Below are 144,179 nucleotides of genomic sequence, written 5' to 3' on the forward strand. Positions count from 1 at the left end.
TAAAACAGACAGACCTAATTATCGCAACTTCATCAGAATCGGACTCAGATTAAGGAAGCTAATATGGCACTTAAAAATTGTCCATGTTTAAAAAAAATCTCCCAAATCTGTGATATTAGTCATAACCATATACTAAAATTGGCAGATCACAAGTTTTTAATTTCTCCTTTAAACATGAATCAAGATGTATCCTTTGCGTCAACGTTTTACGGTTAAAGCCCTTTTAGGAGCAAAGAGTTGGCTAATTGATCGACTCAAAATTGTATTTTTATCAATAATTGATACACGATAGTGATAAATGGCAATGATCGTGTTTTTCTAACAGTTTACATGAAGTTTTCGGTGAAGATATACCAAGATTTAAGATTCCACTAGTTTGTAATCTTATGAAAATTCTCTCGTTCTATGTTTGTTTGATTGCACCCTGTTTAGATATCAAAGTAGACTTTAACTTAATGTGAACTCGCATCTTGATCTTGTATCTATCTTAGACAAATCTAAAACGTTCAATACTGTGTCGATTTATATCATCCCACATCCTACATACAGCCTTCATGAAAAAAAGACACACAAACGTTTTAATTTATGTTTTCACTAACGTAGCTGCTCGAGCTTTAAGTTTGACCTCCATACTAATGGTGACTCAGCCAACTTGAGTCTTCACATTCTGTCACAAAATGATTTCAATTTCTGTGGGGGACATCATCCTTTTTGCATTATTTCATATAAATGACTTCCATCGATGATTCATTTTTAAACGAGATCTCCAAAGTGCAACGTATATAGAAATGAGCCTTATGAAATCTAAATTTGAATTGAACGCTGATTTTGAGTAAACTATGAACATTGCACAATTATACCTAAATTCCTATTTTAGGTATGACGGGGTGAGGTGATGCATGTATGTACAAAGTATTGTTTGCATGTAATATATACGCATACGCATATCGTGGTCAACGTGTGGTAAATTGCAACATAAATCTTACGTAGGAAGTCCACTCCGGTGTTCTGTTTTGTTTTTCAACGCCTTTATCAATTGACCCAGAACCGTGCAACGTCAACGACGTAATCCAGTTTTAGCGACTGCCTGTTCTCCTATGGAAAGCCAGAGAGGACACAATAATATTTCGACATTGCATTCCCTGCTGCATTACCGTTATTATGTCAGTGAGGAGAGATAAGTTTCGATTTAAAGGGATGGTACAGTTTTGGTGGAGATGAGAATTGGGCTTTTAACTTTTTGCGAGATACCAAGAAAACACTTATGGTATAGTAGCCCTACAGAGCATACCATTTTAAGAGGAATTCAAAGTTTATTTGATGAAAATCGGGTTTGGAATGACTGAAACATCCAAAAACAAAGTAAAACAAAGCGATCGTAATAAAGTGTGGGTCCCACACTTTATTAGAATCACACTTTTGTTTCTTTTTTGGATATCTCAGCCATTTCAAATCAATTTTCATCAAAAAAATGTTCAATTCCTTATAGAATTACATGCTCTTTCATATTTCATAAGAGGTGTCACATTATTTCACCAAGAAAAATGTTAGAAACCTGAAATTAGGTCTCGATCAGAACTGTACAATCCCTTTAACCAATCAACTCTAGTACATAATATAATCTGGCTACGTATCTTTGATACCTTTGTGGACAAAAAAAAAATGCAAAGTCATTCTCATAGTGATTCAATTGATTTGAAACAGTGGTATTATATCTGTGTATACTTAGTTATCATAAGTCCACTCTCGATGTTCCTGTTTTAAATGTTATTTATAACTGTTTTGTATTTCGTGTTTTCATGTAGAATTATGTTTGTCAGGACTACAGTACTGCGCCTTTGGAAAGTAGTTTTACCAAACTGGACAGGCCAACCCTGCATTATGAAATAAATGAAACAAAACAAATGAATGGTAATAAATACCTGTTTGATCATATAGTGTGATGTATGAGCATTTATGTATTGAAACTTTCAGTTTTCCTACAAGTAAATAAGAAAAGAAAAAGATCATGTGCACATGTACTTGATACGACACGAAAACGGAGAACATGTGTCGGTTCTGCGGCCAACTGGCCGACTGGTCGAGATGTGTCCACGCAGGTAATTGGAAAAAAAAAATAAAATGTGATTGATCACTTTCCTGCGTCGATCTTGGGAAAGTGCTGTGATATTGAAAAGATTTAAAACTCTGACAAATGTGTTGGTTTTGGGGCCAACTTTTCGACTTAGTATTCATCATTTGTCAAACAAAATTCATCGAGTTTGAGAGACAATCCATCTAGACAAGGGACATGAAAAAAAGAAAATGTGTCTACGTTGGTTCTATCTCTCTGGTGACACCGTGATTTGCAAAGCACCAATGTGCAAATATGACCACTATGGCTTTTCATACTTTGCACAGTTGCCTTTCACGCAACTTTCTTCGCCCCCATTAATTGTTCTACCAAAGGTCGGTAGGAAATCCACTTCCGGTATGAGATAGATCTGTACTTTCAGTTGTCAAATCCGAGGTGCTCACCCAAAGTGTGTCAAAGGCATGATAGATAGACAATTGTCTTTGTCTCCATATTAGCTGACTCTGTACGAAGTATATTGTCGTTAGCATGACTTGAACTCTAGCAGAGATAGATGATTTCCACTCAAACAGCACACACGCTGTGATTATTTCCAGGGTAGCCATGGTAGCGTAACGTATATTTGCAACTCCCTGCAGGAGTACTCGCCATATAGAACGATCTGCCAGCTTAAAGCGAGTTTTACTGTGCAGAGAGATTGTCGATGTTGTTATTGTTTGTTTGTTTGTATTCTTTTGGGGGGATTCAAGGTACGACAGAAGAGCGAAATGTCACTAAAGTAATGTAAATCATAAAATCACATCTTATTCAGTTGACTTCCTGTTATGATTTTCATAACACAACTTTTTATTCTGGTTTCACGTGTGATGTCACCAGGGTTTGTTTGTTTTTTCTTTCTCTTTACTTCATAATTTTGAAATGTTGTAATCAGTCTCCTCCAGAACAGAGGAACTGAATTACGTCAAACAAAATCAATAACAAACCATTTTTCTTTTCTTTTTTTTTTTTTTGGGGGGGGGGGGCCTCTAGTGAACAATGCAAACATGGAACATGACGCAAGTGCAACCAAGGTCAAAGCACACAAGAATTGTGGGTGTTCTTTATGGTAGCCCAATAATATTGCTTTTTTACGTTAATTGGTTACAAAGACATGTCAAAGCACTATTTCTTTGTCCTCCCCCCCCCCAAAAAAAAATCTACTTAATAATCGAAAAAAGGGGAGAACAGATCAGTAGTAGAAATCACAATTCCAGGATATATCATGGAGCCGGGAAAAGACACTACTACTACTACTAATAATAATAATAATGATAATAGTAATAATAATAATAATAATAATGATAATAATAATAATAATAAGAATAAGAATAAGAAGAAGAATGATAACAACAACAATAGTAGTAGTAGTAATAATAATAATAATGATAATGATAATAATAATAATATGTTATAAAATATTTTGTGGGTTTTTTAGTCCGATCATAATTATCTTGCTTCAAGTGATAACCTGAATATTCAATTGTAGATACATGATAATACTAACAGACTTTGTCGATTTTTAATACTATAACGAAGAAGTCATAACATTGTAAATTTGAGGGTAAAGTGTGAGCACTACAATCAAAATTAAAAGTGGATCCTCCATCTTCAATGATGTTGTACGATTACAAAGATCAAAATCGATTGATCTTTTCTATGAAGCGTTAAAAGTTGAGGTAAATCCAGTATAAAAAGAAAAATCAGAGTAGATTTTCGTGGACCAAACTACACAAGGACCTCAAGTACTTCCATCACTTACGTAACCATAAGAGGGGTCAACGGAAAAGAAAAGAAAGACACAAAGAAAGAAAGAAAGAAAGAAAGAAAGAAAGAAAGAAAGAAAGAAAGAAAGAAAGAAAAAACTAGCAGAAACTATATGTGGACTCATTTTGCACGTTATATTACGCAAAAATTTAGTCTGAGAGGCAGCCCATCTTGCCCAAACGAGATTACTGTACGCTGCTAATTGGTTGAGTAGTGAGTGTCAGTGAGTGACGTCTATGAGAAACGACACAGGCAAGCCCACGATGTACAAATGTTTGTCCAGTTTTTTATAATGGTTTTTTTTTTGTCTTCTTTTTTCATTTAGGATTGGCTTTTTACGGCAAAAATTACCTTCGGTGAAAAAGTCTCCATTAGCTTGAGAGCTCCACGAAAGCCTTTTCCCTCTATCGTAGTTCCAGCCATAGCCACCACCTCTGAAGCCTCTTGGAAACATTGTGTGCCGACATTCCTCAGAGATGTAATATTGATTCAGATCAACGTTCCTTTTTTTCTTGGTGTTGTCACTCCCCAGAATTACCAGGAAGATGTTCAAAGATACCAGGAGCTAGGTGCAAAATGTGCAGGGGGGGGGGGGGTGTTGCTGCACTCTAATGGCGTTTTGAGTGATGTGAGATGTACAGGAAATTATACTGCAACATTTAAAGCCTCTCTTGCGCAAGCGGAAGTTTGCCTACCAAAAACAAGCACGCCAACGCCCTTCTGTTCCTCAGCTCAGGTAGCCTCCTACGTCAATAGTGAACTAATTCGACCAAATGGAGATATTTCCCAACGGCAAAACAAGACATTACGCCTGGTGGGTTGCGAGGCGCCGGCTGCTATTTTCGTCTCGGTTACTTACGCTCTGTTCCACGTAGGGCAAGCCATAGCTGCAGTCAGATGACAAGCGCTTTAATACATTATATTTTGTAAATTAGTCTATCATATCATCAACCTGTCGCCATGAGGGGACATCAAAGAGAGATAAAGGGTGAAAAGACCGCAGATGATGTTTATTGGATTTAGCAACGAAATTAAAAGAGTTGTAAAAACATGGTAGCATGCCCTTGTGCAAAGCTTGTGCACTAAGTTTGCAACAAATGTTCAGGTCACAATATCCCCATATGCCTATTGGTGACGAAAATCCCATCCACGCGAACCCCCCCCCCCCCCCCTCCCCCCGGAACAATATGACACATGAAGTTTTAGTTTCTGGAAATGAAAATAATCCTCATGATAACCCGGGTTTTTTTTAACGTTTTTTAGCGGCACCACCGTTCTTCATTTGTGTTGGATTTCCGGTTGCAGATACGGATTGAAGCGATAAATTTGTCATTACAATTTATCACTTTGATTCAATATGAAATGATAGTCTTCTACAAAATTGGGTCACGTGTATAGGCCCCTACCTCATTCCTTGTACGAAAGTGAAAAATACTTCAACGCTACTTTGAGACGAAAGTTCGCAGATATCCATCGAGCTCTGAATACAGTCCTCATAATATTTCTGCAGAGCGCCTAAGCACTTCGGTGATAAAAAGGTTCTTGTTTACCTCGTTTCGCAACTTGTTGGAATGTTTCATTATTGAAGGATCTCTCGTCACATCAAAATTTCCATTTCGTTGGCGACCCATCGGGGCCGTGCACTTTCTTTAAGGGTCATTGAGTGATTGATCTCCTGTCGTAAACATGGCTGGCTGAAAGAATACTTGATAGGAAAATAAGACACATACCTACCTACATACATACACATCACACACAAATGTAAACACACACACACACACACACACACACACACACACACACAAGTAGGGCCTACAAACATACCCACACAAACACGAACACTCTTGAAGCAAATTACGCGGACATGGAAACAGTTCGGTGAAGTACGTTTGTTCATCGCAAAGAACATCAAAACATGAACTTCTTGCCACATGTAGACAGCAACAAAGCATAATACAGTTTCTGTCCAACAAGGCAGGAAAAATGTGACATGATTAGAAATCAAGTTATTACTGACATCTACCGGTTTTGACACATTATTTGGAACGAACTTAAATACAGGGCTGCAAATACAAAATGCAAAAATGAAATACGGACGAAACCTCACGATCGTCCACCTACCCCACATCCCCAATTACCATCTCGTGCAAAGGAACACTTTACACTCTATACTCTTTGAATTTTACACCTTTACAGCTGTTAATGTCCTATACACTTGACCGACACCGTACTTTCACTCTGCACCTTACACCAAAGTTAATGCAAGTTGTTAACGTGACAAGCAATATCTTGTCCATTAATCGGGCATTATATGTTATATGTACTGTATTCCTTTTCTGAACTCGTGGCGCAGGTCAGGAATATGATATAGATTGCAACCATTATTCTTATTTTACTCTAAGTTCCCTGATGAACCTGATAGTGGCCCCTTCCACACTATACCGATAACTGACGTCAGCACAAGGACTGAAAATACATCGAAGAGAGAAATAGGGAAGAGAATCTTAAAATGTCATCATCCAAAAAGTAAGAACTTCCCAATCAAATAATTGCTAGGACAAACAGAAAGATGGATCCCATCATAGTCAAGGCAAAGTTATTTTTCCTCTTTAACAGCAATGGCTGAAAGCGACATCGTGTAGGCAATGAGGTATAATAGGCCACCCCCACACTGCACTCCCGCGCAATGTCATGTAACGTACACTACGTGAGCAGCAAAACGTTCTTGTATTTTCTCATCTGAATGAGTTAGTTATAGCATGGAGCTATACAGATGTGTTGTAGCTCCATGGTTATAGCAGCTATAATAAAACGCAACAGATTCATGCATGTTACATAATGATAACGCTCACAAACCTCACGTAGAATGATGTGAACCTAAAGGGAGAAGTTTCTTAGCTCTGTCCTGCGTTATTCATTTCGAGAACTACAAGGAGTGACCAAGTATCTGGGACTAAGGAGATGAGTCATCTTTCACTTCAGATGTTTTCTCACGCGAAAAACTCAATGCCATTTCCTTTCTGTAGTTAAGGTCAACTGGAAGCGGAAATTCGTTCTATACACGGTCTTGTGGATAGGTTACAAGCCTGAAGACACAATATGTAATCAATCCAAGTTTACTCAGATCTCACTAATGTAATCCCGACAGCAGTAACGGTCACCGGTAATGCGTAAACGGTGTCGAGATGCAACATCCACGCCTGAGAATGTATTTTCTTGAGTGGGCTCCAGGTTCAGGAGAATGCTGTATAGTCTCTATGCTTAAAATTTACCTGTGTCAGATGCTCACGCATTGTCATTGTGATTAAAAATCGACGATTCCTTGTCTGGATTGATTTAGTCCTTCTTTTTCCTTATCTCTGACTTCACCGCGACCCTCTCCTTTTACGTTCTTCCTTCCCACTCTAGATTCAGTTCAATTTGGGCACTTGGTGGTTTTTTTCTCCCTCCCTTTTACTCACAATTATTTTCTTTCCCCTTTCTCATTCACTGTAACAGTGTCTTCTGTGATATAGAAACGACCATAAATGGGAACACGACTGACGGAAAAACACTTCGAAATCGCATATCGCGTAACATCTGTTTTAACCGCCCAAGAACACTGGTGACATTATGGACACTGATGCATAGAGCTATACCTGAAGTTTACAAATCAAAATGAATCTAGTCCTTAATGCTGGTTTTGATTGTGATTCATTTCTCTTTTCAAACGTACCGGTAACTGTCTGTGAAATCAATAATGCAAGACCCACAAACATATAGGTCCTACAAGTCAAAAAATACCACGACTACGAAGACTCGATCCGAGCCCCGAACACGGACCTTGTCTGCCCAACAGCCCCAGAAATGTGCAGGTAATTCAAAACTTTTCAATGACGATCAAGTACCTGTTTCGTTTGATATACACAAAATTTTGGCGTACCGGTAAAACTTAATTGCTGGTTAACAGAGGAAACTACTGTTGAAAGAGAAATTTGACTTCATGAAAGAGGCACAGTATCTGACCAGTGAACATAATTGTCATACATAACAACAACAGCAACAACAAACTTCATATACATCTGAAATGTACAGCGGTGCGATGAATTTACGGCGTGTTTTGTACTCTATTGGCAGGATACGGACCTAGGTAATCTTTTCGCAAATGTTTAAAGAGCTATGACTTATACTGTCTCATCTCTGATTGCCTACAAGTCGATATTGTGCTGGATTCATTCCATTTCTCACGTGATACGTCACTTCAATGCACATTCGACTCCATTCGGCCGAATCACAATGATCTGGCCCTTCAATGGCGGACTTTTTCCATTCAGGAGGAAGAGTTCCAAAAGAGTATCAAAGTGCCTACCAGTCATAATCCTCTCAGCCAATAACTATCTAATGCGTCTAAATTACGCAGTGTTTGAGGAGAAAACGCTTGCGTGAAGTAGTGAAGTCTTGACAAAAGCATGCTTCTACCCTAACATCGCGAGGACGGCTTCAAGAATTACAACTCTCTTGGCACGAGGGCATGATATCACTCCGCGAAAGGGTTTCCAGCCCCAAACGTCTTTGCGCAATGCTGTTCGTGTTTTATAGGCGTTTAGCTAGGGTTGGCGCCAATATGATTTCAGAAAGGCGAAAGATCTCTGAGCTCCGTGGACCTCGCAAGCCACGACACACCATCATGTCACTACTTATATTCTTATCAACCACTCTACTTTAAGCAACAATGATGTTCACTCCTGTCAGCGAGAGTTACGCTGCTGCGAGCTTATGTATCGCACTGATCGCAGAAACTCCGATTGCTCCGGTATCTTGCTGCATTGGCACGTAAGCATACATCTAAAGACGAGTTTGAAGTTCGGGTGCTTGGTGGCGTAGATGATTGGGTTGATGCAGCTGTTGCAGAGCAAGATGGCGGCGGTCCACGGAATGGCAGGGTCGCTGGGCGGAATCATGAGCGCCACGCCGTATGGCGTGATGCATATGAAGAAGGCGAGCACAACATAAAAGAGGTTCTTGGTGATTTCCAGCTGTCGTCTGCTCAGACGCATCTGCTGATGACTGGACTGTCGCTTGAGGCTAGCGTGCATGGATGACGATGATCCCTCAGCCTGCTCGGTCATGGCTTTGGTGTGTCGGCGAACGTGGAGGTACACTTTAACGTAGCACACAATAATAATAATTAGTGGGACTGGGTAGAAGATAAGGGCCTGGAGCACGCTGTAGTAGTCGGACAATTCATGCGTGGTCTTGTGCGAGCATGTGCTGTATTTTTCCGCGTAGCCGAGTTCTCCGAGACCTATCAGGGGCGGTATGAGCGCGACGAGGAACGGAATAGTCCAGATGGCTACGATCATCAGGGCTAGGTTAAGCGGGGTGTAGACCCTGCGGTAAGCGTGCAGGGCGTGCGTGATGACCAGCCAGCGATTGATCGCAATCGTCGCTAGCGTGAACAGGCTACATCCCACACACGTGAAGCTCACTAGGGCCACCACCACGCACACCCACTCGGGTAGCGGCCAGCCACCCTTGCTCAGCAGGGCCACGGCGTTCCACGGTATCGTCATGCAGGTTAAAAGGTCTGCCACGGCGAGGTTGACCACGAACACGTTGGTCACTGTCCGAAGTTTCCTGCACAGGAAGACGCCGAGCACCACCAGACTGTTACCGAAGACGCCAAGAGCACAGATGATGATGAAAAGGATGGACAGGATCACGTGTTGGGTGTAGTCATCGAACTTGAAAGACCTGCCATCCACTGAAGGGGTCGATCCATCAGAGGTAGTGCCACCAACTGGTGAAGGGGTGAAAGGCGGATGTGACGTCATATTTTCTGTCATGGTACCCGTTATTCCGGATGAAAGTGCCAGAGGGTTCTCTGGACACTCACCTGCACATAATAAGAACATGACAATTCTTAATTAGAGTATTGGCAAGTGTGGGTCATTTCGAAATTAAAGATATTGTCATCATGCGAGATATCAATAATCATCAATCATCTAAAACGAGATGTTGGAACTCGTGTAGTGATAACCAGATAGGTGGACCAATACCCTGTGGTAACTTACGTTTAAGAGTCATCGACATCCCCACTCTGCTTCACTTGATCGGAAAGTTCAAAACGTACAAAGTTAACGAACAAAGCTGATAGTAAAGGGGCATCAAAAGCATTTTTTTTTTGCTTTTTTTGTGGTTGTTGCGTTCTGTTCTGTTCTGTTTTGTTTTGTTGTTGTTGTTGTTGTTTTTTTTTTTTTTTTGGGGGGGGGGGGGTTGTGATGAATGACGTAATCTCTATGCCTGAACAAACAGCATCATCAGAGTCAAATACGACCATTTAAACTGAAAAATGAAATGAACATGTGTAAACGTAAATATTGTTTAATGGGATCGTATAGTTTTGGTTCGGACCCAACTTCCAGTTTCTACATTTTTGAATGAGATAATGAGAAGCCTCTTACGAAATATGAAAAAGCATGTAATTTCAAAAGGAATTCAACGTTTATTTGATGAAATTTGTTTTCGAAATGGCTGAGACACCCAAAAAAAAGCAATCCCAATAAAAGGCGGGAGCCACTTTTTATTACGATGGCTTCATTTTACTTTGTTTTTTGGATGTCTTAGCCATTCCATAACCGATTTTCATGAAACAAACTTTTAATTCCTCTTAAAATGGTATGCTTAAACCATTTCACAAGTGCTTTCTTGATATCTCGCAAAAAGTTAAAAGCCCAATCCTCATCTCCACCAATACTATACCATCCTTTTAAAAAAAATACTCAAAAAGCAATTTGGTATCAAAAATTTGGTATCAACTCGATATCTCTTTTCCAATGTCTGCTGCTCCATCCCATTTCATTTGTGGCTATACGCGTAATTGGTATACAGTCACAAGACAAGGAAATCAGTCGGATCGCAGTTCCGCTTACTGCTGACTCCTCTGCATTTGTGGAATGCTCTATTTTCAGCTCGTTGTAATTACCTTTGTAACTGTTGTACCCGAATGCCTTCAAAGTGATTCTCTTATTTCTAAGACATATGAAATGCAACACAATGAAAATGGACATACTAAATGTCATTGGACCGAAGACAAATCGCTTAACACCGATGTCTGAAATGCTACCTCTGAACTTTTTTTTCCTTCCAAAGAGAACATTTCGAGCTCCATATACTGTGCACATCTTACCACCTTCCATACGCAGCGCTCCTCTCTACACAACACAAACTAGAATGAATTTTGAAGGACGATTTGTGCTTGTCAATTTTTCCACCGACAATAGAAGGAAACACGTCTCTCTGTTTTATTTTCTCTCTTTTCGGGCGGAAGTGCCACCTTGAAACTTTTCCTGCTCTGGTGTTGATCTTCATGCAGTCGTTCACCTGATAATTGATCATGAAAACCTCTGTAGGCGTGTAGTTAAGAAGATTGCGTAAATAATTGCTGAAAATATTTGTGCGGCGAGCACCCCTCCAATGAGTTTTTGACATGTTTAATAGGAATCTGAAATGATGATATGGCGTTTTTGAGACACCTGCATATGAAGAGCTCCTTTCCAAAAGGAGTAAGGTCCTTCTTGTTGACTTTTGAGAAAAACGTAGCTTTGTTTTTGTTTTGTTTTGTTTTGTTTTTTTGCTAGGGTTGTACAGCAGCCCAATATGGAACATCAATTACAATTTTTGTTCACGTTTGTATTATTTCAATCCATTCTTCATTCAGTATAGGAGGCTGCATAGCTGACCAATGGATTTGCTGCTGTTGAAAACTCAATTTCGATGAAAAATGGACATAACCCATTTTGGAAAGGAGCTCTTCATAATTCACAGTGTGAGTAAAGGTGTTGAGCGAAAAACAATAGAAAGGAACCTGGGCCCAGTTTTATCAAAAGATATAATCGATAATGAATTTCCTTACCACACAGGCTGCCATAGACTTTCCATAGAAATCAACTATATAATCAATTATAACTCTTCATAAAACAGGGCCCTGGTCATGAGATTCGGGGAACTTATGGCTAACACTTCGCTTTCGTGCGAAGGTTTTGAACATTCTACAGAGAGGAGGATACAATCAATGTGATGAACACAGCTCCTTGGCACAACTCAAATAAACAACAGGACATAGAAGGATGTCTGAGAAGAAACCATGAACTTCCCATTAACTCTCAGATTTCCGACATTGAGGTGTCAGAGTATGAGGACGACATGTTGAACATTTCCGGATGCTTTCATATACTGTACTCTGCAGTGGAAAAGCACTATAGAAATTATTATGACAAAGTGCAGTTCTACAATATCCACTCTTTTTATTTAAAGATGGCTTCGGTATATAGGTAGAGAGAAAAAAGCAAACTGAGCAGTAAACTATTAATAGGCAATATCCCCCATTTCTCCGAGTAGATTTATATTAGTATTTGGATCAAATAGAATGTGGTAAAGATTGGAAGTTATTAAATATTCACAATCATAAAAGTACAGTTTAATGTCAAGAGAGACAGAGAGAGAGGGGGCGGGGGGAGTTCTTTGCCTCATGTTGATGGTGTCCTTATTAACGATGGACAATATGAGTGTCCATTGTTTAAACTGTGTAGCTTTTTTTTTTTCTCGGACTACAGGCATCGATCATGCCAAAAGCAATGAAAGCCTATCACAGAAGTAATTGCTTTATCGACAATGGGACTGTAAATTTATATGAGTAAACACACACCCGTGCACAAAATCATCTTTGAGTGTAAAGACCTCTGTGAGTCGGAAACATCTCTACAAGTATATAGAGGACAAGGATGATTAGGGTACCTTTTCCCTTTGGATTTGTAATTTAGTTGCCTGATCAGAATTAGATTAATTTCGTCACTCGTAATGCGAACAGGCGATCTTCGATCGTGAGCGACATGGCGAGAATTTACGCTTTGTTTTGGTTTGTTATATTGCTTGGTTTAGTTTGGTTGTTTTGGTTTTATTGACAATGAGTATCCATCATGAGTATTATGAGCTTGAGCTTTCGCCGTTCTGACCTAAAGGTCATAGCAAAGACTTGGTCAAGGTCCATCGATTCTCCGGATACTGTCGATTCGCTTCTCCATCCAGCAGTGTCATTAACGTCTTGTAGATAGAGGCATGTAACGTCCATTTGCCAGATTACTTCTTACTTTAATTCAAACAAACCAATCATCTCCGCAGACCCTCCAGGTACAGTTGTACTTTAATAATAGTAGTCGACCTGCTCCACACACACACACTTCGGCGGAGCTGGGTTAAAGGGATGGCTTAGTTTTAGTTGAGATGTGGATTCAGGTTTCAAACTTCTTTGTGAGATAGTGAGAAACCTCTTGTGAAAAATTAAAGAGCATACAATTCTATAAGATAAATTCAAAGTTTATTTGATGAAAATCATAGACTTGAAATGGCTGGGATATCCCAAAACAAAGTGGTCGTGATAAAAGGTGGGGCCCACCTTTTATTAGGACCACTTTAGGTTTTCTTTGCCTTTTCATATCTCAGCCATTTCAAAACCGATTCCTATCAAATCAGTTCAATTCAGTTTAATTCAATTCAATTCAATTCAATTCAATTCAATACAATTCAATTCAATTCAATTCAATAATTTATTTATGTCCATCAAAGAAGAAAAAGAAAACATTTATAACAATAAATATTGAATTCCTCTATTATAGGAAACGTATGCCCTTTCATATTTCATAAGTGGCTTCTATAATAATCTCGCAAAAGTTAAGATCTGAATCCCCCTCTCAAATAAAACTATAGAGCCCTATCATTCCTTTAAAACAGGCAACGCCTAGGATTTGTTATTCTATGCTGTTTTGCAAGCTCATCACGAAGGACTTGTTGTTTGCCGCTTCCATCATTGCGGTAGAGCAATTTCCCGCGGGCGTATAATTCCATATTCTGCACATTAGTAAAACAAAGCAGAACAAAAAAGCATATCGTGCCAGCTTCCGTCATGTGACCATAAACAAGAAGAAAAAGAATCATCTAAAAAGGAGATGATGTTTCGTAACATAAAATTAAAATACAAACGGAAAGACATTCATAAAAACAAAACAGAATCCATGTCTAGTTAGGACGAAAAGGTGTTTTTTTTTCCAACATAATGTTGTGTGCCAAGAAACGGCAGATCAATGCACAGCAAACCTATAGAATATGAAGCGATAGGAACGTTACAATTTGACCTTGAACTTTGAACCCTCGTGTGGTGGTGGTTTGCCATTATCATGCTACACTATAAACACATTTTACACAAAATATGCTTGTAGTACTGCAATAGAGAATAAGTCGCACATCAATAAAACAACAGATAATATGAAATGTCCGCTGACATAAGCTCATCAGCTAATTAGGGCAGAGATGAACAAGGTCTGTATGTTACACGCAATGGTATAATTATATCATTTTAATCATCTGACATTTCCGCTGCTTATTAAGACGTGGGTGAACGGAGAATGATAAAAACAGGAAATATATTTCTCCCGGCAAGCGCGATAACTTCCGTAACTTGATTTGACGAAACTGGAAAGAATAGAACAAAAACAAAGGCAAATTCAGAAAAGTTCATGAGGTATATAAGATGGATGCACGTGATCAACTCGGGTGACGATAATTCACATTATTATGCAGATTTCTGTCCGCGGAAGCGACTTGGGAATACAACGTATTGAGCAATTTACATAACGGAAGCATCGTGACAAAAATGCCATATCCTAATCACTTTGGAAATCACTCATTTGGAAATGCAGGAAAGTATATCTTTGTGGTTTTAATGTCAAAATGCTAAAAACAAACAAACAAACAAGCAAGCGAAGTGTATTCGGCCGAATACAAATCTGTTTAAGTAGCAAAGCCTGGTGAATGTATGTCGCGTCGTTGGGTTTTGATCTAGCGTATGAATCTTCGTGATGAATTGTTTCATTAGAGAATAGAGGGGCATACTAATTTTGTTCAAGAATCTTAAGTATGATAACCGGAACATTCTTTTTTACAATCCATCAAATCGATGCAAAATCTGACATATAATTTTCGTTCATTTAATGAGCTGCATCGATGGCAAAAAAAAGAACAAATCTAATTTATCAACGTATTACTTATTCTAATTACATTGAAGTCTTGTCTTTAAGAATCGAATACATTATTGAACCCAAATAGGGGATAAAGGATTGCGGAATTCAGATGTTACCCGTAAAATGTTGTCTATGGGTTTTTCGTAACTTTCTACTCTAAAAAGTATAATTCTACTGAAATCGTTGCTGTTCTGTACGTCACAATTAAGTTTGTTTACAAAAGCCAACACGGTGTGGATTTGGATAAACCAAGCGGAAACTGGCTTTTTGTTGCTATCCTTTGTCCAAAGTAGCACCTCTTTAGGGGAAAGCTCCGTACGAAGTGTGCTTTCACCCTGGTAAAGATAAAGATAATGACATGTAAATTGTAACATTGTAATCGCGTTAGACAGTTTGAGTTCCCCCCCCCCCCTGGATTCCAGGCTTCACGCAGTATCATTTTCAAGCTCACAGCTAATCTAACAAAGGCGTCATTCCGGATACATCTACCTCAACAGCATGCAATCAAAATCGTTTAAACGGTTTGCTTGTGACTGACTACCTGTGCCATTGGGGAAAAATTATATATACAGCAAGCATGCAAATCAAAGACAGTGACTTTGATGGTAGTTGAAGTTTTGAACGGTAAGACTGGGTCCAGAGATGTATATGTATATGTATATGTATATGTATATGTATATGTATATGTATATGTATATGTATATGTATATGCATATGTACAATGTATTATGTATGTGCATGTGTGTGTGTGTGTGAGTGTATGTGTGTGTGTGTGTGTGTATGTGTATGTGTATGTGTATGTGTATGTATATGTATAATGTATTTGTATATGTATATGTATTTGTATATGTATAGTAATATGTGTATGTATATGTATATGTATATGTACATGTATATTGTATGTATAATTTGTATACATAATGTACATGTTCATGTACATGTATTATGTTTAAGTGTAATAGTATCATGTATACGTATATGTATCTAAATGATATATTTAACCTGTATATCAAAATAAGGGGCGTTGCAAGAAAGTTGAAATCAACTGCAAATCCCCAAACTCGATCGCAAGTCTTGCAATTGATTGATTGCAAGCTAGCTTCTAGCAACGAAAACTTGCGATTGATTGCAACTTGCAATTGCGCAAACACACACTCACTTTTTTTCAATAATCTTTATTCTTTCACATTCAAACTTGAAAAATATAACGTTCCATCGACCTGTTTCTGACATATTCTTATGTTTCGGGTATGAAATGCTACATACAAATACGATAACAAAAATTACAACTGGATATTTGACACTTGGTATTCCAATCAACAAAAAATAATGATTGAAATTAAAACACACACAAATATGTTTGTTTATGTTTGTGTGTGTGTATGTGTGTGTGTGTGTGTGTGTGTGTGTGTGTGTGTGTCCCTTAAGGGTGAGAAATCACATACTTCATGGGTTGTGGTATTGCCACTAATAGGCTCTACTTTCAGCCTTGGTAGCCAAAACTAATTCTCTGTATCGTTCACTCCTACACCGGTACACGTACTCCAATGACAAAATATGAAATACTTGAAATATGAAATAGTAATTAACCTCTCCCTGGTTATAACGCAAAATATGACTTTCTCGAATCTGTTTAAGTGATCGTGAATAGAATATGGTAGAATATTAGTTAAAATTTTGTCTTTGAGTCACACTATACTTCAAGCCAACATTGATTAATTTCCAGTGATATGATCATTTATTTGTTAATGTTAATTCCAAGATAAAAGCGTGAGATTACGTGACGTTTATAGTACTTTGTTTAAAACGGCATATCGTAAAATGAATTAATCGTATCTTTTGTCAATGACTCAATACAGACGTGGTCCTGGACAATATCGGCGTCACCAACATTTCTGGACGAAGTCAAAATTTCAAATTGAGACGGTTGTGGGCGAGGCTTATGATTCGAACTGATGTGAGACGGGAGGCGCGATTTGACTTGACAGCGACGTGCTGCTCGAATCTTTTAATTACCAGCCCAAAGTTATCAATACTGGCCAAACCCTGCCGGCAATCACGATCCGCCATCGCCGATGCCGCGGCGCAGACGACGCCGATGATGTCCTAATTAGAGTTCGTGCTGGGAGGCTGACTCGGCATTAGGCGGAAGACCAGGGCGAGGGCGGACGTGAAAATTGCCCAAAATCCCATAAGTGAGTTTAAAGGGGAGTTCCATCAGATTGCCTCTCATATTATAAATAGGCCCTAATGTGTGTTAGAAGTGCGGTCAAGTATAGTCTTCGTGAATTCATAGATATCTTTCATAGCCTGTTGGGGCACTTAAAATTCAAAATGGATTGTTGTGTTTCCTGTTATTTCGGGCCACCAACATTTCAGATTTTCAGATTTTAGTATTTCGAACGGGCCACAGAGGAAAAACAGTTAGTGTTGATCCCTGAGATTGTAATCATACTTCGACTCAAAGTAATCTAGAGTGCAATAGATCTCTCTTTGCGTTATATTACTTAATGATGATGTTAACAACAGGTTAGCGAGAACCGCAGGCGGTCATAATATTTTCCACTTATTTTACAGTATTTATAATTTGTACAACTTTACAAAACATTCGACAAGCTGCAAGATAATGATATCATTACCTCAAAATTGTAGGTGCTGTGATATTAACATTCTTTTTCAATGTTCAATAAGTATTGAATGGATTTAAGTGTCAAGATATCGTCTAGTTGGATATGAGGAGGAATTTAAGAGGTACATGCATTTATGTGTACACAATCACGCACACACGTACCAAAAGTCGACATTCATTTGATACGCAATAATAAACAAACACGCAAACGAAAGGCCAGAACTCAAAAAATACACAGGAATATTTATGAAATTGACAAATAACAAATGACAAAAAAGCAAGTAAAATACAGAGAGAAATGATGATTAAATAAAAAGAAAATACATGACCAAAGCAGTGTAAAAAAACACACACAAAAAAACACACAAAACGGTATAGTGACTTCACTTTCAGGTATTTCATGAATACTGTATAATACATAGGCCTACGTATATTGCATAAAGGTATGATTTTTTATTGTGTGGATGAATGCATGTTTATTTAGTAAGCAAACACTTACGTGTGTTTTTTTTTTTAAATTTTCTTTATTACGAAACATTCACATTACGTCATGCTAACGGAGTGCGTTGAACCAGGGAGGTACAAGTACCTCCTTTGGTTGAACGTGAGAGTCGATGTGCAGTATACTGAAGAGGAAGTACGGAGAGGGGAATTACACTTGAATAAGAATGACTCGAGCCGTAAAGAGGAGACGTTGGAGGTAGGGAAGGGGTGACATGGGGGTTTGGGTAGGAAGGAGGGTAGAATTAGAGGTATAGGGGAACGGGCCGGACTTCCGCCTGTTGAGGAGACTTGCTCGAGAGCTCCCGCGTAGAGAAAACCGCCAGCCGTGGGTGGTGGTCGAGATGATCATTAACTTCGTCTTTCGTCTAAATTAGTCGAAGTCCTTGATGGAGTGATGTGCATATTATAGCAAGAACTGTCACGGCCCATCCGCTTCTCGTTTGTCACGCCAAACTCAGTTTGCTCCTGCATCTAATCATAGAGCTATACTTGTACAAATAATAGCTCCACGATCTTATACTGCACGTGTGCATTGTCCACCCGCGTCGACGCAAACTCCCCCCTCCGCTCTCAATAATTATGGTGACAGTTTGTTATTCCGAAGGTTCCTTATTCAGAAAATGAAATAAGGCTTGTAATCCGGGAGGTTTGTTTATATACACACCTCCTTTCCATATTCTGATTAACTATCCTCCGGAATAACAAACCATGTTTCATTTCGGATCAGCGAAACTTCGGAAAAACAAACATTATTTCATTTTCGGATTGACATACATTCGGAATAACGTTACAATAATATTTGGATTAACGAACCCTGTTTCATTTTCGCGTTAACGAACACGGGTATAGGGAATTAGTGTGTTTTGGAATAACGAACATCACCCCTCAATAGTGAGAGCCATATACAAGGATGTTATCCAACTACTCAACCGCATCCCTGCGCCAGGAGAGATAAAGTGAGTGGCACGTCACGTCCGCAGGGTTGTACGCACCAACTAGGATTCGAACCCACAACCTCCTGCTTGAGTTCAGAGAGCCTTGTCCACTGGACCTTCGCGGTCAAACTTTAGGCTCTTTTATCCACAAGGCTCAAATCAACGTCATGACTTACAAATTCTTGACGCTAGCTGTATAGTTTTTAGTTTATATCATATCATAAAAGCTAGTTTCTTCATCCAACAATGGCTTCTTCCGCGAGCTCTTACTACAAAATAATCAGACCATGATAACCCAAAGTGCAATCATGGAAAAGTAATATGAAATGGGTATTTTTTTCTACTTATTTAGTTATCTATTCATAGACATAACTATCAACTATTGCCATGAACAACACATGACGATGTAAAATTGATTCTTAACAGTGTGTGTCTGTTTGCCATTACGTGTGAGCATTCCTTTGAAATGTGCAATGTGGGCCTTTGACTTTTCACCTCATGACCCAATTGAAATCGATTTAGCTTCCGATTGTCATGTTCTCAAATTATATAGTTTAGAAAGCATGTCTGCGACAGGATGGACCCACAATGAGATAGACCAAAACACAGTCCAGTTAAGGCATTCGTGATATATCTCAGCTATGACACTGCTTGCCCAAAGTAGATAGTATGTAAATAAAAGCCCCTTCTCCTATCCGGAAATTGATAAATCAAAGAGGGAAATAGAATTGAGTACAAGTGACCTTGATATCCGAAGTGAACTTGAGGTTTGGACAAAATTACAAGAAAGACTTATTGGTGTGCGATGAGGAGTGGCACAACCAGACCAAAATAATTTGTAAAAGGTCAAAAGTAGAATCCTACCATTAGGATTGAAGTCATCTTCAGGTATAGGCAGACATGAGAACGGACATCTTATAAAAATGCCTCAAATGTAGCACTGAATGCACTCCGACAGCTCAGGGCAGGACGAGTCTGAAACATAATGGTCGCAACGGATGCATTTTGTGCAGTTCTTTTCTCGTGCGCGTAATTCTTTGGGGCGAAATTTCAGCATACCGCCTTTCTCTCAATGTAAGCCTCCTTGGAAGAGGTTCAACTTATTAGGTTTTAAGCAGTTCGTTCCCGGGGAGAATAGCAACAGATTTGAAATCATTATTACCCATTCCAATTGATGAAAATTAAGGCCTAAATTCATCCCCCCTGCTTACGTCAGCCGTGTAACGACCAATCAAAATACCGATGCTATTTTGCCCTCTTCACTCGACTGTTTCTTTCCTATCTTCTTTCTACTTTCTCAACTATGCAATTATGTACTTGTGTGTGTGTGTGTGTGTGTGTGTGTGTGTGTGTGTCTGTCTGTGTGTGTGTGTGTTAATGAATAATATAGAAGTTAAAATAGAGCATAAACCTAGCCGGAAGAAGAAAAATGACGAGGTAAATTGCTACTTTTGCCAGTTTAAAGTGTTTGTAATCTGAGATTAGTCTTGGTGGGGTTCCAATCACAGCCATCAATTATTTTACATCAAGTCGGTATCAAACTGTGTCACCACTGATTTATCCAAGGGTAACTTCTTCAGTATAAACACTGTTCTCCAACAGCGCCACAAGATACCTTTTCATGCATTCGGGTCAAGACGTATACATAGTGTGTCAAACAAACAAAAAAATCTGTTTCTCCGACGATGTATGCCCTCCGCACCCAGCAGGCTTTGAGCTCACAATCTCGAGCTTGAAGATCCCCGATTCTCGCCCACAGAGCTCCTATCCTCGAACGCCTTTCTTATGTCAGGACAATGCACAAGACAGGGTACAGGGAGACAGGATGTGCCATAGCAGGAACACGCTATAATTTTGTTTCCATTTTCTTTACTTTGAATGGTCAATTAGGCAGCACAATTTTGACTATAATTACGGAATATTCGGCATACCATGTCCCTGCATCCTACGCATTGCTTCCCATTAAGCATGCCAGTGCTGTAGGCAAAGTATCCCGTGGACGACGCTGCCGTCAGCATGAGAGCAATGGAAATAATAAGTCATTAAGGCTCAGCTGATGAGACCTTGCAATCTCAATCCTGAGGTCTGCGGTTCGAGTCTCTTGGCAGCAGCGGCAGTGCCCTTGGGTGGGGCCCTTGGGCGGGGCCCTTTGGACGGGGCCCTTGGGCAAGGCACGTATGATCAATTGCATTTTAAATGGGATTTAAAGCCGTCGACACTGTCATTGTACGGGGTCTTGTGCAGACCACTGAGGAGGGTACAGAGGACACGGAAAGTGAGAACAATCTTGTTACCAAGGCAACTGCATCCCAATGGTCTATACGAGCTTAGGGGTGGATGACGTAAGAAGATAACACAAGTCCAGTCCAAAGATATGAGTTCTCCGCTAGCATCGAATTATATAGAACAAGTCGGATCCATTCCACTCACACAACCACATACAATAAGCTACAACAGATGCGAAAGATTTTTTTTTTCAATTTAACGTCACAGAAGAGATTGCCTTACTTTCCGTAGAAAGTAAATTGCCCTTGCTACTTTCAAAATTTGATTCGAAGGCTATATTGCCTCATGTACTAGTAACATCACGGCCATGCGGGGTGCAATAAGTAAACTTAATGTTGATTCATTGACATAATGATGAAGGCATTGGCCAGAGCAGTGATTCATAAACTTTCTGCACGTTTACACCGAAAGTGTAACGTCTGATTAACATCTAGTGACTGTAAAACTTGACTTTATCTACAAATTGTGGGTATCCATTCGAAATGACCTATGATGAGGGCATGCAAATGACTCATCGTATCGGATTGCGATAGAAAGCAAAAGTGCAATACCCGTCTTGCAGTTGAGTTGAACGGTTAAAGTTGTAATACTATGTTGCGTTCAAGGATTGACAGGCAGACATACGATGAGTATTTCATCAGCGTAACCATGAATTTTGTACCTAATTTGAAACTTTTTTGTTAAATTAATCAATACTGATAGGAAACACAAACGAACGTGGTTGTAGTTTATAATCAAAGATGTACACTGCAGGACAAATTTAAGGGGGAGAAATATTTACGTATGGTATTTTGTTTTCTGGATCCCGTTACGCCTTCAAAGGTCTTACTTTTTTGCAGTTGCTTTACTTTGATTTGTATTTTGTCCTATAAGAAACGAGCAAAACGCGTCAGTTCATGATCATAGCATCGCTTTAGATTTTAAGTGTGAACAAAGGACGCCGATATGAAAACGTCAATAAATTCTCGCGACTGTAAAATCCTGTATGTGTTTTTGAGTGTCGATTTTGACGCAGAAAACCCCATAGCGTTGTACCTCTCGTCCAAAGTCCCTGGCACAGAAAGGGTTAGTAAGTCATCTATCATTAATATGACGTGATTTGTGGCGGAAAATGCATTATGTCTGGCATCATAGCACCGTTCCCAGCGTTTACTTATCAGAGCATAGCGAATTTGTTTTGATATGCAGTACTGATCATCCGCCCTGGCCACTATTTTACGGAGGAGTCAATAAAATTATTGTACAGTCAAAGCATCAGTGAAGAACAGAGTATCACAACACCGAAGTTACAGTCAACAATTTTTATAAGGGTGACGAAATAGGCGCCTCAGTCCAAATGGGAACAGAATGTGGCTTAATAATCTTAATGAAATTGTGTGTGTGTGTGTGTGTGTGTGTGTGTGTGTGTGTGTGTGTGTGTGTGTTTGTGTGTTGTTGTTGTTACTGTTGTTGTTTTTGTTTTGTTTTGTTTTGTTTTGTTTTGTTTTGTTTTGTTTTGTTTTGCTGCCTATGTCTCATAAACTACAGACTGAATAATGGAAATTCAATCGGCGCGTACGACACCACGATAGTGGTATGATATACACGCAAACACATTAATCACTGCAGAACAATGAACCTTCGACCTACAAAACCGAATGAGATGCGATACAGTAAGAGGACCGCTACATTCATTAGATTGAAGAGAAAGTCTACAGCAATGTACACGCTTGACAGAAGTTCATTATACACGGTGGTGCTTTTCTTATACACAATAACGATGATGATAATGAAAAATTATCATGAAAGTAGCAATGATAATAATCATGATCACAGTCATCATCATCATCATCATCATCATCATCATCATTATCATCATCATCACAAAAATGATACCAATAAGTAGGTCTCGTTTATTCAGGGTATAGCCTCTTCAGTGTCACCACTGCTTATTCATAGCCCTTCCTTTATCATCAACTCAACACTGCTAGGTAACCATGTTTACATTATTTACACCTGTGTGGAAAGAAACATTGAGGGCAAAGATACCTCGCCCAAGGACGCAAGCACTTGGCAGTACTCGAACTCGGGTTCTCCATTTTAAGGTCTAGAGTCTTATCCACTAATACCAATTTAGTCCCATATGATAATAGACGTCAAATGTGTATTAAAATATAAGGACAATGTATTATGATACATCTCCAGAGACGGTTCACCATTTTGCCCTTTTGTAAGTAAACAGCCATTAGTCATACATAGAAAGTCGGTTAACCGGCTTAATGAAAGTATCGAGACACTCCTACTTTGCAAAGGTAACGAAAGTTTGATAGAGCGTCACTGTGTAAAGTAGAAATAAAACATACACTATTTTGTTAGATGATACACAAGTCATGTATTATTATTATCCCTTTTTTATCAGGCTTCTCGTACTCTTACCTTCTTAAAAATCTGATTATTCCAAAATGCAACAGGTCCTTCCAAGATTCGAGTCAAGTCACAGGAGGCTGAGCAAAACAATAATGGGTGAAAGAAAAACGATCTTGTGTTTAGTAAATCTCGATGAACACCTCATCGGTTTGTCTGCAGGGTGACCACGTCTTCGTGACAGTTAGGCGATGACAGTTTTGAAAGATAGGGCCTATTTATTCACCTGCCACTGTGTCAAAGGCTGATACTCTTGGAGGAAAAAAAACAGGAAAATTACCAGAAACAGAGGCCCAAAATGAACTTCAGTGTGGAGGAAGTGAGTGACAAGTGCTGGAAATCGCACTAGTCTTCCTTTTTCCGTGCGTTCACTGCCCAGGCGCTGGCGAAGTGTTTCTGGCGACCCTCCTCCTGGAACAGCTGTCGTATTCCTCTGCCGTGTCAGTCGTCTGCAGAGAAGTAACGGATAATCAACTGTCATTGACGATGCTGACAGCATTTCATGGCTGTGGGGAGCCCTCTATAGACGCATGATGACACACATATTTGTACTACAGAACTGATAGAATTCACTTATTCTTCCTTCTCTGTTCGGAGAAGGGGTGGAAGCTTTGAATGACGAGTTTCCACGTAACAGTACCTCCCATTATTGCAAGAACTCTCATACGTAGCTCCAATTTCGAAATATCTACTGGGCATTATGGCAGTTCGCTCTACATTCAAATTCGATGAAAATGAAAGAAGTTGGATCAAGATTGGGCCAAATTTAAGTTTTAAAAAAAATATGACAATAATCATAAAAAACATTAAGAATTCTAGAATTTATCATGTTTTCAGTCGGTAGGTCTAATAGCGCTAACAAATCAAAACAAGATGAGAAAATAGTGTCATTGCTAAACAAGTCTCGCCGTGACCAGGATTCTAAAGCAATTTCCATGTGTGAATTTCCTTTTCTGAAACATGCTGAAACAGCTGTAATAAAACAACAACAACAACAAAACTTTGCATCCGCCCTTTTCATTATCGCTGGGTCATAATAACCTAGCGATGACGATTTCTCGGTATGTTTTATAATTGCAAAATCATATAACAAAGCTTAATTTGTCTTCACAACTCAATGCAATGGTTGTGAAGTGATGAGATCATCAGCTGAGCTCATGTACATAATGTACTGTGAAACCAGAATGATTAGCGGGATGAAATTTTCGCAAATTGGAGCCAGCGACCTTTTTCGCGGCATGAAATTCTCACGAATTGCCACTGGCATTAAAAAAAGGTATGTAGACAAGAGCTTTCGCGAGCATTTGGCCCTCGCCAAATTCGCGAAATTGTAATGCACGCGAAGATATGTAACGACATGTGATTTGAGTATTCTGATTGTGAAACAGCTGAAACTTAAGAATTTAATAACTTTCTTTATTAGTACATATACAATGTGTACAATTTTTATTGCAACTGATTGCAAATTGCCCTTTATCGATCAGACTTATTATTCATTGTTTTTCATAGTAGTACACATGATTTTAACAAACTCGAGTTGAACTCGAACCAACGACCTCATGATTGCTAAACAGGATCATGTCCTTAAGATTACCGAGCTTTATTCTGTTAGCCAGTGGTGGTTCAAATTCCCTTATAGCAGCGAGTACTGCATATTTCATGCAAATTAATGATTCTTCAGTTGTTCTTGGGTAGATATTTTGTTTTTACGCAACTGATTTACTCCAGAAGTTCTGAAAGTAAACCCTCTTTTTAGTTTTGATTTAATTCCAATGGTATATATTGATCACATCAAGTTCAATGTCATTGTTTTTGTTTTGTTTTGTTTTGTTTTGTTTTGTTTTTAGTCCAGTAAATGTATTGCCGACATCCTATTTTTTTTTTAATATGTGAGCGCTTTGAATCCATTTCACTAAGGGCTCGTGATACTTGTTATCATTATCATTACAGACAAATTGTCCTTCACAAGGTAAATACATCGATTATTCTGTGTCTGCGTAATAATCAAGATATAAGTCGGTACACATACGTTGTGAAGGGCTCATTGTCTATTAGATGCCATAAAAAGTTTCGACGCAGGAATCATGGATTTTATCAACAAAAAAGGGAGGAGGTGTTAAATATTTAATGATTATATACCATAGATCTAATAAAAACTTAAAGCCTTATATTAATTTTTGATAGGTTCAACTCTATCGGATCAAGGCAACTTGAACATTGAGAGTAAATTTTCCTTTCGTACTTGTGCGGAGAAGGGATGGAAGCTTTGAATTTAAACCTAATTTATCAAAACAACAAAATTCCAAAAATAAAGAAAAGTGAAGTTCCTTTATGTCTCTGACGAAGGCAACTATTTGATACCAGGGCAGGGATAGCCTATAAAAGTCTACCATTATTTCGAAACAACCGCGATCTCTGTAAACTATTAATCTTACAAATAATACTGAAATGTCACAGAATACGCTGGAAATTTGAGACGATGCGAATACGAGATGACATTAGGAACACAAAGTTAGATCATATAACATGTATCGTTTTAGTCCGGGAGCCAGCGGGGGTCAGCCTAGCTGAAAAGGTTACCAATTTTTATGTGTATAGCAATTTAGTACATATGCCCCTGAGTATGGAAATGCACGTCTGGCTGGTCATCGGTGGTGGGTGTGGCCAGGAGAGCCACAAAAAGGACCCCCCAAAATTAGGCTAGCCTAGCTGGAAAAGTAACCCCATAAAAACAACTGGAACTTGTTCGTTACACTTACAGGATAAATGAATGACCATTGCCAGACGTTTTAAGTGGTGGGGGGTAGCCGCCAGACGCTCTTAAAGGCCCAACTCCAGCTAGGCTAGCCTAGCTGAAAAAGTAACCTCATGAAAACCACTGGAACTTGTTCGTTACACTTACAGGATAAATGAATGACCATTGCCAGACGTTTTAAGTGGTGGGGGGTAGCCGCCAGACGCCCTTAAAGACCCAAATTTTTCCAGCTAGGCTAGCCTAGCTGAAAAAGTAACCTCATGAAACCCACTGGAACTTGTTCGTTACACTTACAGGATAAATGAATGACCATTGCCAGACGTTTTAAGTGGTGGGGGGTAGCCGCCAGACGCCCTTAAAGACCCAAATTTTTCCAGCTAGGCTAGCCTAGCTGAAAAAGTAACCTAATGTAACCCACTGGAACTTGTTCGTTACACTTACAGGATAAATGAATGACCATTGCCAGACGTTTTAAGTGGTGGGGGCAGCCGCCAGACGCCCTTAAAGACCCAAATTTTTCCAGCTAGGCTAGCCTAGCTGAAAAAGTAACCTAATGTAACCCACTGGAACTTGTTCGTTACACTTACAGGATAAATGAATGACCATTGCCAGACGTTTTAAGTGGTGGGGGGTAGCCGCCAGACGCCCTTAAAGACCAAACTTTTTCCAGCTAGGCTTGCCTAGCTGAACAAGTAACCTAATGAAACCCACTGGAACTTGTTCTTTACACTTACAGGATATATGCATGACCGTTGCCAGACGTTTTAAATGGTGGTGGTGGGGGGGGGGGGGGGGAGGGGTAGCCGCCAGGCGCCCTCAAAGACCCAATTTTACCAGCTAGACTAGCCTATATATAGCTGGAAAAATAACCTCCTGAAACCCACTGGAACTTGTTCTTGTGATACACTCAAAGGATAATTGAATGATTGTTGCCAGACAATAGCCGCCAGAGGCCCCAAAGACCAAACTCTTACCAGCTAGGCTAGCCTAGCTGAAAATTAGGAAAGTAACCCCATGAAACCCACTGGAACTTGTTCTTACACTTACAGAATAAATGCATGACCGTTGCCAGACGCTTTAAGTGGTGGGGCGTAGCCCCCAGACGCTCTCAAAGACCCAATTTTACCAGCTATAAGCTTCACATATTTCAGAAATGATAGCAGTGTAATTCCATAACAATACCGCTTGCTTGCGAGTTCACCTGTCTATAATCTATGCATTGCCTTATTCTTTTGTTCTGCTTCCTTGAGCCCCAACTCATGCATTGTTATGGTGACTAGCTCTCCCATGTCATCATCCTTGTTCATTGCAATTTGTTCTATTTTTTTAAAATATTCTTATTCTTCATCCCAATTATCACAAATTCTGAAACTCTGTCCTCAGTATAACTAATTCATAGTTGTACAAATGTAAAAATCTGAGAATCACCCGGAGGTCTCCTTTAATGAGGGAGTTTCTTTAGCGCACAGGGAAACATGATTTGAAATATCAATAGGGCAAGTGTTGAGACGAAATACTGTAGAAATATGAGAATATACAGTGCTGTGGTTTTGGTAGAAGAAATAGGGTATCTGTATTTGTCCTCAGTGATAACCAAAAAACTTATTTGGGAAGAATAATAGACATCAAAAAAGAATTGCCCAATCAAACATGTCAGGATTTTTCTCAAACATCAGTGTTCTCATTTTCTTTGCAGTGTAAAACAAAAATAAAAAACAAAATAAAACAAAAAAACAGGGCAGGGTACAGTATCCTGATGGAAATTGGTGGGATGGGCGTAAACCCGCGGGTATTATAACATACTGACGTGAAAAAAAAAACAAGACCCAAAACTACTTTCTTTCTGTGCCCTGGGGAGAAATATTCATCAATTGCATTTTGCAAATGTTGAAAATCACAACTTTTGATAAAATTGTGTCCTACAGTATCTCTTCTTATATGAAGGCTTTTTTTATAATTAAGTTTCTTTCCTCTATGACCATGATAAAACAAACCCCTGATGATTAAAACAAAAGACAATCAAAACTTGGCAAATGAACTCTTTGGACATTAGCAAAAGGTAATACATTAACAGTTTTTGCAAACACTTTATACAATTGTCTAATACTCCATCAAGCTCATAAAAAATACAATTCTACTGCAACAAGAAATCCATTCAGTAAGACTCGTCCTCGGTGTACAAAGCTTAAAATGCCAACTTTTTAAAAATAAAGCCCCAGCTCTTAAATTTACTTTAAAAAGGGGAAGTAAAGCTCAACACCTTTGGCCTATGACTTTTTAGGTACCATATCACCTTACGGTTGAGGAGATGGGTAAAGAAAAAGTATTAACGAAATAAAACTTATAGGAACATGCTTCACATGACCTCACCGTTTTTTTCTCTTAAGAAAGAAACGAAATCTGAAAATTGTTCAAGAGTGTTTTTGAACATAGTACATTGCAAAAGCTGAAAAAATCAGTGTTTTTAAGAAACATAACACACAACAACAAGGAATTCCTGTCGTGTCTAGTATTGCACGTTTTTGGTTTGGAGGGTTTTGGATGCTAATATTTCAAGACAAGTTTATGCTCCGGCACTTCAATGAACTTAAATGTAAAGTAATGATCAACCTCTCTTGCCAATAAACTCAACATTTGCTGTTCTTCAGTAAAGCATATGACAGAAACATATGAGAAACATGTCTACAATTCATATGAATATAACTATAGCTCACAGCAACAACAAAAATATTATGTTATCTATAAACTAATACTGCATGTACTTAGTTTCGAGGGATTAAGATGCAAAATGTTTAAGCCCCTACGTGGCTACCAGCAATTAAACATCCTTCAAATTCTTTAGCAAATGAGCTCATGTGTATCATCTTCTTGTTGAGAAGACGAAGATGAGTAATGATAAAATAACCAAACTATCAACTTTCCTTAACATGTTTTACATGAAATCATTATTGCCTTCTCGTAACGAAATTGAAAAAACCAGAACATCTGAAATTGTTCAAAATCGCTTCTTGACAACGATGAAAGCAAAGGAAACTTAGTGTTTGTAACCACTATGACACGTGTCTACAGATCTGTCATGCTCATAAGAAACGTAACTCACAGGAATATAATTTTATACAGTGATAAGTACTTGGTTTGGAGGACATTTAGATGCCAACTTTTCAAGAATAATACACCAGCACTGACACTAACTGATGAAAAAAAAAGGAATGCTCAGCTTCTTTATCCAATTAGCTCATAGGTAAATCCTTGTAGTTGAAAAAAAAAACCGAGTACACATAAAAATATAGACTTCCCGTAACATGTATCACAGGTCATGATCTCCACATTTGCTCCTCTTAACTTAAAAGAAATAAATATATATTTAAATTTGTTTTAAATGACCTTTAAACAACATGAAGAAAAAAATTCTGTGTCTGCAAAGGCTTGACACGTGTCTAATACTGGGTCACGCTCATATTAAACGTAGCTCACAGGAACAAGGAATTCACGTGTGTATAAAATAATACTGCAGAGAGGGTGCAAAGTTGAACCCTTTATTGAGGGTGTGAAAATGTTCCCTTGGGTACATCTTTCCACCCACACTAAGTTGTGCTAGATTGCACCTCTTCTTGAGGGTGCATCTTTCCACCCACACTAAGTTGTGCTAGGTTGCACCTTTCTTGAGGGTGCGATCTTGCACCCTTTACCTTTCGGCGCACCTTTGCACCCCGTGTAGCCTTTACATCTTGGTGCAACTTTACATCCTTTCGTGAGGGTGCAAAGAAACACCCAAAGTTCCAAGATTGTGCCTTGTTTTGAGGGTGCAATCTTGGAACTTTGGGTGCTACTTTGTGCCCGCAAAAAAGGGTGAAAGTTACACCCTCGGGAGCAACTTTGCCCCCTTGAAAAAGGCGCAACCTCGTACCTTTAGGTGCAACTTTATGCCCGAAGGATGCAAGAATGTACCCTCTCTTGAGGGTGCAATCTTGTGCCTTATTGGTATGACTATGATGTTGCACCTATGTGGTGCTTATTTGCTCCATGACTGCTGCAAAATTGCTCCTTTAAAGGAGCAAGTCAGTGTCACTGCCCGCTCCTTTATAAGGGCAATATTGCCCATCATCTCAAGGTGCAACTTAGCATCACATAATCGGGTACGATTTAGTTCCTTAACTACTCTAAACCTTGAATAGTGCGAACTGATGTAAGCCTATTTGCTCAGTATATAACTTATGTTGTTGTTGCACTCTGCAAAGTAAATAGGATTAGTGTAACTTGGATCTTGTGAATCATGAAATGTGTGTGCGTGTGGAATTTGTGAGTTGTGAAAATGTTAATGTAAAAGTTAACTTAGTTGTGTTTGAATAATATACTGAAACCAAACATTTACCCAATTACCTTTTCAATAAGGTGAGCACTATATCTATCAAACAGTTAACCTTCTCGGCAAGAGTATACATCTGCATGAAGGAAGAGGTGAAAATATGATATGCAGTTGTCTGGATACGTTTTATTCAAAACGTTCTTGAATGCGTACTCATTCACATAATCTCTAAAAATAACATACTTCTTACCAGTACTCAAAGCCTCTAAAACAAGAGCATGCTTCTTACACCATATCTTAAAAACAAAATGTAAGAGGATTTAAGAAGCTGTTTGTATGCATTCAAACGAATCCATATTTCTATCTAAAATCTAAAACGTGTCTTGTAAAAGGGGAATTCGTTTTATAATGACGATGCCAATTGTCTTAAAGTCCTTATCACGACATGTCTTGGAGTTCACGCTTATTAAAAACATGAGATTCTTGGCACGTATCACTATGGTTTAAAGAGTTAACTGAGATACGCATACCGTATACGGGCATTTCGATGAAAACATTTAAATACAAGGTGCTGTAAATAATATGAAAATCAAACTTGATACCAGCCCTTATCGGCAACCAATAGAGACTATGGAGGACTGCAATTATAATTGTGTTCAGATATTGTTTTGGGTGATACACGCATGCCGACTGATTTGGGATCAATTCGAGTCCATCGAGCTGAGATTCCGGAACTGCAATGAGCAAACCATCATTATGCATAACAAAGTGACTGAAAATAATGCATGCACCAGTTTCTGTTTCGTTGTTCTATACACAGAAAGTTGTTTCGTTTTCCAATCCTGTGCAGGCACACAGAGATTTACAGAATTCAATCATCTTTGGCTATAACGCCATGGTCGCGTGCAAAATGAATGCAGCTTATCTAACTTAACCTGTAGTTACTGAATAGGGGACTATTGTATATTCAATTTATACATTATTAATCGGATGATAGAACCTGTCAAAGAGTAAATTGCGGATATCATATACCATTGTCAAATTCACTTTCTGTTCTATACATAGTATCAATGGAATGTTATGAACCACTTCAACATTACCAATCATTATCATAATTATTTCCCTGAAACGGCTGCATTTGTATGAGCGGGAAGAGTTTGGCATCATACATAGCAAGAGTCGTGACTTCAAAACTAAATACATGTATTATACAAGGTTTTAGGACACTTTGAATCATGCCCCCCCCCCCAAAAAAAAAAACAAAAACAAAAACAAAAACAACAACAACAACAACCAACAACTTAGTGAAATGTTGTACAATGTATGCCCTACTTCCATTAACCTACGATCTTTGACCTTTGAATACATGGCCCGCATTTTTTCAGCGAATAGGCATTTGGATGCAACTTAGGTATTATATAAAAGAAAAAATGTTTTAGGAAAATACATTTAACCACTTCAGAAATAATTATGGAACAAATAGCAAAATATTGACACGTTCACTTCTTCCGTAATGACATGACAGAAAACTTTCCTCACCGAATCGTTCTGCCGTAATTCATGAGCAAGTCATGGATATATACTTAGTTCGATTAAAAGTATACATTGAGTCATTGCAAAAGCATCTAATGAAAAGTATGCTCCAGAACTACATCATTGTCATTTATTCTATAGCACTAATAATATAGAGCTATTGGTCCGCCATATTGCGTAACAGGTCGTTGTCCTCCTATCACTATACCACGTTTGTTTAGCAAATAAGGCACAGAATTTAATTTTGCACTTGTTGCCAAAGACTCTAATCTTCTTTACCGCTATTCTCAGACATGTATGCTGGTGCTGTATGAATTAGAAACGGAAGCTTACAAATATTCACCATCTAACAAGGCAAAAGCGAAGTGATGTCTCGTCCACGTATCGACTTTGTGATTACAGAGATTTTCAAATGGCATATGCCTAGTTCATTGACTTTTTGACTGTTGACGTAGTCGGACTTCACCAATATTAACACTTGACAGCAATCATTAGGTAATCTGAGGAGTGAATTTGGTGGTCATATAGCTCAAAAGTGTGGAAAGTTATCGAAAGAACACCAGAATACTATGTCGACAGTGTTTATCAGGTGAGATACAAACATAGAACAAGTTCCAGTGGGTTTCAGGAGGTTACTTTTCCAGCCAGGGCTATAGTCTAGCTGGTAAAATTGGGCCTTTGAGGGCATCTGGCGGCTATACCCCCCACCCCCCACTTCTTAAAACGTCTGGCAACGCGACCATGCATATATCCTGTAAGTGTAACGAACAAGTTCAAGTGGGTTTCATTAGGTTATATTTTCAACTAGGCTAGCCTAGCTGGAAAAAGTTGGGTCTTTAAGGGCGTCTGGCGGCTACCCCCCACCACTTAAAACGTCTGGCAATGGTCATTCATTTATCCTGTCAGTGTAACGAACAAGTTCCAGTGGGTTTCATTAGGTTACTTTTTCAGCTAAGCTAGCCTAGCTGGAAAAATTTGGGTCTTTAAGGGCGTCTGGCGGCTACCCCCCACCACTTAAAACGTCTGGCAATGGTCATTCATTTATCCTGTAAGTGTAACGAACAAGTTCCAGTGGGATTCATGAGGTTACTTTTTCAGCTAGGCTAGCCTAGCTGGAAAAATTTGGGTCTTTAAGGGCGTCTGGCGGCTACCCCCCACCACTTAAAACGTCTGGCAATGGTCATTCATTTATCCTGTAAGTGTAACGAACAAGTTCCAGTGGTTTTCATGAGGTTACTTTTTCAGCTAGGCTAGCCTAGCTGGAGTTGGGCCTTTAAGAGCGTCTGGCGGCTACCCCCCACCACTTAAAACGTCTGGCAATGGTCATTCATTTATCCTGTAAGTGTAACGAACAAGTTCCAGTTGTTTTTATGGGGTTACTTTTCCAGCTAGGCTAGCCTAATTTTGAGGGGTCCTTTTTTTGGCCCTCCTGGCCACACCCACCACCGATGACCAGCCAGACGTGCATTTCCATACTTAGGGGCATATGTACTAAATTGCTATATAGGCCTACATAAAAATTGGTAACCTTTTCAGCTAGGCTGACCCCCGCTGGCTCCCGGACTATTTCACCAGTTTTTTCAAGCATGGCCAAAGGCGTGAAAGAAGAAGCGCTAAAAATATATGAATTCAGGTCGAATATAAATGAAAGGTGATGCATTACCCACTGCATGAACTACGTGAAAGACCTTGGGGTGAATACTCCATCTAGGAGGCTCTTAAATCAGGCAAAATGTTTGTTTATTACCTGTGGCGACAATTCTGAGACTCATCTGTGAAGATTCCGTTTCGTTTTAATTGAGCTGAGGAAGTTAATCGGGTTCTTCAAATCAGATGGATGCAACCCGGAGACATTTTGAGGAAAGATTACCCCATCATAAGTGTCAAAGGTGAGACGGAAGTGTATGAAAGCAATTGAAAACCAGAAAGACGGTGATGGTGAGGGAGTTAAGGTAGGAAATGAGAGAAAACAAAGTCGCGTTTGTCCCATCTGTCAAGTCATTCGCTGCGCAAATAGTTGCTCCAAATGGTGTACCACGTACAAACATAATTGCGCATCTTCTATGGAAAACGGTGACAAGAACCCTTTACAGTATTTCTCGCATAATGCTGACAATTCAAAGGGACCTTTCCTAAATAGTTTTACTTGTGTGTGTACGTGTGTGTGTTCTCGTGTGTGAGTAGGCCTATTCAAAAGTGCATGGATTTTTAAAATATATCTAGATATTGCTTATGCATAAGGAGCGATCTGTACAGCAGACTTGTCTATGTATTGTTTTATTGCATTTTTGTGCATGCTTATTCGCTTTTAGAGGACACAAAATTCATCTGAAAAATATCCTAATTATAATCTGGCGTGTCTAATGTAGGTCAATCAGACCCCGTTTACAGTGCGAGGCTCGGCCGCGGCTCGGTCGCGGCTCGGCCCAGCCCCGCTTCAGTGTAAACGCGCAAAAGGCCAAATGCAAGGCCAAAATTGGCCTCGCATTTGGCCTCACTCTGGAGGTGGTCTCGGCCGCGGCCGAGCCGCGGCCGAGCCCCTCTTCTCAGTGTAAACGTAAACGGGGCAAAATGCGCGGTCAATTTTAGTCTGGCTTCCAAACCCTCTGCCTGTACTATTTCGCTGTTCAGGATATTAACCCCCTCAACGTCGAAAACTAGTATAGTTTAAGGTGGATTTGTCCAGCAAAGGATTTTTCCTTCGGCAAAGGCCTTTGCCCGAACGGCGACTTCGTCGCCACGGAATTCATTTGGCAAAGGGTCTGAAAACCAGACAATACCAAATTGCATTTCTTTACAAGCAGAGCGCCACTACGACAACATATTGAAAGGTTTGAATCAAAAGCGCGGCCGAGCCCGGCAGTGTAAACGGACAAAATTGCGGAGCCCGGCTTCGCAATCGAGACTGGGCTCGGCCGCGGCTCGGCAGCGGCTCGGCCCAGCCCCGCACTGTAAACGGGGTCTTAGAAATGCATGCCTTGTTTCTTTGTATAGAATAGCTTCGTATGTATAATTGGTGATCCATTACTATACTTGGTCTACTCCCACTTTGTCTATAATAGCCATTTAGTTTCAACCCACATGGTCTAATCCCGTTTTGTCTACAACCAGTTCATCACTGTTTATTACACAAAATTGAAAAAAAAAATCACAGAAGACAAAGCTGCATTTTTTAGACCATCTGGTCATTGGACTAAACGATAATTAGCCAAACTGCGCATTAGACCACATGAGGATTAGACCAAACGGGCATTAGACGCAATTGATAGTAGACCAAGTGAGTTTAGCCGTAGTGGTGTTAGACAAACTGGGAAGTACACCATCTGATATTAGACCAAATGACAATAAACCATATAATGTATTCAATCGTGCATGCATCCGTTTTATTAACCACTAAAGCCCCTCCCATTGTTCGATCAAACCAACCTGTCATCGAATAATACAGGGGTCAAACAACTTCAGTCAAAACTTTTGCAATTTGAGGGAGGGCTGAAATGAGGGCGAGAATTATTGTACCCTCACGAAGAAATATGCACACACATATATACACACACACAAACACACATACATGCATACATCATGTATGTGTGTATAAAGTCATGAATGAATTATTATATACCGGTACATAAATTAAATCTAATTAGGTATATAAATGAGTTAAATGATACAACTGCACGAATGTTGGTTCATATTTGCTTTCATTTTGGGTCGTTTCCCTCAAATATCTGTCGACTTCATTTTTTCCTTACGGTACTTACCACTGGACATTACAATTGATTTTATGAAAAACAACATTTTGCCTGTTCAGTGACCCTTGATCATAAAGTTCATCTTTTCATCATCTCATCTCCACAAACAATGTCTTTTCCTATATCCATCCTTGCAATTACTAGTATATTACTATTGGACTTTCCTGCCTTAAGATATGGCTGGAAAATTATATTCATGCTAAAAAATCCTGTCACCTTTAATCTTTTTGCCTCGAGGGATTTTGATAAAAGTTAGCACAACTGGGCCAGGTATCAACATATGCCATCTTAGGGGCAACTTGACAGATGTTCAATCCCACAAATGTGTGCCAGTGGAAATAAATCAAAACTACAAAATTCACACAAATGTAGGGCTTGTATACCAAAGTAAAATATTATCATTATTACTATTATTATCATTATCATCATCATCACCATCATCATTATTACTATTATTATTATCAATATTATCATTATTATTACCATTACCAAAATCATCATCATTGGGTTTTTTTTTTCAATGTCTCCTACTGTTTTATATAGTGATCATCTATTAAAAAAAATTCACATAAAATACAAGTGGACTCAGTATCGTTGTATCCAAATATTTTATTTGTAATTAATAGCATGGTGATATTTGACAGACAAGAACAAGAATATATGATCTGTGCTTAGAGTAGTACAAACATTGGAACGTCATATAATTATGTATTGTTTCACCAAGATTAATTTACAACTTACAATGTTCATCCTCTTACTTTACATTTCAGTTGCATGGTACATAATCATCAAATGATTTTTTTTTTAAAGCAAAATTTCAAATGGCAAATACTATCATCATCAATACTCACAGTATTTTCCAACTTCTCTACATGACACAGCCATCAATATGTAAAGCAGGGTCATGGATTTTTGGCTTTGTCCCCTTTAATATAGGCCTGCATTGCATTACACTTCGAAGAACTGATAGTGAGTTGTGTTATTATCACACTGAATTACACTCCATACCCTCGATCTATGCCCCCCCCCCCCACCACCACCACCAAAAAAAACAAACAAAACAAAACAAAACAAAAACCACACAAACAGAAACGAAACAATGGAACAAACGTATGTACAATGTACTGTCTGATTGTGAAAGAGTAGTATTATGCTGAATAAATGTCAGTTCCTGTGATAAAATGAATGATAACAGTTTCGAATATCAACAGTTGGTTTTACTTGAAACTGAACAGGTGCATTTACAGAAATATGTGTTTTTCACATGTGCTCATGTTTTCATAAAACCTGTGAACATACTAGCAATAAAAGATGATAATGAAGACTGTATTCAGTGAGAGAAAGAAAAAAAAGAGAAAAGTAATAAAAAATATATGGAATCTAACCTAAATGCTATTCTTGATTTTCAAGGCTAAAAGAATGTTCTTAATTCATGTTTGTTTGTTTTTTCAAGTTAGGAACTATCCACCTTGTTGTAGACTACTATTGACTCTGGGTCTCTTCATAATTACAAAGTAAGTCAAGGCGGTGTTCACACTTTCATTAATTTAAAAAAACCTGTAACCGTCAGACCAAAAGGACGACAGTACAATGATGCATGAACATAATATAAGCAGAACATGATTTTGACACAAATCATCTTTGGTACAGTAATATACAAAAAATTGAATTGTGGTGGGGGGACGAAAGAAAAAATAAGAAACACAAAATATGATGTAAGAGCAGTGAGAGAGAGAGAGAGCACATGAACACTGAGACTACAAAGTACTAATTTCAAAATAAAATCTAAATGGTAACATTTCAAACTCATGAAAACTTTTGTGAAGCTTCGTCATCAACTTTCGCTAACTTTTGAAGTACTGTACATGAATTTATCGCAATCTAACGACATAAACAGAATCTTCCTCCACAGACCACATACAAACTTGCTCTGAAAGGAGCCTGGGTTCCGTTGTGGCGAAAGGAAAATGCTTGATATGAAACCTCCAATCAACATTTCTCAGCTTACAAATAACTACTTGTCCGAGTCTAAGTCTTTTTAATAAAAGTCACACCTGACTTTTTGAAGTCAAACGTAACATTGCTTGCCACAGGTGCAATTGTGCACTATATACATCTTGATCCAAAATCTCAGCAAATTCTCCATGATAAGATGGTGTTTGAAAAAAAAATCACAAGCCTGCTTGCCCATGGCAACAAAAAAAGAAATGTTGGGTGAGTAATATGAATGGGCACTTGTCAGTGAAAAGCATAACAGCTTTACCCAAATGACTACTTCTCTTCAGACAAAAGTGAGAAAAATAAAATATCTTATCTTTCCCACTCATAATAACAACAAAATATGCAAGCAATCTATGAACTCCTTACTAAAGGCTATGGCTGGGTGTGAAAGGAAAGATTCTCATCAGTCTGTCTGCTAGTATGATAATAATAATAATATAGGTAATGAGAAAGATATGGTCTTATTCACCAAGGGTAGGATCTTCAGTGTTGACACTGTTCTACCAGAGGGCTGCACCATTATCATAACCCATTTACACACCTGGGGTCTGTTTCATGGAAGTCATCAGAGAGACTTTTTGCTCATAAGACACACATATGAGACACTTCATGAAATGGGATTTGAAAGTTTCTCATAGCTATGTATGAGCGACTTTGGCCATTCTGAGATTTATGCAGACTTTCATGTGATGACTTCATGAAATGGACCCCTGGGCCAGGAGAAATATCAATGGAAAAAACATCTTGTCCAAGAACGTACGCACTTGGCAGGATTGGAACTCGGGACCTTCCGTTTGAAAGTCAATAAGTCTTAATCGCTGCACCACAGTGCTCCCAGGTCTCTGCCTAACAGTGAAACAAAGCAACACATGGGGGCAGCAGATGATATTTTCATGGTAAATTTCATAAATGCACAAGATACCACAGAGTTGGCACATTCAGTGCATTTTAAAAAAAAGTAAAAGGAGATGAATAAGTATGTGATGCTGGCGGAATGTGGAATGACTTTTGAAGAACAAAATTAAAACACGACACAGAGGCACAGTTCACGCATGAGCAGCTGCCAAGAACTACTACGCATGCATTTTCTGTGTCCAGAAGCTGTATCATACAAAGCAATTCCATAATATACATTATATTATGCTAAGTATATTCTTTTCAGTTGTATTTTCAGTCCATGTTCTAGATATGCAATATCCAAATAACATTGACGTGCCAAAATTTGAATCTATTTGGACTGGATAAATAGCTTTGACTAGGAGAAAATTTGACTTACAGTCTCTACGAGGGATTAAACTCAACAGAATACAAAGATAGGACTTGAAAAGACCTTTGACTTAGACGATTACATTATACATGACTTATGCGAGGTCGCCTTAAGCAAGGTTGAGAGTACATTTGTATATCTTTTTATGTATGATGTACAATGATGTAACAATGAGCAAAACATATTTTGCATGTGCTACAGCATACAACACATACAAAAATGTATGCAGCTGCAGCTACACAGCAGCATTTTACCACTCCAAGCCCTATCCATAAGGTGCACAGGCTCGATTAACTGCGACTAGCCCGAACTGTACAATGGAGTAGCCCAAGGTAAGGGCTCGATAGACTTTGCATTACAGATAAAAAGTTTTCTCAGCTTACATGACTTATCGTTACTGCTATCACAAACTTCTTTTACATTAAAAACTATGCAGAACTGTGTACCTACACCTGGGTATCATAGGTTTTAAGTGCTTAAAATACATACAGGAAAGTGATTTTCATAAACAGTACTCCTGAAGACTGGATTTCAATGAACAAGTACAAAGTGATGATGTGCTGTATAGTGTTTGAGACACTCGTATATCAGCAGCAAGAAGATTGACGGCTTAAGAATTTTTTTGTCTCAGTTACACACGTATGTTCATGTATAATGCCCTCTTATAATTACTTTTAATACACCTCCTTTTCCTAGCTCTTTTTTTCAGGAGAGAATGCCCAACATACATGTACATCTAAGATAGAATGTCTTGTTAAGAATTAATAATAAGGTGGCATCTCAAAAAAAAAACAACAACAACAACAACAAAAGAAGAATAAAGCTGAGTACTATACACATATAACATCAAATACCCTCATCATCTGAGGTTATACACTGTACTTTTGAGATGCCAAAAGGACATCATTTAAGTTGATAAGTTCGTGGTAATGACAATTCCAATGTTTGCCTAGCTTTACTCTCATGCTTTACCAAGTTGGTAATCCAGTTTTACTCCTTTCATAACTCCTTTTTGTTTTTTATATTTTTAAGGGATGTGCTATCACTGGACACAAGGGTCAAAAGCAGTGAACAGGGACATTTCTGTAGACATAAGACATAACTCTTTGACAATTTCAAATTGGCTACAGAACTACCTCAACCATCAAACTGTCTTATTTCAGTTGCTTATCTTCAATGGGTGGCTACTATCAAAGTCACATGCTCATTTTACTATTCTAAAAAAAAAAAAAAAAAACAGGCAAATTGGCAATGTACCAGCTCATTTCAAAGACACACTCTGCAAATTGGCAACATGCTAGCTCATTTGTACACACTAGCATAACACTACAAGTAGTACATTGTAGCTCCGTGACACAAGGACAAGGACAGAAGGTCATATTTTACTGCATGGAAGTCTCCCCATCTGCTGCAGAATCTGTAAATTTACTTATTATCTCACAAGTATTACTCCATGAACAAACAGTACCCGGTCCATTGTGTCAACAGACCTTCAAAGAACTGTTCAGATAGATGAATCACATAGGGAATGGTGCTTAATGAGTACATGCAATATTAGGTGGTATATTCAGCTACAGAGTAATGACGATGATGAGAGCTTTTTTAAAATCAAGTGCACTCACTGACTTTACAAGTACTGATTAATAATAATACTACCCCTTCTTATTTTGGTACATAATATTACAGTAGCAATACCTTCCCACCAAAACTTATCGATGAATTTTACGTTTAACAATTGCAATAGTGCAATGTTTCTCAAGCAAAAGAACCACAATTAATCCTAGATGGAAGAACAAAAAATGTAGATTTCTTTGATTCAAAAAGAAATCAACATATGTTGATCTTGACAATAGTGCAATATCAACATATTTTGATATTGACATCAGAAATGACTATTCAACATAATTACAGATAACTCCCATCAATTTTCAACACATCCGCAGGTAATCAGCAGAAAGTCAGTACAATTTTTTTCTGGATCATGCAAGATGAAGCGAGAAGCGAGAGACAGAAACGTTTATTTGAAGCAAGATCAGAGATATCAAAGTGATGAGTTGTGCCTTGTAGATGTGGCAAAGTTTATGATAGTTGGGAGAAAGTTTCCAGCTGATAGAGACCAATGAACTATATATGCCATATTTTTAGCAAAGTCTAATTTTTTGAGTATCGGGACTCCCAGACAACATTGTGGGTCATCAAATTTGCAGTTATGGAGTACAATAATGAACAGAGAAAATTATGAATGCATATCACATTCTTATCAGGTTCTGAGTAAATATTTTCATGTGTTCATTAGTTTGCGAATAGCACCCGACTTTATATGAAATTTGTATATAATATATATGAGCACCCCGCAAAATATATGGCACATACATCTAACATTGGTGAGCTTAAATAATTTAGTTTTAATGCATATTACAGATTTAAAGCATAAAGTAAAAATCAGTAGACTACTGAAGCTCCAGCTCAAATAAAACATCCCACATCATTGCAATCACTGAAAATGTATAAAGAATTAAACAATCCTATCTATACAAAGAAGGAATACTTACTAAAAAAAAAAATGATGGTCATTAATAGATATCTCTATGCTACACTTACAAAAAGTGATTTCTTGATTATAAATCATTTCCTGAGAAAGAGAGATAGGACAAAATCGCAACAGGTACAAACATCACAATAAACAGTACTCCTAAAGATTTGATAGATTGTCCAATGGATTTGTAGTCCTGTGATAAACTGTAATTATTAGGCCGAATAAAATTGCCTACAATTCAAACAATGTGATTGCCATAAAAAATGTTCGCAAATACAGGAGGATCCCCACTGTAGCTCTCAGAATGTATCAAACTTTTAAATAATACTTTGGCAAAATATTGTACTTAATGGCCACTTTCATTCATCCGAATAGTAATATTTGTAAGAGGTTACATTTGATGCATTTAATACTGCATCACAAGTCTTCGCAAGCTGTGCTCATATTGTCAACAGAGTATTAAGAAAGCTTCCTCTTTCCTTTCCCAAATCACTCGCAAGCTTCGGCAGCCGCGATGCAGATGTTTGCTTGTACGTGTTGTGTACAAATTCAAGCAGTTGGCATCGTTACAAACTTGAGCTTGTGCATCCCCTCGAATCTACAATGGTTGTTGGCCAAAATAGCGTCGTACCAAAGATGCAGATGTTTGCTTGTATGTGTTGTATGCAAATTTAAGCAGTTGGCATGTTTACAAACTTGAACTTGCGCATCCCCCTCAAATCTACAATGGTTTTCAGCCGAAATAGAGTCGTACCAAAAGCCCCAAAAGCAGCCGAAGGAATATGACGTCGTACAGATATTTGCAACTGGGAAATTAGCAACTTGGATGAACTGCTGTGTCGCGCAATTGTGAAAGTGCTTACAAGGCAAGAATGCAGTACAGTAAGGGTCAATTGCATCCCGCGTCGCCTTGCGAACACTCCCTACTTCTACTGGGACATCGCAGTTCTGCCCTCCTCTTATATTTTCTGGCAGTGACGTTATGTCACTGTCTCAAACTCTACAATCACAAAACAATGTGTATGGACATTGCTGTTGGGTCTAGCTGCCAGTGTAGTCAAATAAATTCTGCAACACTGAGGATTTGAAGTGAATCACTAAGATCATCTGCCAGTCTTATTTGCGCATCTAAAACGAGCATGAGCGGAGACCCTGCGATACCTTTCAATTTCAGAATATTCCCAAAGTCTGTATCTTTCTCCATTTTAATAGCTATATGTAGTCCCATCCAGTGAGCTTCACATTTGTTTGGTTCGGAAATTGATCAATATTGATGATCAAAGCAAAGCAGCGAATAATGCTTATCACACAATCACGACAAGCAAAACAAGTGGCAGAATTCTGTTTCCCATAACAAAAGAAAAATAACATGATTGCATAAAATACATCAATAATAATAATAATAATAATAATGATAAAGACAGAGAGAGTGTTAAGAGGGCTGAAGCTGCAAGAAACGTACAACAGACTGACAAGAGAGCCAGGAGGAAGGCTAGGGCAGCCTCAGTCTCAACCCAACGGACTTCATCTGATGCATGTGCTTCATAGATTGTCATTCAAGAGAGGGACTATACAGCCACTCAAGGCGGCGCACACTTCTTGCCTAGTGCCATGCCATTGTCTCTTGAGACGAATGGATGCCAACCAATAAAAACACGAAGAAATAGAGGAGACGATAAAAATTGCTGAAGAAGAAAGATACATTGTAACAACACTGAAGCGGTCTCAATGCAACATTAGCTAACAGGCAAAGTGTGTCTGCAAAGCATACAGACTATGGAATGAATGGCCTGCTTATTTCTGAAAAGCATTCCTTACCAATGAGGGGCATTTCTAATTCCATCCAGTAGTCATGAGATGGTATTGTATCATTTGAAATCATACGAAAAGAGGCTTTCTTCTTTTACTCTGGTCTCCTGTTTCAATTTTTTGTTGGTATCTGATAATTGTTTGAACCAGCAGAAACATGGAGCAGAATGAGATCATTTTGCCATTGTTTAGCAAATCAATTCAAAATATCGTGAGATGAAGAAGCTTGTGATCTCAACACACGTTCTACATTCAACACCCATTTTGAATGTGCACTCTCTCAAAGCAAATTTCCTTACATGAAAGTATTTGTAATGGTAGCAATGCCAGGAATACATAAATTCACCCGCAGGGCTGCCAACATTCACACAAAATAAATCAGGGATGTTTCAGAAAGCAACCCACACAGATACTCATGTGTTACATTGAACTTAATGCGTACAAATAATTTCAAAATCATAGAGACTTTGATATCATTTTAACCCCATATGAAGTGATATCCAAGTATTCAGAAAACCTTCTGTGCAATCACGGAGACTTGGCTACTCTGGACTTCTTATCATGGGGAGACTCAATCTCTCCAAACAATACAGTTATCCTAATCTAGAGGGATGGTATAGTATTAGTTGAGATGAGGATTCAGCTTTTAATTTTCTGCAAGATATTGAGAAACCACTTCATGAAATGTTAAAGAGCAGACAATTCTATGAGGAAATCAAATTTTATTTGATGAAAATCGCTTTTGCAATGGCTGAGATATCCGAAAACAAAGTAAAACAAAGTGATTCTAATTACAGGTGGGTCCCACCTTTTATTAGGACCACTCTGTTTTGGATATCTCAGCCATTTCAAAACCAATTTTCATCAAATAAACTTAGAATTCCTGTAAAAATTATATGTTCTTTCATATTTCAGAAGAGGTTTTCATTATCTACAAAAATTTCTACAATCAAAAAAGATGTTAGAAACCTGAAGTCCCATCCCATCTGAAACTATACCATCCCTTTAATTTAAAGAAAATGATTCCTATATACCCCCATACACACTACGGTATGTGTGGGTGGGGGTAGAAAACAAGGATAAATCATACAAATTCTAAGAAATGACCTCCTCAACCCTCAACTTTTGAAGGGAGGTTGAGGAGGCAGAAACACACCAGAGATCAGAGAGGAAGATACTCAGACACCCCTCCTCAAGAATCCCTCAAAGACAAAGATATCATTTAATATCATCTTCACATTTTGAATGTGTGCGTGTATCATACATATAATCTCTGCAAACATTTACAAAAACTGTAAAAAAAAAAAAGAAAAGCACCTGTCATTTCATCTTCCTATCATCATTTAAATTGCTTTATATATTTGTAATAAAAGCTACTTGAACTACATTTCCTTCAGGGGAAGGTTGATTATCTTTCTGCAGCTCAGACTATTATCACTACTACTTTTGGAGGGATAAAACATGATAAATTAAATGTTTCATTTGATTGTAATGGTTATCGTAAGAGGCTTGGCCAGACTATGTACTTCACACATCAGTACTCCATGTTCCTTCCTCCATCACATGGACAATGATTACCAAAAAATGGAGGGGGCAAAAAGGAAGGCGGGGCAATGGGAATGGGTAATGCTGCGCCCCTAGCCCTGTCATAAGTCCCTCTTGAAGAAGCGGATCACCCCTTCCTCGTGGAGCTTGTTCCACAGCCCCCTCTCGTTGTCGACGTCGTGCAGGGCGGTGGACTTGTCTGTGTGGCTGACGAAGGCCTTGTCGTAGTAGTGCAGCGTGAAGCGCTGGTCGTAGCCGAAGCCGTAGATGGTGACCTCGTCGCATATATGCACGGCAAGCATCACCACCAGAGCACCTAATGTCAAACGGTCAAGTGTTAAAGGTTAAAAATCCTCTCCCTCACTTAGCAACATTCTTGGGGGGAACATGGTTAAAAAGTTGTGATCTCATCCTTCTTCCTTTTTTTTTCCAGAGAATCATAAAGATCTTAGATGGTTTCCTGAGGTTATGGACACTGACCCATCAAGCATCCGTATTTGTACAACCTTGGGGACTCACTATGAAGTTTACTGTATATGCCGAATATTTTGCAACACTTCTATTTTCACGAATTTCGCGAGTCAGGTGCTATTTACGAATTTGAAGACGTGCACAAATATTGACTCTGCTCACGGTATGAATGTGACGTGCACGTATATTTCTCCGTTCAGTACTAAACTCCATGATCACAAATTTAACCACTAACAAAATCGTCCGGAAGTCCCAATTCGTGAAAATTTACACTCGCTAAATACATTGTATATGGCATATACAGTACCTTATGGAGCACCACCATCATTTATAAAGACTATGATTTCCTCCATACTTCATCCCCCCCCCCCCTTTTTGATGATACCTGCCCCGCCTTCCTTTTTGCCCCCTCCATTTTTGGGGTAATCATTGTCACTGGCCAATCAAAATCATTGTTGCATGCATGTCTTCTTAATAGGGCAGACCCTGAGCCAATCAGAATGGTTGTTTAAAAATTAGCAATTATTTGCAATTGATTGCAACTTTCTTGCAACACCCCAAAGATGACTCAAATGTATTCAACAGTACACAGGACATGCCACACATTGCACAAGGAATGCCTTGTGCAGACAGCGATTGCAATACCTCACTTTAGCCTCTGTTGACCTAACAAACGGATGTCAACAGTTGTGGCAATGAGCCAAAGATCAAAATGCCATTAATTAGCTCTATCCTTATGCTCCTTTAAAAGTTTTGGGGCATTACTGAGCATTCAACATTTGCAAGCAAATTGTTTGTGTACTATTAAAGGACAAGTTCACCATCATGTAAATATCAATTATGTGAATGCAGCAATATCGTGACAACACATTATTGAAAGTTTGGGGAAAATCGGACAATCCGTTCAAAACTTATGAATTTTTAAATCATCTGTGCAGTAACTGCTGGATGAGAAGACTACTGCAGTGTATGATGTCACATGCGTACAATGATATAAGGAAAGAGAATTTCACAAAATTAAACTTTTTGAAAAAAAGTGCACATTTCCTCAACCTGTCACTGATGTTTGTTAAAAGTAATATTATTTCCCCGTCTTCTAAAAGAGGCAAGTCAAGCGTTCTTTTCATATGCGAGATATATGCGAGAAACGTGAAAATATCTTGAATTTCTCTTTATGCTTTCTTTATATCATTGTACACATGTGACATCACAAGCTGTAGTAGTCTTCTCATCCAGCAGTGACTGAGCAGAAACTTCAAAAATTCATAACTTTTGAACGGGTTGTCCAATTTTCCTCAAACTCTCAATGATGTGTTCTACTAATATTGCTGCATTCACTCAATCCACATGTCTATGAAGGTGAACTTGTCCTTTAAAGATAAAAGCAATGTCAAGTGCCATCCCATTCCATCTGACAAACCTGTCGTCGGCCTGTGCGCCTTGCCGTCGAGGAACCGTGTGAAGACATAGCGGGAGAAGTCGGGATGGAGGAGCTTCAGCCTGCTGGCAGGAATTGGCGGTCTCTTCAATTTACTGCAGGGAGTGTAGAACAAATGTCACAAATTATGATTAACCCTTCCACAACCACTATCTTACATTCCTGTTTCTATCATATACAAAAGTGTGACCTTTAGCTATGTCAAAATTAAAACACTACACATAAACTATTAGAAATCTTCTATCATCTACAGTAGAAACTTGGCAACATCTACTGAATACAGAATAGCAAATCTCTAGAAATACAGGTCCAATTCCTTCTTGTTGTTTTTTTTTTAGGCATGTTAAGACTTTTCAGGATAACATTAATCAGTGTCCTACCCTATTTCAACAAGTTTAGGACAGTCAGCATACAGACACATAATAATATTCTCATTTACTGGCATCACAAAGACTAGTCAATTAGAGTTTGTGATTGATTGGAGTGACTAGCCAAAATTTAATACATATTTCACCACCATTTACTGATACCGTAATTTCACCTGCTTTTAACATAATGAATTCATCTGTCATCATTACTCTGATCTTCCATCAATGAAATATGGTATTTTTCATTATCATTTCAATATTTTTCTTTGCCATTTGAATTCTCTCCCCAGCATCATAAGCAGCATCTACAGAAAGGGCAATTCTTTTCATGTCTAGGATGACTACTAGATTCATTTACAAGTTGTATGTGTACATAGCATTCTACCCACTTTTGACTGGTGTTGAATAGCACCTGCTAGCTTGTACTAAAAAAACATTTATACTAGTGAATCATAGCAAATATGGTAACACCCATCCCACAGATGCTCCTCCGACTCTACCTAATCCTATCCTCTGTATACACAGAAAATGTAAATTATGGCAAACTAAAAATATTTATGTCTCATTTTAATGAAATTATGACTCTTTGGAATTCACACCAGTGGTTAATGATGTGGGACTGATCCAACACGAGGAAAAGACTACAAAACTAAAGAAAGAAAAGAAAAGAAAGAAAAAGGAGGAGGAAATATCTTTTTTCTGATTAGAGATGTTCCACCTTAAGAATATTCCCAGGTACTTTATAATGATAACACACCTCACTGGCGCCGTGGGAGAAAGAGGTGCATGCGATAAATAATACACCTTAAAACAGCGGTGGCTGTCTCGGTATACCCCACTCCCTTTCACGGCTCGGGGGTGGAAGGGAGGTAGGGGAGGGGTGGAGGGGGGGGGGCTGATCGGGGCTCCTTGCAAATGATTGATCACCTCCATCAAGAATAAATGGAGCAGAGGAGTGAGTGTTTACATCAGCGAAGCCAAACCAGGCCTATCTCTTACGACTGTCACCTGGTTATTTATTTCGCTGCGAGATTGGATTAAAATATTCCTCATAATGGCTCGTACGAGGCTGCTTGCACGAGGTTACTCTTCTGTACTAGATTGTTGATGTCATTTTTCTTTTTCTTTCGGGAAGACTTTCCCCTGTAATGTTCTGTGCAAGTGATATCCATGAAAGACATAAAAATGCCATGACAAAGAAAGAAAAAAATATGAATGGACCAGAGCTTCTACATCTGAGAGCTTTCCGGAATATATATATATATATATTTTTTTTTTTTTTTTTCATTTGAATCTAATTCTTTAAATTTTGTATGCAACACTTGTCTTTAAATGCACATGCAAAGTAAGAAAAGAATTTCACAGAAATCAAGACCATAATCTGCTAGACAGAGAAGAAAAAAATACTTATTGATGTCTTCATTTCAGACAGAAAAGGACCAAGCTTGGCTTGCTGTCCTTCATTCAACACTGTAGTATCTGAAGACTAACACAAGCTTTCCAATTTCACAGACTTTTCTCCCTAAACTGGAAGTTCCCTTTAAGATTGTACAGGTCTTGTGCAAATACTTTCAATGCTTCTAAAAATATGGAATTTACGACCAGCCAGTGCTACTTTTCTCAGTCAGTAAAACTCACTAGTGGCAACACTACTTTTTCCCCTATGTCTACGTGTTGATAGAGTGTGTGTATGTGCATATTAAATGAATCAAAATGTCACATGAGGTACTAGTAGGCCTACTTCAAATACCAGTCAGCACCTGGATATATATGGTCACAAGATAGCGCAATATTTTGATATATTTTCCCATGGGCAAAACATATGGATAGATTCTCTCCTGAAGATAACAGAATGATGACATCTACTACATATAATCTATATGATAGATCTTTGTATATCATACTATGTCTAGCCTCCTTAACAAAAAAAGAAAAGAAAAAAGAAACAAATCTTTTGCATATTTCTAAAGGCAAAATTTTCATGACAGGTTAACGATAATGTATGCTTTCTATGAGTATTCTACCAAATTTATATGATATAGACACACATGAATATACCACCTACAAAAGACATGGCAGCTTTCGTAGTCTGAAATATACAGAATGTCCTATATCCTCAGGGTTTGAAACACTATTTTTGAGGAGGTTTAAGTTTTTCAATATCATTTCAAGCTGTTTGGATGAATATTCTGTATGTTTTGTCCCTTAGCAGTAATTGTTTAAGGTACCAGTATATTATCTAACTCCGATTAAATGAAGCATGCAGCAACACTACAATGGCATGTACACAGTCTTGAAGCAAGACTGACAGCCAACCATACTCACTATTTTTTGCCTTTCTGGACATAAATTGGAGGAGTGATATTCTTCAAGATGTTTTCCATGTAGTCGACATCGTACTGCTTGAACATCGTGAAGACGTACTGGGCATTCTGTCGAGAAAATCCAATGCAGTCACAGCTATAGAATTTAGGCACAATGGATGCAACAGGGAGGAATTCATACATGTGTGTTTTCATTTGATACTGATATCATCAAAAGTGAATTTGATTTGGTGAATTACTTCCTTAAACATGATTTCCCTCTCTATCTTTGGCTAAATTCTATTCGAATTCATAAAATCACAAGTCTGGACATGATCGTGCATTCACTTTGTGTCAGTTGAGTGAACTACATCAAGAACTTTATATGGTTGGTTTCTTACTACCGGTGCAAGTGGTACCCCCGTTTGTTACAAAGATTGTTTAATTGTTTGATTGCTGTTGTTTTTTGGTCTGTTTTTGCTTAAGACAAACAGCTAAGAGAAACAATGACACTGGTTTACATGTTTGTTTGTTTGTTTTTCATACTTCCTTTCATGACATATTCGTAAATGTACATCTCACGAACTCTCAAAATCAAAATCATACTTTGCATATTTTGCAATGAACATACAGTATCGCTCTACTTTAAAAAATGATTACTATAATGAAAATTATAATGATAATTATGACAATACATGTAATGAAAGTTATATCAACAATGATGATAATATAGTAAATAATATGGTAAAACAATAACCACAGCATTATTCAACATCATCAATATTCACCTTGGACAGAAGATCATATACATAGCAATAGTAATGACAGCAATAGACACAAAGTGACAACTGGAAAAATGGAGGCCATTCACATTTTCCCCCAAAATTACCCCAATTATGCATACAATGTTCACTCATTCCCCGCCCAGCTTCTCCTATGACTGAAAGTCATTTCCCGCACCACTTTTATACATGTATTTAATACTAACAGAAGGAATGGTTTGAGCATTCATTGTACACTGAATGTAAACCCATGCAATGATCAATCGTCTCCAGTTGGTCTGACATATGCGTAAAGCAAATATGTTGGCGGGGCTAATTTGCAGCAAGCAGTGAGTTTTTAATGATGAACCTACATGGTGTGGACACCATTGATAACTACAAGCTCATTTTCCAAATTTTCCATATACTGCCCAAAAAGTGTTATGCATGAGCGATTTGCTACCACTGCTCAGTGAAAGCCTGAAACCAGAGCCTACAGTCCAGAAGCTCAAACACTGAAATGTTAAGTATCTGCAAGTCATATTTGTACATAATACCATATAAATACGTCTTAAAATGCCCTTTGATCTTGTACAGGAATAAACCAGAAGCAGCATATTCTCACTATTGATACAGCTGCTGTAAAACAGATGTCCCCTCCCCCAACTATGGGCCAAAGGTAAAAGACCTGTTGGTAGTTTGAGCTTATAATATCTGCACTATTTTACAACACACAAGAATGGTGAAAATGGTGCTTGAACAAGCTGTACTGCAGTAAATATCATAGAAAGTCAAGTGTACAGACTGGCAGTGTGAATGCTACATTTTGCTGTGGCTAACAAAGGTGGATTAATCCATGAAAATCCAGCCCAAAACGGGAAGCTAAAAATGCTTCCCTTTGCAATTGGGAGGGACTTATTTGCTTTTTTTCCAGCACCAATGCACAAGACATACCTCTCTCTGAAGCATGAAACGACGCTCTTTTTGTCCGACTTCATGGACTCCTGAGCAGTGTTAGAGCGACTAAATACTTTTGAAAATTCTGGGACTACAGTAAAATAAGCTGATTACCTTGTAAAGAATACATGAGGCACAGGAAACCTTTTGTATCGTACAAACATAATCCTATCAATGTTCCGTATCCTTTCTTATTAACCAACTCCCCCTCCCCGCCCCATAAAAAAAGTAAAACACAATAACAATGAAAGAGAAGTACAAAAGTTGGTTGCTAATCGCATTGCAGACAGCAATTGTTGGTGGCAAATCACAACTACTTGCTTCATTTCCGCTTTATGCATTTTTTTCTTTAATTTACTGATAGGTACAATGTAAAATGCAGTACATATTGCCAACGGATCTATTACACGTATTGACTTTTGCTTTGCATATTCACTGGCATCTCATACATAACATTTTGTAAACTTCTCCAACAGCGAAGGCTGATAATTTCAGTTCTAATTTTGCAGAGTAAAGTTGAGGCCAGAGCCAAAATGTTGCCTATCTTTATTAACAAAAAAATTTTTAAAGCCTTACAAGTGTAAAATGGCACTGCTGCTGTTTACATTGAGATGACTCTAGGACAGGACGTCAGCTGAGAACTAGATGGGCTTTATTGCAGTTTTGGGGGTATTGAGTTTGATATTGGTATCAATGTCTACATTGTGGTGTCCACTTGAATTATTTTCATTTTCAGTAAAATGTTTTTTAACAATTCTAAAAACACACAAAAGGTTGTACTTTTACACTGTATTTGGAACAATAATTATAAATCCACCCACTGCTGAGTTAAAAGAAAAAACGTTTCATGAAAATTGATTCTTTTGCTTTTATTTCTGCTCAAATCTTAGAAAGCAAAAGCGGCTAGTGCCTTTCAGGTTCTCAGCTGATGAAGTACTAGATAGATATTAAACAGAAACAGATTACATTGCACACACAGGCCCGAATTCACGAAGGTGGTATAAATGAAACCATGGTTTTAAACCATGGACAAAAACCATGGAGCGCTAAGTGTCGCACGGAATATTTAGTTACGAAATTGGTCATTTCGTCGACAAAATGACCGTTTCGTTAACGAAATCATCATTTCGTGGATGAAATGTTCATTTAGTTACAAAATGTTGTCATTTCGTTACAAAATAATCATTTCATCAACGAAATGACTGATTTCGTAACGAAATATTCCATGCGACACTTGGCGCTCCATGGTTTTCGTCCATGGTTTAAACCATGGTGTCATTTGTACCACCTTCATGAATTCGGGCCAGAATGTTGTGCAGACTTTACCTCGTCAATGACATCCTGGGCATGCATGGACTCGGGGAAGAAGGTGTAAAAACTTGTCTTCACTCCAACATCTTGGGCAAATCTACCAGATGACAGTGCGCGGTTTAATCTGTGTCAGAAAAAGTGTTAAAGGAAAGATATTATATCTCAGTAAAATCGTACAAATATGGGTGCGTGGGCATTGGGGACATCCACATACACAGTGAAAACTTGCGACACTAGAAAACAGTTTGGTGATTGTTCCTAAACAGTGCTTTCATGCCACTAGGTTTTCGTCAATTATCAAAGTGAGACAATATACATGTACAGTGGTACATGTATCATCCCTGTGGTTTCGTGATCTTGTGGGGTTCGAACCCGCAACCTTACGTCTCTGAGACGTCGCCTTTAGCCACTCGGCCATACGTCTCGTTATTCATAGACTTCAATCAATGGGTTCAGGAGGGAAAATGCAGTTGTATGCCTGTGTGAGGGAGATTTTGTATCCACTGGGTAATTAACCCAAAGAAGACTACTGTAAAAGTGGAAATTTTTGTGACGTTGAAATTTTCGTGCATTTCGCGCAACCAGAAACTAGCGCGAAAATACAAGCAGGCAAATGTTTTGGCTTGCCATATGTTCCTGAAGTTGATGTCTTGATTCCACAGAATTAAAAGCATGCGAAACTCATCTTACCCAGGCGAGCACAAATAATTAGTTGCGCAAAAATATACTCTTTTACAGTAGTCCTCAGTATACTGAGGCGGGTGTGTATGGAAAACGTGTGTTAAAGCAAAGTCAGCTCATCCTTAGCGGGTGAAAAGAGACTGCACAAACACCAACGGTCAAGACAAGACTTTATCTGCTGGAGAAAAGAAAAATACATACTTTAGCAAGAATTTCCTCCAAATTGCTTGCTAATTATCTGAAAATGTATGGGCCACCCAAAGATGGCAAATAAGAAATCCACATTTGAATCTCACAAAGGTTTAAAATTAAGGCCGCTACATCGAACGCAATCACAACCTTCCATAGGACAGATCCAATTACAGGTAGGTCAGTTGGTAATGGGATTGGCACATAACTCATCTGACAAATGAATCAACTCATTTACAGCACTGCTTCAGCCATTAATAGCACTTATTTGCAAGGTATCAGTGGTGAAGGAAATAGGCTAACCAAGGTTGATTCCCAACTCATCTCATTATCATGATATTCAATCTGTGATGCGATATTTGGTACCCTGGGGTACCAACAAAAAATCAACCATTTTGTCAAACTATTTCTTCTTCTTTCTTGAGCGCTGTACTGTGAGATACCATAGAATGAGTGGAAATAATTTTTAGTGCTTTATGCCCAAAGATTAATTTTGTTATGTTAGTGATATTTATACAAAAGTAAATGAATGCTCCTAAATTAGAAACATGCATGTAATTTCAGTATCTTTCTATCTCTTTTTAAATATTACAGTACAAAACAATTAAATACTGATGCCCTGTCGCCGCAGTGGTGGCACAAGCGATGCATGCATGTGCAGCTCAGCAGCAGCAGTAGCACTGTACTACGCATTATCAGTCCACTGACCAATTGATATAAGTACAATCATGGGCCAATTGTATAGATTAAAATGATCTCTTTCTATATCACTGTCCAAAACTATGATATTTTCATATCATAGATCATCGATCATCATTGTAATATTGCAATTATGATTAACACTTCATAATAGGGATGAATTGGCACTGGAATAGTTATTGTCAGTTGATAAATTTTTGTCACCATGATAGCAGTGGGTAATTGTACAATAACATCTCGAGAATACAAGATGGTGCTATGTTATTATGTCAATGCATTAATAGGAGAAGCATTTTCTTCAGGCAACATTACAACGGCATTCGAATATACAATTATGTTTTTCAATGAAGACTTACTGACAAACCACATACCAGTGCTTACAATCTACTTATTATTAAACTTTTCTTACTACCAGTAAATACACACCGACATGTATGTTTCAATATTTCAAATTCACTTTGAATGCATTAGTCACCGCTGTGCCCAAAGTAAGTTTTTGACACAGGTCCTATGACTATGAGCAGCCTTGGTCTGGAATGCATCAAATTTGATGACACGTTTATATACTTGTCTATTGTGTGTATCGGCTGTGTGTGCATGGGTAAGAATGTATGCATTTGTATATTTGTGTGTGTGTGTGTCTGTCTGTCTGTCTGTCTGTGCATGAGTTCAACGAAGACCTACAACATCAAATAGAACACCTGTTCCTCTGACCCCAGGTGCAGTCAGTCTACAGGGGAGATTAGTACTGCCAAACACTGAATATTCATGATTTTTAAAAGCTCTTCAGGAGCATCTTACACCATTCTGACGTTCATTTCTTTAACCCTTCATTCAATAATAACATGCTTTCTTTGCCAATTTGGCATAGATATCTGGAAACTGATTCCAAATGAATAGAGATTACCTAATCCCCTTAATCCCCATTGTGTCACCAATAGCCTTCCGGTAGGACTGAGACACAGTGTACCATACACCTGGGTACGCTGGGAATTCTTACAATTATGTCAAGTTTGAAGATTTATGACTAGATGCCGATTAAAAAGCACAGCAAGTTCTAGCTATTAAAAGTGCCTTTGTTGTGGCACATACATGTAGAAGGTTAAACCGCACTCAAGTCATGTCTTTCATATACAAAACACGTATTTGCATTGAACCTACATATTGATATAATTGTTGACTTCACAGAACAGCATTACCATTCTGAGTCTCGAAATGTTTAAAACATTACAAATCAATCACAAAATATGAAGCTATCGATTACAAACACTCCAATCTCTGTTCTTATTGGTCAGTTTGGGTTGATGATTGACGACAGTCAGTCAAAAAGTGACTGTTCAGTTTCATGTTACGGGAGCCCAGATGGCCCAATGAACATGACACACTACCAATGCAAAGGGTCGTATTGGCAAAACATGGGTTCACTAACGAGAGGTAGTGATCCAATCTTCAGTAATGATACAGACCCCAGATTCCATTTGCTCTGTTCTTTTTCTATACCCTCCCATCCTCTACCTGTCCCACAAGCGCAGCTCATTCTGACGGTAATTGACAAAGTACATGCAACCAATTAGATCAATGCTAGGGCACGGTTATCCAATCTGCACGGAGCATTTGCAATGCCTCTCTGCTCCATTTTACTCCATCAGCAATGCTGGTAACCACGTCGTTTGTTTTACCAGATTAATTCATCATTTCATATTGAAAACACAAAGCAGCCTCTCATAAAAGCTGTTCCCCTTCTACTGTGTGTAATTCAAGAGCCAATTTACAACCATGCGTAGCTGCAATTCAAACACTGCTGCCTAGTCCCACTTGTGCAAATATGTTGTGTGTGGGCGTGACTGTATCTCCCAATATCTCTGCATACTGACCTCTATAGTAAACTGCCATTTGTATTGTTGAGCTATAGGGAAACTCCAATCCACTTTTTGGCTTACTTCACATCTTGCAGAAAAAGTGAGGTTAAGTACATGTAAACAGTACAGTAAACATTTCATAACAAATTGGACAACAAAAAAAGAATCATAAAGTTTTTAAAATTCTGCAATGTTGCTTTTTTCAAGAACACATGAAGATTATAATCATGCAAAATTTACAACTGAGATGAGGCAATGAATAAAATCATTATCTCAAAAGTATCACACTCTTTTTTACATGAGACAATACATGATACAAATTACTTTTTGGCAGTAACTAACTTTCACATCCATCTAAAATTAATTCATAGTCAAGCATTACAGTGTCATAGTAATTTCACATCAAATATCTTATCCCTTCTCTTTTTTATTTGATTTTACTAAAGATTTCTAGTGAATCATTAATTGGCTTGTAGGTAATCAATGGTAGTACAATCAATATTTCACAAATAACTGGCATCAGCTGGGCATGTGAAAATGCAAACCTTGACCTTTGAGCTAGATGATGTCAAAATATAAACCACCACAGATCTTTATAGAGAGTACCGTAATAAACTTTATTGTGTGACAAAATTTCTTTGAAAAAGCAGAGCAAAGTTAAGCTTTTATTTCATCATGACATGGACAATATCAAGTCACATGTTCACAATATGATGTGAAATAAAGTGCTGGTACTTCATCGCAAAAGCAGCTATTGGAGAAAATGAAATATATTGGTCTTCAACTGAGTATTGGCAATTCGGCCAACTAAGACTGTTTTCACATGTGTGGAGAGTGTTTCATTTGAATGAGGATTCTCGTGCTCATTACTCTAATGAGGCATTTTGGCAATGCATTCATGTAAACTAGAAGTAAACCTGAGCATAATTCAAATTCAAATTCAAATGCCGATCAAGAGGTGTTTTTCGGCGATGATTCCCCTGAATGGTGGAACGAAACAGTCGTGTGGACGGACTGACCTCCATATCACGTATTAATGGATTGAAACTGCTCAAATGCACGCCTCAAAATTCTTAACATCGGGGTTCTCAGTATGCTTCTTAGTAGAGATTTTAAGCTGTGCTGACGTACAGACAACTTCATTTTCAATGTATGGGACTAAGTAAAGTACTTCTTTTTTTGGCATAGCAATCTACAGCTTATTTAACCACGTAATTTTGACTATGTATAATCAAGGAGCTTGACAAGCTCCTTGATATTATCATTGTTGCCATCATATCACAGACAATGCTGGTTTGCAAATGGCGAAAAATGCTCACATATTACTTACTACAGCAGGATACATGTATAACTGCAAATTGGCAAATGCTGGAAGAGGTCCGGATCAACTTTCAGGCTTCATTATGGAGTGTAAACACACCTGTGACGCCCCTATCAAAGAATTGATAGGATCAATTTAAATGGAGCAGCAATTATTTACCAATAATGGCTTACTTATAAAAGAAAAAGACAGATGCAGAGTAAATGTCAAGGTTGATTACCATAAGTTTTCCCTTTTGATACATGGCAGTGAAAATTGCAGCAATTTTCATTCCAATTGTAAAGTCAAGGTTGATTAAGTTTTCCCTTTCCGAATAGATACATGACACTGAAAATCGCAGTAACTTTAATTCCATCTGTTAACATATTTGTTCAATGGTTGATACTTCCCATTCACACATTTTTTTTTTTCATCTGGAAAAGCAGAACTTAAGACAAGATACTTCAACAGAGCTGGAGACTTTGTGAGATAGAGACTGTTGAAAAGGAGGTGAGTGGTTGAGATTGATATTTTTAGTCATTTCTATCCCTTACTTCTTGATGTGCCTATGAAACAACTGATGTTAATAAAAAAATATGGTGATTTCCAACAGCTTTTAATCGGGACTTTTGGGAGGAAGTTTCCATAAATATTTGTATATCAACCTGTCTCTCTCTATTTATTCATCTACTGTAAAACGAGGAATTTTCGCGTGCATTTTAATTCTGCAAATTTCGCGAGCGCCAAGATTCGCGGAATCAAAATGCACGCGAAAGTTCTTGTCTACACTATATGCATTGAATGCCAGTGGCAGTTTGCGAAAATTTCATGCCGCAAAAAAGGCCGTCGGCTCCAATTCGCGAAAAATTCATGCCGCGAATATATCATGTTTTACAGTATCTGTGTATCTTTATCCACTTATCGATTTTTTAATATAATAGATCTCTATCTTTCTGTCTCTGTGTTATCTATCAATCTATCAATCTGACATATCACACAAATCAAAAATGATAATATTCCTTAAAGGGTTATGCTGTAGCACCACAATACATGTATGACCGCAGATGACACATCTACATAATAACTTTTGACACGAAGGTCATCATAAGCTACCAGCTGAGTCACCACTCCTGACCATCACTGGGGCCCCAATTCCTGGAGCAGATGCCACAATTACGCCTGGGGTACAGAGCAGACACCTCCCATCCCAAATTCGGTCCTCGCCGAATGTAGGCACCCAGTATAAAGTCTGTAGATGCCATCTCTAGGCTGAAACTATGGTCTCAGGAGAGAGAGGCTTAATGTGGGATGGCATCACTGGGCCGACACCCTTCACCCCAGTCATGGCCACTGCCTGTCCGACAGGTGTCAGGATGGTGTTTGACTGTTCTGCCTCATTTCTCTTCACACTTTAATTCATCCACGCTATGCCTCCTAGCTTCCAACACAGAGGGGCAACGCCTCGCTCAACTTCCTTATTCTTCCCCCCATTTCATGCCCCATTACTTCCGGTCCTAATTCATGATAACGACACTATAAAAAAAAAAAAAAAATTGACAACATGCTTCAAAACTTTGTGATAATTACCTTTTCACAAGATTCCAGCTTCCTTTAATTTGAGTCTGAGAAGTTTCTTGGCCAATTATAACAGGATTTTTTTTTTCTTCATTTTTCAGGACAGTCAGGCATGAAAAGGCCAAGCATCCCTGTGTTTCTTTTATCCACCACACTCCATAGCATTTCTTTTTCTTTTCAAATCAAGTACAAGTGCAGTACAAAACAATATATTTCAAGTGAGTCTTTGTTGATTAACCCAAATTCAAAGACAGTCTGGATACTGTTGACAAGAGACAAAGTGTACAATAACAAACACAACCACATATTCAAAACACAAACAAAACAAGAAACTATTACTGTAAGAGTGGAAATTCTCGCGGTGTTGAAATTTTCGCGCATTTCGCACAACCAGAAACTAGCGCGGAAATAAAAGCACACAAATACTTTTGCTTGCCATATGTTCCTGTGCGTGATGTCTTGATTCCGCAGAATTAAAAACACGCCAAACACTTCTTACCTGGCCAAGCACAAAAAATTAGTTGCATGAAAACATCCACTTTTACAGTAGTTAAAGTCTGAATGTCTGAAAATTAACTTTCACAGTATCCAGTAAACACATTCATGTTACTGTACTTTTGGGTTGAATAGAGGGCTTTTCTTGCAATGCCTAGCAAGTTTCACTCGCCTGTGCTGCAGAGTTTCCTGCAAGCCCCACGTGATTTAACTTTCCAAGTCCATTTTGCCAAGCATGCGATGTGCTTTGCATGTGGTAACAACACAGACCAATAGAAATGTACACAAACAGACGAGACAAAATTAGCACAACATAACCACTTTGGCACAATCAACCCGAGTCCCGTGCATCATTATTACATTGCAAGTTTTGCTGCTGAATATGCCATAACTCATATGAAAGGCAACTTTAGGGTGTCATTTGAGAAAGTGGTCTCAATTATCTAGTGATTGATCCTTTACTTTACTTGCTTCATGTGACCACATATTATGTACATAGTCAATTAACCATTGGTATTTTGATCGTATATCGCGTGATACGATGTGTGATGGCAAGAAGAAACTGAAACAGATTTATTCTGCTCTCTTTAAAGGACAAGTTCACCTTCATAAACATAAGGATTGAGAAAATGCAACAATATTAGTAGAACACATCAGTGAAAGTTTGAGGGAAATTGGACAATCGATGCAAAAATTATGAATTTTTAAAATTTTTGTGTTGGAACCGCTGGATGAGGAGACTACTACAGCTTGTGAGTCATATGCGTACAACAGTTTAAAGAAAATGTTAAGAAAATTCAACATATTTTCACTTTTTTCGCATAATAACAGAGCACTTGACTTGCCTCTTTCTTAAGGCAGGGGGAATGATATTACCCATAACATTTGTCGGTAACGAGTCGGGGGAATGTGTACTTTTTTCAAAAGATGAAATTTTGTGAAATTCTCTTTATATTTTCCTTATATTGTTGTACGCATGTGACATCTAAGTTATTCACACACTACAATAGTCTTCTCATCCAGCGGCTACTGCACAAAAACTTCAAAAATTCATAACTTTTGAACGGATTGTCCGATTTTCCTCAAACTTTCAATGATGTGTTCTACTAATATTGCTACATTCTCTCAATCCTCATGTTTATGAAGGTGAACTTGTCCTTTAAAGTTTGGCCAGTGATTAAGTTTTGATATCATTTATGCATTGTTAAGTGTGTTATTGATAATTTTGATCGTTTTTGTGATTGGAAAAAAAAAATTGCTGCAGGCACTGATGTCTGTGACAAACACGGAGCTGCTTTCATTCAATATTTCCATCTATTCCTAACCATGCTTGTTTGGCTTCCCACATTCAAATACACTTTAATAGGCGGGAGCAAAGACAAACACAGTGCACACTACATTCAACACAACCAGTGCAATCCTCATTAGAGGACAAGTTTACCTACAAATATACACGTGGATCGAGTAAATGCATTAACATTATTGAAAAAAAACTCGACAAACCTCTCAAAAGTTATGAATTGTTGAAGTTTCAGTGCCGCCACGGCTGGATGAGAAGACCACTACACTTTGTAATGTCACATGCGTTGAACGATATAAAGAAAATACAGCGAGAATTCCACAGAATTTAATTTTTGTCAAGTATACAACCCCTTGAGCTGTTATTGACATAAAGGGTAATAATATTCCCCCTACCTTCTGAAAGAGGCAAGTCAAGTGCTCTTCTATCACGTGAGAAAAAAAAATGCTTAATTTTCTTTATACTTTCTTCATATCTTTCTACGCATGTCACATCACAAACTGTCGTAGTCTTCTTATTCAGCAATAGTGGCACTGAAATTTAAAAATTTGTAACGTGTTAATGAAATGTGCGATTTTCCTCAAGTTTTCACTAACATGTTCAACTAATAATGCTGCATTCACTCAAACAACACATACGTTGTATATCAAGGTGAACTTGTGTTTTTTAACAACTTTTTTTTTCCCATAATGACCCCTCTGCAATGATTAAATACTAATTGAAGAAAATTGTCAGAAAACAAAACATACTACACCCTGCCTCACTGTGAGTCTCCTAGGGGAGGTCATATGGGGTCATCCCACAAGGCCTACAGCCATGAGTCATACAGCCCACGAGTTCGACACTAGGCAAATAGAGCCCATGAGACCGACACTAGCTAGGTAAAAACAGCCCACAAGTTCGACAGATACAACACGGGGTTTGATGTGGACCTAATTGTTACTTAGTGTCGAACTCATGGGCTGTATGACTCGTAGGCTGTATGACTCCTGGGTGTCGGTCTTGTGACGTGCACCCGGTCATATAGGCAAATATAAACCTAAACTATATGACTAACAAGCCAAGAAATATTTGAAATCATTATTACCTGAAGACAAGATCATGACTATCTATTTCAGCGCCAGCGAAGGACCCATTCAGGATGCCCCCACAGCCGACCACCGCACATCGGAGACAGCGAGGGCGCTCTTTGTCCCCAAATATCTGAGCGTTTGTGAAGTTGGGGTGCTGCAGCAATTCTCCAAGCTCTGCAACAAAAACAACAAAGAAGCAAAAGAAAACATAAAAACCAAGCTTATATAAAAGAGAAATAGAATATAGCCAGATGGGGAAAGAGAAAGAGATGAGAAGAAATAGAGAGAAACAGAGTAAAAATGGGAGAGAGAGAGAGAGAGGAAATGAGAGAGAGGGGGCGTGAAGAAAGTGGTATGGGAGCGATTCAAATGTCGAAGTCAATATTCCAATCCAATCTGAGCAGTATCGTCTGGGTTCACAGAGGTCACTCCTATCTCCCATTTGGAGGGGAGGACACTGCTCACCAGCAAGTTTTATTGCTGCAGTCGGCAGAACCGATTCCTCTTGATCGTCACTCTCCATAGTGCCTGAGCACACCCCAAAATACCATCGCCTCATGTTCGTCACCATTGCTTTCACCAACCCCATGTTTTTTACGAACATACAGGGGTCACAATAATACCTTCAACATACCAGCAGTGGAGATCTTACATGCTATTCTACACACTTCTCCGCCCACTGATTACTGCCTGGCTTTGCAAAACTTGGTGCTTGAATGTGCGCACTGCAGGGCCGGAGAAAGCGGCAGAGTATCCCCTGGGAATGATGTTGTTTGTAGAATCAATGTCTTCCCTGCCCCTCGTGGGCTGTCCTTACATCCTGTTATGTCCATATTTCCTACCGATGCAGTGTAATTTGAGGTGATGTGCATTTAGATATCATAATAAGATGCCTTGCAGTGGATATATGAGGAAGAGCAGGTTGTCTCTCCAGTGTGTGATGATGTTGTTGCATTTCTTGGGGTTGTGTAAAGTACTCCTATTCTGCAAATTACTCCATAAATACTGTATACACTTATTATTTGGCAACGTTTTTATTTTCGCGAATTTAGAGACACTCGAAAATATGGACTATGATCCCTATATGAATGTGGCATGCACATATATACATTTGTCTGTTCAGTTCTTAACTCCACGATCGCGAATTTGACCACTCGCAAAATCACTGGGAAGTCCCAATTTGCGAAACTTTAGACTCGCTAAATATATGGCGTATACAGTATACAACCAATTTTCTCTACATCCATGACAAAATTGTGTGATTGCTACCGTAAGTGAGTAGATGCTGACATAGCAGCACAGAGTGCTAAAAGGTTTAGGCCGGAAGACGGGCCATGGTCACTTTGCCATTTGAGTGCCAAAATACAGATCTTGTATACTCATAAACTCCGGCAATAATCTCAGGTTTACTGGCACAAAATCACACCAAGGATAGTAGTCGCCATTCTTTGACTAACTTGTCTTCCCTAAAAGCAATGCAAGCCTTGGTCCATGATACTACCAAGGGAAGACCAGCAAACCTCAGAGAACCAAACAAAAGTTAGTTTAGAGGGATGGTATAGGTTAGGTTGAGATGGGGACTCAGGTTTTTAACTTTTTGCAACATGATTATAAACCACTTATATGAAATGTTAGATCTAAGAGAAATTCAAAAGGATATTTGATGAAAAGTTGGTCTTGCAATAGCTGAGATATCCAAAAACAAAGCAAAACAAAGCGGTTCTCATAAAAGATGGGTCCCACCATTTATTAGCTTCACTTTGCTTTTGGATATTTCGGCCATTTAAGAACTGATTTTCATTGAAAATTTTGAATTCCTGTTTAGATTGAATGCTGTTTGATATTTCATATATAAGTGGCTTCTAATTAGCTCACAAAAAGTTAAAGCCTGAATTCTCATCTCAACCAAAACTATACCATCCGTTTAACAATTCATACAACCACTATTACTATATAAGCTGTTATTTTTGTAAGGGTTCAATTTTTGTGAATCTAACAACACATGAAAATGTCAACATGTGCAAGGATGACAGTGCACTTATGATAGCCTTGTGTCAATTCTTGAAAACAACAACTCGCGACAATGTCTATGACCTCCTCATTCGCGAAAATACTTGTACGCAGAAATAACAGCTTATACAATAATTCACAAACTTACACCACGCACACACACTAATCTAGTCACTAACAGTCGCAGAGGAGTTGCCGTGATGTTGAAAAAAATGCTATCTGGTCATAACATGTGAACTGACAGTATTACATTACATACTGCAGATCAATACTGAAAGTTGCTAAATGTGTAACCCCGTGTATGTGGGTCTTCACCATAGAACCTATATGAAGAAGTGTAAATTTGCTCGTGTTTGTTATCTGTCGAATACAGAAACATTCACAGCTAGAATTTTGACACTGAACACCAAAACTGAAAAGAAAATGAAATACAAATTTGCCATGTACATGATATCCGATTTCAATATATCTTATTGCAGTGTGTTCTTTTGCGTCATCAAATAAAAGACAAAAAAATCAAAATTCTTCTTGTAATTGTAATCCGTTGGCTTCAAGAAACTTATTTAGAATTACTCTCTGTTTTTGGTGTCTTGTTTTACTTTCTTTTCTTGTAAATGTGCTAAAGCTCTACAAGCTCTTTGTCTACAAGACTTTACTCTCCTCAAATACCTTAAATGCCATCATGCAAGCTCCACAAATCTAATTTGTTGACATGAAATCAAGCTACTGGCCCACAGCATGAGTGGAAACATCACAATACTTAAAGTAAAACTGTACTTAAATTGGTTCTTAAAAGAAGCAGAGTTGATATCAATGAGAGGACATGTAAAGTTTTTGCATATTTCCTCCTTTTTCTGAATTGGAAAAATAAAAAAAAATCAAAGAATTTTAAGACACAGGATAATTTGATGACACAGTGATGTTATGCAAATGGTAAATGGTTAAAAGTCCAGTGGTACTAAGATTTCGCACAAGGTGAAAGATAGAGCGCCTCTATTCTCTTGAACAGAATGGCCAAAATGCATCATTTGAGTCATGATTCTAGTAATGCGTCATTACAGTCGTGATTAAACTTACACACTCTCAGTACGTGTGAAAATTGCCTCCTCTTTGGAATACTGCATTCCCTTTTTCTATTAAAGCAACAACCTTGCCATCATCGCTCCATCATACAGCTGCTCAGAACTCCGTCCAATCGGGAGCATTTGTTTGCATTTCATTCAATAATGGATTTTCTATCCATCAGCTAAAATTGGTTTTTCAGACCAGACCCTTCTTTTTTTCTGGAATTTACTTTATCAGGGGCAAAGTTGATGTTGATAGAACAGTCACTATCAATCTTGGCAGAGACGGAAAACTCAAATCCCACATACACTGTAATAAATGTTGAATATTTTGATCAAGCCAGTCTGACAAATGATATGGTAATATTCCTCCAGCCTCCCACATCATGAAGGACACTGAGAGAATATTGGATGCATGCTCGCAATCAAAAGTTTGACAAAACATGAAATGGTGTATCTCTGTTTATCATTAATTGCACTCATCTCAAGCTTTGCTTGTTTTGGTTTTTTATTTATTTTTTGAGGGGCCAACGGAAGGGAAATTTAAGCAATCAAACCTTTTCTTCATAAGATGTAAGACAGAAACACTTATGATTGACATGTACATGTAAGACATACAAACTCTTTTATTTTACATACTTCTTGAGCTTACATCGTACATTTGTAGAGCTGATATTTCAGATCCTGTATGGTTTAATGCCATAGCATCAGATGCTTCATCATATATGACTTTAATGTATTCAAGAAAAGTATATATTTAAGTATAGTTATAGAATACACTTTCTATATATCATAACAACTTCACCACGTACCAAACAAGGAGGAAAAGAAATCCAAATTAAACACAAAAGTTTATTTGATAATTGTGGTGAGTAGGTGTGAAATGAAAAGGTACAAACTAACAATACCTATTTTTGATTGATGGATTATTAAGTGTCTAGATGTTTAAATGGAGATTGGAAATAAGTTCATTACATGGCTACTGAAGCATGTGAAGACAGATACCTTTTCAGTCAGACATTCAGGTTTGAATGAATACAGGTACGTCTGACTTAATAATATCCTATACCCTGCAGTGCACGTGAAGTGACAGAGTGTTTCTATGTGTGATGTCCGCATCCCTTGCTGCCTACCATTCCTATTCCATGTCACACTGCCAGGCGGGGCCCCTGGTCTCATTGTGTTCTAGCACCTCGCCCTGTTTGTCTTCACACCTCCCTGCTGATACCATCAACATCCAGCAAGTCCTGTTGCCTAGCAACAGTCCAGACAACCTCTAGAGATCTTCTCTTTTTTTTTCTGGGGGGGGGGGGGTGGGGGAGGGGGTTCTGTCTGTTTGTCATTTGGTTTTGTTTTATTGGACTACAGTATGGAGCATTAATGTTCAAGGTAAGTATGAAACACTTATGCAGATGAAAGATAGATGTCAATGTACTATAGTATTGTTGTGACCCTTCCATATTGCAAGGCCATCTCTTACAGTGGCTGCGTAATTATATGATTGATTTATCGTTTTTGTGACCAGTTGATTGATTGGCCTCTAATATAATTGACAGATTGATTGACTGAATTATCAATTGCTTGAATTATTGATCATCTTGATTTATACTTGACTTCCGAACACTTTTTTTTTTTCAAACTGCAACTACAACTGTCTCATCCTACATGCAATAGGGCAGTTATATCACAACCCAATAAAGGAACATGCTGGCCAGTTCACATATAGTTCACTTTTGTAGTACCTGTATAAAAAAATACTTACAAAACAAGATTACAACGTTTTGACTGAAAAAAAAGTGTGTTCATTCATTACAATGAAAGTAGGACAAACTAGAAATGTCGCGACGGCGACTGATGCCTCCGCCATAATGCATGATTCTCCCAATAGGTGTATAGTACAATGTCTTCACAATGTGTGATGACAGTTTCACATAACTGGCAAGATATCGAAATAACAGGCTTGTCAGAAATATCTTGAATATTCACTTTCCACGAACTGGGTTTGCTATAATTGTCTATTAAAGAGTGCAGGTACACATATTAGGGGAATTGAAAATTTTTACTTGACTTCTGACCGACCTTATTATAAGTTTATGCATTGAGTATAATTTTCAAGGTATGAAGAAAGAGTGTAATTACAGTACAAAATATATCTTTTTTTTTCATATAAACCTGACCTTAGACCCTTAACCTTTGACCTTTGACCTTCTGGCTGGAAATTTCCAAGAGAATCTCTATTAAGTAATACATGTACATATATATATTAAATTTTAAAACTAATAATGCTATCATTGCATATACTAGTATATGAGGGAAATAGTAACATTTTAAGGAGTTGACCTTGACCTTTGACCCCCCTGACTATTGACCCATGACCCCTAAATTCCCTAGATAATCCCTGCCAGTCAGTACATGCATATCCACCAAGTTCCATGAAGATACATTGAACCATTTGCGAGAAAAGTGATATTGCAACATTTTTACCTAACCTTTGACCTTTTGACCTTTGACCTTGTGACATGAAACTCTCTCTGGAGAATCTTTACGCAGTAGTACATGTCTACATTAAGTTTCAAGAAAATAACTGCGGGCATTGCATAGATATGGGGGAAATAGCAACATTTTTAGCATTTGACCTTGACCTTTTGACCTTTGACCTCTTGTCAATGTCACTAAATTCTACTCAACTAATTGTCCCATCATACATCATCCTTGGACCAAGTTTGGTGAAAGCTGCTTCATCCAGTTTTGAGTTATCACGTAAACAGATAAATTTTAGGATTTGACCTTGATCTTTGACCTTTGACCTCTGTCCGATTTCACTGAAAAACTAATCAAGTAATTATCTTATCATACATCATCCTCCAACAAAGTTTGGTGAAATTTGCTCCATCCAGTCTTGAGTTATCGCGTAAACGGATACAATTTCATGATTTGACCTTGACCTTGACCTTTGACCTTCAGCCGATTTCACCCAAAATCTAATCAAATCATTGCCCCATCATACTTCATACTTGGACCAAGTTTGGTAAAATTCCAGTAAATATTACTCAAGTTATCGCGTAAACGAAAGCGGACGGACGTACGTACGTACGGACGGACGGACGGACGGACAACCCGAAAACATAATGCCTCTGGCACCACTTCGTGGCGGAGGCATAAAAATTGAAATGAGAAACAAAGCATAAATCACCCAAGCAAATGATATGAGTAGGAATGAAAAAAAAAGATAAAAAGATAAAAAGGAAGCATCCCGTAACCATGGTGACAGGTCCGAGCTCAAAATGTGAGCAACACATTTCCCTGAACATCTCTTGAGTGACCGTGAAAATGAAGTGTTAATTAACTCCCAAAGGGTTAACTCCCAAAGGGTCATCATCTCTATAACACTGGCTACATTTTTTCAGGGATCTTTTTGACTGATTTTTCATTGGATTTTTCAAATCCAGAAACAACAATGATATTGAAGACCATACCATTGTACAAGCTAAACCTCAATATTGTCGCTGGGGCAACAAGACCTCGCATCTACAAAATGTCAAATGTTCAGGAGAGCAAAAAAAAAAAACATGGCAGTCAAACCACTATATCAAATGGGATAGCCTTTCCTTCGACACGCCATGGTGGCTTCATTTTTGGGGAAAGACAGAGCCCTAGGATTTGGACAGGACATCACTGAACTGATTATCTGACTATTAATTTTTAAAAAAAGGTCATTTTCACCAAAATTTGAGTTACAAGGTCTTGTCACCCCAGCGACGATATGTGGTTCCTACAAGTACATTGGTTGTGCGGGCATAATCCATCGAAAATATCATTGTATGAAAATGTGCAGAAAGGGGTTCTTTGCACTTGTGTCCGCCTTGGAGCCTCTCCTCCCGTGTTTACTCCAGACCTTGCACTGCCTGACAAATTGCATGACATTGCAAACAAGAATGAATATTGATGATACATCACTCCTTTTTCTGCTCCGGTATAACACTAATCAAAAGAAAAGTAAAGGAGAGGAGGGGGAGGGGTGGGGAGGAAAGGGGTCAGAGACGAGATGGTTTGATATAAATTGGATACTATTCGAAGGAGGCCAGGTTATATATTCTCCCTGACCTTGGCAACCAGCAAGCAATTCAGGTGGGATATATGTCTGTGTGTGTGTTTGAGATTCTATTTTATGAAGTGGAGAATATGTGTGTGTGTGTGTGTGGGGGGGGGGGGTGAGAGGGGTTTGTGTCTGTCTGCCTGTCTGTAATTCTACATCTGTATTTCACAAAGTGGAAAATATGTGTGTGTGTGTGTGTGTGTTTGTCCTTGGCTAGAAGATTCTCATCCAATATATGACAGCAGGAGATGGAACAAGCAAAACTGTCTACAATGCAGTCTACACAAAATCTTTTCGAGGAGTAGTACAGAGTCTGCAAGCAATCTCCCAGTGCATTTATAAAATCATATTTCCTTGTCTTTCACAACTGCTCATTATCAATGACTTTTTAGGCCTTTCTGTGAATTCGAAGCAAAAAATATGAGAGAAATAATTTCTGGATATATACATTGTTCATATTTAGATGGCTGAGGCTCTATCTCATTTCACAAAATATTCACTCTTGAACACAACACTGTCAGACATAGCCACTTCATCCTATGTTATCCTGTGACGACACACGACAGTCTCCAACAAGTTTCTGGCTGCATTCTACTAACATTGGTCCATCAAATACTATACTCTGCACTGATTTTGCACTTCTTGAAAGAAGATATAAAAAAGTGACAAATAATGTAAGAATATGACCCACCAAAACACATACTGGAATTTCAATTTCAGTTACTCATGTCACCTCATTGAAGAGTCTACAAATATGCATTTATACACATACACAATGGAATTCCCATATTGCATCACACAGGCTACCACACGATGTACGAATGATAGATTTAATATTAGCTTATAGGTCTCCTAAGTTTTTGAGGACTTCACCAATGATATTTCGGCAAGTTACAGCAACACACAATGTACACCCTATATGTACACAGAGATACTTTGGGTAGAAGTGCATTAAATACAAGTTGTCATTACAAAAACAAGTCCCCCACTGATCAAGGCCTAATACATTTTCATTCTGTTTCCCTTTTTTTTTTGTATACAAACAGAAAAATAAAAGATAAAAGTTGTGATGCAATGACATAACATCATCTCAAGGCATTGTGACCATTATCACTGTTATTTTCTATTCTTTGAAAACACGTACAGATGTAAAACATTTGAAATTTCCATAAGATGTCCTGTCACTTTGAATGTTTTTATCTACCACTGTTTACATTCCATGATTTTTTCCCCCTCTGTCTCACAGTCAATGTGAGGAGGGAATGGATTTTCTATTTCGAACGCACAAGAGACACAGATCAGACCATCTCGTTACCTTACAGCGTCAGCGGTGCAATGGATGTCGCGATGCAAAACAAATTCTGAAGTTCAACGACAGTGTCAAATGATCGCGACATTTGTACATTTGTGGGATTGTCCATGCGACTTCTCCGCACCTGTTCTTTTATATCTTCCATTTTCTTCCCCCTCCCCCAATCTCCCCCCTTCCTCCAAGTTCAAGGGTTCCCTTTCCCCCCATTCTCATCACCCCAATAACACAAACACACACATACACAAACACAAACACACACACACACACACACACACACACACACACACACACACACACACACACACACACACACATACATACATACACAACTGCTTGACCTTCATACCCCTTTTGCATTATGCACTGAAGGAGCGTTGGGTGATTAAAAAACGCCAGCATAGCATGGTCAAAGTAAGTGCTACATTTGCCACTTCCTTTCCGCACACTGCAACTCTTGTTTCCTCCCCTCTTCTTCATCTTCTTCTATTTATTTTTACGGGGCCAGGAGAGGCACATTCTCTTTGTACATTGTATTTACACGTTGTGCAATTACCTCAAAGAGAGCCCACTTCATTTATTTCCTCACACAGATCTATATAGATGGGATGTGTGTGTGGAGAGAGCGTGCATGATTTAAATGCCGAATGCGTCCATTCTGCCACACTGAATAAACGTGAAAATGCTCTCTCATCAATACAATAGGTAAATCTCATTGAAATTGCACACGGTTAACATGACGTGTACTTATCAATCTGTATCTATTGATCTATCTAATTTGTGCAACCTACTAACACACACACACACACACACACACACACACACACACACACATATACACACACTGTATACTGTACATGTGTTCTTACATTCATACAGAAATGCTTGGTAATATATTGTTGCAATGTGATGATGTATTTCATTGAATGCAACCTTTATCTGTATCAATGACCTTTATCAATCCAAGGGTAACCCCTCAACAATTCACTGACATTCAAGTATTGATTCCCTAATCTGATTATAAATGTATGATATTTTAAAAAAAAAACCTGCGTGCTGGTGGGTATGAATTAATTACGCAAGCACGAATGAAAGAATATGATTATGAAGCAGCCAACATTGATACATGTAAGATCAATGTCCACTGCCACTGCATATCATATATTTTCTCAAAGTCATCATTCACATGTAAGATCATAGATGGACACAGAGAGAAATTATAAAGACATTTTGTGAGTTGCTTTCTGGGAATGTCGTTTACTTGTTTGTTTAACCATTTTGTTTGCTTGGGTTTCTATACAACACAGCTTCAAGGAAGACTCCCAATACTTATAGATACATGCTATAAGGAACTATCTAGCATGAATACAAATATGACTCCAATGTCCCCTCCCATTCCCCCATCCCCAATAAAAAGGGAGAAAAAAGGGGAAAACTGTCAATAAAAGAACAAGAGACCCGCGGGTCTAGCACTCACCTGAGTATCGCAAGTTCACCTTTCACGCAGTCACTAATCTAAATTAAAATTTGACCAGGCATTCTCAAGTAGAAGATGAAAATGTACAATAAGGGCCCAATTTTTTTAAGATTCCTTAATTTGGGGGGATTGGGGCCCCCTGGGGCCCTCTGGGTGGGGCATGGTGCCCATTTTGATAAATTGAGATCCTGACCCCCTAGGGATGCTACCTGCCAAGTTTGACATAAATCCATCATGAGGTTTTCAGGAAGAAGATGAAAATGTACAATTCAGGCCCCCATTTGGACCCTTCCAACCACCCCCCCCCCCCTACCCAAGAGGGGCACCCCTGGATCTCCTATGAACAAACTTGAAACTACAGTCATCAATGTACTCACTCATAATATTATCTCAGCTCTATAACTTCTGATTCTAGAGAAGATTTATAAAGATTCCTTCATTTGGGGGGTTTGGGACCCCTGGGGGGCCCCTGGGTTGGGCATGGTGCCCATTTTAACAAATTGAGATCCTAACCCCCTAGGGATGCTACCTGAAAAGTTTGGTGAAAATGGGTCATGGGGTTTTCAAGAAGAAGATAAAAATGTACAATTTAGGCCCCATTAGGACCCCTCCTCACCCCCTCCCCTGGGTCCCAAGGGGGGCACCCCTGATTCTGCCATGAACAAACTTGAAACTACAGTCATCAATGTACTAACTCATAGTATTAACTTAGCTCTATCACTTCTGGTTCTAGAGAAGAAGATTTTTGCGGATTCCTTAATTTTGGGGGGTTTGGGCCCCCTGGGGGCCCCCTAGGTGGGGCATGGTGCCCATTTTAACAAATTGAGTTCCTAACCCCCTAGGGATGCTACCTGAAAAGTTTGGTGAAAATGGGTCATGGGGTTCTCAAGAAGAAGATGAAAATGTACAATTTAGGCCCCATTAGAACCCTTCCCCACCCCCCTCCCCTGGGTCCCAAGGGGGGCACCCCTGATTCTGCCATGAACAAACTTGAAACTACAGTCATCAATGTACTAACTCATAGTATTAACTTAGCTCTATCACTTCTGGTTCTAGAGAAGAAGATTTTTACAGATTCCTTAATTTTGGGGGGTTTGGGCCCCCCTGGGGGCCCCCTGGGTGGGGCATGGTGCCCATTTTAACAAATTGAGTTCCTAACCCCCTAGGGATGTTACCTGAAAAGTTTGGTGAAAATGGGTCATGGGGTTTTCAAGAAGAAGATGAAAATGTAAAAAGTTTACGCACGACGGACGCCGGACGAAGGGCGATCGCAATAGCTCACTTGAGCCTTTGGCTCAGGTGAGCTAAAAATATGTGTAAAAAGCAGGAGGAGGGTATTGGGATTGTGCAATCACAAGAAGGTGAAAAACAATCCTGCATTTTAAAAGTTTTTTTTGTTCATGATCATAAAAGGATAGTGTGTCAATCAATGATATCCTGGAATTTTACTTTCTTTTCTTTCTTTCTTTTTCTGCATTTTATGACACCATAAATTATATGCATAATGTCCCTATCTTCATAGCTGGGCTCATTTATTCAACCATATAAAACTATTCACATCAAGATTACCGTAATATGAGACACACACCATATCGCTTTAGGATCTCCACTAAAGCAATGGCCAATGGGTGGTGACCTCAAAGCAAACACCAAATATTTGGAATTGATATTGCAAATAGAACATTATTATCTTTTCAGTGTCTGGAATAATGGAGGGCGGGGCACACAAGCCACTGTCAAAACACCCACTCTCTTACTAAAGCCATGTGTCCCCAAGACTCTCCTTGTCAAACATTCCTAGAGCCCAAGGGACTACTCAGAGAATTTACTCTCTTTTTGAAAGCAAATTGTAAGATCCAGATATTTTGACGGGTACGGATTTAAAAGAAGGATGATATCGAGACAACCCAGATGCCCTACCTGTCTTGATGGCAGCGCTTCGAGCCAACTCCACGCCACACTCCACGCTCATCGTCTTTCTCGGACTCCCTATGAGCATATTATGCTATACCGAGTCTTCCTATGCCATAATACTTGCACAGTGTTGAGAATTTGCTTACAAAGTTTACTGCGTTGGGCTTCTCATCTCACCCGCAAAAAGAATAAGTAAAAAGAAAAGGAGAAGAGAGAGAAAGGGAAAGAGAGGGAGAGAGATACTGTGTTATAAATTAGCAGGTGCATACTAAAAATGTCAACAATGAAAATCACATTATATAATGTAAGGTACACATTGACTGAATTACATACGTACGTGAAACGAGGAATGTTCGCGTGCATTCTAATTTCGCGAATTTTGCAACAGCCAAGATTTGCAAAATTAAAATGCACGCGAAAGTACTTGTCTTCGCTATATGCATTAAATGTTCGAGGCAACTCGCGAAAATTTCATGCCGCGAAAAAGGGCGTCGGCTCCAATTCGCGAAAATTTCATCACATCATCACAGCATGATTTAGTGTTTGCACAGAGTCTGGTATCAACTTTCAGAATGCATTTTTCTTAAAAGTGATAGGAAGCTCCAAATTACTAACTATGCTGCAAAATCAACAATATTCTGAGCAACACAAGATAGATACCACAAACACCTGCATAAACCTGCACCTGCAAGTAGTGGTGAACATCAAATATCAGAAAATGTTAGTACTCCCAGTTCTCGATGATGGGTAGACGCCAATGACAGACTCAACTGGTAATATCCTCGGCTGGGATGATGCAGTTATAATCATTATACATGCATCGGCTATACAGGCTCTAACCCTTTCTGTGCTGGGGACTTTGGACAGTGTGTACAATGCTATGGGGTTTTTCTGTGCTAATTGCCACTCTAATCACACAAAGGGTTATGTTCTCATCAGGCATACTGCACATGCACAAAGCTCTTTCGAATCTCACGTCACTGGCGCAACAGTATCAATTATCGTCCTAGCAACTTCTATCGAGGCTGTTAATTGTATCTCCTTTGGTAAAAAATTTAATTGTTTTCTCCTACTGAGTGCCACAGCATTTTGATTGGAATGGGCTTTATAGGAGACCTCCGGAATGATTTTCCAGATTTTTACAGTTGAACAACTGTAAATCGGTTATACTGAGGACAGAGTTTCAGAATATATGATAATTGGGATGAAGAGAAAGAATATTTTCAAAATTTAGAACAAATTGGAATGAACAAGGATGATGACATGGCAGAGTCACTATAAGAATGCATGAGTTGGGGCTCAAGGAAGCAGAACAAAAGAAGAAGGCATGCATAGATTATACACAGGTGAACTCGCAAGCAAGCGGTATTGTAATGGAATTACACTGCTACATTTCTGAAATGTGTGAACCTCCTATGTCATCATCCTTGTTCAGTGTAATTTGTTTTAAGGTTTTTCAAAGTATTTTTTTTCTCTGCTCAAGAACCACAATAAATTCCACAAATCTATACATGGAGCTGTTGATTTATGTACTACATGATGTGAAATTATGAAAATCGTCTACCCCTTAAGGCATACAATTGAGGTAGACAATACACAATTACTACAATCTTGCAATGACTGTGCTCCCCCCCCCCCCCCCCCCCCCCCCCTTTGGGATGTCAAATATAGACTTTGCAGCATCGGTTCATTGCACAACTGAATTTCTGGTTGAATGTCACACCCTGAGCATTCTCCAGTTAATAATAGCAGACGTGCATGGACTTGATGAAACATACTACGACATATTACCACCTGGAACCTACGAAGTGCAAGGATCAAAACCAATTCGATATATATATGCACTATTTGTTGTGAATGAGTCACTTTGCAGCATCGTCACCATGGGGAAAGACAGACAAATACTACCAAGGTGGCAGAGAATGCTTGAGAAGTTGAGAATCTTGAGAATGATGACTGTGCATAGGTTTACTGACGGTGTTTAGTATTCGCAAGAGATATCGCCTGATATATATATTATTCATAAAGCACGAGCAGCCTCAATCAATATCCAACTTCTCGTTATACTTTATACCTTTGTACGCACCTGCCGCAAGAAAGGAGTAAGTGAGAGAAATATAAAGGGAGAAAGAAAGAGAGCAAAAAAGAGGGAGAATGAGACTGGAGAAGGTCTAGTTGCTAGGGGAGAAATGCAGAACAGCACGAACATGGAAGGATGAAATACGAGAATAAAATGACATCAAGGCCAGACTGTTCACGCAGATGGAACGGCTTCACTACGAACATGAACTCATGCATAATAGATGCAGGCACTAGGGTAGATTGATACTGATAGATGGATAAATCGAGGCACACATTTAATGTATCTACGCTATACATCATATATGACAATAACATTACGCATAAGGAAATGATATTAGATGAATGGCTAGATGTATGACAGATAGAGAGGGAAGTGGGTTTCATGATATTGTTGCAGCGCAGGCAGAGTACACCAAAATAGAATACACCAAGGGCATTTTGATAACACTTCTCGGTTTGTTCTTAAAGAGCAATCCAACTTCCTGTTCAATTTGATTTCATTATTGAAGTGAAATCAAACAGATTAGACAAACTTTCATTCCGATTTGATTAAAATTATCAAAGTTCAAGAATTGAACAATTTCATATTACACCTTTATATGGAAAAGATACATTGTGTATTGGTCATATTCATATGTATGTAAACCACACAAATTCTGTCAAATGTTACAGAAATATTTAGTTAGTACTGTAGTCTTCGTACAACTGAATTCCATGGGAAGAAATTTATACCATTCACATGAATTCATATTGGGTTGAACTATATCAATGAATATATTTTGTATAGATTTAGTGTTAAAGTTACTGCACTGAAATGAGCTGAGAAATCATTTCTTGATGTCTTGCACATAAATAGAGTAAGAGTTGTTATGAAATATATGACGTAGAGTGCTATACCCTGTATAATTAGTACAAAACATGACTGTGACAAATACCTCACTGTTTTGTGAAAACTTAGATACCGTAAACATTTCTTGTTTTGTTATTTCATTCCATCTGCTGATGCTCTTTCCATCTTTGACTTTATCTGCTGTTTGTTTTGACTAACTCTTTTTTTTTCTTTTTTTTTTAATGAGGGACATAATTTTGCATATAGGGTAGACTTTCCCTTTAAAATTGTTGTGGTATCCATTCACCTGCTCTTTACCTGTCCATTCTCCATCACTGTCTATCACACAGTGACAGTAATGGGGCTGGAGAGACAAGATAGATGAGAGGTAGATAAGCCAAAGGCAGCTTTCACACTCACAGACAACTCCTTTGTAAACGAGTTTATAAAAAAGTTTTGCAATGTTTATGCTTGAACAATGTCTCTTCAAGAACACTTTTTTTCTATTGACCCTTGGCCAATGACATCTTATACTGGAATCATTTCAAATTACATTGAGTTTTGCTTTATAATCCTGGGTGCATGTCTGCATTCTGAGTGGCTGCAACTCTGAGGCTGCATTTATCATCTTTCCCCTGTTTGAAACGGCTTTCAAAAGCTGTTTCCAAAGCCCTTTCGAAAGTAGTTTCCAAAGCTCTTTAGAAACGGCTTCCAAAATAGTTGTGTTTATCAACTCAACGCAAACACGAAAACTGGCCTTGTCACTGCGCAGCTGCATTGTGCATTTTGACCCACATGGTTCGTAACCGTAGTACAAAGCAGTTAAAAAACAGCTTTGCGTTTATCTTGCTTCAAAGGGCTTCTAGAAACAGGTTTCTGGAAACCTGTTTCAGAAACCTGTTTCGGAAAGCACAACTCTGCGGTTTTCAAGAAGGCTTTCCGAACCCCATAATCAAAACAGCTTTGCGTTTATCATCTCGTAAAAATTCCCTGACAGCCGTTTGGAAAACCTGTTTCTGCCGAGAAAAAGAGTTGATAAACGCACCCTGAAACACAATGGAGAAGGTGATGCTAAACACAATGTTATGTTCCCCTCTGACATGGTGTGTGAATAGAGGTAAAAACTCTTGATGAAAGTGTGCCCAAAATTGTGCGCTTGATTAAGGAGCCATGGAGTTTGCAACACCACTGTTGTAGGAATGTCATTCATGTGCAGAGTTACATGAGGAGACTCGAGTCTGATCACTCCATTAAACCTGATTAAAACTGCATTATTCTTCAGTGTGAACCCCCTCAAAAGGGTACTAGTACAGTGATGTTGCCATTTTAATCAATACAACATAGTTCCTTGTGGCTTTTACAGTCTGCCATATGAGCAGTGCTCTCAGTCTCAAGGCCCAGTCATACACATTAAAAAAAAAAATGGTATGAAATTCAAAATGGCGACATTTACTGTGCAATGCAATGTAAACAGCAAGAATTCATGTGTGTGGACACACACATACTCAAACAAAAACTCACAATCATGATAAGTATTCCTATGCCAAAATCAGTCCACATAAGGGCTTTTTACACTTGCAAATTTTTGCTTAGCCCCGTACCAACGGTGGGGCTAAGGGGGGGGGGGGGGCCTTAGCCCCATCGTTGGTACCGGACTTTCCTTAGCCCACTTTCTGTTTACACTTGTTTTTGCCAAAGTGGGCTAGCCCCACCGATAATCCCGTACTATCTGGCCCTGCAAAAAAGCAGGGTTAGCACCACAATTGCGGTGCTAACCCCGCAATTGCGGTACCAAGCAAGTGAGTGTAAACAGCACGAAGAAATAATCCAGGGCTAAGCGACGGAGACAAAGTCCGACCCCCACTGACCAATCACAAACGAGGTACCAGTAATCAAGTGTTGCTGGTGCGTGCGTGTACTTGTACAGTGCACAGCGTAATCATGAATATTCATGTGATTTGGAAAGTACGGGACTAAGAAATACGAGTGTAAAAAGGTCAGTTTTCTCTTTAGCCCAGGACAAGAGCTTAGTACGGGATTTATTGGCGAGTGTAAAAAGCTGAAAAAATTGGTACAGGATTAACGATAGTCCTGGGTCAGAGAAAGTACGGGGTTAAGAAACATGAAGTGTAAAAAGGGCTACATGTATATGCATCCTGATTTACAAATAAAACAGATTCACAACAATTTGCACCCACAGTATGTGTGGACAACTCACGAAATCAAAATACCTTATAAAATCTACCTTATAAAATCTACCTTATAAAATCTACCTTATCTTTTTTCGCCTGGGGTTCCACTTCCAAAGTGAAGTCCAGTCAAGGGTGACTGAGGTCATGGTCTTGTGTCATTCGGAGATTAAACGTGCTTTGCTTGCTGCCAACTTTTTCTCTCGTAAATGGCAGCTTTAGAAAATTAATTCTTTATCTATCGCAATCCACTGACTGATAATTATTGTGATTGAATGGCACTTTGGTCTTGTTGCTCTTCCTCCCTTCACAGTATTGATTGCTACATCTATTTTCAATCCAAGTTATGTCGCTATTCCTCAGGTTGGGTCCATCACAAGTACAAATTATCACTGGGGTATTTGCATGACTTGTTCCTGTGTCTCTTGTAGGCTTGCTTTCTGTAAGTTTGCATTTAAACTGAAAGATGATATGGTGTGATATTGGATCATGGAAGCATGAACTGACACCTCAGCTATCATTACAACTTTGTATATTTTCATGTTTTGCTATCTCACCTGAAATGCGAGATGCCAAAAGCACTGAAAAAAACCAAAACCATGAGGAACATCGAGGAGACGTATCATTTTCTAGTGGTAACAGTGAGAAACAAGGAATTGAAAATATTAAGTCTTGCATCCAACATACCAGCCAATCCATGAAATAACCATTATTGTTCTTTGTTATCAGCAATATGATTAAGAAACATCATCTGATATGTTTATAAGCACTTGAAACCTCGTGATGTTTGCTAACATTTGCTACACTGCATTCCTGTACAAACCACCCTCTTCAGACAAAATATTATTAAAAGCAGTCCCCTTTTTTAAAATTTAGCTGATGCTCCATTCAGATCTTTGTTTTCCCTTAAGTCAAATTATATTCCTCTTGTATTTGAGATAGCCATGTCTATTACTATTAGAACAAAACAAGACAAATTCCTGAAAACTCATTTGCCTACCATCTAGTTTTTTTTTTTTTGTTTACTTTGGTTTGGTTTGGTTTGGTTTGGTTTGGTTTTAGTTTTAGTTTCTGCCATGAGTACAGCAGAATCAGTTCTTCTAGTACAGTCACAGTTATACATACATTACCAGTATCACTCAAAATTGACTTGTATGGTTCATTGTGATGTACATTTTAAAGATAATAAAAAGTTTTGGTACCTCAAAAGTTTCCCTGAATTTCCTTGTCTTGGTTTGTGTTTCACGTTAAAGTACGTTGTCTGTGAGAATTACTCGCCCCAAAGTGCTCTCATGTCTTAGTAATCATGCAATAATGGTTTCGTACCAGAGCCGTCGCCGTACGGCGTCAATAAATATTGTACGAAACCACTGACTGCGACCAGCAGCCCATTGTACGCATAGCTAACTGAGACCAGCAGCCCCATACGCATAGCGTAATTGGGCTTCGCATTGTAGCATTAAGGATCATGACAGAATTAGTATCGCGGGTAAATGGCAACTTAAAATCCAAAAATTTCTTCGATTTGAAGACTTACCAATTAAGATGAAGTATTGAAAACAGGCTTCGAACAACGTTTGGTTCTGCCAATAGTCCCTTTCTTTTCGAATTGATGACTGAATGTGACTCGGTGGAGGGGACCTTGGGAGAGCTACTACAATGACTACTACGGCCAGCACATGCGCACACAAACATCTTATCCGTTGATGGATTTGAAATTTGTGTGCATGTGATGTGTTTGCATGCACTGGCTGTAGTATTCAGTGTATGGCAGCTCTCCCAAGGTCCTCTCGACCGAGTCACATTCAGTCATCAATTCGAACAGAAAGGGACTATAGGCAGAACCAAACGTTGCCCGAAGCCTGTTTTCAATACAATGTACTTCACCTTAATTGGTAAGTCTTCAAATTGAAGAATTTTTGGGATTTTAAGTTGACATTTATCCTGTGATACTAAATCTGTCATGATCCTGAATGCTACAATGCGAAGCCCAATTACGCTATGCGTATGGGGCTGCTGGTCGCAGTTAATTGTATGATTACTAAGACATGAGAGCACTTTGGGGCGAGTAAGTCTCACAGTGTTAGTTATATGAAAGGTACTTTAACCTGAAACACAAACTAAGACAAGGAAATTCAAGGAAACTTTTGAGGTACCAAAACTTTTTAATATCTTTTAGAGGTTCTTTGGTAACAGACTGAATGCCTACAACATTTGCTTCACACATCTTGTGATCTATAATACTCAGAAGGAAGACTGTACCAAAGCCATGCTGATCAATGTATTCCACAGTTGCCCCTCATTCAGCAAGAAATAAAGGCTAACTGGCACCGATCAACCCTTTGCATAATGTCAATGGTGATCCACTTTAAACCCAATACTGCACATAGCATATTTTTTATACTGCTCCTTCTATCCCCACCCTTGACATCTCATGGCAGCAGTAGAAAAAAAGTACACCAAATACTGCAAATGGCTTGACATTTTTTTTTTCTGATACTGCCCTTTTCAATCCAAACCTTTGACATTATCATGTCAGTAAACACCACCGAGAGTGCAACATTATTTTATACCGCCCTCTCCATCCTAACATCTGACACGCACCTGTATTACTGTTTCATCAACAATGCACAAATGTGAACAAATCACTGCATATGGCGTGACCAAGGTGCAACATTGTTTATACGGCCCTTCCCTTTTGCCAACAAAGGTATATTGTGGCCTACACGATTGCTTCCGTCTGTTTCCTCTGTGTGAAGGAAACCCCCCTGTTACTCCCTTTCTATCTCTTCCTTTCTAGCTGCTCTTTGTACTCATGTGTTCTACCACCTGTAGCACTACAACTCTGCCCTTTGGAGTGTGTTTAAATAGGTCTTCTCTTGTTTTCACTCTTCCAATAACACATGCCATTCATGCACCTATTTGCCAAATAAGAGATACTGTACAACCAGGAACACTAGCAGCATAAAACTCTTGCGAAGCGGTGACTGGCATTTAATCCATTGAGGATGAGTCTCAAGTACTGAATACTCGGGCAAGTGTCTATGGCTAATGCGTGTTTTAGCAAGATTAGCTCGTCCTCAACAGGCTTACGCATAGTGATTTCATGTATATTGTACTTTGATAAATCTTGGCTCCTCCTGAAATCCATGAAAGTTTCATGCACGTGAAAATTTCTGGTTTTACAGCACAGGGTGGTTTATTACAGAATACTTTGGGACAGAGCAAGATATGCAAGAATTTAGTCTGGAAAAACTTGAGAGAATATATTGCAAACAATTGTAAACCTTATAGTCTCTAAAATATGTCTGTACCCTTTTATAGACCTGAGCTACTTTTATTTCCATTGGCCCAGCATGTCTGGTAATATGTGACCGGCGACAACGGTTTCAGGCAAAAGTCGGGGATTTTGAAAATTCATTTTTTCACTGAATCTCATTGCCCATTTCCTAAGCTTTGCATTGATATAAAACACTTGTGTTCTTTGGCACCATAAGTGGGCATAGAAAGAGAAATAAAATGCACTTTTTAAGTTGTTAGCCTGACAAAATTGCGAGAAAACAGGCTTTGAAGATTCACCTCTTTCTCAAAGACAATGTCCGAGCGGCGATGCGAGGGGAGAATCACCCATCCGTACGAAGGTGCCAATCGATGTTACATGTAAGCTCCGCCTCTAGCAACCACATCGCCTTCTGATTGGCTCACTGAGAGATTCAAATTTCCCGGGCACCTTCCTCGGAGCTCAGCGTATGGAGCCGATAAACAATGCATTTCGCTCGGGTTTGTTTACCAGTACGTCTTTCAAGATGGCAAATACGATAATTGCACGTATGGTGTACATGTACAATGTACATGACTCTGTATGGTGCATGCATTACGCAATGGCATCCACATGCCATGGCCGTGTGCACGTAACAGTAGCGGTGACGAATCCACACATTTACAAATCGCGTTTTCATTGTGGTGCCTTTTGAAAGCAGAAAATTGCTAGTGCTGGCAAGGGTCACGCTTCCTGTTTGTTTTGCCTTTACAAGACATGCATATGTTGCTTTGTTCGGTGGTGCTCATTAAATTAAAACAAACAAACAAACAAACACGACTCGTTAGTTTCGTGCGATCTTGATGTGTAGTATTTGAATATAATTGGTCACATGTGACCGCTCCTTTCCTCTCATCTACCTTCCATTGAGTCAGTCTGCTGCTGTCATAATTTTTACTACATGTACAAGTAGACAAATTTGAGAATATTTAGTTTTCTTTTCACACGATTACGTCATGCTACATGATTTTTGTTTCACTTCAGTTGTCGAACATTGTGGTAGAATAGTTTGGATAGAAAGCCAAACGAAGAGCACGCACTACAGAGCGAGCGTATATAAACCACTATAGCAAGAACAATGGAGCATGTAATCGTGCACGCGTGGACAAAGCATTCCCCAAACGCATGCAACTGGTGTCTCCGAAAGCCAAATTATGTAAATGTATGCGACGCACCAGCCAATCGCGTGCGAGACCCTGCGCCGTAGCAACGCTGAAGATATTGGCGCGGCGTTCGAAGGAAGCTCGAAACTGACGAGTGCGATCCAACATAGGGTGCTTAAAATTCCATTTTCGATAGGAAAAACTTAGTCTTATGCTATGAAATTTAGTGTAGATGTAGAAAACATATCAAAGATTCGATTTCTGCAAAAAACCTAAATCGACAAAAATAATGGTCAAAATCTTTGTACCCCGCCTAGGAGGGAATTTGCTCTTGCGACTTTTGCCTGAAACCGTTGTCGCGGGTCACATATGTTCCCCGATAGCTTTGACCATGCCTCTCCTAATACCTGTGGAAAGGAGCATCCTCTCTGAGGGGGAAAAAAAAATTGAGTTTACCTAACTATGCCACTGCTTCCCCTCCTTACGATCCTCATCAGCGCTGGCAAAACAAAAATCATTAGCAATTCCTGTCTCCTCCTTCCGTCCTCTTCCCTCTCCACCTTTCTCATCACGCATCCGGTGAATTTATCTCTCCTCTTTCTCTCTCTCCCTACCCCCACCCCCACCTCCGTCTCCCTCTCATTCTGCCCCGGCACATTTTCCGCGTGAAATAATGACGTCCCCCGCGTTGATATTTCAAATGCCAGCATCGGCGGAGCGAGATGGAAATGGAATACTTTCCCGGGGAAGTGGCCCAATATTGCACGGCTTGCCACAGCACACATTATGTACGCGATGTAGCACATCTAGCCCTCTTCCTCTCCCCCCCCCCCCCCTTCATACTCTTTCTTCATTCCTCACCCTCTCTCTCTCCTTTTCCCCATTTCTCATACTGTTCTTTCATACAAAGCATGTCCCCCCCTTGTCAACAAGACCCTGCACAACATTTGGTTTCACATAACACCACACACTTTCATCATGCATGACAGGGAAATGGGTTGCTAACGGCATCAAGCTCACACTGAATGCATGCTCTTTGTGTTGGCACCTGGGGGAGGGGAGGGGCCCCTAACGTTTGTTACCTAGAGATCTAGATCTCTTTAATGATGGGTATTCCTTCAAGGAAAGGGAAGGAGTGAAAGAAGATGGTGTGAGAGGAAAGCAGGAAGCAAAGAGAGATGGGAGAGGGATGGAATTAACCCGTTGAGGACGGGCTGATTTTGCTACAACATGCATTTCCCATAGACACCTGCCCAAGAATGCTCAAGACCTGTCCTCGACAAGTTTACTTTTAAGGCAGTCTGAAAATCTTGAATCGAGGAAACCGAGACATGTTATGCATGTAATTGTGGATGCTGGAGTACCTACATTGTACAATGATGTAACTAATTTTCATTCAATTGGGGGGGTTGGGGAGATGGCTTAAGAGTGCTCACTACATGGATATTGGTATTATACCGCAGACACATTATGAACGTATGCACATGAATAAAACAAATCAAGGGAGATGCAGCTAGATGATGCAGATTCAAAACATCAGAAAATCTAGAAACCACAGCAGGGACCCCCACAAAGCCAGTAAATCACCCTATCCAATGCACTTTGATAGATCTGTTCATCTCTGGAGAGATGGCAATTTTCCAATCGATATAATGTTGCACAGCCTTTTGATAACCGGAGGTTACCATGGGCAATGGATGATGTGTGTTTGCAGTATTGTCAGGGAGATGGGATGGGTGCGTGCCTGTGAGGAGAAGGGGTGGAGGGGAGGCAATACTAGTCTTCTAGGTATGATAAAATCACTGTGTGTGTGTTTTTTGTGTGTGTATTGTTTGATTGGGTTTTTTTTGTGTGTGTATTGTTTGTTGTTGTTGTTGTTTGTTTTTTGATTTTTTTTTTGAGGGGAGGTTCAGGGCAGTCTCATTATTTCCCTCAATGAAAAGAAGGGTAATTTTTAGAATGTCCCAACTACAAAACGGGGGGGGGGGGGGGGGGGGGGGGGGGGGGGGGAGAGGGGGAGATGACCTCTGCAAGTTAATAATGGGCGACCGGAGACCACTCCTAATCCACACATGATTAGACATAATGGCAATTTGAGTACTGGCAATTATGCTGCGTCCCAGGCGCTTTAATCCAAATACTCCTTAATTGCACAAATGAAAGTGATTGCGGAGAGTGCACTCCTTTGCTGAAATCCCTGAACAGTTCCGGGGACGCTTATGATCCGTGGAAATTATGCAAATCCCGCTCTAATTTTACAAACGCAAGAAAGAATTAACCAAGAAGTCGGCACGATTTTGGCATGACAAGCCCTTTACAACCACAATATGAAACTCAATTAGCTGTAAGCTGTATTGATATTGATCTTTATCACCATTCTCCCGTTCCCCATACAAAAAATAAAGATAAAACACATCAAATGTGGTACTCAGTCCACATAGTCAATTTCCTTGCTGCTAATTTGAAGTGCATATAGTCCATAAAAATTTATAATTGCATGTAGTGTTTTGCTGGTCTATACCATATGGAACATAATGGGCATCTGCACTGATAATATTTTGAAATACAGGGTCTTTCAATAAAAAAAAACAACTAATTAACTCCAGAGGCAACAAAGTATGCTAAAAGCAGCCGTCCTCATTTGCAAAGTATTTTCATTCCTGAAAATATGCTCAGGTTTGCTGATATACATTGTACTAGACTGATATTAGGTGATTACATGATAATTGATATATATAATATGCAGTTTCTTGGACATCAAACATAGGGCAAAACATAAGCTCTGTGTGTGCTGTTGTACGAGTTTTTGAAGACATGTGGGCATGTAAGAGTAAGCAGATTTATACATAATTCATGTTTATGGATTTAACAAAGTACATGAAGAGATAGAGAGCACTAGCAATTACCCTCCCCCTCCCCTCCCCCCCCCCCCCAAAAAAAAATGATTAAATATGTATCATGTATGTATAAACGAAAAATTAAAACATATTTTGTGTCATCTTGAATGATGTTCACAGCCCCTCATTGATACTGTAAATTAACAAGGCAGCTCTCAACATGAACAAAGCAACTTTTTTTTTTTAAATCTAAGGGTACATCTACACTGCTCAAGTGGGGGAAGACATTTTAAAAAGATATGTTCACTATTGTCTAGATCGCAGGTAATCTTCATATAAACTCTTATTTGTTAAAAGTGTAAATAGGAAAAGACAATCAAAGATTTACTGACAATCAGTCAAACTGAACATTCCTAACCTCAAGCTCAACTTTCCTTCAGCCATTTCGGATTTGTATTGCTTTGCTGCCTTGTTTTAGCATTTTTGGTTAAAGTAGCCATTTTTTATTCTTTATTCGAATTTCGTTCAATTTCATATCACAGAAACAGAAACGTTCACAGAAACGAAAAAAAACCCCATCAAAAACAAACTGCATTATACACAAACATCGTACAAAATAACGTCATTCTCACACTATATAAGGACAAAATGTGCACAGTAACACCAACATTGTGCAAACTATATCAAACTTATATTGGTCTAAAAGTGTGTACACACACATACACACACACACACATACACACAAACACATATGCTTGCAGCATATCCACAAGCATATCGAGCACAGTGGAATCAAACCAAACATATTAGAACATCTATGTGCCAAATGAAATTTCATTCAGAGTAGCACTACTACACGTGTGTGTACATATATGTGTACTATATATTCCTGTTGGAATGGAATACTCAGTTCAATCCACCGATACTCTCAATCACCATATCAGAGCGATGTAGAAAGCCTGACAGACGGACAGCCATCTTCTGCAAAAGTAATTCCCTCTTATCTCTAGCGCTCATTAGGAGTATAGTTCAAGGCAGCACATTGGGGTACAGAGGAAAAATTACACGCATTGCAGTGCTAAGCACGCTGTGTAATATACTACTCAAAAAAAGTTAAGGACCACTTTTTAAAACGTACACATTTGTACACATTTGTACCACTTCACAATGGGCCCACTTTTCAGGATATGCAATAATGCGAGAGACATCATGCAACAACTGAAACCACCCATGTGTGAAATTGTTACAGGGTGTTTGAGGAGATTCAAGACAGCCATATTCGGGTATTTCTAGAAATACAACACCCGGTTTGAAAATTGTATACACACATTAAAAAGTGGTCCTTAACTTTTTTTGAGTAGTGTATATTATATACACACACATATATGATATTATGTACATATGTATGTATCCGTATCTTATGACTTCTTTCCATACAGAGCCTATGGACATCACTGACTTCTTACAGTTCTACACAATGTGACACCAATCAATCATGTTTGTTTAACATCTTTCACTACGGAGGGAGCAAAAACAAACTCTGACGAAAGGAGTTGAAAAATGCAATGGCTCCTCAAAAGAAAAAAGAAAAAAATCCTAATCAAAATTGACACACTGCACTGTAAAAGTGGACATTTTCGCTCATTTTGCTTGACATGAGACTAGCCCGAAGATAAAAAAACATGCCTGTTATGCTGCCATCAGTACTATCATATACTTTGATTCTATGGAACTAAAAACACATAAAATGCATCCTACCCAGCCAGGCATGAAAAATTATTTGTACAAATTTCTGCTTTCACAGTAACTGAAGCATGAAGGTCACACAACACTGCATAACACTGACTTTGGGTTTAGACTACCGGTACATTATTAGTAGAGACAAATATAGAGAGACCCATAGAGTGTGCCAATATGTTTGTACATGTAGCATTTATACAGATTGATAGAGAAAAGGAGATATGTTTGATGTGTACACATTCTATTCTTGCAATTGATCAGACACATAACTCTGAAATGAGATGTAAGCTAACAGTTTCAGAACTACTGGTACATGTTTTTAGAGTGATTTATGACAGTAGCAGAGAATGAATATAATGGCTATTCCCTTGAAAAGTTGATGAGATAATCATGCATTTCTGATAGTAGAAGAGAGGAAATGATCCTAATTGATATGCAAACGAGGATCGATTCCACCAGATGAGCACTCTATGGGCAAAGGCAACACTGAGCTTCGCATTAGACAAATGCGATAATGACAACATTCATCACAAGGCAGCTTTTTATGGCTGATAGCTTGAATTCCGTTTGTGAGAATAGAGCACATTTATAAAACAGAAGCCTGGAGGCTAATCACTTTCCCTTGCAGACAATATGCCTTATGTAGTTTGATTTTAACGAGCCACAATTCCTCTACCAGTAAAATTCCAGACCATGTTCAAGTTGCCAGTAATGTATACAGTAAGATCATCAGAACAGACTGGTACCAGTTTCTTTATAATTGGACTTAAAATAAGAAAGATATTGAATTCAAATGGTTGACATGCAGTTGCAACCAATATCATCATTCCGTGAAGTGAATCTATGAAGTTCAACAACTTTGACTTTGATGAAACAAGTTCTGTCACTTGATCATCTGATTTAGAAATGTCTATTGATTAAAAGTCGGCCTAACCCTCTGTGTACCACAGTAATCATCTATCCATAGGTTTGTGTGCAAAATTTGTGCACATTTCTGTGCATAGAAAGGGTCAGACATGATGGGCCATTGTATTTGAATCAATGAGTATCTTTCAAAGAAACATCTACATCCAGGCATCTAAAGTCTATATGTTATGTCTGAACAAAATGCAGTATTGGCAGAGTGTAGCCATTGAAATCCCATCTGCATACATAGAGGAACAGAATGCCAAAAAACACCCAGCCTATTAACCCATTGAGGACGAGTCCCCAGTATACTCGGGCAGGGGTCTATGGAAAATGTGTGTTGTTCCATAGCAAAATCAGTCCGTCCTCTACACCTCTAGTGTGACAATATACACAAACACATGCGCACACACCAACTCACATGTGCACACGAAAAGCCTTGGAATATGAAACTGAGGTTTTCTACCATCTCACAACCTTAACCCTTTATATGCCAAGCTACCACCCTTTCTTTTTCGCCAGCATCAATAATCCATCCTAAAATGACTTACTCATAAAGTTAGCAAGTCCATTCAGGTGCAGCAATGCACATCAGACCCACAGAAAGGCCATAATGACACAGTTGGGGATTAGGGAGATTAGGTAATCTCTATTCATAGACATATGTACCAGTTGGCACTGAAAGTGCTCACTCCAGCATACCAGCATATTAACTTAAAGGGTTAACGAAACAGTCCAACACTACCTACTGTTCCATACTGAATTCTAAAATCCTCATAGACCTGATACACTCCCCACCAGGTTCCTCGAACAAGTAAAGAGAATCTATCCTGTTAACTTTAACATTTTATCAAAACTCAATACATCTTTTAATATTCCTTAACAGGTAATCATCTTTAATCCCTTTTACATGATTTGTATGCATAAGGACATCCACTATACCTCCTGCAAGAGGTGTTGGAAGGTATGTACACAGTCGCTGAGAACACTCTAGTTTGTATCCTCTGTCGTACAAGTGTAATACTGTAGTGTCTCTAAAGTGGTTCCAAGGTTGAAGGCATCTTCAGACACAGCTCACACACATACAACAACTGAAGACATCTTCTACTGCTTTGTGTACTCAGTCTGCAGGTTTCTATTTCTGGAATTTAAGCAAAAACTAGGCCCAAATATAACTGTAGATTGAGGCAAAGCAGCAAAATCAGTTTTTATTATCCTTATCCGTCTGTTTGCTGATAAATTGGTGGATAGAAATCTCAAAGATATTGCCATGGTAACAGATTAAAGGGATGGTATAGTATTGGTGGCGATGAGATGGAGCTTTTTACATTTTTGCAAGATACTAAGAAACCACTTTTTATGAAATGTTACAGAGCAAACCATTCTAAGAGGAGTTCAAAGTTGACTTGATGAAAATCAGTTTTAAAATGGCTTCAGGAAACATTTAAAAAAATGTAAAACAATGCAATCCTAATAAAAGTAGGTCTTACCTTTTATTAGGATTGCTTTGCTGTGGATATCTTAGCCATTTCACAGCCAATTTTCATCAACTTAACATTTAATTCCTGTTGGAATTACATGCTTTTCATATTTCATAAGAGGTTTCTCATTATCTCATCAAAAAAAGTTTAGAAACCTGAAGCCAGGTTTCAACCAAAACTTTAATATCCCTTTAATCAAACATTTAAATTATCTTTTTGAAACAAAAAAAAATTTGACATTTCTGGTGTGTATGCATTGTAAGTCCAGAGTTGTTCTCTACTTTTGTACAAGCTGACAGCGACCTTTAGAAATAATTTCATTATCAAATTGATCTGTTAACATGACAACATCTCTAGGACTTTTGCTTTACCACTAATTATCAGCTAACAGACACAAGGGGTAGTACACTCAACTTGGTAAAAGAACATACTGTTGTGTTTAAAAGGAAATGGTTACATTTACAAATTTATTATTAGCACATGAAATTTTCATTGATTTGTAAGCCAAGCATAACCACTTAAATGCTTCCATCATTATGTTGCCATGGCAACTGTCCTATCAGGCATGATCTTTACCTTGAAAACATTCATCTGTATTGCTAACAGCCAGAGTTGAAACTTTTTTATAGTTAGTAATATGTTTTGACAAAGAAATGTTCGTGTTCTTCCAACAGCGATGCCTCCAAAGTCGTTGCCACAGCAACCACCATGTTTTAGAGGATATGTGACTTTGGCTGACCAAGATTTTGATGGCAAATGAAGTTTCAAGTTGAAATAGAAATGCTGAGACACTCATATGTTTTTACAACATTTCATTATAAAGGTATGTAATTGTTACCATGGCAACAGAAGATGTCATAATTTTGAAGGGTTCAATATCCAAATTTGCTTAGAATATGGTCAATCTACACGTGTTTCAAATTTGGACAATTTGAATAATTTGTCTGATTTATTGGGCTGTGACGCTGGACTAATAGCACCTTTTCCATATGATAAAAAGAACTAGCTGTAAAACCACCATTTGTGTTTGCATGAATTGCTTAAGAATTTCAGGAGGAGCCAACATTCGCAAAATTAAAATGCAAGCGAAAGTTCTTGTCTGTATTATCTGCACTATATGTGGTGAATGCCAGTGGTAATTCGAGAATATTTCTTGCCGCAAAAAAAGACCATCAGCTCCAATTTGTCAATATATCGTTCTGGTTTTACAGTATGTTATTCCAGGGTCAGGAATGAGTAGGCTATGGGGATTCAGTATAATTATATAGAGGATATATATCTTTAAACTGTGTTTTAATTGTCTAAATGTCAAGAAGATTTCAGATGAGAAGGGAGCCTACTTGTAAATGTAGCTGTTTCATAGTTTTGGAGCAGTATAGGATAGAGTCAAGAGCTGTATGTCTAGGGTATCAAGATTTACCACTGGATAGCAAAACAAGGCAAACACCAATGATGTATCGCCCGCATATCGCAATTTGTGATTATAGTGTTTGTCAATATAAGTTCATTGACCTTTGACCTTGTCTGCCTTAAAACCAATAATCAAACTTGACTAGCATCTTTACGTGATGTACTGGTGTGAGTTTTGTGGTCATAGCTCAAAGCTGTAGAAAGTTATTGAGAGCACACAATATATGGTGCTTAAATCAGGAAAAGTTCTTTGACCTTTTGACCTCGTCAGACTTCACTCATGATAATACTCAAACTTGAACATCATTCTTAGGTCATGGTCCTCTTGTGTGAGTTTGGTGGTCATAGCTCATGCACAGCTGTGGAAAGTTAGAGAGTGTACACCAAATTATTGTTGATGCAAACAATGCTGATGCAAATGGTGGAAAAGTGATACCTACATGTATGTATCACTATCGCTACACGGGCAGGACAATAAAATTATCAAAATGATACTTTAGTTCCTGTTCTTTGTCCACACATCGTCTGCACTTTCATCCTGGGAAGAATAACCACAAGCCAGCCAGCAAGCAACAACTTCAGGCTTTTAACCTTGCTACACACAGACTTCATCCAGCGTACTTTTCAAATGCCACTGATGATTAGATGCATGAAGGCATCCAAAACAAAACGAAAGAAATTCCAAGGCAACGAAGCATCCCAGATTACTGTACTAAAGTGGCCACAAAAAATAAAGCCTTTCCTCAAATCATGGCCAGCTGTAATTTGGAGTCCATTACGAGAACTAGTTCCACATCAACCAACTTCAGCTGTTATTGCGTGTCTTAATCCATGGCTCAATGCAGGGATATGCCTGCAGGAAGTGTTGGGGGAAAAAGTGGAATACAAAACAACTTCAGCTGTTTTTGCAAGTTAATCCACGGCCCATTGTGGAGATTCTACAGGGAAAGGCAAAGAAAAAAAAAAATAGAGTGAAAAATATAAAAGTGAAAAACACAAACAGCTTCAGCCATTATTGCATATTAATCCGTGGCCCAATGCGGAGATGCTACAGTGAGTGTTGAAAAAAAAAGTCAGAGGAAAAAAAAAGAATAAAGTATTAGCTAAACCAAATTAAATCGGCCAGTGACAAGTAAAACACTCTCCCCTTCTAAGGTTTGACTGCACTCACTTCAAAATTATCTAAGATCAAGGAGCACCGCCAAATTAAACCTAAAAGCAATAACAGGAAATTTGTTCAATACGTAAAAAAAACAACAACCCACATTCAAGGTCAAAACATGATATCAAAGTGTTAAAAGCAATCTAATCCTTATCTCATGGAATGACATATGATGAAACCCTCAAATGCTCAAACCAATTACATTTGAGCAAATATAACTCATGCTGAATCATAGGAGGATTGCAAATATCCATATTTCCCACAGAATTGCAATCTTTCCCAAAAAATAGATAAGAATTAAAGTATGGCAAATAAAACTCTAGCTCAGTCAAGGCATTCTACTGCGACATAACTTATCACTTCACAAAGATGTAGGTCCTGGAATATTCAAAATTCTGATTTCTGTTGGTCATTTGTGTTATTATCTTCAACACTACTTTTTGGACTATCAATTTCCATGAAATATAGAATAGTTGTGTGCTTTTTTTATTTCATCTCATTTAATAAAAAACAGAATTCTAATTAGCGGTACACCAAGTATTAACCCATAAACTTTTTACTCTAAGAAACTATTTTTCTAACTTCAAATCTACAATGTGTATTCATGATTTTGCAAAAGAAAGGGAATTTTAAAAAAAAACATTTACAAAATGTAATCATCTACTTTATTATGATTACCTGTACTTAGAATCTTGAAAGATTGGCTCCATCAGGTGAGGAGGAAAAAAAAATGTATGAGCGAAAAAACACTTGGAACCTCTTCAAATGCAAATGCATGCTTTGTGCATACAGCGTGGTCACTGGACACCAGATCGACTTTGATGGGTACGTGGCAGACCACGTGAGTCTGGGAGTAGTCTTGTTACTGATACCTTCTTGAAGCTAAGAAAGTCGGAGTCATCTTTGGAAGATGTGAAGGAAGTGAAACAGGAAATAACGTACTTAACTGTGAAACAGGAACACAGTATGTAACCTGGCACTGCACACTTCACTACATGGAAGGAAGAGATGACTGTAGTATCAAAAGGTACTTGATACCAAATGTGTTTTTAATGTTTATAGATCCTGTTTACCTTTGGGAGCAGTGATTGACAAAATGTTCAAGATATCACATTTGATGCATATTACATGTTTATGCGTAGGTTAACATCCTACCGAATACATTTTTTGCAAAAAAGCCTAAAATATATGGATATATCAGTATTTTTCTCAATAAACGATAACTATAGATAGTTCATTCTAGAAACATTTTTACTATAAAGTTCTATTGTTCACATTTTGTATATTTAGTAATTGATTTTACTGATTCATATTTTTACAGTGGTTGTTTCTATCCCTATCTCAGAATTTAGAACTACTTTGAAGCACTAAAGCTGGGATTTTGTTTCATCTGCAAATGGTAAACAATGACTTTAAGGAAGAAAGAAGAGAAGTATCATACTTGATACAAAATGTGTATTTAATGTTTACAACCAGTCCTTCAGTAATTGCTTTTATGGTCTTCCTGACATAACAGAAACTTGACTCCTCGATACCCCCCCCCCCCCCAACAGCAAAGAAAACAGTATGCAGTGGGTTACTAAATTTCATTATGACCTCCAGTTTGTATCTCCGACAGCATGAATTACAACTATTAAAGCATTTTTATCCGTTCTACAGCTACAAGGAGTTGAACTTCATATTGTATATGTGGCATATATGCTTTTCATTTTCACAAATTTCACTACTCAACTCATTCTTTGAATTTGGCTGTTTCTGACATACATGTACAGTACCATCCATATCCCCCTCTCTTCCTTGGACCATCTTTGCATTGCTTTTCCTTCTCCTCCTCCTGCAAACAAGGTTTCCCTTGACACACTGCCTAGAAAGCTCTTCCATTACTACAGTGACCTAGATAACGGTGGGATTCACACTGCTTCAAATGAGCGGGATACATATCACAAGATTTCATCGCGATCCGAATCCTAAGATTTTTGCCCGATAGCACAATCAGCATCACAATCCAAATCCCTCATAAGTACTTTGGTACAATCAGAATAATTTTGTGCCATGGCGAGATTGTAAATGCTGTAGAGTAAATAGTCTCAAGATCTTTTATTCCATCATTCAAAACAGTACATAAACACAAGGACAAGGGTCACCATTTCAGCAGATTTTGGGCATGCGCAGTTTGGTCGAAAAATATTCGCAATCAGCAATTTGCGGGGATATTTCTGTCCGTCTGAATGGACTGTGCAAGAAAAAATCTTGATATTTGGATCACGATCTACAAGGAATCCTTTTTATTTGTCTGCTTGAATGACACTTGGTAATAATTCATGTGACTTAAAATGTCCTAAATACTCCCTGCAGAATGCTCAGGGCAGAGAAGGGGAAGGAGGAGACGTACCAGCCCCCCCCCCCCCCCCATACAGTAGCCTACAGGGTGTACATGTATCTACATGTATACCATCAAGCCTGATGCACAAGTTGCGCGAAGGGGTTTTCTCATCAGCATTCATCAGCGCATACAAATGGAAATCGAATGCCTGTAGAACAGTCACTGGCACCAGCTTTTATTACAAAGTCTCTTTGGCTTAGATTTATGTTGTCAAGGGACCAAGATATAGACCTATAATTCCCCATCACTTCTCAATGTCTGCCATGCCATGCAGTATTCAAGAAAATAGTCCTCAGAATTTATTCTCGCCATGACTGTGATGATCACCTTGGGACCATCTTGCAAGCCCCGTCTGACAGTGAGATTTGCAATCGTTGTGTGTAACAGCAAACTGCAGTTGCCATGACAACGACTGAGAGATGCCTTGTCGATTGGAGGTTGCTCCTCTGCCTCTGCCGACTCCACATTTTCGCAGTGTTTACTCATTTGCTTTACTGGACACTGCAATTTTACTGGGTTTCAATTGTTACAATTCTATAATGTATCAACTGAGTCATTTAACAATTTCAGAATATTCATGATATTCATCAATGGAGTGCTACTAGTATTCAATGAAAATCTGAGAAATTTTTTTTTAGTATAAAATGATCACAAGATTTCATACAAATTACAATTCATGTAGACCGGCGCCATGACACAAATTACTCTATTTTCTGTAGACATAATAGGACAAAATCAGAGACATGTTTAAAAAAGAATATAAATATTTGTGTGTTTTTTCCTTATCCATTTTGACAAATGCTGTCAAAATTTCACATTTTGAAAAGTTAATTCTTGTCATCTTACAAAGCATCAAAAATTTATAGGGTATTCAAGGACTGTTGCAAAAAAAAAGATTGTTAACTAACTTTTATTTGCAAGGTCTTGACACTTAAAAGCAAAAAATAAGCAATACATGTATTTTACATGTGTCAAAAACATGTACAAAATGACACCATCATATAGGGATAAAAATTTCTCAATCTAATAGAACATAGATCTGCAAAATCAAGAGTGATACTGGAATGTAAATTTTACACAAAAATCCCTCGCAAACAAAACACAAGAATCCATATTTCCCGTAAAAAGCCTGCAGACTTACAAGATTATGATATTCAGTTACAAAATATTCAACACTGTAATTTCAGAATTTTCTTTTTTTCTTTTTTTTTACAATCAGAAGTCAAGGGTGTGTCACAGAAATTGGAAAAATTAAACACTTCTCGAAAAAAAAGAACAACCCTGATTGATCAGTCTCAATACGGCATACTTTGGTAATACAGGTCTGTTTTCCTTTATAACTATCAACAAACAAACAAACAATCCAATACTCATGGCTCAATAAGCCAAGAATATCATGGTATTAATGTGCAATGGCAATATTGAATTTCTTGATGTTCCTAAAAACCTCTGCCAGTGAGCACAAGCACAATTTCAATCATATTTCAGTCTGTAAAAAGGCCAAAACCCTGTTGCATAAAAGTAAGGAACAAATGTAAGCCACAAAATCAAACACAAGTCTCTGAATACTCAATTCTGATAGGCTAATATCTGACTTATGTTTGATTTTTTTAACTTTATGTTTGATTGCATCTTTTAAAATACAACAGGGTCCAGAAAAGACCGAGACACGAGTTTCATCATAAATACTTAACTATATTGTCAACCTCAAAGCAACATTTAGATGGCCATGAAGTACAAAATTATGTGAGATTTCATTATATTGCATGAGGTACATTGTACATGTACACCCTGCCCTGATTTATAAGACAAACTTTTTCATCTACAGATTCAGTCCAAAATCACTAGAATTGCAGCACTCTTCACACTACATGTATGTGAATACTGTTTTCAAAGGCTAGGATGATTAAACAGTCATTTGATCTATATCATACAGTATCTGCATTGTCAGCTTGAGAATAGTTTCACATACTTATAGTTAATGCTCATATTCTTTGACACTTGCAATGTGATGTGAAAAGTCACATGGAACAACTGACATGTGACCTCTTTGGCATCTAATGGGCGTTGCAGTCGATCACATTACAACGACCTCTAACCTCTAACCATACACCTTCAAAACCACAAAGTGCATGATATGTGAAGAAGTTAGACTGTCATATCAAAGTCGTGTTAAAAAGAGCCATGGCATCATAGACTATAAGATGAGGATCACATATTAGACAGAGCTCGACACTAACGGTGGCCCGGTGACCCAGGGCCACCGAAAACGCACGTCGGGCCACCAAAATTTCAGAAATGAAGCATTTGGTGGCCTGATCGGGCCACCAAAAAAGGTCGGATGTTTGCCTTTGGGCCACCAAAAATAAAAGTTAGTGTGGAGCCCTGTATTAGACATAACATGGCTTGCAGTGAACCCCTCGATTATAGTTGATCAAACAAATAGACGCTGAAATAGGATCAAAAGCTAACTCCAATCTTATTTCCTATAGATGACCATTCAATGATCATTCACTGTGGCATCTGTGTGTGTGGTAATTGCTCTTTGTTATAAGGAATTTTTTGTATTGTTTCATCAGTAAAGATGTAGCATATCACAATCTTTCACATCCAGTGATTAATCAGCAACTTTGCAAAAGAAATAGGGCATGAGTCACATTTACTTGTACATCATGAGGAAACCAGCATTTCCTTGCATTCTTGTTATTGTGAAAAGGTACAGTATATCTGGTACATGTATACTGCAGGAAAAAACAAAAACAAAAACAAATCTAAAAAACCAATCCTTGCAAGTGGAAAAGCTTTATTTGGGTGATTTTATCTCCAACATTTTTTCTGTTCTGAGGTTGTTGTTGTTGTTTTTGGTTGTTTGTTTGCTTGCTTTGTTTTGCTGTGTTTTTGTTTTTTGCTGTTATTTTGGGTTTGTTTGTGTGTCTGTTTTACAGTGTGATTTCCAGATGTCTACCCACTAAAAAATAAATAAAACTAGAAATGTCGCTACAGCGACTGGTTATACCCCCGCCAAACAACATTTCATAAGCTTTGGTCAAAACAACATTTCATAAGCTTTGGTCAAAAAACTGAGGAAGTAGTTAAATCCGCAAGATCTTTCCTTGATCTTCTGCCATTAATATGCCGTTACCATGGCAACGTACTTTCGGGTACTGTCGAAAAATGCGTCTTGCACATCTACAACCAAAGGCACACATCTGTATCAAGTTTCATGGAAATTGGGCAAAAACTGAGGAAGTAGTTTGCAACACAAAATTTTCCATCATTTTGGCTCATAATATGTGAGCTGTTACCATGGCAACATACTTTTTGTCACTGTCAAGAAATGTGTCATGCTGACCTATATCCTAAGACAAACATTCAATATGAATTCCATGAGAATTGGAAGAACACTGATGAAGCAGTTTTGACATGAAGCATTTTGCCCTATATTTTACCAATAACATGCCGTTACCATGGCAACACACTTTTTGCCACTGCGGAAATATGTGTCTTGCACATTAACATATTCAGATGAACATCTGTACCTAATTTCACAAAAATTGATCAAAAACTGTGGGAGGAGTTCGCGACGCAAGATTTGTACCCATTTTTGCCCATAATATGCCGTTACCATGGCAACATACTTTTGGGTACTGTCAAAAAATATGTCTTGCACATCTACAACCCAAGGCACACATCTGTGCCAAGTTTTATGGGAATCAGTTGAAAACTGAGGAAGTAGTTCGCGACGCAAGATTTGCAACGGATTGCCCGCCCGACCGCCCGACCGACCGCCCGACCGCCCGACCGTCCGCTGATTCCTATATACCCCCTTCAAACTTCGTTTGGCGGGGGTATAATAAAACAGCCTGGAAAAGTAAAGATATGAACGGGGACACTCAGACAACAATAGCTTCACTAAATGGCATTCAAATAATAGCAGTCTATTGTTTGTCTGGTGAGAAAAAAAAAAGAGAAAGAAACGAAAAGAAAGATCAATGAAGTAGTACCCATGTGAACCTCCCACACACAGTGAGGTCTCTCAAGGAGAAAAGGGGGGTCCCCATCAGGAGACCCATTCACACATCACTCTCCCCCCCCCCCCCCCCCCAAAAAAAAAATCACTTGTCTGCAAGCAAGACATTTTTAACTCTCCAAACTTTTTAGTGTGTGTCTCTACATGAGAATCATCTGGTTTTTTTTCTTTTCTTTTTTTAACTGACCAATGCTATTTTCTGGCAGTTTTACTTTGGCCTTGACATGAATCTTGGCTGGACTGTGTACTTTTGGACCATCGAAGGGGTATCTTATCCTAAACAATGGCAGTGTGCATGGGTCAATTGTACTTCACTAAGTTCACAGCCCCACCCAATCCCCCATCCCCCTCCCAAAAAAAAAGAGGAAATTATGACCAAAGCTTCTACGGAGATAGCTACACGTAGAGAGGTCAACTGAACAACAAATTATTCATACCCACTCCTAGTAACCATGACTTACAATGTATGCACTGGTTAAAGAGTAATGCATCATACACCTACCATGTCTGTCACACTTGCCAGTGGTGCAATCATTTGACTATCAAACAAATACAACTGCAATGGTTTTATCATTCTTATCTGAGACCAGGGCCCTGTTTTATGAAGAGCTATTATTGATCACATAAGATTTATAACATAAGTCTATGGCAGCCTGTGTGGTAAGGGAATTTACAATCGATTTTATCTTTTGATAAAATAGGGCCCTGAAATGGGAAAGTTGAGCAATTGTAAGTTTTAGAATGTTTTCACTACACAATGATGACAAGAAGTCTGGACATACGTCTACTATAAAACCAAAAATATTCAGCCTTTTTTGCAGCATGATTTTTTTTTTTTTTTTTTTTGGAGAATTGCCACTGCCATTCAGCACAGAATAAATGAAGAGAAGGACTTCAATGAGCATTTTCATATCCCATATCTTGGCTGCTCGCAAAATTTGCCCCAAAAAAATTCATTTTCAAATTTAACATTTTGATACAATTACTTTTCATCCAAACTTTGCTTTAGTCAATTAACAATTAATCCTACAGGGGGACTGCTATGGGAAACATGGGCAGCTAGCTGTGTTCCTCGTGTTCACTTTGCATTCACTACAATGCATACAGCTGTGTATATTCAGATTGAAAAAAAAAAATCCTGTCACGAGTGAAAATCATACATATATGCATTGTGTGGGAAACCACAATGAATTTTCTCTTTTCTTCTTGAGAAAAATGGAAATGAATTAAACTAAAACTGAAACTGTGAAGGCCATGAATTGTAACTGATGTACTGATGTCGTATGATTTCTTGCCCCATGATCCAGTTTCACTTTGATGATCTGGAATCGGCAGCATTAATTACCCCATTCCTGTATTACAACCCTTCATGTAATGAGATGATTTTGCTGCAGTAATAATCATCTTATCATTGAATTGGCAACTATGATTTCTGCTGTAATAAAAACGTGTATAAATGCTATATCATACTGTAAAAGTGGATATTTTCGCCTGACTTCATGTTTTCGAGCTCGACAGGTTAAGATGAGTTTTACGTGTTATTAATTCCGCGAAATCGAGACATCAACAGCTGGAACATATTTTCGCGCTAGTTTCTGGTTGCGCGAAATGTGTGCAAATTTTCGACACCATGAAAATTGCCACTTTTACAGTACAGTGATAACGTTGCACAAAGTCAGAAAAAACATTGACAGAGCTGCAAATTTGAGACAGAAAAATCAAGCCATCTTTTTCAATGTTGCTGATTTAAGATCTGTTTTAAATCTGGTAACTGATAAATAAATAATAAATAATAAAATGAAATAAATAATTGACAATGCCCAAAACATTGCTCAAATATAGAGAAACTTTTTTCATCTACTTCATGAAATGCAAACAATGAATGATAAAACTTATGACAAGATGACGCAGCATTACTGTAATGACTAGGAATTGTAGCATGCATGCATGAAACCTTCGTGAATTTTGCAAGGAGCCAAGATTCATGAAAGTATTAAAAATGCCCATGAAAGTTTATGTCTACAGATTGCATTGAATGCCAATGGTGGCAGTGCACAAAAGTTTCATGTGAGAATAAGGCTGTTGGCTCCAATTCCAGAGAATCCAACTCTCCCGTTTTCGACGGGAGATCTCCCGCCGAAAACCCATTTTTGCAAAATCTCCCGTTCTCCCACTGGAGATTTGATTTCTCCCGCCCTGGCTCTGTGTCTCCCAGTGGAAAGGATTTCTTACTTATCGCTATCGTATGTTGAAAAAGTAAGCCTTAGATAGCACCAGAGAACATCTAGAACCCTAGGAACTTCATGCTTCACACACATCAACTTGGAGTCTCCCGTTTGCTAGGGGTTTCGGGCGGGAGAATCTCCAGATCAGAAGGTGCTTGGGGTTGGAGTCTCTGCAATTCACAAAAGCTGCATGTGGCAAATGTTTCTGGTTTGTTTGTTTTTTTCACACAGTTAACCAAACAAGTATGATTTTGGAGCAAAACAAATTTATGGAGTAAACAATTTCAAATCTTTGAATCACATTTTACAATCATTAAATATAGGAAGTTTTCCTGAAGGTCTGCACGGCCTGTTCTCATTATACAGTGTACAGTATTATTCATGTCAGGGCTATAATTATATTTAAAGCTTTTTGCATCGGGTATCCTGCACCAATTACACACAGGTCACTACGCACAATAAACAGTTACAATGTACAACATTTCCAGGAATGATTACTAGTAATCAAATGGTTTCTCATCTCAGCACACTTCAGTGAATACAAGAAACTCTGGTATGTAGAAACTAAATCATCAGAACTCAGGTCATGAAAATTAGCAGCCTTTCACATTTTGTACGAAATTGTACTCACGAGATCTCTTCACTCTGCGGAAACCAAATGGGAGTGTGTAGTGGTCCAGTTTGTGGTAATTCTTGTAGCTCCGCACGTCCTCGAAGTCGGCAAATAACTTGATTCCATGCTCGTAGCGATCGCGAAACCACTTGGAGTATTTGGCTAGGGTCTGTACAGTTTTTGGACAGTGCTGTGGAGTGCAAGACATAAACACAACAAATTACATAAAACAAAAGCTATTAGGACTGTGAAATACAAAAGAAAGTGCAGTTTTCTTGACCCAGGTGTATAAATGGGTACCTGGCAACACTAGGGTAATAATAATGGCAGGGTCCTGTGGTAGAACAGTGACAACACTGAAGAGGCTAAGGGTGGGATTTCACGGAGCACGCGAACGATTTGCGAAGGACGCAAATGACAAAATCCAACATTCGGAAAAGTTTTTCTCCGAATGTTTTCCGACTATGAAGCCGAAAATTATTCTTGTGCAATTTGTGCGAAGTTTCCACAACGTATGTGCGAATGTCGTGTGTATCATTGCTAAAGTACAGCATGTTACGTACACGAAAAACACACGACGGAAATGCAAACAACGAAAAGTTTTCAATAATCATGGGAGAAAATGTACCCAAGAAGAGGTGGAAGCTGTCTTGAGTTGAATTTTTTTCTTTCCTCTATTTCTCCTTTCTTTTTCTCTCATTTCTCTATCGTGTGCTTGCCTACATTTTTTCCCAGGACTTATCTCCACTAGTAAAGCATTTGATCTTTCTTTCTTTTTTTTTGCAGTTCCTCCAACACATAATCTCTATAGTTCAAATGAAATTTTACATACTTTAGATTAATTTTAAGTGTATTCTGCGATTTTTTTTTTGTATATCAAACATTTCTTTCTCTTTGCTAGTCTTTAATTCTTTTTTTGTTACTATAGCTGTTAATAATTGTTTGATGTTTAGATGTATGCTACGATTTTTATTTGTAGAAAACGTATAGGTCATACATCCCCCAAACGTGCGCTAAACGTTCACGAGAATGTCTCAAAAGGTACGCGAACAGTTTGCGATTACGTCATAAAATGATCGGAAAAACTTCACAGATTTCGCGTAACATACGAGAGACATTCTCCAAAGTTTAGGAGTCTGTTTGGGGTTTCACGAACATTTTGCGAACATCGCGCGTGTCTTGCGAAGGTCTTGCGCATACATGTATGACGAGGCTTTGAAGACACTTTCGAGAACAATTCACGAGCAAATCACGACCGAGTGTGCGGAAAAGGTTCGCAAAAAATGTCAAACTCTTTTGAAATTCTCGCCGAAGTAAAAACGATATTCGCGAACAATTGACGACGCTACCGAACCCTCACGTTCGTTTGGCGATCTTTTGCAGACTAAAAACCGAATAATGGATTTTGCCATTCGCGTCCTTCGCAAATCATTCGCGTGCTCCGTGAAATCCTACCCTAACCGAAGAAGACCACATTATTATTATTGTTATTATTATTATTATTGTTATTGTTGTTGTTATTATCATTATCATTATTATTATTATTAATATTATCATTATTACACAGCCATGAAGTACACTGTAGGCCTACATTCTTCAATTTCCTGTAAAAAAGATGCTGTAACTACCACATACATTGTACATGTACACACAAGCACACAAAAGATGTTCCTCAGTTGACATCAAGGCCAGATGCCACCCCACCCGCCACAACATTCAAACACAGAAGGCAATCAGCCAGAATACAACATTTATGTCATTTTTTTTTATTTATTCATGTTTTCAATGCACACAACAGCATTCATCAAAATGTTACTTGACAGAAGGACTTTGCATGGTATGGACAATTTTAATTATGCAGTTAAGTATAAAACAATTTCATGGCAACACCATGTGCAGAAGATACGTACTTTGTACATCAGGAGAATCTTTTGTTGAGAAATTCAGAGTCCTCGAGAGAACTGTGAAATACTAAGGCTAAAAAAAATATTAAAAAAAATAAAAAGATGTTTTGGATGGATTGACTACACTGTACTGTTCAGTTCATTTTGAATGAGCCAGACTGAATGTGTACATCTGTACATGCTCAAATTGCAGTTTTGTTCAAAGACATATTTTGTTGTGTATAGGGTGGGTAAAAATATTTTTGTTGAAAACTTTTCCATAGACATCTTTAATACCAACAAGGCTATTATCCCCTGACATACCCTTGCAACTTATGCCCAAATTCTACACTGGAGTTCTTCTGTTTTTATGGAACACAAGATGTATGGAACAATATATCAAAAAGGAAACTATACAGAAAATTCAACATACTTGTATCCACTTTCTTGCACAATTAAGGAACACTTGTCTTGCCTCTTTCAGAAGGCATGGGGAATATAACCTTAATATATGTCAGTAACAAGTCAAGGGAATGTGTACTTTTCATCTAAAAAAACAGAGAGAGAGAAAAAATTGTTGAAAAAGTCTCTTCATATTTTCTTTATATCGATCTACGTATGTAACATCACAAACTGTAGGAGCCTTCTCATCCAGCAATGACAGCACTGAAACTTCAACAACTCATAACTTTTGAAAGGATTGTCCAATTTTCTCAAACTTTTACTGACATGTTCAACAAATGTTCCTACATTTATTCAATCCATCAAGGTGAATTGTCCTTCAAAGCTTCTTCTCACATTCATTCTGCTTCTTTTACTAGTTTAAGCAGGGCTGATGTTCAATGCTTACAAATTGTATACTCCAAGCCTCTGCAGCAGTTAAGGAATAACTTCAGACGCACTTTCAGTAAATAGCAACTGAACAGTTTTTCTATCAGTACTTCATCCTTTTCCTTCTCTACTCCCTCACTGTTTGTAGGCCATTTGTATTCTTTTTATATTCTGTACTCTTATTTCAAGGTGTGAAAGTCTTGTACTTTACTTTGGGGCCATTTCCAATCAAGCTACAGTCTGTAATAGGCTATCATCGCTCCCACACAATACTGTATGTGACCCGCTACAACAAAAAGGTCCTAAAGTCGCGCAAGGTCGAAGCCGCGAAAATCGAATTTGAAGTCAGAGCATTAAAATTGGTCAAAACTTATGATTTCTGATTTCGATATATTATTGGAGTCTAACATGTCTTCTATCATCTGTCGAAATTTTGAAGCAAAATGAACAAAGGAAAGATTAAAAAATAGCGTTTTGCTGAGCCATGTTTTTTGGCGTTTCAACGAAGCAGAAACTGGTTCGAAAATTTGGATTGAGCGCCACAGATAGGCTCCGCCCCTAACAACGACCAGAGTGATCTCATTGGTCAGTTTGCTGCTTGCTGCTAACCGAAGCGTGAAGCTCGCACACTGCCCAGTCGACTGGTGCGTGCGGGCGGGATGCGCTATGCTCAGCCGCTTCTCACATCGTGGTCACTGATTGATTGGTGAGGAGACCGCCGACGCTGATGTGCTTGAATGAACTCTCCGGGGGTTGCTAGGGCTTACCTTCTATTGTCCAGAGGTGAAAACTGACTTGCGTGTCCCTTGATCGTGATTGCGTCGAAAGGAAGACTTTTAGGGCGCTTTTCTCGAAACAGTGATTTTCCAGACGTCTCGACATGCTCTCTTTTAAACATCGATATCTCCGCAGCCGATTATTTTTATAAAATGTTTTATATATCACTTTAAAGCAGAAAGATTAGGGGATTATATCATGCAATTTTCAAATAATCGACCTCGCCCGACTTTAGGATCATTTTGTTGTAGCGGGTCACATATGATTACATTATGACTTGAAAATGTAATGACGTTGTTTTAATGTGGAAATAATAAAAATGAAATAAAATGTATTTTGTCACAGTGTCTACTTGCCTACCAGTAATTCTGAAGGCTGGTAGAATCTGATACCACATGTTATAATTACCCCAACCAATTTTTTTTTTTTTAATTGTGTGTTTTGTTGCTCTTGGTCTTCTAGTTTTAGTTCTTTCAATACCACTTTACTCTATATGGGTCAGGGATTCCACAGACAGTGAAACTTCAGTGTAGTATCTATTGAGGTTAATAGGACATATAATTCAAAGTTAATACGAGTAATGCCAAATAACTGACAAGGTTGGCTGTCCTTACCAGCAGCCTCCACAATTACAAACGTACAACATTCCTATCCATACCACTACCTTTCAGAGAGACCATAAAAAAGGAAAAAAAAATCTAAACAGCCCAGAACTTGTTTCACTTTGGCTTCCCTATTTTACCATCACTGCCCTCATTGGGGCAGGGGATTCAATACACCAGCGAGGTATAAAATGTAAATAACTTTGCCACCTTCCGTGGTTACTTGCAATTGCTTCTGTACAGTAGTCATCAGCAGATGATTGATCCATGTACATGTACATGGGGCACCCTCTATCTCGCATCAGTCTTGCATACTTGTAGATTTAAGCCCGTGAAGACGAGTCCCAAGTACATGATGTATACTCGGGCAGGTGTCTATGGGAAGTGCGTGTTACAGCAACATCAGTCCGTCCTCAACGGGTAATGGTCAATGTGAAGATGGACATCACAAGCATGGGTGTATGCAAGGGGGGTCGGGAGGGTCGTACGACCCCCCCCCCCCCCAAAAAAAAAAAAAAACAAATTTCAAAAGGTCCAGTTTTTGTAAAAGACATTTTTGTTTTTCGAGGGCTTTTTACCCCATATACAACAGGGGAAAAAAAAGTGACCAGGTGGTGTTCCAGCAAATTGACAAGAACCTTGTAAATTTCATAACTTAGTTTTAATATGCCATACCTTATTTCTAAGCCGCACTGCCATGCTGAAAAAGTCATTTTTTGTATGCACCAAATGGCCCCATTTTAAGATATACAATTCAAAAACTCCCTACCCTCCAACACCCACCTCGCAAAGGTAAAGGTCCAAAAATTTTGATTACGACCCCCCCCCCCCCCAGAAAAAATCCTGACAAAGCACCACAAGAGAACTATTAAAAACCTGAAGTTTCCACTGGACCAAAGCCACTGGGGACATTGCACTATGGGCACACAATAGTGCTGTTCTCATTGCAAAAATTTTGAAATTTTGGTTGCAATCATGGTCGCATCTTTTTGATTCATCGTTCTCACTGTAAAAAACAACAACAAAATTTGGGTCATGATTGTTTGCAAAGAGCGGACCCAAGCATGTACAGTGTACATGAATAATGATGCATCCTACATGTTTGTACATGTACAAATTTGTACATTGCAATGTCAATTCAATAACCATGGCATGCCACAGCTGGGAAAAACAGCAAGGAGCAACACATGCCGTGCACTGTGTAAATATGAAATTTCAAAATTTTTTGCAGTCACCCTTCTCATTGCAGAACTTCACATCTACAAACTGTATGATTTGTAAAAAATTGCACAAAGAAGTTTGATTTGGATCGCAACCAAAATCTTGCGAAATAATGTATAATGTGCTACTTTGTATTTTGGAACAGTGTAATAATTTAGAAATTTGGGTCGCAATTCTGATCAGGACCTGAAAGAGTGCATTATTTTGAATGCATTGAGAATGGTAATAACGTGTGCCTTGCACTTTTATGTTGAGAATGTGCAATGTCAAGACCTTTTCCAAATACATTGTACCACATGCTACAATTTCTACCTGTACACCACCTTGAAGGCTGAACAAGTCGAGGCCTCCCCTTAAAAGTACATACACTTTTGGCCATAACAACATTTTCTGAATACGTACAAATTGTATGATGTACCTTTATTCCACATTCATCAAATTCATAATTCATTCTGAAATTACCACCAATGGCCATTTGCCAGCTTTACAACTCTGTGGCAACCTGAAATTTTATTCGGTCAAACTTTTTTTTCTTCCTTGATCAGTACAATGTGCATGCTACTGCTGCTACACCCAAGCAAAGTGAAGGAATAAACAATTATGCACACACATAAAAGAATACCTACAGAGGAAAGCAAATACCATCAATAATTCACTTAAAGAGATTGCCATGCACAAAGTATTTAACATTGTCCTGTAAAATTTGGTATAGATGATACTTGAACTCTGGACTGGGAATAAGAATACTGTTTGCCTTTCTACCACCAATCATTCCTCATCTTTCTCTTCCTTAAAAAGTGTCTGTCAGACAAAATTTGCTATTGTCTGCTTGTACAAGGTTGTACAATATTGTATAGGCGGTGTAATAATGCTACTGACGAAACAAGTCACAAATCACAGCACAAATCATGCAAGCATGCCGAGTAGCAGAAGGACTTCCAGTCGCTCAGCATTGTATGAAGAGTTCGATCGCAAAAATGAGTTAACTCCATTCTTGTTAATTTGAGATACTTGTGCTAGAAGCTGCTTTAAAAGCAAAGGAAATCATAAGAAAATATGGGATATTTCTAGTCATAGCTTCAAGAATATTCCTTGTTAGGTAACAAGTGAGGTACCACTGAATATACATGTATTGTAGGTTTAGTTTTGCTCTATCTGACAATGGACTTCTGATACTTTGAAATATTAATACCTGTGCTTGATTCCATTTTTCGATCAAACTCTTCTTATTCTTTTCACAAATAAAAGTCTTACTCTTCCAGAAAAATGCGTTCAGTCAGTGGAGTTCTAGTCTTCAACATATAGAAAATGACATCAACGAAACAACAAGAAATGCTCAAAGCAAAACTGCATCATATCAAAACTATTTTCAGCATAACACAGCCAGCCCAGTGAAGTATTGCTTGTTCACAGGCTGGTTGAACTGACCTTTCATTCTTTTTTTCTCTCGCTCTCAGCCAAACTGGTGGCAATGTGTTTTCCTACTGTTCTTGAGCACACAATTCATCATTTAAAAACAAATATACACTACAAACGAAATGTCTAAAAAAGGGGCATATCCACACTATTACAGTGTACAGTTGTATGTACTAAGTACTGTATATTATGACTGATCACTTTGCTTTATAAGAGCTAGATCTGCCCTTTGAATAGACTTGATGGTACAATTGTATTTAGCTTTCTTCATGATCCTATTCAGTGTTGAGCCAAAGTCCATATATTTGACGTATTTTACATGACTGTGGATTGCATCCTGAGAGAATACTAAATATGGGTAATGTATAGGAGGAAAAGAGCTTTTAAGAAAACTCTAATTACAATGTATGTGTGAACCAAGATCAGAAATTTGAAAAAAAAAAAAAACGAAAGAAAAGCCATATCTTCATTCATTTAATGTCCACATAAATCTGGCATAAAGATTGTTTTACATTTGAAAATAATTTCTGCCCCATACTTTCACCATGTGTTTTTTTCTTCAAATAATGAGGTTGCTGTAGTAACGACTCATTAGACACTCATAATATCAACTTGAAAGCGTAAATATCTTCACGGAATTACATCAGCCTACATCTGTACTTCTGTAACAATTTCTAGTTTCAATAAGATGTGATTATCATTGGCAACAATTGGTCAACACACACTCTGTTCACATTAATAATTCTTGCACCCAGTGGTTTTGTTGTTGTTGGCTGTTTGTTTGTTGTTTGTTTGTTTTTGTTAATCCCTTACTATTGATATTGAACACAATGTGCAAGCCTTGTTCAAAACACAGTGCCCCATGCTTTTAATCAGTAGGGGTTGGGAGACAAGCTTTCTGCCCAATTTTCTCCTAATTAATCGGTGGTTTGTATAAATTTGCCAGTGCATATTACCCCGCATGGCAACCAGAATGTAGGCATTACACTTTAAAACCATGCACAGATATTTATCCCATTAACATCCATGGCAACAAGTACACACATGTGCTACAACAACAACAAACAAAACGGCATTAAAAAAAACGACACAGCAGTTTCGTACGTTTGGGCAAATGCCTCACAGGGACAAATGTCCGATCATTTTTTTTTTTCACTTGTAAAGTAATCTTCTTCTGATTTCATATATACACAGATGATATTTCTGTTGAAGTGCAATATTATCAAAATCAGGGAGGTGCATGTACATTGTACATTTGTAGCAATGACGTCATTTAATGGGTATGAAAGCGGTTGTACTTTCAATCATATCGTACCGTACATTTATTTTAATTCTTTTGTGTGCACAAAAAAAATGTATATGTGCAATGTAGAAAGACGTGGCATGAAATTTTCGCGTTTCGTGGCATGAAATTTTCGCGAAGTGCCACTGGCGTTCAATGCATATAGTGTAAACAAGGACTTTCGCGTGCATTTTAATTTCGCGAATCTTGGCGCTCGCGAAATTCGCGAAATTAAAGTGCACGCGAAAATTCCTCGTTTTACAGTAGTTCATTATGGCTGTGTGTACTATTAACAATTCTGAATAAAAATGTAGAATAATATCAAAGTCATTATCAACGTCTTATGTACTGTATAAAACTGTGAGAGTATTAAAAGCCATCATATTGTAGACCTGTACTGCATACTGAAAAGATAAATAATTATCTATTAATAATGAAACAAGATTACAACCATAAATGGCTGACAGTACTACATGTACTGTACATCGTACATGTAGTTACTGTGCATTCAAAGGTGTTCGGATTTCTACCCTACCATAATTAAAAGTTCAATAAAGAATGAATAAATGAATGAATGAATGAATGAATGAATGAACAGTCAGTATCATAATTCAAAATGCAATCAGCAGGTACTGTGCAAACACACACTCTGGCCAATCATTACATAATTTTTAATTGATGAGTGAAATCAACAACCTGGATCACATTCTATCAGCAAATTAGAGGGGCGGGGAGGAAGTCTTGCATGATCTAAATATGAGAAGTTGATGACTTCACATTGTCATGACTGCACATAGATTTGACCATCCAGAACCCTATCAGGAAGTATTCATTTAAAAATAAATTTGTTTTTTTTTTTTAAGCATATTCAGCAGCTTGATCAAAATTAGCTGTAGCTACAAAGCTGTAATGAGATTAAATTCCTCTAGAACCTGTACCTTATTTTGAGGCTGGATAAACATTAAAATTGGGAGGGACTACTTGTGTTTGTACATTGCATAAATGTTTGCTTAAAAACATGCAGTCACAATGCAATAAAAGCACAATTGAATGCATCTTCATATTAAAAGCATTGTGCTGCTTGGCGTTGCATAAAAGGATAGCATGGTACAATAGGTTTTAAGGTCATTTTTCCATAGGGACATGTTGAACTATTCAGAAGAAAATGACAAACCAAGGCACAGTAGACTTTTTTCTCTTTTTTTTTTTTTTCTTTAACAATTGCAGTAACCCTCAAGGCCAGTACAAGGAAGTGCTGACTTCCTTCTCTGGGTCTTTCTCTTTTCAATAAATAGCTTCAGTTGTTGCATGTTTGTTCACCTCACTGGGCTTTAACATGTAGGCCTATCTATTTGTTGTTGTTGTTTATTGTTAGTCTGTTTGTTTGTTTGGTTGGTTGGGTTCTTTTTTTTTAAGTCAAACAGCTACATCACCTACAGTTTGTATGAATCATCCAGTACAACTGTGTATGCAGTTTTGTCACTAGTCAGACTTCCTACAACCTGAATGCAAATTGAATCTTGGTTTTTGTTTTGTTTTGTTTTGGTTTTTTTTTTTTTGTGTATGTGTGTGTAATAACTTTGTACTGTAGTATGAATTAAAAAAAAAAAAAAAAACAACTCAGTGAAACCCATAAGAACACTGAGCCTTAGTTGATGTACATGTACGACCATCTGCAAAAATGAGCTTCAAACTTGTATCAAAAGAAAAATCAATAAGTATACATGTGCACATAGTATGTTGTGTGAAATAAAGAGCAGTTTTTTTTTTTCTTTTGAAAATCACTAATAGAATAAAAAATAGTGACAGATGAAACTGAATAAGAAATTCTTTCTTTGTGGCCCATTTTGATTCATAAGCAGCAGTGCTGTTAGCTGCTTTACAGTATAATCAAATGCAAAAGTGAGAGCTGTGATGCAGGTTTCATAGAATACCGGTACAATATTATAGACAAAAAAAAAATAGTCGCAGATGAAACTGAATAAGGAACTCTTTCCATGTGGCCCATTTTGATTCATAAAGCAGCAGTGCTGTAGCTGCTTTACAACATCAAATGCATTTCTGTAGAGCAGGTTTCACATTGGAAGAAATTACACTTGGCCTTTAATTGGTGCTTACAACTGCCAATCAAAAAGAATGATTTCTTAAGTGCCCTCTTGTTGTTGAATCTGTGTGCATACTGACATCCTGTAATTGCCATCCTTTGAATTCATGCAATAGTGACTGTCTGATAAGATTTCAATGTTGTGGCATAATATGCATATATTGCAGCATTTAGGCCTCTTAAATATGATGTGCATTCACGAGACAGTGTGGTTCTATTCTTCATTAATACAAAATATTTTATCAAATCATGGACAACACTTGTATGGTTTCATCTCCAGCACTTGTTATTTCATACCACACAGCCTTCAACCCACTGTCCATAGATTGCCACGTGGGGCAAGTAAAATTCTTTGGGGATTAATATGAGTCTTGGCAGCCATCAGGTGTGCAATGCTGCTTTTCTTGTAGTACCACTGGCAACTTGTACTATGAGGTGGTATTTCAGAAAAGTCAATAGCACCCTCCCCCCCCCCCCCCAAATCAAACACATGAAATATGTAAAGTATGTATCACTACTGCAAATTCTTTACTGGCACTCAACAGATACATTGTAATTGCCAGTTAGCCACAAAGCAAGTGCATGGAAGCGTTCGCCATTGTCAACAGATTTTGACCCTGACATAGAGAGGACTACGTATATTCATAAAATATCAGCCTACCAACCCTACAGTTTACTCAAGCTTGATAGACAAACTCTGTGCTGTATTCCGTCACTTCCATAAATGTATGCAAACTGCATGTAATATGAAACGAAATGCATTTTTTAGTAGGTATATTTTTGTCATTAGGCAAAATGAAAACCTTGTTATTCAGGCAGTGTTTAACCAAGATGTACATATCCTCGGGCAGGCGTTAAGGTGGGAAATGTGTGTTATAACAAAATCAGCTCATACAGAATCTTCAATGGATTAAAAGGAAATCTGAATCACAAGTTGTAACTTCACCAACCAAGCAAACTAAACTGGCTTTAATTGACTTAACCCGTTGAGAACAGTTTGATTTTGCTACGACATGCATTTCCCATAGAAGCTCGCCCGAGTATACTCGGGACTCATCCTCAAAGCACTTTACTACCATATTCAAGATGCATGCAAATCATCATAACAATGGTTGCTCCTTATGACCAGAAAGCTTGCCTCATGGCATGCCTGACATGGCAACATCTGAAGAGACAAAAATTGTAATTGCACCTCATCATAAATGAATAGGCCTAGTTCTTGGTCTCTTTCTTGGTCTCTTGAGTGTGCAGTACAGGTTTACAGTATGATGATTTTACTCAAATATTGCAGTTAAGATGTTAATAATGAAGCCTATTAAGTTTGTTCAAGGTTGCTTCAGACCATGCAGCCTCAAAAGCATAGAAAATTTCTTACAATTTGTTCCTTACAATTTTTCAGTGGCATAGACATGTACATGTACAATGTACACATACTTTACGAAATATATCAATGTCTTCTTTATTCCAGAGGCTAAAGGTTTAAAAATTACTTTAGATTTTGAGAATACAGTCCTTGTTGTCTGTTATCTCTCTACCAGCAACACTGGCAGGCGAGCAGTGGGAATTCCTTCACTCTCTGCAATCAAGGGTTTTTGTTGTACACATGCTCATCTCTTTGAGCATAATCCCTGAAACTGGTGGAGGATGTTAATGGAAGAATATTTACCAGTTACATAATCCTCATGATTGTGTGGTGCAAAATTAGGAGAGTCACAAGGCCCCGCAACAAAAAATTATGAAAAACCACCCCCCCCCATAAAAAAAAAATAATAATAATAAATAATAATAATAATAACCACCATGAAATATTGTCGGTCTTATGCCAAAAGGGCCTTACACCACTTCCACTGTTATGCCAAAAGGCCCTTAACGCTATAGACTGTGTACACTATTAGTGCCCTTTTGGCATAACAGGGAAAGTTCTTTAAGGCCCTTTTGGCATAAGGCCGATGATATATTGGATATCATGTGTGCAGTAAGATGTTCATAAACCTTTAAGAAATAGATCAGCGATACTCACTGATACTGTCTGGGAGGGATCTGTCAGGAATGGCAGAGTGTCAATATCCACCGAAGCTGGGGTTTCCCTTTTATTTGGCTCCTCTAATTCTATGCGATTGTACTTCTCCTTTGGGCTTTCGTCTGGCTCTTTCAGGAGTCCCTTGAGGGCCTTTTGTACATCCTTTAAGTCATTGCTTAGCAACTGTCCCTGGTCAGCATCACCTTTGTCCAGTTTGTGCTCAATGTTCTGCAAGAGTTTAGAGATGTCCGCCAGCTTGTCTGAGTCAAGGTGCTCCTGTGGTTCAGGGGCCTGCTTGCCCACGTATATAAAGTTTGCATCATCCGCAGCGATGTGACCTTGGTTTGGGTCCTGAGGCGCCGCTTCATCCCCTATCACCAATCCCCTATCCTCCCGCTGCACGCTGTTCAACAGATTGATATAGCGCTGGTGGGCGCTGTCGGACGCGTGCTCACTCTCGTGCATCAACATGCCGACTAGCGTCAGGAGCACGTAGACGATGACCCCTGAGATGACCATCAGGTGGACGGCCCGCGACCTGAGAAGTTTCAGCCACATGGTGGTGGTGGTGGGTTGTCCTAAAGGGTGGCCAACCAGCTCCTCCCCTCAACCAGGTTCAGATTCAATGTGGGTGATTCTCATGAAGGGCATCGCAACAAGGCTGACAAACACATGGCTGGAAGCTGTAAGACAACAGATACATGTAAGAGATGTTAACTTTAACGTGAAATGGAAACTTACAATATACCCACTTCATATTCTGTGACAAAACACAAAAGTAAAGGCACACAGGGGATGATACAGTACTTAGTTTGCTCTCATACTTTGTTTGTAAAAACTAAAAATCACCAAATGTACATTGCAGAATCTTCGTCAGAGGAAAAAAGATGGTCATTTTGCCTCTGACAAAAATTCTGCTGGGATCGAAAGCTCAGGCCCCTTTTGACTCCATTTTACTCCTTTGGCTCGCCACTATTGGATAAGCAGTTTTCAGCAGCTTTTTTTGCTCAAACACATTGTATGAGGACTTCAAAAACTCACCTGCCAGATGTGCTCATGACTTCTTTTACACAGAAGATCTAAAGTTAATTTTTTTTCTGTCACAAAGTTGCAATTTCTTGTACTTTTGTCGGATTTTGCGCATATTTATTTTACTCAGTCCCATCTACACTGTATCTCCACTATGTGGGATAAAGCTGGACTTGCAAATTTACTGCGAAAGCTGATTGTTTTCATGTACAGTGTACAGATATTTTCGCAAGATGTTGTTTTTGCAATTTGGCACTGGAGCTTGAAAAGGAAAATGCCTGTTCATTCAAAGGCCAAAGGCCAAATCTGAATTATGGTAATTTCAACAAAATATTTTTGTTCCTTTGAGGCAATGAGTTTTGGCTATGCATTTGATGATTACTATTCGAATACAAAATATCACCTGGAAAAAGAAGAAGAAGAAGAAGAAGAAAATACTGTATACGCTATATATTTCGCGTGGGTTTTATTTTCGCGAATTTCGCGAGTCAGGAGCTATTCGCGAAATTAACAACACGCGAAAATATTACCTTCCAAAATGAATCCCTTGCCTTGATGATACGAACATTTCAGTACTAGTATACCATGTCACGGCTTACCGAACAGACCATACTGGCTAAGCTTGTTTATGCACGTCCACGTCTAACGAATACTGTAGAGAGCCAATCCATTATCGCAAGGGGACCACTCGTTAGAAATCTAGCGCGATGGACTTAACCACTTCAAAAATGTTGAATTCTAACTTACTAGTTCGCAGAGTTTGGTAAGTTTTTTTCATGCAGTGTATAACTAGTATCATTCTTATTTGCTAGTAAGTTGAAAATTCACACTTTCTTTGCCACTTCATATTTTCTCTGGTCCCCCAATCGCGAATTTAACCACTCGCGAAAATGTGTGACAGCGGCAATTCGCGAAAATTTATGTACGCGAAAATTATAGCGTATACAGTAAACAGAGCTACAATTTTAAAGGTCCAGTTTACCTTTGGGAGCAGTCATTTAAAAAATTTTCAAGATATCACTTTTGATGCGTATGTGTAATACACAACATACACAAAACATCCTACATACTGTACGATATAAAATTTTCGCAGTAAAGCTTAAAATATTAGGAGATATCAGTATTTTTGTCAATAAACCATAACGGTAGACTGCTTAGTCTGGAAACATTGTTATAATAACTATCATTCAAATTTTGTATTAATTATATATTTAACATTGAAACTTACATCGTTTATACAGATTCCAATTTTTACAACTACAATGGTTGTTTCTAGCCCTAATTCACATTTTAAAAAGTATTTTAAAGTACTAATGCTGGGTAGTTTTTTTTTTCATCTGCTGTTTATGGTAAGTTATGCCTTTAAAGGATACAAACCACTTGAGGAAGAGTCCCGAGTATACTCAGGCAGCTGTCTATGGGAAATGCGTGTTGTAGCAAAACTCAGTCCCTCCTCAACAGGTTATTTTGATTACACCAATAATAATCTCAATGACGCTGAAGTGTTATATGGATTGTACAAGTGTACATCAATATGATCGATGGGCTTCCATTGCACAAACACTACTTGGCATCTTAACGAAAGAGAAAAGAGCTGCTACAGTATATGGATTTGTTGATAGTTAATGATTAGCAATAATGTTGCACCGACCACTCCTCAGTTATTGATTTACTTTGATAATATAATTTGTACATCATATACTGTGAGCAGACAAATTTTGCGTTTAAAGAGAAATTGAACTCTAGATGTGAACCTTAAATAAAGCTTGTGAAAGCCAACAAACCGTTTTAAAAGTAATGATAAAAAATGTGTCCTTTATGGGTTATTTGAAGAAAAAAAAATTGTGATCATAAGATGCAACCACTGATGTAGCAAACAGATGAGACTTGGAAAGCTACGACATCATCTACACTGGTGTGAATGGACATCAATCAACAGAGATCTGTATCTTTATGAAGCCATGTTAAAATCAAAACAAAAATGTTAGAACTTACTACTTTTTGTCTGAATTTACTGCACCTTTTTTTTTTTTTTTGGGGGGGGGGCTACTAGTGTATTTTTTTTTTTGTACAGTTGGCCTTTATACATTGTACTCTTTAAATATCACTCAATTCAAATAGAAAAGGGCAGTACTCTTTCAACTCTGCCCACTACAATATGTTTTTTTATTTCATGCATGATTATAATAGTGCATGTCAATAATGAAACAAAAACTGAACACTATAGGCCCCAATGCAACTTGGAACCATATGGTTTTGTACTAAACATAATTGTATTTAACCATTTAAAATTCACAGGACATATAATAATGTTTCACTATTTGGACAAGCTTGAATTGCACAGATCTTCGAGCCAACCCAACATACTCCCTGAGGGCATTCACCAAGAATACGCAATGGGTGCCATTTTCACATGCCTCTTCCCATGAGTGTAGAGTGTACACGTTCACCAAAGAATCAATAATTTTGCTTCAAGACCATGGAATTAATGTTAAAAAGTTTTACAGCTCAGGCTACAAAGTTGTACATTGTATCAAATGCTAACTCTGTTTACTCTTACACTGATTTCAAATGGGAGAGTGGATTGAAATCAGGTGGGTACAGTAATTTGACTTTATGGAAGAATAAAGTTTGAGTATTAAGACTATTAAAAGTTAGTGGCTCTTGTCCACAAAATTTTGAGATCATTAACAACAATAACATGGGGATTAGATGACACATACTGGATAAGAGTTTGACCTCTTATAATCATTGTCACATTATTTGTCATTCCTTTTAGACCAAAGTAAAGTATTTCCAAAATAAGTGCAGCACAGTCACAATTAAATTTGGGGCAGCATTATTATTTAACAAAAAAAAAAAAAAAAAAAAACAGTGACAGAGTCAAACCACTGATTACCACAGCCTTTAAAGGCATTATTTACCATTTGCAGATGAAACAAAAAAAAAAACAGCTTTAGTGCTTCAAAAAGTTCTAAAATGTGTGTTTTTAGGGATAGAAACAACCAATGTACATGTAAAAATGTTAATTAGCAGGCCTATACTCATTGTTAAGGAGCTAAATATACAAAATGTGAACAATAGTTGAATGCAATAAAATTGTTTGTGATAAATGTGATAACTAGTACATTTTTTGTAATTACTTGCCCAATGGTAAACAGTACCTCTAACACCCAATGTGTCCTTGCAAGGTAATACCTTACCGTACCAAGCTCTTCACCATCAGTACAGGCCTATGGCTTGTAGTTGATCAAGATCCTTATCATTCCCTCCAGTCCCCACCCCCCCCCCCAAAAAAAATGATTATTAGGTGATCCGAGTATCCTCTCGGATCACCTTCTGTATCTGTACGGATTCTTTGTTTTTCTTCTTCTTCTTTATTTCTCCTCAAAAGTTGTGCAGAGGTTAGCTCAGAAAGTGCATTGCCTCTCAATGTCAGACTTATACCATATATGTATCATGTCGCAAAGACGACAGCGCAAGTAAAATCATAGTGATCAGTCGACCGTGACGTCACTATGACGTCATTATATGAAAACACATTTTCATGCATATCTCATTAATGGAATGGAATATTTCAATGAAATTTACGTCACATATATTTCAAGTCAAGCGCATTCTACTCATATTCTCAAAATTCATTTTTATCTCAAAACGCGCGCGTACGCGCGCGTTGAAATATTTGTATGCTCAAATCCAGCTCAAACTTTTTTTGCACACGTTTCAGACCATTTGGAGCATTTTTTGAAAAATTGAAAAAATTGGACGGACGCGTACGCGCGCGCACATATACGCACGCACAGCTAATATGAAATAGAAATTTTCAATTTTTTCACACGGATCGAATGTCCGAAATTTCAAGGAATATTTCTACCAAGTTTCAAGTCGATCCGACTCAATATGACGTCATACGGGCCCGTCAAATTCAAAATTCCGCGCGTGCGTCAATGGGGATACACAGTGCAACTATGCCAAAAAACCGCCAATTTTAAATCGGATTTTACTCGTCAGGATGGACGGTAACCCCCCATTTTCTTTACATATTCTGAAAGGTGATGAGTTGTACATGTCATTTCATGGGCTGGCTATGCTGATAAAATGATTAAAAGATATCAAATTTCTTAATAAAGTAAAAAAGTAAATTTTCAAAATGACGTCATCAAATTTCAAGTTTACTCGAGCGTATCTCACTAATCCTTTGCCAATTTTCACCCAAATTTCAATATGTTGTAGCTTATGAAATGCTCTTTCATAAATGTACTTAAACAATTTTGATTTGATGACGACATCACCTCGAAAAAATGGATTGAAGGTAACCTTGTCAAATTTGACCAGTTTACGTGTAATCTCTATGGGAGTGCAATTTTTATGGAAATGAAAATTGACATGACTATCTTTATCGAGCACTAGCTCACTTATGCTTCGGTGAATTTGTCTAAGATTTTAATATGTTGTAGCTGAGATGTAGGGCTATCGTAAGTGTGCCCTTCGTTCTTTCATACGTTGTCGGGATCACGTGAAAAAACTTGGTTGAAATTAAAGTTTATCTTCGATGTATTGAAATATTTCTTTCTTTTTGCAACTTTCTTTGCAATAACTCAAGAAAAAAAGCCCCTATGACCTTCATATTTTGCACATGTTTTGTTCATGTCACGAAAATTATTTCATAAAATTACAACTACTTGATCAGACGCCATCTTGGGTATGTAAATTAGGGTCAAAGGTCATAGATGTTTCATCCTGTGTCTTGGTGAATACATGTCCTATCTTTCCCATATTTTGCACACGTAAAGACCATGTTACAGGGATCATTTCATAAAATAACCACTTTTTGCTCAGATGCCATCTTGTCTGTGCAAAGTGGGGTCAAAGGTCATATGTACTTCTTTTTTGTATCTTTGCTATGACGTGTTATCTCTATGGGAGGGAATTTTTTAGATGTGAAAATGGACATGACTCTCTTTATCGAGCACTATCTTACTTATGCTTCGGTGAATTTCTCTCAGATTTTAAAGACACTCAGTCGTGGCGAGTGGTTTGTGCGGCACGGAGACGAACGCAACACGCTGCCTCCCCCATTCTGTATCAAATGTAGTGACCCCCGAATGAGAATAGCGATGGCTCAATGGGTCAGCGAAAGTACGATAGGCTACAAGAGGGCTCCCTGTGCTTATCTCCCAACCCAAAATGGCGGTCAAAGCGAGCCACGAGAGCTTCCGAATGGACGCACACTCTCAGTGCGCATGCACATGAAGAGAGGCCGAAAGAGCCACGCGTCTTCTGGCCTCTCTCCTCCAATCACCGCAGCTCGCGGTGACAATATTTGTGTATGATGCGTACACGCACACACACACACACACACACGCCGCAGCGTCTTCTGGCCTCTCTCCTCCAATCACCGTAGCTCGCGGTGACAATGTTTGTGTATGATGCTTACACACACACGCACACACACACACACACACATGTCTCAGTGGTAGCATTGCGCAATTGCATGCACAAACTTCGGTCGTTCGGAGTTTACGTACCATTAGGGATGGCGATCGGCTGCCTTTAATATGTTGTAGCTGAGACTTTGCAGTATCAGGACTTGAATCATTGATTAAAAAAACGATCGGATCACCTTAATTTGTCAGTGATGACAAATTACAATCTCTAGTTTCATATTGTTGAGAGGTACAATGTACATGTACAAGTACCTCCCTGGTACAAACAATGGGAAAGCCCAACCTGGCTGACCCTTGTGACTAATAGTGGCATTATGTAATCCCTATACACATATTGTTAGATTTAGGAGATTTCTGCCAGTGGACCAAGAAATAACACCAATGAATGCACACACCAGTGAGCAATGCATACATTGTAGTGAGGGATGGAGAGAACCAATTCAGGAAATACCAAAATACACTTGTAGGGAGCTTTAGAATTGCGATACAGTCGTTTAAAGATGACGATTGTATTGACTGTCCTCCCCTCTCCCTGCATCATGTTGCAAAGCGGCTTTAGATCACGCGAGGACGTAACCTATAATAAACAGTAAAATGGCACCCCCATATGATCAGTGCATCAAATAGCTCTCTGCGTCGTGAATTGAGCGGACATACGTGTAAAAACAGCCCAGAACATGTAGTGAAAACTCAGATGACGCGAGATATAAATACATAGATCGATTTTGGAAAGCAATTATTTTGCACATGCACAGAACAGGTTTTTTTCCTCTGACCGTCCACACTGCGAAAATCTAAAGCTCTCTAATATTGGGGGGGGGGGAGTGGTTACCTTTCTGACTATAAAAAGAAAAGATGAAGAACAGTGGGGGATGATGAAGGTGGCACAATACTTGCATTTCATACACTTTGCATCTGATTGGGATTCGGCAAGATTCAACTGATTGATTACCAGGTACAGTACTTGTATAATGCATGAGGGGAACGCATGCTGCAGTATTGAACACAATACACATGTGTACATCAATTGTGCCTTTAAAAACCTAGTAACTGGTTTCAAAATTAAGTATAGAGTGACTCCAGTGCTGAGCGCAACCAACTGGGACGCTTCCGCCTCTTACGCAGTCAATATGGGCCCTTCATTTACATGTTAATGACGCTTATCAATCTTGTCTACTTGACCAAAGATTGACCATCGATACTCTCCCAGGGATGCGCACCTCGTATAAAACAGCATTGCATTATTCTGAGGACTGAAAAGGCGTACATTTCTGGTGGAAAACAAATACTTTAACCTTTCCAGCAATCGACAATACACATGTATACGATTCTAAAAGGGGAAAATTGTATTTTTCATGAAACCAGCAGTATTTTGAGGGAAAAAAAACTGAGAAAAATACAGCGCAAACAGACAAAAACAAATACGAAAACAAAACAATAACAGTTGGCATATTATCTGCTCCCTGCACAAAGGATCTTTTTTTATTCCAACATATTTCTGTCCATCACAACAAATAACATTTTCAGTGTACTTATAATTTTATGATGCCTTAGAGGAATTTAAAGGCCAGAAAATTGACATTAATTTCAGCAAAATTCTCAATCAACTGAATTCAATGTTCGACCTTACTTTTCTTATACAAGTGTAGCTCAGGTACGGTACAAAAATTGTAGGAATGAATTTTATTTCCCTGAGCACAGTACTGCCTATTCTGTTCTTGCTACAAGGTGTAGGTATTGTTATACGGAAAAAAGTTGAACATGTTATGAAATAGAGATCTGCTAGAAATTCTCAAACTGTTTGATGAAAATACTTTATGGGCAATTCCGCGGTTAGTAACGTTACATTTGAACAAATTCAGATATTTGTTTTTACTACTAAATTACCATTTATTCATTTCAAGTCAAAATTATGTCAAAAACATGTTCATCCTTCCCAGGTTTATGATACAGAAAAGAATGAATACAATCCATGAAATATTAGAATTGCTATGGCAGCTTAAAGGGCAGGTTAGTAACGTTACGAAAAAAGGACATGACAAAAAAATCAATGTCTTGTAACAAAAAGTGTGCAAAAATTCAAGTTACTTCAAACAAAGTGTTGCATTAATTTTAATTATTGCATCATGACAAATGTTCACACAAAGTTTTTGAGCAGTTCGACCAATTATTTTTTAGCTAGACCCCCAAAAGCATGGTTAGTAACGTTACGGTTAGTAACGTTACATTTGTCCGGAGTAATTCCGCAGGTCATTTCACCCTTTTGTAATTGACAAAATGTCACATGACTTCTGGAGTATTTAAATGTATTCATCTTTTACCCATTAGCAAAACTTTGAGGAAAAAATTTCAAAGGAACCCACTGTAATTTGCATTTAAGTGAATTTCAGCATCCCCAGTCCCACATGTACATTTTAAATGATGGTTTTAGATCTCGCGAAATCAATAAATATGAAAAATAAAATCTACTGAATTTGAAAGACCTTAATGATTGGTGAACATCCATGGCATTAGTTGGTACCTAAATTAAAGAGTAAGATAAAGAGGCACATTTCTTTTATCCATGTCATGTCCACCTAACTGCGGAATTGCCCTTATGGTGAATTTTTTTATCACTCTCTTTTGTAATCTGCAACAACTTAATGCTTCCCCCCCCCCACAACTCTCCTTTGCCCTCTGTGATACCATCAAGAGAAAATGCAGCTGAAATAAGCATCTAAATGCCTATTGATACGCCCCTTACCTTGACAAATTCACAAATTCACAATTAGCAAGGCAGGTGTCATTAAGTTCCACCACAGAGACCCTTATTACTACGAAAAAGACTGGCCCAGGCCAGCTGCGTGTTGGCTTTTTCATATTGATGTGTGAACAGTCACACAAAAGTCGGGCTGGCCTAGGGCCGCCTCCACTTCAGGCCACCTCAGGAGATGGTCTGAGGCCGGGCCAGCACCCCAGCTATAATGGTGCCTGACCTGAGGCAGGCCCTTGGCTGTTTTTTGGAACTGCGTGATTGACTGGTCACATGACTTTCTGCAGGGAATTATGATGAATCCAAATAGGCCTATGTGCCACTGCCAAATGTTGTTTACCGAAAGGGCACTCCTACGGCAGAGTGAGGAAAGGCAATACTAAGCCAGCCCTTGTGTAACAGAGGTCCGTGAGGGGTGCTGTTGCTCAAGGTGACCTGAAGCTCAGCCTCAGCACGACGGAAGGTGCAACAGGAGTCATAGAGTACAAATGTGACCCGCTACAACAAAATGGTCCTAAAGTCGCGCACAGTCGAAGCCGTGAAAATCGAGTTTGAAGTCAGAGCATCAAAATTGTTCAAAACTTACGATTTTCTGAATTTGACATACAGTGTATATATTAGAGTCTGACATGTCTTCTATCATCTGTCGAAATTTTGAAGCAAAATGATGAAAGGAAAGACCAAAAAATAGCGTTTTTCTGGACCATGTTTTTTTGGCGTTTCAACGAAGCAGAAACTGGTTCGAACATTTGGATTGAGCGCCACACATAGGCTCCGCCCCTAACAACGACCAGAGTGATCTCATTGGTCAGTTTGCTGCTTGCCGCTAACCGAAGCGTGAAGCTCGCACACTGCCCAGTCGACTGGTGCGTGCGGGCGGGTTGCGCTATGCCTAGCCGCTTCTCCTGACATCCTGGTCACTGATTGGTCGGTGAGGAGACCGCCGACGCTGTGTTTGAATGAGCATTTCGGGGGTTGCTAGGGCTTAACTTCTATTGTCCGGAGGTGAATACTGACTTGCGTGTCTCTTGATTGTGAATGCGTCGCAAGGAGAACTCTTAGGGCACTTTTCTTGAAACAGTGATTTCCCAGATGTCTTGACATGCTCTCTTTTAAACATCGATATTTCCGCAGCCGATTATTTTATAAGACGTGTTATATGTCAATTTAAAGCAGAAAGATTAGGAAATTGTGTCATGCAATTTTCAAATAATCGACCTCGCCCGACTTTAGGATCATTTTGTTGTAGCGGGTCACAAATGTTCCACGATTGGAGTGTGTACCTATGCCAAGTAGAAAAGGCTTGGAATTTGTATTGCGGGGGGGGGGGGGGGGGGGGGGGGGGGGGGGGCATTGCACAAAGCATTATGTCAGATAATATCTTCTCTGACAAACTGTTATAAGTTACTGAAATCCTTGCATCTGATTGGCTGAGAGCCTCTTTGTAATTTGTCAGACAAAATGCTTCATAAAATGTCCCCTGGTTTTGGCAAGGTGCATATTACTGGATACTGTTATGCTTAAATTTCAGCTGACTCTACTCATATACTGCTGATGACACCACAGGAGGCAAGAAAGATTTTTTGCTGGGTTGAGCCTACATGTACACTGAACATGTAGCAGGTCCAAAACTATGTAAATGATCAAAAAACATCTAATACTATGTAGTATGTTAAGCAAGACCTATTCACATCAGGAGAAGTCATCATCAATAAGGGGGCTTTCGGTAATCAATTTTATAGAAACACATGTTTGCTTTAAGGAATGTCAGAAGGGCGCAAGCCCAGTTGACCATGTCTAGATGACTGATTACTTCACAGGCACTCTGTCACACCCAGTGCACATTAATCATAACATATACAGCTGGCATTGTTTCATGTTTGTGCACTTCTTAAAGCTGTGATACCATACCTTGCACAGGGAATAAGGGAGAATGAGTTTAACATACTATTCAGGAGTGTTAAATAATCCTTTACAATGTTGCTGACTGTGCCAACATTTATGAGGAAAAAACAAAACAAACAGAATTTATTTCAACAGAGCAATGGACACTGCAGGGAAACAGTGGGTGCCTGCATTTAAATTCCGCTTCACAAACAGTTGGTGAGTTTAAATCTTGCTTCCATTGTTCATACAAAGTACATTGTACTTGATGCCCATTCTAATTTGATTTGATATTTTTATATACAATTTAAAATTTTGTTATGAATGGCTAGACAGGTAAGAAAATGTGCATGCACTGTGCAGTTTTGATGACATTTGAAGCATCATTTGCTAGAGAAGTATAAAATATAAATTTAATGTTAAGAAGATTCTCATCACTGAATGTATTATAATAGATACAATGTCTGACAATACATTGTATAGATACTCATGTAGGAGCTACACTTTAAATGTGTTATATTCACATCATACAAATACTGCTTCACAGAATTAGCAGAAAGTAATTTGCTATGTATGAAAGGCATATGTTCCTACAACATGTAATAAACATTGTACATTTCACTGGAAAAGTACATGTACCAGGTACAATACTTTGTACAACTATATCTTACACATTGAAGCAAATGCTTGTCTTCATAGGACATTGATTTTTTTAATTGCCTTTTTTCTGTAATGGTATTAAGTAACCCTTAAAGTTACCATAACAATTCAAAATTAGTACATTGTATACCCACAGTAATTCATTCTTTTCATAAACCAGGGAAGGATGAACATGTTATAACATGACTGTAACTTGAAAATGAAGGCGATTTAGTAGTAATTTAAGCAAACATGAATATTTTCTTACAACGTAAATTTATGTAATTCTACTATATAAACTGCAGAATGGCCCCTATCCTTTTGGTGAAATTTCAATAAACTTCGTCATTTTACCTCTGTGTAGTAGAGGGATTGTGCCCACAATTCAACTGGTGTACAGTACATACCTGTACCTCAGAGCAAGTACAGATCACTTTTCATATAAAACACTACAAAAATTTGTTAAGCATATTGTCCTGCAGAGTAGATTGCCAAAAATGAAATGAGGGATAAACTGACAGATAGACATTCTGAAATCATAATGAGATTAATGTACAATGTAGATTTGATTCACTGATAATGGTAACTGGATGTGCTGTGTAATATTACAATAACATCATGGGACTTTCCAAAGTTACAATGCATACAGTCACTTGAAAATTTGATACATACAAAACCAAGACATTCATATAGTCACTCAGTCATGATACCATCAAGAACAGGATGGCATCAAATTCCTACTTGTACACGATTTGTTTTGATTTTGAGAATGATTAACCCGTTGAGGACAGTTTGACTTTACTACAAGTAGCAACACACATTTCCCATAGACACCTGCCCAGGTACAGATTTGTACACTTACGTATAATCGGGACTCGTCCTCAACGGGTGAAAAAAAAAAACAACAACAGGAATATGAAACATCAAACACTTAAATAACCATTGTCACACAGTTTAGTTGATAGTTCTATTGCATACATGTACGTGTATAGTTGGAGTTCAGTTAAACTGCTTGTGGAACCACACAGGCCTACATGTGTAGGCCTACTTGTTTGTACCACCTACTAAAATTTACAAACACAAAAAAAATGTCTTTGAGAATTTTGAACCAATGCAAAAATACCACACAAATATTTGACAGATCTATATAAGATATTGCAAATACAAAAATTTCTTTAATACCATGAACTCATAAACAAAATAGCAATGTGTATGGAGATTGTTTAGCCAAAAAGGTGCATTATGTGCACAAAATATGCTTCATCTTAATTGACTGATTTTTCAAAGTCTTTGAGACACAAAAACAAACCAATATTGCCTATAGATCAGGAAATAAAATATTAAATGTAAACTAAATTCTGGATGAAAACTGACTTGGGGATTGAGCATGAATTTATGCCATTTCTAGTCACTGAAAATAACCAAATTTCAAGCTTGATCTTCTCAACTTTTTACTTTTAGTCAGCACTGTGAAACACAGATACACCCTTTTGCCATAAACACAAGCGGATACTCCAGACTAGATACTACCGGTATGTATCTACAGTAGTAACCCCTTCACTAGTGCCACAGATCCGATCAAATGCAAGGGTAGCTCTGGCGTACCAGGTATAACATTTTGTCAGAAAAAAAAAAAAAAATCGGACAGTACAACTGCTCCAACCAAAAGCACCGCTTCACAGCTAACCAACACTCGCAACTCGTACTCGACTCGACAAGTAAATTTTGTGTTTGGATCATTCCCTATCGAATCACTGTGTTATTGCACAATACAAGAAGCAGCCAAAAAGTCAGATCGTGGTTGAGCGGCATGATGCGCTAGAGCATCTGGCTGGGTCATCCACTGGAAGAGCCTTACCCCGCAGTAAAAATCCCGACCCAACGAACCCGATCATTAACGATCGCTCAACAATGAAAATCTGGCATGAATACACTTACCTCCTCTTCCAATAAGGTTACCAAATTTTAGAAACAATCCAGGCAGGGGCACACTAACGGCGGCACTACTATTCACTATCCGAATGTGACTTTTGATATGATTTTCGTCTCAGCTCAAGTGTTCCCACCGAATCAGCAGCTGCACGTACATTCTTCCTTTCCCACCAGTACATGCAGTATACACTGCTCGTTGATGTGTGCCGCCGCGCCGCCGCACCACTGACGTGACAAGACCGGCTTTTACGGTACTTGTACGTCTCTGTCGCTGTACGTGAACGTGGTGGGTAAACTACGGTCAAATCATGTGTGTAGCGTGTGTATAACGTGTTGTGAGTACAGTAGTCGAGTGCATGCAAGGTTCCCAAACACATTTCGGCCTGGCCATCTACTGTGTGATTGAACAACAGTGAGCCTTGATAAACCTCTTTTCACCACAATCATCCAACCACTGGCTCTGCTCAACCCCCCTGGTGTGGTATCAGCATCCGGGAGGTGATGTGCGGCGAATGTTTGCTATTGTTTGCGAACGTATACATAGTAGCGAATTTTAGATTTCGTCACGGTTCATAAATGCAATCAAATTCGGCGCAGAATTCATCGTCGCCAATAGTTGTTGGGTTTTTTTTCTTGTCGCAAAAAAAACGAACGTGTTCAAAAATATACTTGTTTGCGACGATGAAAACCTGGAAACCATATGAAAACTATGTGTGAATTTGACTGCAATAGTTGCAATCAAATATTCGCAGTTTTCATTGTGGCCAAGTTTTTCTTGTCGTACAGAAATTTTGAACATGTTCAAAATATTTGTGTGCGACAAGAAAAACTGTGAATTTGATTGCAACTGTTTACAAACTTTGATTAAACCCCAAGAGTACTTTACTAAAAGTACTATTGGGAGCATTGATTTTTTTTTAATGCCTATCAAAAGGAGATGTCACATTTTTTCTTAATAAACCATTCTAGAATCAATTTTATCATAACTTTTGTTCACATTTTGCATATTTACCCCTTTGTGTGCTTTGAGTGCCAATTGACACAGAAAACATATACTGTCGTATGCATATATATACACTGTCCAAAGCCCGGCATGGCACAGCTAGAAAGGGTTAGAAATAATTCACATCGATTATATTGACATTGGTTGTGTTTATCCCTAATTCACCTTTTAGAACTATATTGGGGCACCAAAGCTGGGGTTTTGTTTCATCTGCAAATGGTAAGTAATGCCTTTATTGCTACGTTCACCGCTCATCCGATCAGTGAGATACTCCGGCTGTATGCTGAGCAAGAAGGTAATTAGTAAGTGTGTAAATAAAAAAAAATAAAAAAATAAAAATTGATGGGCTGATATACCAAGAAGGTACAGGCGCCTTTTACCTTAGCGGTTATATACATCGGTTATGATACGATCGAAAGGGAAATTAAGCTTGAATTGATGACCGACCTATACGGGCCATGGAAGGAAGAGAGAGAAGTATAATCACCGTGTTATGTTCTCAAAAATACATTAAAGGGACAATATAGTACACGTGTATTCGTTGAGGTAAGAATTTAGCTTTTAACTTTTTGCGAGATACTTAGAAACCACTCTATATAATGTTAAAGATCATACAATTCTAAAACAGGAATTCAACGTTTAGATGATGAAAATCGGTTTTGAAATGACTGAGATATATATGCACAAACAAAGTAAAACAAAACCATGCTATAAGGTGGGTCGCACCTTTCGTTAGCATCGCTTTGCTTGGGATATGACAGCTATTTCAAAACCAATTTTCATCAAATATACTTTGAATTCCTCTTATATAGAATTATATGCACTTTCATATTTCATAAAAGATTTCTCATTATCTAAACAAAAAAATCATTAAAAAGTTGGAAACCTGAAGCACTATCTAAGTTGAAACTGTATCATTCCTTTAATGTTTTGAAGGAAGAGGGAGAAGAGTGTCTTACTGTGTTTCTCAATAAAATCATATTAGAATTACTCGCATCCGTAAATTTTTATCCTCTTACTCGTGAGAGGTTCATGCATATTATGTCAATCTTTTCTTGCGTATTCAACCATGAATGTATTGCCGATTTTACGAGCGACGTTCAGATTCGATTCATTAAAGTCACTCCTTAAAACTTTTAGGCAGTTAGTTAGTAAAGTTAGTAGTAAGCACTGGTAAGTTTACGGTTAGAAGTACCGTAGGCCCTACACTGTGGTAGAATTAGTGGTAAGTTTTGTTATGATCTATATGGCCTACTTGCTCATTTTGTTTCCTTCTTCACTTGTTCTTTCTCTTTTCACTTTCATGGTGCTTATAGAAATCAGTGATATTATGAGCGCTTTAGTGTGGATGATGATGATGATGATGATTGTTATTATCATCATCATTATTATCATCATTATCAATTTATTATTACATAGACCCTGTACGCGCATTTATATTGACAGAAAATTTGAATGATTGGTTTTTGCTTTATTCCTCTCTTATCGTATCCCCCTCAGTTTAGTCATTTCATGTTGTTGTGTCTCTGTTGCTTGTTTCATTTTGTTTTATTTTTTGTATTATGTATACGTATTTGTAATTATGATAAGTATTTTTGAAGATATTTCAGAGTGGTCCACAAGCTACGAGCAATGCTTTTTAGTGGACCTCTCAGTTCTCTTTTTTTTTCTACCCTTCAAACATAACTTTGTAATTCCAGTATGTGTGCATATCTTTATTAGTTTGATGACCATTGATTGTCATACTTTGTAATGTATATATGCTTATGATTGAATTTTTGATTTGCTATGTGTTATGTTTTGTTGAAAGAAAATGAGAATGAAATATATGACATAAAAAGAAATAATGAATAGAGTCGGATCTTTATGTATGCGTGGCTTTTTGACTTCTGATGAAGTGATGCTCATGGAAAGCACTATTTTGACATAAACTCGGAATATGTAACAATGTAAAACATGCCTATATAAAGCATAGGGCATGATAATTCATCCTAAAGTTTACATTTTATTCGAATTAATTGTTGCTTGATAATGGGAGTCTCTCCCTTCTTACTATAAATACGCGTGCGAAGTATAATCTCTTTTCACGATACAGAAAACTTTTTATTGGTTGGAGATTATCATCACTATCGATCAACGGTTGGAGGCTGTATAGGCTTCTACCGATATCTATTATTTAGTGGCGGGCTTTCGTACACTCCTGTGGACCTCCTCAGGTCAAAAGGTCAACTTCTCTTGCACCCTCTGCTTGTTTTCTGATCATTGAACCGAAGATCGGTGACAAAGTGATGTATTAATGTCCCGCATCCCAGGCCTATTGAGTGTGGGCTTGGACTCTTTCACTTTCTTGGCAAAAGATAAATAACAATTTTTAAAAAATCCTTTCAAATTAAGGCTAGCTTTTTCTTATCTTATACTCAGTTGTAGATGCAAATCTACATGCCTCTTAAAGTTTACCATCGTACATTCCATTTATCAGACTATACCAACATTCTATAATACATGCAGAACAATCTTGTATACCCTCTTTTTTTTTACCAGCAAACTATTGATCGGGTATAGAGTTTGATATTCGTCAGATTTCATACTTATTGCTCCTTGACATTTTGAAGTGACGACATGTGGAGAACATTTTATGTCAGTTTATTGTCAAATTCGGAATCGTGTTCACACGTCATGCATCAATGATATAGTTAATGGATACATTCTAATAGTTTACCCTATAATAAAGTATTTTCTTCGATATACAAAAGTGTGTCTTTCCCTCTTACCCTTGCGAAGTGCATCAATGTTTCTCACACCTCGTATAAGTTTATACCGCTGTATGCGCATTGACGTTCCATTATACATCAAACTACATTGTATAGGCTTATCGGGTATACCCGCATGATAATATTATTATTATGTACCAGCCACTTTGAGTTTAGAATATTCGTCAGATGTCATATATTTCTAAATAGCTCCTTGACATTTGAAGCGATGTGGAAAACACTTAAGGTTTATTGTGGCATAAGCTCGGAATCGCTTTACACACGCACGAACTATGCATAATAATACGATAGGCATACATTTTATAGTTAACCCTATCAAATTTACGGACAAACGCATGTGCATGCAGCATCACCATGGAAACTCTGTATAACACCTGTAAACTGTTTCATAAAGCAATACACAGCTCGGTATCTCACAATAACGGCAGTTTACATGATAATTAACCAGTTTGTATCTTAGCTGTTACCATGGTAACTATAACACCTTATACTTCTGAACGTATGCAAAGGCCCTGTATACTTTATGGCATACTATACTAGATTAAAGGGATGAAAATTGGGCTTTTAAATTTTTGCGAGATACCAAGAAAACACTTATGATAATTAGTACAGAGCATACCATTTTAAGAGGAATTCAAAGTCTATTTGATGAAAATTGGGTTTGGCATGACTGTAATGTCCAAACACAAAGTAAAACAAAGTCATCGTATAACAAAGTGTGGGTCCCACACTTTATGAGAATTGCTTTTTTTTTATATCTCAGCCATTTAAAACCAATTTTCATCAAATAAACGTTGAATTCCTCATAGAATTACATGCTCTTTCATGTTTCATAAGAGGTTTCTCCTTATCTCACTTATTAATGTTGTAAACCTGAATCCCCACCTCAACCAGTACTGTACAGTCCCTGTTAAAGTAGTAGCTAAGATCTGATGTAATACACACAAAACGGACTAGTGCGAGGCAGTAGCACAATCGCGCCATCTACGCCAATAGTAATACAGTGAAGCCTTCACTTTTGATCACCACAGAACTCTGAGAGTTCTGTGTTGATCACACACACGCACATACACGCACACACGCACACGCACACACACACACACACACATACACACACGCACGCACGCACACACACACACACACACATGTTATTTTCTTCATCATGGTATAAATGATCATATCTTACTTATTTAACAAAAATCAAGACAATCGAAGAAAAAAAATCAGATGTTGTTATTGCATGGTGTAAAATGGATAAGAGAAGGGAGCTACATTTCGTGAACTAAGGTACTGAGTAACTTATCGGGAAACCAGACGTATAACCATGTAATGCTCGTATTTCTATAGTAAAGTCACATTATAGTATATGATAGGCCCTATGTAGCAATTTTACATTAGTATTGTACATAATTCTTTATGCAATTCAAGACAGAAATATAATGATAATTGATATGAAATATATGTGAAATCATGCGTATCCATTTCATTATTCGATGTAGCATGTAGTGCTGTGGAAACAATGTTTTGCAAATTTGTGTGTATCTATAATATCTTCTCCATCTATATCTATCTGTCTATCCTATTTCTATTCATCTAGTGTATCTTTTTCCATCTATCTATCTATCTATCTTTCTACCTATCTATCTATCTATCTATCTATCTATATATCTATCTATCTATCTATCTATCTATCTATCTATCTATCTATCTAATATATCTATCTATACTACCTATCTATCTATCTTTCTGTCTGATATCTGCTATCTATATCTGTATGTATTGTGTACCGGGTACATAATTTTTCATGAATGCCTCATATTGTGCTGCCTCGCCACAATCTACTTTATTAGTAAATTTATAGAGGTCTCTTCTTTTAAGGAAATCTTGTGTGGCTTCAATCCTTTTTTAACTGGGTGTGATTCTGCAACTATATGGTGGTGGTTGTGGTGGTGGGTGTATGTAGCGGCAGATTGGCAGTGGAGCGCAGATTTGACTGGTGCACTAGCGCAGTGTGCTATATTTTTTAGGCCCATGCTTGTTGTACTCGTGAATCATACAAGGACTATCGGCGCCATATCGAGATATTTTATACAGTTGATGCCAGGATTACTGGTAAGATAAAGTGGAATCTCGGAAGCTTCACTTCAGGATCAGTTGCTTCATCAGTTGCTCTGTAATAATCTATAAAAGTCGAAATGGATTTTGGAAGTGTTTTATAGATTCTAAATAAGTTGTCATTTTATAGATTCTAAATTGTCAATTCATACATTCTATTGTCATTCATTCTGGAAAGCTTCTAAAACATTTTGCATATTCTAAAATTAATTCGCTAGAGTCTGGATTAGGACAGGTCCATGCACGACATCTTTATCAATAAAGGACTGGTATGTAACAGGGCCGGCGCACTGTTTTCAAAAGTGTGGGGGCCCACTTCCGGGTTTCATGAGCTAACAAGTGAAAAAAAAAGGTCCTCAGCTCATCTCTCCCAGTCCACTTCCGGGTTTCTTCAGCTGACAAGCAAAAAAAAAAAAAAAAAAAATGACACGTTATCATAATGTCATTCAGAACTGAAGATAGGGATCTTTGACGGCGGCCATATTGGAATTCAAAATGGCGGCTGACCCCGTGGTCAGATCTCTTGGATCCGGCAATTTTTTAAGTCAGCGCCTCAAAATACCCCTACATGCAAAATTTCATACTTTCCGACGGATGTGAGCATCTTTTTCACATATCTGCCCCACTACTCCCTCCCGTGTGATTTGGGATTCATTAGCCTCTATCCGATAATGAGGCCAAATGTGACAGGTTTTCGTACTAAGCGTAACCCCATTCTTTGTAAAACTGCAGCATTGTTCCTGTGATATTTGGTCTCTAAAGAATTCTCTAACAATGTATAGCAAATTCTCGCACTTATAAGTGAAGTGCTAATGCGCATTTATCGTATGTCATCACCGTCTCCTCCTTGCATTTACAAATGAGTTGAAAGTACGCTTTTATCTTATGTCATTACCCTTCTTTTTTGTATTTACAAGTGAAGTGAAAAAACACTTTTATCTTATACCATTACCCTTTGCCATGACGCCTGTATTTGTTATTATGTGTCAATCCCTTCTGTTCATTTATCGTGAAAACATTCCCTGGATCCCTTGAACTACAGTAATTTAAGTACATAATTATCCCACACTGGTCTGCTCCGGTTTGTAGAGTACCAAAAGATTCTGTAAACATACAGATAGGCTTTATCACCAATACCCAATCTGTCCTTCCCGTTCTATCCTGCCGCCGCAATTCCTTGGCTATACCTTAGAAGTTGCATACTGTTTGTCATACAGTGCAATGCACAAGGTTTTAATGTTTTCCGAAAATACTGAGCACTATAAATGTACATTATTTTGTAGTAATGGAAGTTTTGAAATGTCTTTGAAATATTATAATACGCTCTGGACCTTAAAACTACTCCCGATGTTTTATGTATTCAACACACAGGTGACGTGCCTTGTACTAAATATCACGCGAATGTCTATTGTGTATGGTCTAACCGTGGTACTTTGTTAGTTTTCTTTTCCTTTTTTCATCCTTCTCCTCCTCTTCTTTTCTTCTTCTCTCTCTTCCTGCTACCACAGATCCGTCTTGCAGACAAGTGCACAATTGTCCCACTTGTATATTCAAAAGCCTTTATTCATATTGTTCATTATACTCATAGCCACCAGGTGGCAGATTTCGGGTGTCTCGCTGGGACAGTGTGAGGTTTCCGGGGGTCCCCGCGGGAATTATCATTTCCCTTGTCTACAGCCTTATTCTCATTTTACCTGAAGTCATGAGGTAAACTTTTGCACTACCCTTTTTGATACCTGTATTTTGTTTTTGTGCGGATATTACTTCCCATGTTCATAGTATACATGCTGTCTATTTCAAAATGCATTTTATGTACACTGTATAGTTCTTCTCCCCTTTTACTTATATGTTGGCTTACACTTAGTCTCAACAATGTTGATGTCACAGGATAGGGACGCTAGCTTGCGGCTCTATGCCGCCCTCTCTCGCTTGCACTGGCGTTCCCTCTGATTTCCTACACACATGGTATACTGCATACTCTTTGCATCCTCAGCATACCGTCCAGTACATATCTCTGTTACCTTTCTGTCTGATGGCCATTATTATAAAACGTTTTCGCCTCATTGATTGCATTGTTATATTGTACAATTCTGGATTACCATGTACAATACTTTAATCCTGAATCTTAAACTCATTTGTTTCTTGGATGTTATGTATGAATGTAATTATTATTTTTTCTTTCTTTCTTTCATTAATCGTTCCGAAATGTTTTATCCGAAACTTAAGAAAGATGTATTTAAACCTCCTTACACATTCTCTCATGCTGTTAAATTGTCGTGTTATCATTGAAGGATTATTATTCATTACAAATGATACTATTATTCATGAAGATATCTCTAGAATGGACAATATCGATGAATCTCTGTTTATAGAAATTGTTATGCAAGGATGTAGAAATCTTATGGTAGGCGTTATATACAGACCCCTAATTCAAACTCTAATGATTTTTTAAAGTATTTTTCAGATCTGACTAATTCACACGTTTTTCAAAATAAGGATTGCTTCTTACTCGGCGATTTTAATATTGATTTGTTGAAGTCTGAGCTTGATAATACCTCTAGTGATTTTCTCCACACATTTCTGTCCTCGTCCTTTCTTCCGCTTATTTCTACACCCACATGTGTTACAGATCGCTCTGCCACCCTCATTGATAACTTGTTTTGTAATATTTTACCCCTCCCCGGTTCTTTTATAATTCTTTCAGATATGACCGATCATTTTCCAATAATGACTTGTTTTACACCTAAAACACCAGCTAATACTAAACCTGTTTCATCTTTTTTGTTCAGACGCAGAGTTTCACCTGCAAAGTTAGCTAGTTTTGATGCGGCTCTCGAGAATGCTGACTGGTCAGGAGTATTTGGCAGCGATGACGTTAATATATCTTTTCATAATTTTATGGAAATTTTCAATCATCATTTAGATGATGTAATTCTAAAACAAAGAAATAGAACAGAGTATAAAAAAGCACCAAGGTTACCTTGGATCAATTCTTCGTTCAGTTAATAGGAAAAATCGTTTGTATTATAAGTACAAAACGGAAAAAACTGAGCGATCGAAGAATAGATATACATCATGCAAAAATACTTTGACAATGATTTTACGTTCTGAAAAGAAAAGATATTACTCTAAGCAATTATCGAGATATAAGTTTGATATGAAAAATACCTGGAAAGTTTTAAAACAGGCCATGAATGTTCCAAGTAAAAACTCTGACATTGATAGAATTAAATTGAATGATGAATTGATTAATGATCCCCTTTATATTGCAAATATTTTTAATACTTATTTTTCAAAAATAGGCGAAAATTATGCTCATAACATTCCTGCAACAGAGACTCATTTTACTGAATTTTTAGGTCAGCGTAACTCTGATTCCATATTTTTCACACCAACTAACATATTTGAAATTATTGATATAGTTTCCTCTTTTGAAAATAAACGTAGCTCTGGTTATGATGAGATAGATAATTTTTTACTTAAGGGTGTTATTTCCTCGGTTGCTGATCCACTTGCTCATATATCTAATTTGTCAATCTTTAACGGTGTGTTTCCCGATAAAATGAAATTAGCTAAAGTAATCCCAATATTTAAGACAGGTGATAAGTTTGAAATCAGCAATTATCGCCCAATTTCATTATTATCGTCATTGTCTAAGGTCTTAGAAAACTCATTTATAAGAGAATGATTAATTTTTTGAAGGCACATGAGGTTTTTACGAATTATCAGTTTGGTTTTCGCGAGAAACATAGTACTACGCATGCTCTTTTGCATTTTGTTGATAGAGTTGTTCATGCAATTGATAACCATTCTCATTTAGTTAGTATTTTCTTGGACTTCTCCAAGGCCTTCGACACTATCAATCATGATATTTTACTTTATAAGTTATCGCATTATGGAATACGTGGGAAGGCCTTGGAGTGGTTCAGGAGTTATTTAGTTGATAGAAAACAATTTGTAACAATTAAAAACATTAATTCAGTTGTCAGAGAAGTCAAATGCGGCGTCCCACAGGGAAGTCTTTTAGGGCCGTTGTTGTTCATTATTTATATCATTGATTTTTGTCGCGTATCCGACAGCCTCTCTTTTATTCATTTTGCAGATGATACAAATGTATTTTTTGCCCATAATGACATTGATTTTCTTGTTCATAAAATTAACATTGAATTGAAGAAAATGACAAATTGGGTCAGGGCCAATAGGCTATCACTCAATGCTCAAAAAACGAAATATATGCTTTTTAGTAACACTGTTGATAGTTTAAGTATGAATATAGTATTAGATGACTCTCATCTACAAAGAGTCTTACATACCAAATTTTTGGGTGTCATTGTGGATGACAAACTTTTCTGGAAATCACATGTTAATAATGTTTGTAATATAATATCACGCAATATAGGTATAATAAATAGATTGAAATTTCATATTGCACAAAAATCATTACTTATGTTATATTCGTCGTTAATATTGCCTCATCTTAATTATGGAGTATTAGTTTGGGGTAACACGCACCAGAATTTATTAGAGAAAGTGTTCCTTTTACAAAAGAAAGCTCTTCGTGTTATCTGTAATTCCTCTGTACGTTCTCATACAAATATGTTGTTTGCCTCCAACAAGCTCTTAAAAATGACAGATTTCTTTTTGTTTAATTTAGGGCAATTTATGTACCAGTATTGTAATAACTTGCTTCCATCTATTTTTGATTCTATGTTCCTCAAAAATCAATCATTTCATAAATATCCCACTAGGCGATCTAGTGAATTTCATTTACCTCTTTTAAGAACGATTTTTGCTAAAAACACACTTATTTATGTAGGTCCAAATTATTGGAATTCTTTGAATCATGACTTAAAAGATGCTCCATGCGTATACTCTTTCAAGAGGAGACTGAAGTCTTTTTTATTGCAATCGTATGACTCTACAATACTGACTTAACCTTTTGGCCTTTTTTATATATCAACCTGTTTACTTTGTCCCCTATTCGAAGAATTAATGGTATTTTTTTCCCCTGGATGTTTGCAATGTTGTCATCTTTGCCATTTTTACCCATAGCGTCTAGTAATTGACTTTCCGTATGCTACTTCGGTTCATATATCCCTCTATTTTCTATTTTCTTGTCTTTCTTTAAGGCTTCAAAATTTCACTTTCCCCAGCAACTATCTTCTGTTTCTCTTGGCATGCTTCTGCCGAAGATCGCTGTTTATGTTTATGTTGCTTCTGTTGTTCTGTTACTGTTTCTGTCTCTGTTTTTGCGTTCTTGTCTGCTACTTTGTCTTCAGTTCGTCAGTCTTGTCCATCCCGTTTTGTCCTGTACAACCTTTCCTTTAGTAGTTGTCTTGCTGTCTAGTCCTGTTTCATGTTAGTTCGCGTCTATGTAAATGTATTTATTTGTTAATCTAGTTTCTAATGGGCTTCCAGACTTCTTCCACTTTGTTATTTTTTTTTTGTATATACTATGGTTCAATTTATCTTTTCGTTGATGTTCTTCTCCAGAGGGACCCACATACTACAAGCTCTGTCTTTTTAGTGGGTCCCTCCTTTTTTCGCATTTAAAACAACGGTATACATGTATTTCACTTTGATCACTTCTGTTTCTTTCTTGCAATACAATGTATGATTACTATAGGTCCTCAATTGTTGTAGTCTTTTTATTTCACTATGTTCTACTTACCTTATTTTCTGTTACTAAATGAAGTGAAACATATGTTTTTGTTGAAAAATGAAATAAACTTTGAATTGAATTGAATTGAATTGAACATGATCCTATAATGTTCCAACATGAAACCAATAAACTATCAGAAGGTACATTGTGAATCTGTCGTGCGTGGGGCGTGTTATAAAGTGGTGTGTATTGTGCTGTGATGATGTCGCTCTGGAAACACCAACAACAACAACACACAAATACTTATAAATGGATAATGTATACCGGTATAGGAACACGTATTTTACCAAAATAGACATAGAATCCTTGTTTGGAGATGCTTGGGGACCTATAGTATAGATATGAAATATCTATTTACTCATCAGAAGATTGTTGAGATACAACGATATTTCTGGACTCTCATATCTAAGTATGTATACACTGCTGCAGATTATAAAGTAAAATAGTTCCAGTCACATAGAACACGATGTTTCAATGATTTTTTTTTGGCTGTGATGATTGTGGGGGTTGTTACATTTTGCTGTTAGAAAGCGATATTCAATTACATTCATTTTAGACTCGCTTGACACGTGTACAAAACTTCAGCATACTTATATGTCCCAGGGCAAGGATCAGTCTTAAACATGGAGACTGATGGGGTAAAGGTACATGAAGCCTTCCTATCACATTCACTCTGAGTGATGGTCAGTGAGGTATCTAACACACAACTAGTGTTACTGATGCTGTCATGAGGACAGTGCACACTGCCCGGTGCCAGCCGTCCGTAGTTGGCCCATACAATGTGGATGGTTCCCTGCGGACAGGAGATGGTGCCTGGGTGGCCCTCACAGACAATCATTCTCACATTGGTTGCTGTAGAGAGATGAGAGAAATAGTGACCGGATGATTCAGATCTCACCTTACATTCAATTCAGTTCAAAGTTTATTTCCTTTTTTTTTTTCGACAAAAACGTATGTGACCGTGCACCACAAAACGAACAAAAAGTCGCACCCGTTGATTTCACGTGAGGACTCAAAAAAGTGAAATGGGTCAACCAAGTCAATCTTTAGTTTTCCTTACTTTCTGAAAGAGCTATCCTTCTTCTACATTATTCTTTAGTTTGGGATCATAACACGAATGGGAAAGAGTGTTTTCAGCAGTTTTTCCACAACCCCTTTTTGGGGGAGAGTATAGAATGATCAGGTATTAGTATTCAGAGGCCCCATATCATTTCTTGAAATCCTTTGTACACTCTTCACTCTCAAGTGTAATACCTTTTGAAAGGATGATGCTACTGCTTAGTAAGTTGGCATTAATCACGGACAGAATGTGTTGATAGATCATTCTCAATTTCAGCTTAATTTCATAATTCCTTCATAGTTGCTGCTCCGGAGGTTGACATCCTCTTTTTTGTCCCTTTTATCCCACAGCTAGCGTGGCTTGATGAAAGATTAAGAGCTTGAATAGACCCTGTACTTCAGAGCCTCTTTTCTCGGTTCACACTTTTCCAGAGTGTGTGTTTTCTTTCCAGTATTTAGGTAGGTTATGGGAGTCCATTTTAATTGTCCCCGCCGAACGAGTTCGAGCAGGGGACTATGAAACGGGCTCCGTACGTGTGTGTGTCCGTGTGTCCGTCCGTCCGTCCGTCCGTCCGTCCGTCCGTCCGTGTGTGCGTCCGTGTGTGCGTCCGTGTGTGATCAAAATCTTCAATTTGCTACTTCTCTGTCATTTATGAGCCAATTTTGATTCTGTTTGCTTTATATGATAGCACTACATGGGAGCTTTGAAACTTCTACACAGAATTTCAGTCGTGACCTTTGACCTTGACCTTTGACCTATATTGTACATTTTGCTACAAAATGCTACTCCTTCGCCATTTCTAACCCGATTTCGATTCCGTTTGCTTTATGTGATGGCACTAGGTGAGGGCTTCAAAACTTCTACACAGAATTTTGACCTTTGACTTCTTTGACCTTTGACCTTGATTTTTGACCTGTATTGTACATTTGGCTACAAAATGCTACTCCTTCGCCATTTCTAACCCGATTTCGATTCCGTTTGCTTTATGTGATGGCACTAGGTGAGGGCTTCAAAACTTCTACATAGAATTTTGACCTTTGACTTCTTTGACCTTTGACCTTGACCTTTGACCTATATTGTACATTTGGCTACAAAATGCTACTCCTTCGCCATTTCTAACCTGATTTCGATTCCGTTTGCTTTATGTGATGGCACTAGGTGAGGGCTTCAAAACTTCTACACAGAATTTTGACCTTTGACTTCTTTGACCTTTGACCTTGATTTTTGACCTGTATTGTACATTTGGCTACAAAATGCTACTCCTTCGCCATTTCTAACCCGATTTCGATTCCGTTTGCTTTATGTGATGGCACTAGGTGAGGGCTTCAAAACTTCTACACAGAATTTTGACCTTTGACTTCTTTGACCTTTGACCTTGACCTTTGACCTATATTGTACATTTTGCTACAAAATGCTACTCCTTCGCCATTTCTAACCCGATTTCGATTCCGTTTGCTTTATGTGATGGCACTAGGTGAGGGCCTCACAACTTCTACACAGAATTTTGACCTTTGACTTCTTTGACCTTTGACCTTGATTTTTGACCTGTATTGTACATTTGGCTACAAAATGCTACTCCTTCGCCATTTCTAACCCGATTTCGATTCCGTTTGCTTTATGTGATGGCACTAGGTGAGGGCTTCAAAACTTCTACACAGAATTTTGACCTTTGACTTCTTTGACCTTTGACCTTGATTTTTTACCTATATTGTACATTTTGCTACAAAATGCTACTCCGCCATTTCTAACCCGATTTCGATTCCGTTTGCTTTATGTGATGGCACTAGGTGAGGGCTTCAAAACTTCTACACAGAATTTTGACCTTTGACTTCTTTGACCTTTGACCTTGATTTTTTAGACCTGTATTGTACATTTTGTTACAAAATGCTACTTCCGGCGGGGACATATATTACGCACCGCGTAATTTCTACTCTTCCTTGTTGAGTTACACATCATTTCAAAGCTTGGAGTCTGCTCTCACAGAATCTGTCCTTAACTAAAATTCCATGTCTGGTGACTTTTTGGTGGTTTTGTGATGCAGGGTCACATATACATTTCATTTTCTTTGGTAACAGAGAATAAGGTAAACAAAATATTGTAGAATGAAAAGACTACACAATAAATGTGAAACCTCATACTAATTCATACATTTTCGTGAAGTGGCGGAAATTTAGTAAAACAATGCGAAAGTTGGAAAAATGGAGAGAGCTTGCAGAATGTGGGCCCCTCTGGTAGAGAACATAAAGCAACAAATGGACACATATGTGTAGGTATAGCCATTACCCATGTGAATTTCTCAATCTCCCCCGCCCCTCCCCCCCCCCCCCCAAAAAAAAAAAACCACCACACAAACAAGCAAACAAATAAACAAACAAACAAACAAAATAGTTGGTTCGAGAGTGAAAAGTAGGGAGGGAGTGGGAAAGAAGGAAGTGAGAATGAGGAAAAACGAAAAAAGGAGGAAGGGATTGGGAAAGAGAGGGAGAGAGGGGGAGGAGGAGAGATATTAGGCCAACATACATGAATAAACAGACAGACACCCTTGCTGACTCGGCGTTTTTATTCTGAAATACCCAAAACTTTGGTCTTTGTATTTTGTTTTTCTTTGGTTCTGTAAGCCGTCAGAATTGTCATCATAACAACCATTAACCTGAAAAAGGTATCTGTGGTATTTGATGATATTTGATGTTGATACTCTCAGTCTTATCAAATAGAAAGGGCAATGAGAAAGCGGATAGCTATGAACAAGTGTTGTTGTTTTTTATGCCGCCTATCTTCCTCAATTTCCAAAATTGGCTTCCGCAGTGTGAGACTGATTTATGCCTTCGGGAAAAAAACAACAATTTAGACTACATTGACACTGATAAAATTAACATTGTATACGTCCTTTTGTTGTGTTTATTGATATTTTATTGGTTTACTTTAGCGAGACTCTGTGAGACCATTGTGTGTCAGTTTGTCATTATTGATGCATTGTGTGGTTAGTGTTGGGGCGTTGTCCTTTTCAGTGCATGCGGTGTTATCAAGGAGTATGTTTAAATTGTCGTTGTGTTGTTTCGATGCACCGACGATAATCATGGACCGTATAATCTATTTTCGTATTTCTTTAAAGAGAAAACCAAGAATACATGAACACAGAACAAGTCTGAAGCATAAAGACATAAATAAATGCATATAAGCTTGGGTCATTGTATACCTCTTCAGGCCCGTAGCCAGGGGGGGGGGGGGGGGGGGGGGGGGGGGTGCGTCGGGTGCGTACGCACCCCCCCCCCCCCAAATTCTGAAAGGTCCACTTTTTCATAATAACGGTTTTTAGCAATTCTCAAGATAACAATCCAAATAAATATAAAGACACATTATATGCTACGTAAATGTGGAAGAGTACGTTTAACAATGTTAAAAATAATTGTACGAAACCCTTTTGTTGTATGAACCATCGGATCGTCCCCATGCACACAAACACAAATGTTATGTATCAATTTGTGCGAGCTATTATTATATTGGCACTGCATGCCATGGCCCTTGGCGCGTGTGACCGGTGTTGTTTTTTTTCCACTGGCCGCCCGAGTACGTGCGATTCGTGGATGACATTGAGGTTGAC

The 144,179-nt window shown here is 38.2% G+C and overlaps 2 protein-coding genes across 2 annotated transcripts; both read right to left on the bottom strand.

Annotated features, from left to right (window-relative positions):
- Positions 1-8,604: 8,604 nt before the first annotated feature.
- On the bottom strand, positions 8,605-9,702 carry LOC139732736 (5-hydroxytryptamine receptor 4-like). Its single transcript, XM_071643587.1, has one exon. The coding sequence runs from the start codon at positions 9,700-9,702 to the stop codon at positions 8,605-8,607; it is 1,098 nt and encodes a 365-aa protein (XP_071499688.1).
- Positions 9,703-42,264: 32,562 nt separating this feature from the next.
- On the bottom strand, positions 42,265-114,953 carry LOC139732720 (alpha-N-acetylgalactosaminide alpha-2,6-sialyltransferase 2-like). The gene is made up of 7 exons (XM_071643572.1): positions 114,285-114,953; positions 102,167-102,338; positions 61,984-62,143; positions 52,814-52,922; positions 49,792-49,898; positions 47,081-47,193; positions 42,265-45,505 (listed from the first exon to the last, which is right to left on the bottom strand). The coding sequence occupies exons 1-7, from the start codon at positions 114,840-114,842 to the stop codon at positions 45,291-45,293; spliced, it is 1,434 nt and encodes a 477-aa protein (XP_071499673.1). The 5' UTR covers positions 114,843-114,953; the 3' UTR covers positions 42,265-45,290.
- Positions 114,954-144,179: the final 29,226 nt, after the last annotated feature.

This window comes from Diadema antillarum, unplaced genomic scaffold, assembly GCF_040938485.1.
Source record: "Diadema antillarum isolate AM-2024a unplaced genomic scaffold, OU_Dant_1.0 seq00000445_RagTag, whole genome shotgun sequence".
Classification (NCBI taxonomy): Eukaryota; Metazoa; Echinodermata; class Echinoidea; order Diadematoida; family Diadematidae; genus Diadema; species Diadema antillarum.

Bases quoted from the DNA above. Each gene is read 5' to 3' on its own strand.
- LOC139732736 (XM_071643587.1), bottom strand. From the start codon at position 9,702: ATGACAGAAAATATGACGTCACATCCGCCTTTCACCCCTTCACCAGTT.
- LOC139732720 (XM_071643572.1), bottom strand. From the start codon at position 114,842: ATGTGGCTGAAACTTCTCAGGTCGCGGGCCGTCCACCTGATGGTCATC. The intron at 62,144-102,166 runs GTGAGTACAATT...TTTTTGTTGCAG, and splicing joins CCGCAGAGTGAAGAGATCTC to AGCTTGGAGAATTGCTGCAG. The intron at 52,923-61,983 runs GTAATAATGATT...TTTCTGACACAG, and splicing joins AGTCATGATCTTGTCTTCAG to ATTAAACCGCGCACTGTCAT.